Source organism: Somniosus microcephalus, chromosome 3, assembly GCF_052327205.1.
Source record: "Somniosus microcephalus isolate GS21.2 chromosome 3, FLI_Smic_1.0, whole genome shotgun sequence".
NCBI lineage: Eukaryota > Metazoa > Chordata > Chondrichthyes > Squaliformes > Somniosidae > Somniosus > Somniosus microcephalus.
Genome location: NC_140989.1, coordinates 1,625,579 through 1,766,534, shown reverse-complemented (window position 1 = coordinate 1,766,534; position 140,956 = coordinate 1,625,579). Strand labels below are relative to the sequence as shown.

Below are 140,956 nucleotides of genomic sequence, written 5' to 3'. Positions count from 1 at the left end.
CTTGCCCCACAGGCGTCTCCATCTTTTTCCAAAGGCAGTGGCAGGATGCTGGACAAGGGATGAGGTGGGACGTCAGCACACGGGCCTGCAGAGTCCCATACTCTCAGATCCCAGTGAATGCCACCGAGCTCATCACCCGCCCCCGCAAGCCCCTACCCACGATTCCGGTAGCCAAAGCCCGCAAGGAAGGGTGCCCCACCACTACCAAGGGACCCAGGAACGGATTGGTATTAGTGCCCACAGGTCAGGTGCTGTACCAAGGGGTGCACTACGTAGTAACTTCAGTGATTTTAAACCTCACCGAGGTGCGATTGCCAGAATGGTGCCCCAGGGAAACGGAGGAATTATACCAGGTCCTGTTAACAAACATGTTCAGACAATTTTATGAATTCGACTTTGCCGATGTCGACAGAGCCAAATTGTACACCACACCACATGAAGTCTTGGACAGGATAGGGAGACAAAGAAGGGGTGCAGTCAATGATATTTTTACCGCTTTTAACACAGGGACTTCCGCCATCAACACCCTGGATGACGTGGAGCTGCAAACCCAGATCAATGGTTTGAAAACACAGCTAAGAAAGATAATGACTGATGAGAATAAGGTAGTGGGTTCTGAGTTGCATGAGGACCAGGCCATGACACTACACTTAAAGGAAATAATAGCTGAGCTGGAGAAACACGCTAAAACAGTAAATGCCCTCATTAGGGAGGATCGGAATGCATCAGATCAGGCTGCGCAGAACGAAGCGTGTGTGCTGTATGGGGCGTGGTTACTGGGCAAGGGCTGCAGTAATCTGGAGGATTTAAAACAAGGTTTGGCCCCCTCCTGGATCAGCAACAAGCACCTCGCAGCCCTCCACCCTTTTGAGAACGCATTGAGTCCGTGCCAGCTCAGATTAGCTTCAGAGACCTACCCATTCCCAGTGGACTGTGGACGGTCTAATCACACCATTATGGGTATAGTGGTAAGGATGCCGGTGATGGGAAAGACAGCTAAGCCCGCCCCGGTATACAGGGTGGAGAACATTGGAGTCATTCAAGGGGGTGCACACATTCGCTACACAGCGGTCCCACCTTACGTCATTCGATGGGAGCATGCAATGACGGGTACCGACCTCTCAGGGCGCCGGAGCCGGGGAGCACACATCATCCTGTGTCCCCAGCACTTGAATGCCTATTCAAGACCACAGTGCGGGTTCAGAACTGCTGGCGCGAAGCCTATAAATTGCACCATGGAGGCAATGGCACAAAGCCATGTACCCCCGCAGTTGGCATATATAGGAGGTGGGACATACTGTGTCACCACTGCAGCACCCCACTACCAACATGGACAGCACGGCTGGTGTCCAGTCAGCGACAGCAGTTTCTGCTTCAAGCCCAAGGCAGAAGTTCAAGTTGCCCAAGAGCGAATTGTCCCCATTCCTGAACCTTCCACTGTTCACATCACTGTTAAAGAGAATTTCACCGATCTTCAACGATTCGTTGCACATTTTGGATATATCATTCCCCCTCTCCCTGAACACCTCACCAAGATACTAAAAGCTGTTGCCGTTTCACAGAAACATTTTTACACACAGGAGCAGAAGACTTTAGAGATAGGGGCAGACATATTAGATATAGTGACCCCACCGTGGTGGGACCTGTTCACTAACATTGAGGTCTCTGCTTGGATTAGGATAGCCTCTCATATCCTAGTAGTGTGCCAGATTTTTATCATGATTTATTTACTTTTTGTACATTGTAAAAGGGTCAAACATTCGCAGAAGTACGAGAGCAGAGGGGAAGGGAGGGAGCATTATGTGCGGGTAGAAGAAGAGACACCCGTTTAGTTTTGGCTGCTATGTATAAAGTTAAAGTTTCCCTCCCTCATAAATATATTTGATGTTTATTCATGTGCAATTTTTGTGTGTGTACTTTATTTTTTATTGAAGTTTATTAGATGTGTTGTTATTATTAAAAGATGATGTGTATGAACCAGGTGGTGTAGGGGTATTAGGCCCCCCTCCACGCCTGGAAATTAGCATGTCAAATGTGGAATCCAATGTATTGACATCTATAGTTGCTTATTGTGCACTGTGGGTTTTCTGAAATGGGAAATGCATGTGTCATGGGGTCATAGATAGGTAAATACAGGGGATGATTTGATTATGGAGAGTCAGAAAATTTTGCTCACCCAGAATTATGATACTTCAAGCAAGTTATAGTATCATCAGGGGGGAGTGTAAGAATCCGCAAAATTAAATTTTTTTCCTATAAGGGTCTATGGCAGAAGAAGCCTTTACTTTTAAAAAGACTGTTTTAAAAGAAGCCCAGAAAAAGGGACACATAAAATGTCCGCCAGACCCCGTGACTAGCTTTTGGACACTTTAAAATGGTTCCTGCAGTTCCACAGACAGCTTTTGTGGATTCAGTCCACAGTAAGTTCTGGAAGGCCGTTTTGGAGAAAACAAAACCAGATAGTACCCCATACCTATGGATTGGATGCAGATCCAGTCAGATCGGCCTGTAGATAAAGGCCATCTAAATGTTTACCCAGACAAAGGGGAACAATTTCATATTCAAAGGGGGAACATCAAACACCATTTCAGGACATCAAAAAGACATTTAAAACAATGTAAGGTCATTCCAGACCAGAGATGGCCGTTACCGGCCATCCCAAAGTAGTTTAAAGCATAATAACTACCCCGCTGTGCTACAAGCCCGCCAAAAGTTAAACAAAGACTAATCTTGATCTAGGCAGGAGATAAGCTCTCTTTTGAGAAGTATATCTGAAGTCCTGGGGTAGCCATCGATAGCGAGAAGGGGGCCAGCCATAGCGAGAAGGGGGCCAGCCATAGCGAAGAGAAGCCATAGCCATCGGGAGAAAGCTATAGCCATCGGTAGCGAGGAGATCGATAGCGAGCAGAAAGGGAGACCAAGAAGGCGATTCAAGTCTGCGTCTCACCCCGCGATAACCATCGGGAGATCGTCGACAAACCCCGGGCCGTTGATGAGACAAAAGGGCTGCAGCCCTACAGAAGAAACCTATATGAAAATGGTAACCAGCTAGAGACCTCTCCAACCTTGGTCAAACAGTTGGTCTTCCCCCACATCGACGCCCAGGCCTGCTGAGGTCCAGCCTGTCCGTGACCTTCACCTCAAGGAAGAGAAGGTGTGTCGCAGCTCGCAGCCCGCAGCGCTGACCACGAGGAAGCAGGACGCCTGAAAGGATCAAAACACAGACCTGTTTCAAAACCTTGCAATTTCTAGCTGGATTGGTGAGCATGTTTCTGGCCCTTCATAATCGGATCTAGATAGGTTTAAGGGGGTGGACATTTTGGGTGTAATTAACATGAGTTGTTGTCCCTCGATGTTCCGTGTGTTTTCCCCATTTCATGATGATCTTCATAAAGTATAATATGCCTGTATCTATCTTAGTTAGTACTGTATTTTGATTTGTGTTTTTCCCTCCCATGTACCCTCTTATTTGCTTGCATTTGATTTGTTTTTCCTTAGGCAATAAAATGTCATTTCATTTCATTAAACTTGGTCTATAAGAGTATTCTCTGCATTGTAGTTCCTGCACCTAAGTCCAGTGTCTAGAACCTAAGGGGTGAGTGGGTCGAACCACTCAAAGTTTTACTGTGCAAGAGGGAGAGAGAGGCCTCTAGAGAGAGAAACCTCTGTGATCCCAGGATACAAAACCCCTTACAGAGGTGCAGCAGGATGAATTTGCGGGTGGCTTTGTACTCACCTTTCCTGATCTAATGAGATTATGGAAGCATTTGCGGCACTGTACCCAGGTCCCCCTGACCACATCCCTGCTGGAGACCTTCTCTGCAATCTCCAACCAGGCTGTTTTGGTCTCCTGGGGAGGTCTCTTCCACCCATTGGAAGGGAAGAGGACCTTCCTGTGCGCTCTGACTCCCTCCATATGCTTATGGAGGGTGTTATCGGAGAACCTGGGCTCAGCCCTCTGCCTCTGTGCAGTCATTGTCAAAGTGTTTGCAGCACTCCAATGCTGTAGTGCACTGACAGCACTATGTTACATTAACCTTCAAATGTAATGTGACCATGGCCCCTTTAAAACTCCCAGCTGAAAACCTGTCATGAATGATGTCACCAGACCCGCACCATTTCATTGGGCCGGGTAACGCGTAGGGCGGGCTTAATAGGCCCTATTAACATAAACTCGTTCTGTGGCGCGGGACGGAGCCAGCAACGGGGTCGTGACCCGCCATGGCGACCACCCACATCAGACCTGCCCAGGTAAAGAGAATTCCAGCCAATGTCTTCTGTTCAATTAACTGTGTGAACAAGCCTACACACACACGCTATCTCTGGATTATTATGATGGCACAACCTTCAGCCTAGCCCAGAGTCTAATTAGACAGAGACAAGGCTTAGGTCCCCTTAGACAAAAGCAAAATACTGCAGATGCTGGAAATCCGAAATTAAAACAGAAAATGCTGGAAACACTCAGCAGGTCAGGCAGCATCTGTGGAGAGAGAAACAGAGTTAACGTTTCAGGTCGATGACCTGAGTATTTCCAGCATTCTCTATTTTTATCTTAGGTTCCCTTATCTTTGTTTTTAGCTTCCTACAAACTTGCTTTATTCAACAATTAATGGAGACTTTGAAATGAATAACTATTCTAGCTGTAAGGCAATACTCATTTAAACACCAAGCTTTTTGCCCCAAAAGCTAATGCTAAGCTAGCCTTAATTTCCCATCAACCTCTCTGTCTCTTCCTTCTCCATGTTCCAACATGTCCCATGTTCCAACAGTCTGGAGTCACATATAAGACCATAAGAATTAGGAGCAGGAGTCGGCCATTCGGCCCCTCGAGCCTGCTCCGCCATTCAATAAGATCATGGCTGATCTTCAGCCTCAACTCCACTTTCCTGCTCGATCTCCATATCCCTCGATTCCCCAAGAGTCCAAAAATCTATCGATCTCAGCCCATCACGTATCGGTCAGACCGGGTAAGGACGGCAGACTTCCTTCCCTGAAGGACATCAGTGAACCAGTTGGGTTTTTACAACAACCGACAGTTTCATGATGATCATTACTGATGCTAGCTTCGTATTCCAGGTCTATTTAACTGTTTTTTTTAAATTGAATTCAAATTCACAAACTGCTAGGTTGGGATTTCACCTGACCTAATATCTCCTTATGTGGCTCGGTGTGGGATGTTTTACTGTGTTAAAGCTGCGATATACATGCAAGTTGTTGTTTATGGGAGCTTGTATCAGCCTTTACATTTTGACCTAATTTGATGTTCAGAATCAAACGTGGGCCTGAGTTGAGGAAATAGGCTGACAAATGGCCAGTGGCCAAAGAACAAAGTGTGTGAAGTCTGTGGTTTGTGTGTACTTTGTGCTTGTTCTTCATATCTTTGTAATTATTTTTGGGCAGTCTATTCAGCAGACACTTCCACCTTTGTCTCATTTCACTGACCTAACCAATTGTTAAACAAAACTCTAATTAAACTGATAATTAAAATGCGTGTTTCTTTATAGAGCTGATCAATTCAAATTAATAATGGCTGGAGGCAACTTGTGACCATGAAAATGACAAAGTTTCCACCTCCCTATAGCCCAAAGTATTTGTGCACTTGATGTGTTATAAGCGACACCTTTATAATTAACTTCAATAGTCATGGCTAATGGTTAGTGTTTTTTCTCAGAGATAGGCTGCTGCCCATGATAAGCGTGGATGGTATAAGTGCTGCTTCTGTATTTACCTAATGCTACATTCTGCTTGCCTCCTTTAAAGCAGCCACCCCAACTGCCCCATCCTCCTCTCTCACCAACCTTCCCACCCAGTGCGCCGCTGGGGGCTAATCTTTCCGATCTCCTTGCCGTCCCACTCACCGCTCCTAGTGCTGACCCTGTGGACTCTGCTCCTAGATCAGCTGTCACCGCCTCTCTCCACATCTCCCTCCAGAATGTCCGTTCACTTCTGAACAAGGCCCTTGCCATCCATGAGCTTATTGTGGATGATTGCATCAACATCATGGCTTTGATGGAAACCTGGCTGATGAGGTGATGACACCTTCCCGTAAATGAAGCCCGCCCGCCTGGCTATACCTTCCACCACTTGCCCCGTCCAGACTGTCGTGGTGGCCATCAATATAAGATAGTCACCAAGAAATCCAATAGGGAATTCAGAAGAAACTTCTTTACCTAGAGAGTGGTGAGAATGTGGAACTTGCTTCCACAGGGAGTGGTTGAAGCGAAAATTATTGATGCATTTAAGGGGAGGCTAGACAAGCACATGAGGGAGAAGGGAATAGAGGGTTACGGTGATAGATTTAGATGAGGAAAGACGGGAGGAGGCTCGAGTGGAGCATAAACGCCGGCAAGGACTGGTTGGGCCGAATGGCCTGTTTCTGTGCCGTATATCCCTTGGTGTGTAATATCCAGTCGTAGTCAGAGAATCACCTGCAACGGCTTCTCTTCCTGCTCCCGCGCCGTTACCTCTGGTGTCCCCAAGGACCTATCCCTGGCCCCCCTCCTATTTCTCATCTACATGCTGCCCCTCCACAACATCATCTGAAAACATAGCGTCAGTTTCCACATTTACGCTGATGACACCCAGCTCTACCTCACCACCAACTCTCTCGATCCCTCCACTGCCTCTGGTTTGTCACAATGCTTGTCCGACATCCAGGACTGGATGAGCAGAAATTTCCTCCAAATTAATATTGGGAATAACGAAGCGATCGTCTTCGATCCCCGCTCGCTGACCTACATTGGCTCCCGGTTAAGCAATGCCTTGATTTTAAAATTCTCATCCTCGTTTTCAAATCCCTCCATGGCCGCACCCCTCCCTATCTCTGTAACGTCCTCCAGCCCTACAATCCTCCGAGATATCTGCGCTCCTCTAATTATGGCCTCTTGAGCGTCCACGGTTATAATCATTCCACCATTGGTGGCCGTGGCTTCAGCTGCCTGGGCCCTTATCTCTGGAATTCCCTCCCTAAACCTCTCCGCCTCTCTACCTCTCTTTCAGAGGGACCTTGGAGTGCATGTCCACAGATCCCTGAAGGTAGCAGGCCAAGTAGATAAGGTGGTTAAGAAGGCAAACAGAATGCTTGCCTTTATTAGCCATGGCATAGAATATAAGAGCAGGGGGTTATGCTTCAACTGTATAAAACACTAGTTAGGCCACAGCTAGAGTACTGCATGCAGTTCTGGTCACCACATTACAGGAAAGATGTGATTGCACTAGAGAGGGTACAGAGGAGATTTACAAGGAAGTTGCCGGGAGTAGAGAATCTTAGCTATGAGGAAAGACTGGATAGGCTGGATCTGTTTTCCTTGGAACAGAGGAGGCTGAGGGGAGACCTTATTGAGGTGTATAAAATTATGAGGGGCATAGATAAAGTGGATAGACAGGACCTATTTCCCTTAGCAGAGGGGTCAAAAACCAGGGGGCACAGATTTAAAGTAATTGGGGGAAGGTTTAGAGGGGATTTGAGGGGAAATTTCTTCACCCAGAGGGTTGTGGGGGTCTGGAACTCACTGCCTGAAAGGGTGGTAGAGGCAGGAACCCTAACCACATTTAAAAAGTACTTGGATGTGCTCTTGAGATGCTGTAACCTCAGGGCTACGGACCAAGAGTGGGATGTGGGATTAGGCTGGATAGCTCTTTGTTGGCTGTGCGGACATGATGGGCCGAAATGGCCTCCTTCTGTGCTGTAACTTTCTATGATTCTATGAGTCTCCTTTAAGACACACCTAAAACCTGTCCCTTTGACCAAGCTTTTGTTCATCTGCCTTAATATCTTCTCATGTGGCTCGGTGTCAAATTATCTTTGAGAAGCTCCTGTGACGCGTTGGGACATTTTACCACGTTAAAGACGCTATATAAATACAACTTGTTGTTGTTGTAAGGGGTTATCTCCCAAGGCTGCGCACAGCAATATTTCCTCAACATTAGGCCAGCAGGCTGAATTTAATCTCAATAATAGTGATTTGGAGGGTTAAGCAGAACATAAAGGTCGGGTTGATATATAGAAACACAAGCATCTGACGGACATTCAGCCCCGTAAAGCTGTTCCGCCATTCAATTGGATCATGGCTGATCTGTACCTCAACTCCATTCACCCTAAAGGGTGGAATTGGTTCCAGTGTAACTCAGACAAAATACTTTCCCCCAAGTAAGTTACAACAGCACTTTCAAACTCCCAACCTTCTAGCATTTGGCCCTCTGCTTGTAACACAACACTTCTGCAGCTACCATCAACGGTTCTGACACACAACTGGCTGAGCCATTCATCGGCAGATCTGGCTGGACCACATCAAGCACCATCAGGCCCTGCTCTCCTCTGTCAAACTGCTCACCAGACCAGCATCATCCTGGAATGCAGAGATAACCCTCGTCTTCTTTCCTCCACGACCAATTGTCTCCCTAAACCCCTCTCCCCTGCGCTCACCAGCCTCATTTCTCATTTCCAACAGCAAGTACAAGGATCTCATGGACTTCTTTGTCAGTACGATTGGGACCATCCATTTAGCTGCCTCTGCTGCATCCCTTCTTCCCCTAGCCCACCAAGCCTAACTTCAGCCAAGGTTGCCCCCTGCCCTACCCCTAAATGTGCATCTCTCTGGTTTCTCTCCTATCTCCCCTCATGCCCTCTCCAAGCTGAGACTGACACCCTGCTCTCTCCACCCTACTCCAACCAAACCACTGACCAAACTACTTCCCTTGCTGGCCACCATGCTTGCTGATATTCTAAATGGTTCCCTCTCCTCAAGTCCTGTCCCACTCGCTTTCAAATCTGCCGTCATCACCCCCCTGCTCAAAAAAAACTGTGTTGACCCCTCTGCCCTTGCAAACTGCCGCTCCACCTCCAACCTCGCTTTCCTCTCCAAAATCCTTCAAAGTGTTGTCGCCTCCCAAATCCCTGCACATCGTTCCCACAGTTCCACGTTTGAACCTCTCCAATTGGGTTTCCGTCCCTGACACCACTGAAATTGCCCTAATCAAAGTCACAAATGACATCCTATGTGACTGTGATTATAGTGCACAATCCCTCCTCATCCTTCTTCACCTGTTTGCAGCCTTTGACAAGGTTGACCACACCATCCTCCTCCAATGCTTCAACTCCATTGTCCAGCTGAGTGGGTCTGCTTTCATCTAGTTTCACTCCTAACTTTCTAGTCAAAGCCAGAGACACTCCTGCGATGGCTTCTCTTCCCTCCCTCATACCATTAGCTATGGAGCCTCCCAGAGATCTATCCTTGGCTCCCTCCTATTTCTCATCTACATGTTGCCCCTTGGCTACATCAATGAAAGACACAACATCAGGTTCCACTTGCACGCTGATGACACCAGCACTATCTAACCATCAGCTCTCTCGACCCCTCCACCGTCTCCGTGTTGTCAGACTGCTTGTCTGACATGCTGTTCTGGATGAGCAGAAATTTCCTTCAATTAAGCATTGGGAAGACCAAAGCCATTGTCTTTGGCCCCCACCACAAACTCTGTTCCCTAGCCACCGATTCCATACCCCTCTCTGGCTATTGTCTCAGGCTGAACCAGACTGCGTGCAACCTCAGCATCCTATTTGACCCTGAGCTGAGCTCCCGACCCCATATCCTCCCCATCAGCAAGACCGACTACTTCCATCTCTGTAATATCGCCCATCTCCACCCCGCCTCAGCCCATCTGCTGCTGAAACCCTCATTTATATTTTTGTTAGCTCCAGATTCGACTATTCTGATGCTCTCCTGGCCAGCCTCCATCTTCCACCTTCCATAAATGAGCTCATCCGAAACTCTGCTGCCCATATCCTAACTCGCACCAAGTCCTGTTCACCCATCACTCTTGTGCTCACTGACCTACATTGGCTCTCAGTCCAGCAACGCCTTGATGTTAAAATGCTCATTCTCATGTTCAAATCCCTCCATGGCCTCGACCCTCTATCTCTGTAACCTCCTCCAGCCCCACAATGATCTGAGAACTCCACATTCTTCTCGTTCTGTCTTCTTGTATATCCCCGATTTCCCTCGCCCCACCACTGGTGGCCGTTTCTTCAGCTGCCTCGGCCCTAAGCTCTGGAATTCGATCCCCAAAACCCCTCTGGTGGCAAAATTGGGTTCTGCAGTGCCTGCGGGCCTCTCCCATGGTCAGCCACTGTTGATTCGTCCATTGCACGATATTCAGAAGTGTCTCAGCACCACCAGCAGCCGCAATGCACCTCCCCTTTAAGAAGTGCAGGCTGGCTTTAAGTACTGCTAGACACTCACGATATTGGGTATTGGGCTCCCTGCTGATGTGTGCAGCCAATGAAGAGCACAGGGAGCGCTGGCTGCACACAGAAATCATGGAGATGAGCAGGCAGCACAAAGTTAGCGTCCTGCCTGCTTTGCAATGTATGGGCACAGGTTAATCGCGCATTGTGACCCCTGTGCTCGTTTTCAGGGTTATTAAATTTAACCCCCCTGCCTCTCCACCTCTCTCTTCCTTTAAGCCTCTGCTTAAAAATTAACTGTTTGACCAGGCTTTTGGTTCCCTGTCTTAATGTCACCTTCTTTGCCTTTGTTGCATCTAGACTTGACTCCTGGCTGGCCTCCCACATTCCATCCTATGTAAACTTGAGGCCATCCTAATCTCTGCTGCCCATGTCCTAACTCACACCAAGTCCCGTTCGCCCATCAGCCCTGTGCTCGCTGACCTACATTGGCTCCCGGTTAAGCAGCACCTCGATTTCAAAATTCTCATCCTTGTTTTCAAGTCTCTCCATGGCCTCGCCCCTCCCTGTCTCTCTAATCTGCTTCAGGCCCACAACCCCCCGAGATATCTGCGCTCCTCTAATTCTGCCCTATTGAGCATCCCTGATTATAATCACTCCACCTTTGGTGGCCGTGCCTTCTGTTGCCTAGGCCCTGAGCTCTGGAATTCCCTCCCTAAACATCTCCGCCTCGCTACCTCTCTTTCCTCCTTTGGGACACTCCTTAAAACCTACCTCTTTGACCAAGCTTTTGGTCACCTGCCCTAATTTATCCTTATGTGGATCGGTGTCAAATTATTTGTCTTAAAACACTCCTGTGCAGCGCCTTGGGACGTTTTACTATGTTAAAGGTGCTATATAAATACAAGTTGTTGTTGTTGTTGGTGTTAATTTTTGTCTATTTACTCTCCTGTGAAATGTTGCACTGTGTTAAAGCTGCTATATAAATGGCAGTTGTTGTTAAAAAGGGGGGAGGGGGTTTGGCTGCGGGGGTTTTAAATGGGTGTTTCGAACATTTCTGTTGCTGCAGCCAATGTGGCCCCTGATGTGCCTCAATAAATCCGAGACTCAATGTTAGCGGAACAAAACAAGGCTTTTATTAACTTAGAAGGTAACACACAGAGGAGAGGTATCTTCCATCCAGAGGTCTGCAGTACTGGATGTGAGGCACGCTGAGCCTGCTTACATAGGGGCCAGGTATGGGCGGAGCCCTACACACAATACAACACAAGGTGAGGAAACGGAACTGAGGTAAGGGAAATGAAACTGAAACTAAACCACAGTCACAGGCACAATCACACAGAGAATACAGATGAGTGATGAATGGCATATTTCATCACATTCACCCCTTCTATAGATTTAGTCTGTTCGGGGGTTTGATAGTCCTCTGTGACCGACGTGGCTGTTGTGGTGCCGCGGGTGTCGGCTGGGTGTCCCCGGTGGCCTCCTGGGTCTCTGCCGGGGGCGCCGCCAGGGTTGTTGAAGGGGTAGTTGGTGGGGGTACCGTTGGTCGATGTTCTTCCGGGGGTGATGAAAGAGTAGTGGGTGGGTAAGAGTTGCTGTGATCGTTGTTGCTGCTGTTGTTGTGGTTGTTGTCGTTACCGGCTGGGGCGACGTCTTTTATGGACACGGTGTCCTCCCTTCCATCGGCGTGCCGGGCATACGCGTATTGGGGGTTGGCGTGGAGTAGGTGCACTGACTCATAAGAACATAAGAACATAAGAAATAGGAGCAGGAGTAGGCCAATCGGCCCCTCGAGCCTGCTCCACCATTCAATAAGATCATGGCTGATCTGATCCTAACCTCAAATCTTCTATCACTCTGCATCCACCCGAACCCATGTGATCTCCCGGGAGAGGCGAAAAACCAGATAAAGACCCAATGGCCAATTTGGGAGAAAAAAATCTGGGAAATTCCTCTCCGACCCATCTAGGCGATCGAAATTCTTCCAGGAGATCACTCTGTCCCTATATTTTCTACAGTACTTACCTTCTGTAAAGGCGATCTCCACCCCAGCCAGGAACAGGAATAAAACCATCTCCTGAAATCTAACAGAATTAGAACACAGTAGGAGCAGAACAAGGCTACACGGCCCCTGGGCCCGCTCCACTACCCACAGGGCCATGACCATTCCGAACCCAGACTCATGTCCAATTTCCTGCCCGCTCCCCGTAACCCTTAATTCCCTTTACTTCTAGCAAACTATCTATTTCTGTTTTAAATTTATTTAATGATGTAGCTTCCACAGCTTTCTGGGGCAGCAAATTCCACAAACCTACCACCCTCTGAGTGAAGAAGTTTCTCCTCATCTCAGTTTTGAATGAGCAGCCCCTTATTTTAAGATTATGCCCCCTAGTTCTAGTTTCACCCATCATTGGGAACATCCTCACCGCATCCACCCGATCAAGCCCCTTCACAATCTTATATGTTTCAATAAGATCGCCTCTCATTCTTCTGAACTCCAATGAGTAGAGTCCCAATCTACTCAACCTCTCCTCATATGACCACCCCCTCATCCCCGGGATTAACCGAGTGAACCTTCTTTGTACTGACTCGAGAGCAAGTATGTCTTTTCTTAAGTATGGACACCAAAACTGTATGCAGTATTCCAGGTGCGGCCTCACCAATACCTTGTACAACTGCAGCAATACCTCCCTGTTTTTATATTCCAACCCCCTAGCAATAAAAGCCAACATTCCATTGGCCTTCTTAATCACTTGCTGCACCTGCATACTAACTTTTTGAGTTTCGTGCACCAGGACCCCCAGATCCCTTTGTACTACAGTACTTTCCAGTTTCTTGCCATTAAGATAATAACTTGCTCTATGATTTTTCCTGCCAAAGTGCATAACCTCACACTTTCCAGTATTGTATTCCATCTGCCAAATCTCTGCCCACTTACTTAGCCTGTCTATGTCCCTTTGCAGGTTTTTTATGTCCTCCTCACTTACTACTTTCCGTCCCATCTTTGTATCATCTGCAAACTTTGATATGTTACACTCGGTCCCCTCCTCCAAATCGTTAATATAGATTGTAAAGAGTTGGGGACCCAGCACTGACCCCTGCGGAACACCACTAGTTACTGGTTGCCAATCTGAGAATGAACCATTTATCCCAACTCTCTGCTTTCTGTTAGAGAGCCAATCCTCCACCCACGCCAGAATATTACCCCCAATCCCGTGATTTTTTATCTTGAGCAATAATCTTTTGTGTGGCACCTTGTCAAATGCCTTTTGGAAGTCTAAATACACTACGTCCACTGGTTCCCCTTTATCCACCCTGTATGTTACTTCCTCAAAAAACTCAAGCAAATTTGTTAAACATGGCTTCCCCTTCATGAAACCATGCTGAGTTTGCCCTATTAAATTATGTTTATCCAAATGTCCCGTTACTGTCTCCTTAATAATGGACTCTAACATTTTACCAACCACAGATGTTAGGCTAACAGGTCTATAGTTTCCAGCCTTCTGCCTACTACCCTTTTTAAATAAGGGTGTTACATTAGCAGTTTTCCAATCTGCCGGGACCTTTGCTGAGTCCAGTGAGTTTTGGAAAATTATTACCAATGCATCCACAATCCCTACCGCTACTTCCCTCAAGACCCTGGGATGCAAGCCATCAGGTCCAGGGGATTTATCCGCCTTGAGTCCCATTATTTTACCAAGTACCACTTCCTTCGTGATTTTAATTGTATTTAGTTCCTCCCCCCCTAGAGCCCCCTGTTTGTCCAGTGTTGGGATATTCTTAGTGTCCTCTACTGTAAAGACTGATACAAAATAATTGTTCAGTGTTTTTGCCATCTCCATGTTTCCCACCATTAATTTCCCGGTCTCATCCTCTAAGGGACCAACATTTACTTTAGCCGCCCTTTTTCTTTTTATATAACTATAGAAACTTTTACTGTCTGTTTTTATATTTTTTGCTAATTTACTTTCATAATCTATCTTCCCTTTCTTAATCAATCTTTTTGTTATTTTTTGCTGTCTTTTAAAGACTTCCCAATCTTCCATCCTCCCACTAGATTTGGCTACCTTATATGCCCTTGTTTTTAGTCGGATACTATCCTTAATTACTTTACTTAGCCACGGATGGCTATCTTTTCTTTTACACTCTTTTTTCCTCAGTGGAATATATTTTTTTTGGATGTTGTAAAATAACTCCTTAAATGTACACCACTGGTCATGTACCGTCTTACCCTTTAATCTATTTTCCCAGTCCACTCTAATTAATTCCGCTCTCATACCTTCATAGTCTCCTTTATTCAAGCTCAGCACGCTTGTTTGAGATCCAACCTTCTCACCCTCTAATTGAATATGGAACTCAACCATGTTATGGTCACTCATTCCAAGGGGATCCTTTACTAGGACATTTTTAATTAATCCTGTCTCATTACACAGGACCAAATCTAAGGTTGCTTGCCCCCTGGTCGGTTCAGTTACATACTGCTCAAGAAACCCATCCCTAATACACTCAATGAACTCTTCCTCAAGGCTGCTCTGCCCAATTTGATTTGTCCAGTTAATATGATAATTAAAATCCCCCATAATTGTAGCTGTTCCCTTATTACAAGCCTCAACTATTTCCTGATTAATACTCCGTCCAACAGAGTTGCAACTGTTCGGAGGCCTATAGACTACACCCACTAGTGTTTTTTTCCCCTTATTATTCCTTACCTCCACCCAAACTGTTTCACTATCCTGCTCCTTTGACCCAATATCATTTCTCTGTATTATAGTGATTCCTTCCTTTATTAACATAGCCACCCCACCTCCTCTCCCTTCCTGCCTGTCCTTCCTGATTGTTAAATAACCTGGTATGTTTAATTCCCAGGCATTGTCACCCTGCAGCCATGTTTCTGTAATGGCCACAAGATCATACCCATATGCCATTATTTGTGCCGTTAACTCATTCATTTTGTTACGAATGCTACGTGCATTCAGATAAAGAACTTTCAAATATGTTTTGTAACACTTAGTTCCTGTTTTTTCCCTTTTTAGTACTTTACTTTTTACTCCATACCTTCTGTCCCTTCCTGACACATTCTGTTTTTTAATTCCCCCACTGCTACCTAAGTCTATGACCTTCTCTGTTGTCATTTCTATTATTTGCTCTCTAGAAACCTCCCCCCCACTAATTAGTTTAAAGCCCTCTCTACAGCCCTAGTTATATGATTCGCCAGGACTCTAGTCCCAGCACTGGCCAAGAGGGTCCGTCTTGTGGCCCCTCACATGCCTTCGCACGAATACCGGACCTGGGGTGGAAAGCCATGACGGCATGGATACGCCTGAGGTGGATTTCCGGGGAAAGACAAACATTCGTTCATGAGGCGTGGCATTAGTGGCAGTACACAATAGCAACCGTATCGAATGGAGCACATCTGAGAGGACTTCCTGCCAGCGGGAGATAGGGAGGCCCTTGGTCCTTAGAGCTAGAGTGACTGCTTTCCATACTGTCCCGTTCTCTCGCTCCACTTGACCGTTACCCCGGGGGTTGTAGCTGGTGGTACGGCTCATGGCGATCCCCCTGGACAGCATGTACTGGCGTAGCTCTTCACTCATGAAGGACGCCCCCCTATCCGTATGGATGTAGCTCGGCATACCGAACAGGCAGAACAGGCTGTTGAGGCATTTAATGACCGTGGCGCTGGTCATGTCTGGGCAGGGGAAGGCGAATGGGAAACGGGAGTATTCGTCCACAATGTTCAGGAAGTAAACATTGCGGTCGACGGACGGGAGGGGGCCCTTGAAGTCTAAGCTGAGCCGCTCAAAGGGCCGTGTAGCTTTGATTAAGTGGGCTCTATCTGGGCGGTAGAACCGAGGCTTGCACTCAGCGCAAGTGCGGCAGTTCCTGGTCAGAGACCGAACTTCCTCAATCGAGTAGGGTAAGTTACGGGACTTTATGAAGTGGAACAGCCGCGTGACCCCTGGGTGGCAGAGGACGTTGTGGAGGGTCTGTAGCCGATCCCCGGTGGCGCTGGCACACATCCCTCATGAGAGGGCATCGGGGGATTCGTTAAGGGCCCCTGGCCGGTAAATGATGTCATAATCGAAGGTGGAGAGCTCGATCCGCCACCTAAGAATCTTATCATTTTTAATCTTCCCCCTCTGTTTATTATTGAACATAAACGCTACCGACCGCTGGTCGGTAAGTAGGGTGAAGTGTTTGCCGGCTAGGTAGTGGCGCCAGTGGCGCACTGCCTCCACGATGGCTTGGGCCTCCTTTTCCACGGAGGAGTGTCTGATCTCGGGCCCTTGGAGGGTCCTCGAGAAGAAAGCTACGGGCCGCCCCGCCTGGTTGAGGGTGGCCGCCAAGGCAAAGTCAGACGCATCACTTTCCACTTGAAAGGGAGTGTTCTTGTCCACTGCCTGTAGTGTGGCCCGCTCAATATCCCGCTTAATGCTTTTGAAGGCGGCGTGGGCCTCAGCAGAGAGCGGAAAAGAGGATGCTTTCAAGAGGGGGCGGGCTTTGTCGGAGTAGTTGGGAATCCATTGGGAATAATAAGAAAATAACCCCAGGCACCTTTTCAGGGCTTTGGGAGTGTTGGGCAGGGGCAGCTCCCGTAGGGGGCTCAATCGGTCGGGGTCTGGTCCGATTTCTCCATTCTCCACCACGCTGCCTGGTATGCAGAGGCGCGTGGTGTTGTAAATGCACTTGTCCTCGTTGTAAGTGAGGTTGAGTTTTTGTGCGGTTTTCAGGAACCTCTCGAGGTTCGAGTCGCGATCCTGCTGGTTGTGACCGCAGATGGTGACGTTGTCGAGGTAGGGGAAGGTTGCCTGCAAGTGGTGGTCATCGACCTTGCAGTCCATCTCCCTCTGGAAGACCGAGACCCCATTCGTCACCCCAAAGGGGACTCTGAGGAATTGGTAGAGGCGTCCGTTCGCCTCGAAGGCGGTGTACGGGCGGTCCTCTGGTCTGATAGGGAGCTGGTGGTACGCTGACTTGAGGTCAATGGTGGAGAACACCCGGTATTGGGCGATTTGGTTCACCATTTCTGATATGCGGGGTAGCGGGTAGGCGTCTAGTTGGGTGTACCTGTTGATCGTTTGGCTATAGTCGATCACCATCCGTTTCCTCTCGCTACCCCTTACCACCACCACTTGGGCGTGCCACGGGCTGTTGCTGCGTTCAATAATGCGCTCCTTCAGGAGCCTGTCTACCTCGGTCGCGATAAACCGCCTGTCCTCCCAGCTGTGCCTCCTGCTTTTGGTCGCTATTGGCCGGCAGTTAGGGGTAAGGTTCGCGAATAGCGAAGGCGGCTTTACCTTCAGGGTAGCCAGACCACACACTGTGAGGGGCGGCTGGGACCCACCGTAATTGAGCGTGATGCTTTGGTGGTGGCACTGGAAATCCAGGCCCAAGATCACGCTCGCACATAGATTCTTCATGATTAGTACTTTAAAATTATCGTATACAGTTCCGTTAATGGACAATTGTACCGTGCAGTAACCCATAACGGTCGATGTCTGGGTTTTATCAGCCATAGAGATGGTACCCCGAGTAGGGACCACCTTTAGGGAGAGTTGTTGTGCTAGTTCAGGGTGGATAAAACTCTCCGTGCTTCCACTGTCAATTAAACATTTAACCCCGCACCCGTTTACCTCGATGTCCACCATTGATTTGGATAGCGGGTGCGGCCTGGTCTGGTCCACTGTGACCAATGCCACTGTAGGGCCCTGATCGAGACAAGATGGCGTCCACGCTGTCTGCTCACAAGATGGCGGACCCCACGAGGTCGGGCAAGATGGCGTCCAAGATGGCCGCTCCCACGGCGCACACGCGGCGGTGGCGGGTTTTCCGGCGGGGTTCCCTCTGCACACCTTCCCGAAGTGCCCCTTCTTACCGCACTTAAAGCAGGTGGTGCCTTTCGCCGGGCACAGGTTTCTGGTGTGCTTCGACTGCCCGCAGAAGTAGCAGTTGGGTCCCCGACGCGTCGCGGCTGTCGTAGGGCTTCTGGGGGGAGAGCGGGGCCCAGACGGTGTCGGGCTGCCGGGCGGGGAAGATGCCTTCCAAGATGGCGGCGCCCTTGGTGCACACGTGGCGGCGTGGGCGGCGCGGGATGAAGAGTAGGCGTCTGAGTTTCTCTGGGCCACATCCAGGGATCGCGCTGTGTCCACAGTCTGTTTCAGGTCCAATCCCGTTTTTTCCAGCAGTCTCTGCCGGATGTAAGTGGAGCTGAGGCCTGTGATAAAGGCATCGCGAACAAGCTCGTCAGTGTACACTGCGGCTTTTACGTCTTGGCACTTGCAGTCTTTGCCAAGCGTTTTCAGGGTGACTAGGAACTCATCCAGCGATTCCCCAGGTCGCTGTGCGCGAGTAGCGAGCAGATGCCTAGCATACACCTCATTCGTAGGCTGCTGGTAATGCGCCTTTAAGATGTCGCAGGCGGCCGGGTACGTGTCGGCGTCTTGGATGAGGGGGTAAACCCTGTGGCTTACCCAATTCCGCAGGATTCCGAGTTTCATACTTTCAGCGTCCGTAGCGCCTGTGACGGCTGCGGAATTGTCCAGGATGAATTCCATACACATAAACCAGTGTCCGAAGCGTGCCAATGCGTCCGAAGCATGCTGGTCCAAATCCAAACGTTTGGGTTTCAAGAGTTGATCCATTGTGTTGGAAAGTAAGTTAACACACAGTGGAGAGGTGTCTTCCATCCAGAGGTCTGCAGTACTGGATGTGAGGCACGCTGAGCCTGCTTACATAGGGGCCAGGTATGGGCGGAGCCCTACACACAATACAATACAAGGTGAGGAAACGGAACTGAGGTAAGGGAAATGAAACTGAAACTAAACCACAGTCACAGGCACAATCACACAGAGAATACAGATGAGTGATGAATGGCATATTTCCTCACAGCCCCCACTGTGTGAGCTCTCAGTGTGAAGTCGATGCATTGTGGGGAACTTGCACTCAGTAAATCTTCCACTTTAACTCTGAAGTGTTAACCGAGTCGCTTAACGGAAAATCCACCCAGCAATGTCTGTTCTCAGAATAGATTCGCCGTTGGCTTATTGTCACTGCTTCCTCATTATGTACTCTTTAACTCCCTCATCACAGAAGTCATGGTGTGGAGATGCCGGAGTTGGACTGGGGTGGACAAATGTAAGAAGTCTGGTGTTGTGTGACTTCTTACATTCATCACAGAAAGAAGGGATATTAACTAACCTGCAGACAGCTGGGACACATCGTGCCTCGATGTCTTTACTGTCCATACAATAAACTCTGGATAAACAGGACTGTCATTCTGCTGAGATGCTCAGTAAAACCCTTGTTGCTGTCACCCTGTCCCTCTGTGTTGCTTTGGGTAAGTACGAGTTTCAGTTTGGTTCAAAGGTGTTTGACGTATAAAACGAACTTTCCATGGTTTGTGTTGCTGTGTGACTGCTCCTGCATTCAGTGTGAATTCTATTGCTCGAACATTCAGAACTGGACATGAGTATTACAAGGAGAATTTATCGCTGTATTGGGATTGTTTAGTGCTCCTGGCGCAGATCTACACAGGCTGGGAACACATAGTTAGAATGTGGAATTCGCTACCACAGGGAATAACATCGATGCATTTACAAAGAAGCTAAATAAGCACATGAGGGAGAAGGGAATAGAAGGATATGTTGACGGGGTTAGATGAAGAGGGGTGGGATCAGGCTCGTCTGGAGCTTCAATAGCGGAATGGATCTGTTGGGCTGAATGGCCGGTTTCTGTGTTGTTAATACTTTGTAGCAGAACAACCGGGTTTGCTCTTCCCATCATTTTTTGTCGTTCATTTTATTGGGGTAGGTTTGAGTAACAGTCTGCACAATAAAGATGTGTTTTTGGTTTGATTTAATCAGTCTGCACACTAAGGGTGTGTATTTGCGGGGGATTTGAATGGCTACCTAGAGTTCTTGAATCTCCAGCCTTGTGATTCCGAGATGAGAGTTCTACTAACTGAGCCAAGCTGACACATCAACTTTATACAGTGAACAATACTTCACTTGTTACATTAAAACACCTCCGAGTCCTTCACATCCAATGAATCAGTTTGAAGTTCTGGAACTGTTCTGTCGGTGAACCCTGTAGCTATTCTGTGCCAGCAACATTCCCCAAAGATTAATGAGATGAATGGCCAATTAATGTGTTTTCTGAAGGTGGTACTTAGAACATAAGAACATAAGAAATAGGAGCAGGAGTCACCATTTGGCTCTTCGAACCTGCTCTGCCATTCAATAAGATCACGGCTGATCTTTGACCTCATTTCCACTTTCCTGCTGATCCCCATATCCCTCAATTCCCTTAGTATCCAAAAATCCACCCATCTCTGTCTGGAAAACACTCAACGACTGAGCCTCCACAGCCCTCTGGGGTAGAGAATTCCAAAGATTCACAAACCTTTGTTTGCAGAATTTTCTCCTCATCTCAGTCTTAAATGGCCGATCCCTTATTCTGAGGCTTTGGCCCCGAGTTGATGGATGAATGATGGCTGGGACACCAAACACATGTCCTGCTCTTTTTAGAATTGTGCCTTGGGATCTTCAATATTCAACTGGACCGCCACATTGGTGGGGTATGGACTCAGTGTAAGTGCTCATCTGTAGGACGACACTCTGACAATGCAATCTTCTCTCTGTAGTCCACCAGAATGTCAGCTTAGACTGAGAGCTCACAGCTCTGACATGGGACTTAAAGCCACAGCTCTCTGACCTGAGTGTGAGAGTGTTACCAACTGAGCCAAGCTGACCCATTAGTCTCACTGCTGTAGGATCTCATCCTGTCCTCCCACCATTTCCCATCTGTTTAACAGACAGAAAATGGTGAGGACCATGCCCGTGAGTTCCCAATCTGCAGACCCAAAGGGAGAGACTCCCTGCAGGAGGTGCGAGTTTGTAAATGATCCTGAGTTCAGTATTACCTTCTCAGAACAAGAGCTGCAAACTGAGCCCATGGAGCCGGAGAGGAGAAGCAGGCGTGTCTGCACCAAAGTGGAACTTCCCTCTTCTCGGGATATTGTGGTGAGTCGTGTGGTGCCGAGTGTGGAAGACACAGTGTCCTGTAGAGCGAGTGGGGAAACATGAGCTCATCCACTGACACAGGGACACTCAATGACCCCAGTCAGAGACCTCACCAAAATAGAACCTGCAATCTCTGATTAACGCCTTTTAACTTCTGTACCGTGTTTATTATTTTTACAAACCAGCCAAAAGGTCGAGTCATTTACCAAAACTCAAATATTGAGCTGTCTTTTCTCTCTGATTATTTAACAATTAACTTTTGTGTTCTAAAAGCACGCGAGGGATTTAGTCCGAATATGTCACATGTTCTCGGGAGGAGCATCAGTTAGAAATGATACCTCATTAATCTCGAGAGCTTGGAATGCCTAATGATCTTGTTTGAACCAACAACACGGGGAGACAGGGAGACAGAAGTTAGACTAACTTCAGTGAATTTTCAAATCAATTCTTAGCTTTCCATCTGTTCCAGTTTTTCCTCAAATGCAACCCCAGCAATTCCCAGTTTATTCAGCAGCACCATCAGTCTGTCCCACTGGCTCTGCTACAGTTTCCACCAGCTCTTTACTGCAATTTATAAAAACTGACGTTTCAAAAGAAATATTGTAGCTTGCTAATTTCACCTCCCACTTGTTGTGGAATCGAGGTGTATCTTGGTATGTTTTATGCTGCCTGTACCGGACATTGTTTATAATCCAGTAGAAACCTCGATCAGGTACACGGTTGTGTTTGACTTGCAGATGCAGTGAAAGTAAGTGTTTGTGAATGGGGAGATTGGGGAGAGTGCCAGAAAGGCATGTCCCTGTTATTTAGCCCTTTCGGCCAAACTGTGCGGCTCTTTTACACGTGTGGTGTAAATGCCGTTTCACGTTTATATGTTTCTTCTGTGGGAATTGTGTGGTTATCTGTTGTCCACACTCATGGTTTTATCGGTTTTAGTTCCACCTAATTTTGGTGCAGATGAAAACAGGAAACATGTTGAATGTGCATCAATGAAGCTCACTGGGTGCAAATAAGCAACGAGGGACAAGAGTCCAGTCTACATTGTAAGCTCTCACTGGTTTAACAGACATACCTGCTGGAAAGAAAGACCGACTGACCCGACCTGACTGACTTTCATTTATATAGCGACCTCAGGATGTCTCACAGCGCTTTATAGCCAATGAAGTACTTTTGAAGTCACTGAAGAAGAGGATGCTACTTATGTCACAGTAAAGGAGGAGTGGGTGGAGAAATTGGATAGGATGAAGGGATAATTACAAGTCCTAGTCACTGTTGTAATGTAGGAAACACTTCAGCCAATTTGCGCACAGCAAGCTCCCACAAACAGCAATGTGATAATTGCCAGATAATCTGTTTTATTGAAGTTGTTTGGGGGATAGTCAAAGAATGGGTGTGGAGGATTAGGGACAAAAAAAGGAATCCTCTTGCGGAGACAGAGGGCATGGCTAAGGTACTAAATGTGAACTTTGCATCTATAGTCACCAAAGAAGAGGATGCTACTAATGTCACAGTAAAGGAGGAGTGGGTGGAGAAATTGGATCGCATGAAGGGATAATTACTAGTCCTAGCCCTATTCAGGCTACCCCAGTTCAGGTGTACTCCCCAGATGTTCACCTTCAACTAAAGTTAGAGATAACCGAATTCTATAAGTTGCTTAATTGGGTCTAACGGTCCAGGCTATCTCTCCCTAAAGGAAAGGAATGACCGGAAGATATTACCGTCCTCCAGATAGCACTTTTAATAAGTTTAACTAGACTGTAACCTTCCAGATATTATGAGGGTCCGGAATACCCCCCAGGACTCTGAAACTCTTCACCAAAGAATGTACAGAGATTTGAGTTTGTGAGTTTATACAGAAATACTTAGTGAGACTATTCTAAAAATATATAAATTTATTAAAGAACCGACATGTAGTTAACAGCTGGTGAGTCCATCGCAACACTACAGTTCAAAAACAAATAGCTTACATTTCTTATTTCTCAGAGATCCTTATTTTCAAATCTTAACTTCGTAACATTTCTTACTTATTTCTAAATCCAGATTATCCACCAAATTCAAATTGTAGTATCGTTTGATCCCCGAGACTCAAAGTTAAAAACTTACAGATGGTGCCTGTAAAGTTGAGAAACGCTTGGCCTGTTCAACGACTTCTGACTTTCTGTTTGAAAAGGTCTATCTTTTATATCCTTTTTGCAGTGGTTTATTCTTTGAAGTTCTCTGCTCATGTAGGCTAATTGTCTTTATTGATACCTCTGTTGAATGCTTTCTATCTTACTGTCAATTCAACTATTGCATGCGTAATTATGTCTCTACCTTTAGGTGTTCAAAAAACTATCACGAAAACAATATGACAGCAATGGTTTTTGTTTGATGCCATTCTTACAAAATGCTTTCATTCAATTCTTAATATTAGCTTAACTGGTTTTTAGCAGACATTGAGTCTCCTTACTACTCCAAGTTCAATACAAACACAATGTAATTGCTTGGTGTATCTATTGAAGTCATATCTTCAAAGTGTTCTTGTTGGTACCATATTTACTATGTATATATTAAAGACCCTTTGACTGAGTGTTTACTTGTTTTCTAGCTATTTCAATTGGTTGCATATTTAATCTTATGTTTCCTGTCTTCCAAGTTTAATATAAAAACTATTTGACCAGCAGGTGTTTCTTTTACTTGATGTCATCTTTTCAAAGGCACATGCCTCTTTTAATGTTTGTGTTTCTGTTCAATGTGTTAGCTTATAACACCTTAAACTGGGTCTTCCATTGTGTTATTCCCAATCTCCAGACCATCTGGAATCGCCAAACTGCTGTTTCAATAGGGTCATTCTTTTAGTATATTTAACTAATTCCCATTTCAAAGCTTGTTTGGTTTTTACAACTTTGTTATCAAAGCATCCTATCTCAGAAGCCTGTTTTCTGTTTGCAGCCTGTATCTCCAAGGCTTTCCAGACTTTTAAACCCAGTATATCATGCATTAATAAATATCAGAATTCTGTTCATATTATGGTGTATCTTTCTGAAATACGGCTTACTCCCTCACAAGGATAGAATAGATAAAGAGAAGGTGTTTAAAAGGTTGACCGTGCTCAAAGAAGAAAAGTCACCCGGTCCAGAGGGGATGCATCCTAGGTTGCTGAGGGAAGTAAAGATGGAAATTGCAGAGGCTCTGGCCGCAATCTTTTAATCCTCCTTGGGTAAGGAAATGATGTCAGAGGATTGCAAATGTTACACCCCTATTGAAAAAAGGGGAGCAAAATAAACCAGGTAATTACAGGCCAGTCAGTCTGACATCGGTGGTGGGAAAACTTCTAGAGACCATAATCCAGGTCAAAATGAATTGTCACTTGGAAGAACATGGGTTAATAATTGACAGCCAGCTTTGATTTGTTAAAGATATATCGTGTCTGACAAACTTGATTAAGTTCTTCAATGAAATAATGAAGATGGTTGATGAAGGTACTGCAGTTGATGTTGTGTATATGGACTTTCAGAAGGCATTTGATAAAGTGCCACACAACAGACTTGCAAACAAAATGGAAGCCCATGGGCAGTGGCAGTATGGATATGACATTGACTAAGAAACAGAAAGCACAAGGTAGCGGTGAACGGCTGTTTATCAGGCAGGAGGGAAGTATACAGTCGGTATAAAGGGCATAATTACAAAGTTTGCAGATGACACAAAGCTTGGAAATGTAGTAAACAGTGAGGAGGCTACTATCAGGCTTCAAGAGGACATAGACAGATGAGGAATATGGGCAGGCACATAGCAGAGAAGTGTGAAATGATGCATTTTGAAAGGAAGAATGAGGAGAGGCAATATAAACTAAATGGTACAATTTTAAAGGGGTGTAGGAACAGGGAGACCTGGGGGTGTATGTACACAAACTTTGAAGGTGTCAGGACAAGTGGAGAAGGTTGTTAAAAAAGCCAAAGGGATTCTTGTCTTTATAAATAGAGGCACAGAGGACAAAAGCAAGGAATTTGTAAATCACTGGTTCGGCCTCAGCTGGAGTATTGTGTCCAATTCTGGCCACCACACTTTGCAAGGATGTCAAGGCCTTGGAGAGGGTGCAGAGGAGATTGACCAGATGCTCCCAAGGATGAGGGACTTCAGTTATGTGGAGAGCAATGTTCCCATTAAGTTGCGCAGCCGTGCAGCATTCTGGAGCTCCCGCACAGGCATCTCAATGGCTTTCAAATGGCAAAACCCGCGCATGTGCGATAATTTGAACTGACTGCACAGCCCGTTAAAGGTGCCGCGCACCCAAAAAAAATTAGTGGGTGCATTGTTGGAGAGACGAGAGAATCTGGGATTGTTCTCCTTAGAGCAGAGGAGGTTAAGAGGTATTCCTATCCAAAGACTGAGGTCCACTCAGGCGCTCAAACCATAAAAAGTTTAATGGAAACTAGCAGGTTTAAACAAGTAACTACAGGAGAACATCAAGTGTAGGTCTACTCAGTTCGGAGGCTCCACGAGGACTGCTCCGGAGGTCCTGTGGTTGACGTCATGACGTAATCACGTTCTTCCCGCCAGTGGGGGATCACGTGATGAACGGCATGACGTCATCGCGTTTACCCGCGCTGTTAAAGTAACCATGCTCTGTACAAGTAAACAATATAAATACAGATACAGACTCAGGCTGTAGCTAACATGTTGTTAAAGGGAATTATATACAAATGATCTGATTCCTTTAGTGGCTCCGCCACATGCGCCCCCCCCCCAGAATTGTCGTTAACAGCAAAAGTGAGACGGCGAGGAGGCCTGACAAGCCTGTCCGAGCGACTTCTGTAACCCTGAAGTGGAAGCTGATGGACGGTGGTCGAGCTGGCTGGCGGTTGTGGTGGATCTGGCATGGCGACTGTGGGCGTTCGGCCACGTTTTGGCGGCTGAACGATCTCAACTGGGCGGTCTAGGTCTAAGTGTGCCGGCTTCAACCGGTCAACCGAAATGTGGTCCGGTTTACCTCCGATATCAACCGAAAAGGTTTTATTTCCCAGCTCTACGATGCCGAAGGGACCAGTGTAAGGGGGCTTGAGTGGATCCCGGTGAGCGTCGTGGCGGATAAACACGTACTCGGCGCTCTTCAGCTCAGCTGGAACATGAGAGCTCTGTAAGCCGTGATGCGACATAGGCGCTGGAGCGAAACATCTCGCCGCCTCCTGGTGGCTGACGAGTTGCTGGGATGCGAACCATGGCTCTGTTGGAGACGGGAGGAAATCCCCTGGTACTCATAGTGGCTGGCCATATACGAGTTCCACCGAGGACGATTGCAAATCTTCTTTGGGCACCGTACGAAGACCTAAAAGGACCCATGGAAGTCTGTCCACCCTTGAAGACTGGCCCGCATAGCGGCTTTGAGCGACCTGTAGAATCGCTCGCACAGGCCGTTCGCCTGTGGATGATAGGTGGTGGTGCGATATAGTTTGGAGCTGAGCCCCTGAGCTACAGCGTTCCAGAGCTCAGAGGAAAACTGCGGTCCACGATCGGAAGAGATGTCCGCCGGAACCCCGAAACGAACAACCCAAGAGGAGGTGAAAGCTCTGGCTACGTCTGCCGAAGTGGTGGAAACCAAAGGAACTGCCTCTGGCCATCTAGTGGTGTGGTCTACCATTGTAAGTATGTGTTTTAAACCTTGAGAAGGTGGAAGCGGCCCCACGAGGTCCACATTCACGAGGTTGAGCCGACGCTCCGGAACAGCAAAAATGGCCAATGGAGCTTTTACCTGACGCTGTACCTTGGCCTTTTGGCAGACCACGCAGGTATTGGCCCAGTCGCGGACATCCATGTGCATACCCCTCCAGATGAATTTTGATGACATCAGCCTTTACGAGGCCTTCATGCCAGGGTGTGACAACCTGTATATGGCGTCGAACACTGTTCAGCGCCAGGTGACTGGTACGATAGGGCGGGGAGCTCCCATGGAGAGGTCGCAAAGCAGCGTGGTGCCTGCGGCATGGAATTTGACGTCGGCCGCTTGGAAGCTAGAGGGGCTGGTTCTGTATGATTGGACCTCTGGGTCCGAAGCTTGATCCGCAGCCATTAGGGCATAGTCGATTCCGAGGTGGACTGCGTGAACAGTCGCACGGGAGAGGCAATCCGCCACCAGGTTGTCTTTACCGGACAAATGCTGGCTGTCCGTGGTGAATTCTGAAATGAACGTCAGGTGACGTTGTTGCCGGGCTGACCACGGTTCGGCGGTCTTGGCCATAGCGAACGTTAGTGGCTTGTGGTCTACGAAAGCTGTGAACGGACGTCCCTCTAGTAAGGACCGGAAATGGCGGATGGCTAGAAAAGGGGCCAGCAACTCCCGGTCGAAAGTGCTGTGCTTTCTTTCGTTTCGCCGTAGTTGACGGCTGAAAAATGCCAGCGGTTGCCACGTCCCATTCACCCACTGTTCCTGCACTGCGCCGATTGCGTAGTCCGACGCGTCGGTGGTAAGGGCAATGGTGGCACCTGGAAGCTGGTGCGCCAACATAGTTGCATTGGCCAAGGCGCCTTTGGTGTCGACGAATGCCCGGTCCATCTCGGCCGTCCAACTGATCGGATCCTTACCGGACTTGGCCTTGAGGGCTTCGTACAAGGGCTGCATAAGCAGGGCCATCTTAGGGACGAACCGGCGATAAAAATTGACCATCCCGAGGAACTCTTGTAGGGCCTTGACGGTCTGCAGGCGCAGGAAAGATGTAGCCACCTTGACCTTCGGCTGTAAGGGAATTGCGCCGTCTGATGTGATGCGGTGGCCCAAGAAATCAATCCGCTGCAGGCCGAACTGGCACTTGGCCGGGTTGATAATCAAACCATGCTGACTGAGGCGTGTAAAGAGGGTGCGCAAATGGCAGAAGTGCTCCTCTTTGCTAGGGCTGGCGATGAGGATGTCATCGAGGTAGATGAAGAGGAATTTTAGGTCCCGAAGGACGGAGTCCATCAAGCGCTGGAAAGCCTGTGCAGCATTCTTCAAGCCAAACGGCATCCACAGAAATTCAAACAGGCCGAATGGGGTGATGATTGCGGTCTTCGGGACGTTTTGCGGGCGCACGGGGACCTGGTGGTAACCATGGACGAAGTCGACTTTTGAAAAAAAATTATTTCCCGCCAAATGGGCCGAGAAATCTTGAATATGCGGGATCAGGTACCGATCAGGAGAAGTGGCGTCGTTCAGGCGTCGGTAGTCACCGCGTGGCCGCCATCCGCCACCGGGTTTCAGAACAATGTGGAGAGGCGAAGACCAGGGACTATTCGACCTGCGAATAATCCCCAGCCGCTCCATCATGTCGAACTCCGCTTTCGCAGCCGCGAGCTTGCCGGGTTCGAGTCGTCGGGCCCTTGCGTAAACCGGGGGGCCATTAGTGGTGATGTGATGTTCTACACCATGTTTCATGGCCGAGGAGGAGAAATTGAGACTGGTCAGATCTGGGAACTCTCCGAGGAGGCGAGCGAAGTCATCTGGAGGTGGGAACGCACAGGAGAGTGTACGCGGCACGGCATTACCTGCTCCCTGTCCCCACTTGGGTCCCCAAGCCCCACACTTCACCCTCTCCCTCCTCCCTGATACCAGCCACCTCTGGTGCTCTGCTCATTGCTCAAGTCCCGCAGCATGTTCCCTGAAACTCCCTAATCCCCTCCCCACCCTCACTATCCTCTCAATGCTCACCTTTCCCTGACCCTGAGTCTTCACTACTTATTCTGCTGCCAAGTACATAGTGCCCCCGAGTATTCACTGGCACCAGGTACCACCTGATTACTAAGGGGCCCTGTACACCCCCTGTGCTTAGGAGCCACTCAGGCCCCAAACCCCAGTTTCTCGCACCCACACGTGTTACACCAGCTCCCACCCAATCTGTCCCCACCTGATCCTAGCATCCTCCTCTGACCCAGCATATATTGGCCGACACCTTCCCTTGCCCAAATCACCAAAGTGGTGGCATAATGCTCATCTCCAAATCCCACCTTGATCCCACAACCCAGCTTTTACCCCATGAGCCATCATGAAACTCAAACATCCACAATTAATTACTGCTCCCCCACCCAGAGAATGGAGATTCAAGACAGCTGCTGGTCAGGAGTTTTGGCAGAGTATATACCCACAGCTGGTCTTCAACAGGATTTGGAAGGGAGTGTGGGCGAATTTTAAATGTCCAGAATGGATTGAACTGGATTTCAAAATGACTCATAACTGGATTTTTACCGTAATGGTCTTGTGCAAGATTGGACGAGTGGAAGCGGCAAGTTGCCCAATGTGTGGGACACGGGATGAGACTCTGTCCCATTTATTGGTGTTATGTCCGTAGTTAAATGACTTTAAGTACTATGTTCAACAGTTGTGTGAAGCTTTTTTGCTGGGTGGGGACCGAAGAGCGAGAATGGGAATCCCGTGGGACTCAATTTTGAGATGGGGATTGCAGGAGAGTCTGCCCGAGTCTAGCGGAGCGGCAATTAATTTAATGTTCAGTTTGGCTAGATTCGTGATTATGCAAAGACGGAACGCTCTTTTTTAAGGGGAGGAGAATCAATCTAAAAGAGTATTTTAAATATAAGCTAAAACATCATTATAAGGCTATGTGGATGTTTTATTCAGAAAGGAATTTAAGGATAGTATTTTACAACCAATTTTTAAAGTACAATCGATTAATATATGTTATAGGAGACAAATTAAACTTCAGGTTTTGATGTTAAAATGTGGTGCCGGAATGGCTGTGCAGAGCGGCGGAATTGATTTGTATCATACAATGAAATGATCACGATGTTGTAAATGTTCTTTATGTTTAATAAAGTATATTAATTTTAAAAAAGTGGGTAGCACTCTCTCCTCTCAGTCCAAAGGTCGTGGGTTCAAGCCCCACTCTGAGACTTGAGCGCATGAATCCAGGCTGAAACTCCAGTGCGGTACTGAGGGAGGGCTGCACTGTCAGATGTGTTGTCTTTTGGATGAGGCATTAGACCGAGGCCCTGTCGTCTCTCTCAGGTGGTTGTAAAAGATCCCATTGCACTATTTAAAGGGCAGGGCAGTTCTCTATTTATTGCCCAATATTTATCATAGAATCATAGAAGGTGACCATTCAGCCCATTGTCTGTGTGCCGGCTCTTTGAAATCTCGAGTATTACAGTTGTCAAATTGGGCCAACTCTCCCCCTTTCTCCAGTATAAAGCTTGGAAAAGCAGGACGCATTTTACTTCCTTTGGAGATTTCCGCATTTATTTCTTCCATCCAATCCTGTGGCATTGCCCTCGTTTGAGTCAAGATGGCGCCCGAGACGGTCTGGTGCTAGCGCACTCTCCCTGTTTCAGGCGGCCCGCTCTCGCCGCTCGCTCCCGCAACCGGAGCGAGGTGTTTGGCGAGTCGGGAGGAGGTAGCGCAGCGCATCGGAACGAAGCAGCAGCCACGTCGACCCGCTAGGGCACGTCGGCCGGCTGCTCCTCAACGGGAAGGCATTCCTGGGAGGAGCGGAGCCGAGCATGGCAGCCAGAGGCCGGACCGGAAGCAGGAGAAGCAGACCCGGGCCGTCGGACCGTGGAGCCGGCGACGGTGAGTTGGAGGCCGCGGCGACCGGAGGATGTGTTCGGCGAGTTGGGCGGAGGCAGCGCAGTGCATCGGGATGCAGAAACAGCCACAACGACTCGCAGTCTGACTGGGAGGAGGGGAGCCGGGAATGGTGGCCAGAGGGTGAGCGGGAGAAGCAGGCCACCACACATGGAGCCGAGCCGGCAACAGTGAGGAGGAGGCCGCGGGGACGAGGAGGAGGGAGCGGCTGAGGGACATCGTGCTCCCACAGCCACTGGATGCCAAAGAATTGACTTTCTGAACACGGCGCTGTGAAAATAGCTGACGTGTCCCAACGGGGAGTAAGCATTCCATTGTACTAGTACATATGGCAAATAAAATTCAATTATTATTACAATCTTCTCATACATGATTCCTATTGCTTTCTCCTCTACCTCCTGATCCTCCTCCCACACCATGTCCCTCACTATCGCTTCCAGCAACCAACCTGGAATCACCTCGTATAATACAACTTTCACAGATACAATCCCAGCTTTTATAAAAGCTTGATTAAGTAAAACCTCTCCTTTGATGTTGACCCACCTGTTCAAAAATAAGGGCTGGTCTAAAAATTCCTCAGCCCCCTTGGGCATAAACTGCACACTTTTAAAAAATTGGGCCCAAGTCTTTACAACCCCCTTATAAAACCTAGGGAGAAGTTTAATCGATTTCAAAAACATATTATTGTATTCCATATACAATATCCCCTGCTCTCCTATCCCACTTCGTTTAAAAAAATGCTCCAAACAACTCTTCCAAAAACTTGTATTTGACTTCTGAAGAAATCTCTTCACCCATTTGATTCTAAAGGATTTTTTCTTCAAATCAATATCTGGGAAATTGAGTCCTCCCTGATTTCTCCGTCCAATGATGGTATTGTAAGCTACCAAGGCTGGTTTCCCTTCCCATAAGAACCTCACACAAGCCTCTCCTGGATGGACTTTTCCGCCCACTCAGGAATATCCTCCACTGTCAATAAGTACCATAGCTTAGATAGCAGGAGGGCAGACACCACTGTCGCTCTTCCTTGCACTTTCAACCACCTTCTTTCCCATCTTCCCAAAATCTTTTAAATTTTCATAACCTTCGGTTCCCAATTTAATCGATCCACTTCATCCCTGTCTTTCTTGCAAACCATATGCACCCCCAGAATTCCAAAACCTCCACCACCTTAAAGGGAGTTTCCCCAAACCATTCCCCCCTACCCCTCCCTGCAACCAGGCATAAGAACATAAGAACATAAGAAATAGGAGCAGGAGTAGGCCAATCGGCCCCTCGAGCCTGCTCCACCATTCAATAAGATCATGGCTGATCTGATCCTAACCTCAAATCTTCTATCACTCTGCAGCCACCCGAACCCATGTGATCTCCCGGGAGAGGCGAAAAACCAGATAAAGACCCAATGGCCAATTTGGGAGAAAAAAATTTGGGAAATTCCTCTCCGACCCATCTAGGCGATCGAAATTCTTCCAGGAGATCACTCTGTCCCTATATTTTCTACAGTACTTACCTTCTGTAAAGGCAATCTCCACCCCAGCCAGGAACAGGAATAAAACCATCTCCTGAAATCTAACACAGAATTAGAACACAGTAGGAGCAGAACCAGGCTACACGGCCCCTGGGCCCACTCCACTACCCACAGGGCCATGACCATTCTGAACCTAGACTCATGTCCAATTTCCTGCCCGCTCCCCGTAACCCTTAATTCCCTTTACTTCTAGGAAACTATCTATTTCTGTTTTAAATTTATTTAATGATGTAGCTTCCACAGCTTTCTGGGGCAGCAAATTCCACAAACCTACCACCCTCTGAGTGAAGAAGTTTCTCCTCATCTCACTTTTGAAAGAGCAGCCCCTTATTCTAAGATTATGCCCCCTAGTTCTAGTTTCACCCTTCATTGGGAACATCCTCACCGCATCCACCCGATCAAGCCCCTTCACAATCTTATATGTTTCAATAAGATCGCCTCTCATTCTTCTGAACTCCAATGAGTAGAGTCCCAATCTACTCAACCTCTCCTCATATGACCACCCCCTCATCCCCGGGATTAACCGAGTGAACCTTCTTTGTACTGACTCGAGAGCAAGTATGTCTTTTCTTAAGTATGGACACCAAAACTGTATGCAGTATTCCAGGTGCGGTCTCACCAATACCTTGTACAACTGCAGCAATACCTCCCTGTTTTTATATTCCATCCCCCTAGCAATAAAAGCCAACATTCCATTGGCCTTCTTGATCACTTGCTGCACCTGCATACTAACTTTTTGAGTTTCGTGCACCAGGACCCCCAGATCCCTTTGTACTACAGTACTTTCCAGTTTCTTGCCATTAAGATAATAACTTGCTCTATGATTTTTCCTGCCAAAGTGCATAACCTCACACTTTCCAGTATTGTATTCCATCTGCCAAATCTCTGCCCACTTACTTAGCCTGTCTATGTCCCTTTGAAGGTTTTTTATGTCCTCCTCACTCACTACTTTCCGTCCCATCTTTGTATCATCTGCAAACTTTGATATGTTACACTCGGTCCCCTCCTACAAATCGTTAATATAGATTGTAAAGAGTTGGGGACCTAGCACTGACCCCTGCGGAACACCACTAGTTACTGGTTGCCAATCTGAGAACGAACCATTTATCCCAACTCTCTGCTTTCTGTTAGAGAGCCAATCCTCCACCCACGCCAGAATATTACCCCCAGTCCTGTGATTTTTTATCTTGAGCAATAATCTTTTGTGTGGCACCTTGTCAAATGCCTTTTGGAAGTCTAAATACACTACGTCCATTGGTTCCCCTTTATCCACCCTGTATGTTACTTCCTCAAAAAACTCCAGCACATTTGTCAAACATGACTTCCCCTTTATGAAACCATATTGAGTTTGTCCTATTAAATTATGTTTATCCAAATGTCCCGTTACTGTCTCCTTAATAATGGACTCTAACATTTTACCAACCACAGATGTTAGGCTAACAGGCCTATAGTTTCCAGCCTTCTGCCTACTACCCTTTTTAAATAAGGGTGTTACATTAGCAGTTTTCCAATCTGCCAGGACCTTTGCTGAGTCCAGTGAGTTTTGGAAAATTATTACCAATGCATCCACAATCCCTACCGCTACTTCCCTCAAGACCCTAGGATGCAAGCCATCAGGTCCAGGGGATTTATCCGCCTTGAGTCCCATTATTTTACCAAGTACCACTTCCTTACTGATTTTAATCGTATTTAGTTTCTCCCCCGCTAGAGCCCCCTGTTTGTCCAGTGTTGGGATATTCTTAGTGTCCTCTACTGTAAAGACTGATACAAAATAATTGTTCAGTGTTTTTGCCATCTCCATGTTTCCCGCCATTAATTTCCTAGTCTCATCCTCTAAGGGACCAACATTTACTTTAGCCACCCTTTTTCTTTTTATATAACTATAGAAACTTTTACTGTCTGTTTTTATATTTTTTGCTAATTTACTTTCATAATCTATCTTCCCTTTCTTAATCAATCTTTTAGTTATTTTTTGCTGTCTTTTAAAGACTTCCCAATCTTCCATCCTCCCACTAGATTTGGCATTGGGACTTATTATAATTCACTCTGGCTCCTGAAGCTCTACAATATTCCTCCACTCCATCCATAGCTATCATCACTGACTCCCCATTTCTCAATGTTAAGGTTGTGTCATCTGCATATTGGTGCATCACTGACACCAGCCCAGAACTGGGGACCACAATTCCAACTACACCTTGTTTCTTTCGCATCATGTAACCTAATGGTTCTGCTACCAATATGTACAACAATGGAGACAGGGGACAACCCTTTCTCACTGATCTCTGTATCGGAAAGTACTTGGATAAAAAACCATTATATTTAACACAGCTAAATATGTTTGAATAAAAAATCCTTATCCACTGAATGAAATTTTCCTTGAAACCAAATGCTTCCAAAACCTTCAATAAAAACTCATGAGAGACCCTATCAAAGGCTTTCTCTTGATCTATCTTTAATACATAAGCCTCCCTCCCACTCTCTTCCATGAGCTCTATCGCATCTCGGAGTGAGACCACAGAGTCTGCGATGTCCTGGCCTATGACTCCATAGGACTGAGAGGGCCAAACTATCTGCGGTAACACCTCCTTCAAACGATTTGCCATAACCCTCGCCAAGATCTTATAATCCACATTTAATAATGTGATGGGCCTCCAATACTTCAGATCCCATCTATCCCCTTTATTTTTATAAGCTAAGCTTATGATACCTCTCCTCATAGATGGGGCCAGGTTTCCCTCAATTTTAATTTCCTTAAAAACTTCTAAGAGCAATGGACTAAAAATCTCGCAAAATTCTTTATAAAATTCTGCACTTCGTCCATCGGACCTTGGGCTTTCCTCCCCCTTCATTCCACTTATTGCTACTTTTATTTCCGCTAATCCTACTTCTTTTTCACACATGCTTCTCTCATCCTCCTTTAAACCCTCTTCAATAAAAGCATTAACCTTCTCCATCGCCAAATTGGAAATGTCTTCTTCTGTATATAACTCTTGATAAAAGCTGCTAGCCACCTCTAAAATCTCCCCACTTTCATGAATGATCTCCTCCCCAACCTTCAACTCTTCAATTATTGATAATCTCTGTCGCAGCTTCTCTTGCTCTAGAAAATATCGAGTGCATCTTTCACCCTCCAATGCATCTCTAGCCTTTGCACGGAGAATGGCCCCCTTGTATTTTTCAACTTGCGATAATTCCCACTCTTCCTTTAGCGCCCGGAACTTAAGTCTCAGCTCCCTTATCCCCTCCGTCAACTGCTTTACAGACATCCGTAAACCTTTTGTTTATATTCCCTTCTCGACGCCAGTTAGCTGCCGCCCTCTTTTTCCCATAACGAACCGAAAAAACTTTTACCTCATATTTGAAATTGTCCCACCAAACTCTTCTTTCTTTCAAGAACAAAGGTTCCTTCCGAGCATTCTTTATTATATTTATAATCCCTTCTTTATAAGCAATTTCTTTCAGGTATTGATGGTTTAAAATCCATACCCCTGAACTGATCTTAACTCTGCTGTTCCTAATTCTAAGAACCAAAGCCGAGTGATCACTAAAAAATACTTTTTTAGAATAAATCTCCATCACCTCAGAACTTAACCCTTCCCATATTAAGACAAAATCTATTTGGCTCTGTTTTAAAACATCACCCACCCAACCTGCTCTGGATAACTCCCTTTTTATGGGGTTCCAGTCCCTCCATAAGTCACTCAAATTTAAATTTGCCATCATTTTTACAATCATCCCTCTGGAGTTATCATCCTTAAAGGTCATCTGGGCTGAAATGTCCATCCGAGATAAAAATACATTAAAATCCCCCACTATACAAGGATTTTCCACCTCTGCCGCTTCAGTGAATAACCCTCGAAAAAACTTTCGATGCTTGCAATGGTCGTTCGGTGCATAGATATTAAAGAGATCGCAATTAAATCCCTCCATTTTTACCCTTAGCCGTAAAAATCTCCCCACAGTGTCCTTGTCCACCAAGGCAACGTTCTCTTTTATGGATGGACTCACCAAAACAGCCACCCCTCTACGGTTATTGTTTGCACAACTTGCAAACACCTCTCCCTTCCAAACCTTCTGAACTCTTTCTAGAATATCCGCATCCCAAAAGGTTTCTTGCAGACACAAGTCCGAACCTTTAAAATCCTGCAACAACTGCTGCAATTTCTTCTCACCCCTCAGTCCGTTCACATTAATCGAGACCAATGTAATCATGGCTCCAAAGAAGGGAAGTATGCCCAATAATCTCCCCATCATTTAATCTCTGGCTCTTCCCTCCTCTCATGCTCCTCAACTTTTCGGGCAGCTGTTGCTTTTTCCTGCAGCCTCCGACTCTTTTTCACCTCCTGTTTAAACTTTCCCTGCTGTTTCAGCCTCTTCCTTGCATTAAGTTTGGGCCCAGGAGCTGCCCTTCCTCCCTCCTTCTGCCCCTCACTAACCTTTCCCTTTCCACATGATGCCACCCCACCCCCGACTTCCATGTCTCTGTCCCCCTCTAATTCCTCACACTCAAGCTCTTCTGCAACCCCCTGTGCCTGCTCCCCGTCAGATACATAATCCTGCTCCCCGTCAGATACTTCATCTCCCATAGAGAGTCTTCCTGCTATCGCAGTTTCTCCCACTGTGCCGCTCCCTTCGACCACATCTCCACCTCTGACCCTTGCACCCTGTTCCCTCTCTCCATGGGACAATGGTGCATCTAAATTGTTCCCTTCTGATGTCTCTATCTCGCCGATCCCATCCTGCTGTCCCTTTAAGGCTCCTGCCTCTTGCACCCTCTTCCCGTCCTGCCCCCTCCCGCTCACCCAGCTATCCGACTCCCCACCTCTCCCCGGAGCACCCACATCCACCACACACCCCACCCCCGCCTCCTCTCCCCCCGCAGACACCAGACTCCCCAGGGGGAGCTGAACCGCACTAAGGCTCGAGTCTGCACTCGACCCTCGCTGCCCACTGCTGTCTTTGTTCCCCTCCACAGCAGTCGGCGTGTTTACCGCCATCTCCATCCCGTTCTCCGCTCCGGCATCCTCTGCCTCTTTCTGTGCTCCTTTCTCCTTCATTTTACCGGCTGTGTCCTCCGACTGCACTGCTCCTCCGGCCGTTCCACTCTCATCTCCTGCTCCTTCTCCCATCTCCTCATCACTCATATTGCTCCATTCTGCCACACACTCACAGCGGGTGGGGCCTTTGTGACACAACCCACAGCTCTCCGTCTTGCAGCTCCGAGCGTTGTGTCCCGACTCACCGCAATTGTAACAATACAGGTCTGGACAGTTTCTTATGAGATGGTCATGTCCAAGACAATAATAGCACACTTTTACTTGGTTATCATGCAGCACACGAAAGTACTGCACTCCTTCCAGTGTCTCGAACTTCATACAGTACGGCAATGACCTCACCCCCTCTGGGAACCGTACCTTTATATACCGGGTTCTGTCTGCTACCCGTGTTCCCGGATAGTACATCCTCTTTATTGCAGAACAGATTTTAACGTCCCATGACTCCAACTTTTTGCTTAGCACTTCGTCCTTGATGTAAAATGGCAAGTTTAAAAATGAAACCACCACCTCCTCTGAATATAGCAGAGTCACCTCCAAGAATTTCTCACCAACTTTCAGACTGAGTAACAGTCTTTCCACCTCCTCACAGCCACTGACCGTCACCTTGAATCCCACATTCGGCTTAGGTCGGCAGGCAAAGCAGCTTCCCTCGCCACAGTCCTCATGAACCGCCTGGATAATATCCCAAGCTCGAATCTTCTTATCCTCACACTGCACCACCACCGTGTTTTCTTCACCAAACCTCCTGGGGTCCCGGCCCAAATCTTTGGGCCTTTTTTTTCCTTTCCTACCACAGTTTCTTCCCTAATTAAATTCCTCTCTGGAACACTTTCTTCTGAGGGGCCCGGCACTCTGGACCCCTCAGCAGCCATCTGGCTGTTTTTGTGGGCCAAAAAGGCCCTAAAACCTGAAAACAAAACCACAAAACCCACCACCAACTTTTTACAAAACTCCCTCCAACTCCCAGCTGCAATCAGGCAACCAGTAACACCTGCTCACTCCTAGCCCCTCCCACCGAGAGAGTGCGACCCACTGAGCCACAGCTGACCCTTAGAGCTGTGGTTCCAATCTAGCCTCTGAGAGTCGGACAAGGGTTAGCTTTGAGTGGCTGATGAGAACAGCTACAGTTTCTCATGCAGTGTGTGGGGTGAGGTAGAGGTTTGAAGGGAAAAAGAAGCCGATACAATGTGAAGAAAGCCTGCACAGTGACTCCTCCAGCATTGTCACAAAAGTGACTCTCCCCCTGCCCGTGGGGTTGTAGGAGAGTGGGGGAGGGGATTGTTGTGAGTAATGATGCTGCAGGTATGAGGAGAGAGTAGTTGAGGTGAGAGGTAAGATTCTTACCGTGACAACTCCGCTGAGGACATGTAAATATTTTTTGTATTGCAGCCATGTCCTGTGAGCTAAGCTGGCATTAATCTCCTCTGCTACCTTTCCCCACTATTGGCGGAGGTGTTGCCTGGAGGACACCACGGGGGAGAAATTTAGTAGGTTGCGCCAGCCATTAGCGCCTTAAGAGGGCACTAAGTGGGTCGCAAGCCAGCTGGCGCCCAGGCGCGGCACTGTCCACGCCTCCCGCTAAATTCCGCGGGACATTAGTGGTGGCGCTAACGGTTAGCGAAGCGCCGCTGCTGATGATGTCATCGGTGTGCGCAGCACCCCGCTGATGCCCCAGCCGCGATATTTGGCAGCGCCCCCTGATTTACCACCAGACGCTATGTCCGACGGGTTTTGGGGGGCCTACCTGCGGCCGGGGAGGCGCAAATTAAAGGCGAGGTGCGGGGCGGCCATTTTTGTTGTTGGCCGCCTGCCAGCACCTGCCTGTGCTCCCGTCCCCGGCCCCCTGAACCCCCCCCGCCGCGGAGTGCCAGCTGCGTTCCAAGAGCCCGGCACTTCTCCTCGGTGCCGGGCGCGTTTGCCTGTGCTCCCGATCCTCGGGGGCCCAGCTGGGTCCCAGATTGCGTTGCACAAGGCCCCTCCCCTTTAAGAAGGGGAGAAAGGCCTGCAATACCGCAGCGCGATGTGCCATAGCGTGTGGCGCTGCGGCACGTAGCGCCACGATATTCACTCGCAGCGCCGTAAGAGGGATTTGGGGTGCCTCCAGTGGCGCCGCGCTTCCCTTTGGTGCGCAACAACTCAATTTCCGGTGCGGGGGCGCGAATGTTTCCGGGGTGCTACTGTTAGCGCCCTGGCGAGGCTGGCGCCCCAAACGGGGCTATATTCAATTTCTCCCCCCACCTGTCCACCGCCCAGACCAGGGCCTCCAGTGCAACATCGGAGAACCTGATAGCCCGATCTGCGGGTCTGGCAGCCATTTCTGTGATAACAATTGCTCCCTGGTATCTGCGGGCAGAGCGTGCTTCCACTTTAATAGGTGCAGGCCGCCTTTTAGTGATGTGAAAGACACCTGATTTCCCACCTTCCCAAGTAGTCACGCAGCCAATGAATAGCATGGGTAGTGCTGGCTGTACACCTGTGTCAAAATCAGTGACTACACTTCAAAAGCACTTCATTGTCTGTAAAGCACTTTAGCATGTCCTGAGGTTTCAAAAAACGCTATATAAATGCAAGTCTTTCTTTTATCTCTTCACTTAGTGTCAGCTGCAAACTTCGATATACTCTATTTCGTCATCCAAGTCATTAATAAATATGGTGAAAAGTTGAAGCCCCAGACCAGTTCCCTGAGGAACACCACTTGTCACAATTTCCAACCCAAGTCAAAAGCCATTCTCTCTCATTTTGCTAATAATCTCACGTGAGGAACCTTATCGAATGCCTTCTAGAAGTCTATGTAGACATCTTCCATAGACATGCCCTTATCTACCTTATTTGTAACCTGCTCAAAAAATTCAACGTCTTTACTCAGACATGACACCCATAACAAAGCCATGCTGGCTCTCTCTGATCAGCTGATATTTGTTCAAGTGCTCAGCCGCTCTGTCCCTAATGACAGATGCTAGTGGCTTCCCCACAACTGACGTTAAACTGACAGGCCTTTAGTTACCTGATTTCTCTCTCTCGCCCTTCTTAAATGATGGAGTGAGGTTTGAAAATTTCCAATCTAACAGCGCAATTCCAAAATAAAGAGAGATTTGAAAGTATATGACTAATGCTTCTGCTAGTTGCTCGCCTACTTCTTTAATGCCCTGGGGTGGAAACTAGGTCAGATCTGGAGATTTATCTACTTTAAGTTCCAATATTTTCTCCATTGCCATTTCTAACTTGTATTGAATCCAATGAGTTCCTCCCATTTATTTTTAGTTTCCATTCTATTACTAGTGTTTTATCCTCTTCCTCTGCTGTGAAAACAGATACAAAATACTCCTTTAATAAATGTGCCATTACCTTTTGCCTATTACCGTATCACCTGCGTCTCTTATTAATGGGCCCACATCCCCGCTGTCCTGGCCAATATTTATCCCGTAATCAACATCACTAAATAAATCAGATTATCTGCTCATTATCACATTGCTGTTTGTGGGAGCTTGCTGTGCGCAAATTGGCTGCCACGTTTCCTACATTACAACAGTGACTACACTTCAAGAGCACTTCATTGGCTGTAAACGCTTTGGGACATCCGGTGGTCATGAAAGGCGCTATAGAAATGCAAGTCTTTCTTTTCTTATATTTATAAATACTTTATCTATTAGCTTTTATATTACTTGCAATTTCTTTTCGTATTCCTTTTCGCAGTTCTTAATATTTCTTTGTGTCCCTTTATTGTTTTCCCTATTTCTCCACTGGATTACCACTTTGTTGTAAGCCACTTCTTTTAGCTTTATACTGTGACCTACCTCAGGTGTTGACCGTGGTTGCTTGACTTTACAAGTGGAACCATTGCTCTTTAGGGGTAATTATTCCATTATATTGTACTAAATACTTTGACTACCTCCCACAGGTAGGTTTACCCGTCAACACCTCGTCCCAGTTTAACGTGTTCAGTTTACATTCCTTCAAAGTCAGCCTCACTTAGGTTTAAAACCTTGGTTTGTGTGTGGTCTTTCTCCATCGAACTTAATGTCAAACTCTATCATCTTAGGGTCACTGTTGGTGAGATGCTCCCTTACTAACAGAGTATTAATTAATTCTGGCTCGTTACTCATTACTAAATCTTAAATGGCCTGTTCCCCTTGTTGGTCCTAAAACAGAAAACTGTCCTGTACATAGGAATTAATTGCCATGGGGTGGCACATCCATGTGGAACGTTGTCACTGATTGTGATAATAAGCTCCCAGCAGCATCACTGAATGCACATATGGAAAGCCTCAGATCAGGACAGAAACTGGAGTGTAACCAGTGTAACCAGTGCAGGGTAAAAATCCGGTGGGGACAGGTCCCGTCCCAGAATCCACACACAACAGTACCAGCACAACAATGAATCTCGCCAACAATGGCAAGTGAATGATTTTAGGGTTGTAATCTCTGAGGCTTGCTCCTTTAACCTTAAGTCATAATATTACAAGATTGAAGGGGATGACAGGGTAGATGCTGAGAGGTTGTTTCTCCCTGGCTGGAGAGTCTAGAACTAGGAGGCATAGTATCAGGATATGGGGTCGGCCATTTAACACTGAGATGAGGAGGAATTTCTTCACTCATAGGGCTGTGAATCTTTGGAATTCTCTGCCCCAGAGGTCTGTGAATGCTCAGTCATTAAGTATATTGAGTGATACCCGCCCTCCTATATACCTCAGAGACATGGACCATGTACAGCAGGCACCACCAATGCTGCCTCCGCAAGAACCTGTAAATCCATTGGCAGGATAGGCACATCAAAGTCAGTGTTCTCACTCTGGCCAACATCCCCAGTATCGAAGCTTTGACCACGCTCGATCAGCTCCGATGGACGGGCCACATCGTCCGCATGCCTGATACGAGACTCCCAAAACAAGCACTCTACCCGGAGCTCTGACACGGCAAGAGAGCCCCAGGTGGGCACAGGAAACACTTCAAGGGCACCCTCAATGCCCCCTTGAAAAAGTGTAATATCCCCATCGACACCTGGGAATCCCTGGCCCAAGACCGCACAAAGAGTAGGAGAAGCATCCGGGAAGGCGCCAAACAACTCGAGTCTCTTCGCCGGGAGCAAGCAGAAGCCAAGCGCAAATAGCGGAAGGAACGCACGTCAACCCAAGCACCCCACCCACCCATCCCTTCAACCCCCATCTGCCCCACCTGTGACAGAGACTGTAGGTCCCGCATTAGACTCATCAGTCACCTGAGAACTCATTTTTAGTGTGGGAGCAAGTCATCCTCGGTTCTGAGGGACTGCCTAAGAAGAAGAAGATATTCAAGGCTGAGACAGATTTGGGGAATCAAGCGATATGGAAATCGGGCAGGAAAGTGGAGTTGAGGTCGATGATCAGCCATGATCTTATTGAATGGCGGAGCAGGCTCGAGGGGCCGTGCGGCGGAGCAGGCTCGAGGGGCCGTGCGGCGGAGCAGGCTCGAGGGGCCGTGCGGCGGAGCAGGCTCGAGGGGCCGTGCGGCGGAGTAGGCTCGAGGGGCCGAATAGCCGACTCCTGCTCCTGTTTCTTATGCTCTTATTACATTCTTACTGTGTCCTGAGAAGTCCACTGTGCTCTCAGGCCAGCTCATCTCGTTTCTGCCCTAAAGTGGTCTGAATTTGATCTAGTTTAGTTTGCCAATGGTTCAATTCTTGCCCCCCGCCCCCCCTTCTTTGAGTTCTCCCTTGGTTTCTCTAAGCCTTTGACTTGCCTCAGCACATTTTCCTTCTCCATCATTGCCTCTTTCCATGCATTAGCTCATTTTGGCTTTGTAATCTCTTTTGGTGAACTCGTGCTTAATCTATTTACAGTCACTTTAGTTTTGGGTTATCTGCTCCTTCATCTCCTGTTGTAGTTCTGCTTCTAATTACAGATTTTTCACTTCCTTGTCTGATCACTGTTCTTCCATTGCCTGCAAGCCTGTTTCCCTTTGCACCCTGCCTGTTTGAATTCCTGAGGCTCTGTCTTGGGTTTCTTGTCTTTTGTAGTTCAGGAGGTACAACAGTGTAACAACAGAGACCATCTGGGGTTTGGTTTTCATTGCTGCTAACCTCTCCACGAGCTCCTGCTGCCCATCCAAGGATTTTCCATGGTTTAGTCCATCCTTCTGTAGCAGGTGAGGGTGTCTGGTGATTGGGTGATATCGTACAATATCGGACAAACCTCTGTAATCCTCAGGATTAAGGTGGGCTATGGTCCTGTCATGATAACCTTTAATCATTCCAAATCTGGGACCAGCTATGGCATTTTGTTTTAGGGCCACTATCCCTTTACTTCAAATCCAACTCACACATTTGGATTCCACAATTATCATCCACATCTAAGGTTTATAAGATTTAGCCCAACTTTGAACCATTTTATATCACCCAGTCCAAGGTATACAAACAGTTACACAATCAAAACCAATCATAGGGATGACGTGTACAACTGAGTAAGGCGATTAACTGCTAATTGCCGGAGTTATCTCGGGAGACGTTAGATATAGAGGTGCATCGATTAATGTGTATATTATAATGCAGTTAACACTATCATAAGGTTAAGTATTGGGAATCATTGAAAGTACTTTGCAGAGTTAATGGGAGGGCTCTCATTTGCATGGGGCAGGCAGGTGAAGTACCAAACACCTCGAGTCTCTTCGCCGGGAGCAAGCAGAAGCCAAGCGCAAATAGCGGAAGGAACGCACGTCAACCCAAGCACCCCACCCACCCACCCCTTCAACCCCCGTCTGCCCCACCTGTGACAGAGACTGTAGGTCCCGCATTGGACTCATCAGTCACCTGAGAACTCATTTTTAGTGTGGGAGCAAGTCATCCTCGGTTCTGAGGGACTGCCTAAGAAGAAGAAGATATTCAAGGCTGAGACAGATTTGGGGAATCAAGCGATATGGAAATCGGGCAGGAAAGTAGAGTTGAGGTTGATGATCAGCCATGACCTTATTGAATGGCGGAGCAGGCTCGAGGGGCCGAATGGCCGACTCCTGCTCCTGTTTCTTATGTTCTTATTACATTCTTACTGTGTCCTGAGAAGTCCACTGTGCTCTCAGGCCAGCTCATCTCGTTTCTGCCCTAAAGTGGTCTGAATTTGATCTAGTTTAGTTTGCCAATGGTTCAATTCTTGCCCCCCGCCCCCCCTTCTTTGAGTTCTCCCTTGGTTTCTCTAAGCCTTTGACTTGCCTCAGCACATTTTCCTTCTCCATCATTGCCTCTTTCCATGCATTAGCTCATTTTGGCTTTGTAATCTCTTTTGGTGAACTCGTGCTTAATCTATTTACAGTCACTTTAGTTTTGGGCTATCTGCTCCTTCATCTCCTGTTGTAGTTCTGCTTCTAATTACAGATTTTTCACTTCCTTGTCAGATCACTGTTCTTCCATTGCCTGCAAGTCTGTTTCCCTTTGCACCCTTCCTGTTTGAATTCCTGAGGCTCTGTCTTGGGTTTCTTGTCTTTTGTAGTTCAGGAGGTACAACAGTGTAACAACAGAGACCATCTGGGGTTTGGTTTTCATTGCTGCTAACCTCTCCACGAGCTCCTGCTGCCCATCCAAGGATTTTCCATGGTTTAGTCCATCCTTCTGTAGCAGGTGAGGGTGTCTGGTGATTGGGTGATATCGTACAATATCGGACAAACCTCTGTAATCCTCAGGATTAAGGTGGGTTATGGTCCTGTCATGATAACCTTTTATCATTCCAAATCTGGGACCAGCTATGGCATTTTGTTTTAGGGCCACTATCCCTTTACTTCAAATCCAACTCACACATTTGGATTCCACAATTATCATCCACATCTAAGGTTTATAAGATTTAGCCCAACTTTGAACCATTTTATATCACCCAGTCCAAGGTATACAAACAGTTACACAATCAAAACCAATCATAGGGACGACGTGTACAACTGAGTAAGGCGATTAACTGCTAATTGCCGGAGTTATCTCGGGAGACGTTAGATATAGAGGTGCATCGATTAATGTGTATATTATAATGCAGTTAACACTATCACAAGGTTAAGTATTGGGAATCATTGAAAGTGCTTTGCAGAGTTAATGGGAGGGCCCTCATTTGCATGGGGCAGGCAGGTGAAGTACCATCTGAGGCAGGTCTGTTGGCCCATACCAGCAGAAATTTGGTGGGTGTCCACTCGTGGGGAGGTATTGTCCAGGGAACCCAATCCAGAGCAGGAGGGATGATCAATTCTTTTTTCCAAAACAGTTTCTTCTTCTTCACGGTCCTGGCCGTATCTTCAGTGTTGATCCTACGTGAGCCCATCCCTAGTTGCCCTGAGAAGGTGGTGGTGGGCCTTTCCCTTGGACCACTGCATTTCTTGTGGTGGTGGTGCAGCAACAATCCTGCATCTGGCAGCCCACCACTGCAGGATGGGTGCGGTTAGAAATGATGGTCTCGATATGACACGAGACCGGCGTGTTGTGGGCACCTGCTGGGCATCCCCAGGCATTCCGCTGGCAAAGAGGATTACAATCTCAGACCACAGTGTCACTGGCATCGGCCTTCGGGTAGGTCCTGGGAGGGAGGGAGGAGCTGATTGGGAGAAAAGGGAGTGATTGTGAATAGGATGGAGGCGATCGGGAGGAATGGAGGGGTCGAACGGGAGTGGGGGAGGGAAGGTGAGGGCAATCAGGAGAGAGCTGGTAACGGTCTTCGGTGCTGCTGTGGAGGCGGGAGGCACACTCCTGCACCTCCCAGTTCCACATTCAGGTAAGTACTTTATTAAAAAACTAATCTTTTAGGTGAGGGGCTGTCGTGGTCCCCTTAAGGACCACTGGTTAGGCTGCATGTAGACCTAGTCTGGCGCCGGAAGCGTTCAGGGTAGATCTTGTGATGCGATCCTGCAACAACTGTTAGGCCCCTTATTTTCACATGGAAAGGGTCGAACGCAAGATTCAGACTCACGGCCTGATTGGCTCTTTTTCTATTTTCACCAATATGGCCATAGTGGAAACCTAGGTCACCATTTTGTGCCTGTAAAACGAGCGTGGTGTCAACCTGGTACGGTCACATCGTGGTTCTGTTACTGAACTAGTAATCTAAAGAAAAGATCCGGAGACGTGAATTCAAATCCCACCATGGCCGCTGGGGGATTTAAATTCAGTTAATTAAATAAATCTGGAATAAAAAGCTCGTATCAGTAATGGTGACCATGAAACTATTGGATTGTCGTAAAAACCCATTTGATATTCGAGCAAGTTGCACAGGAACAGGAGGAGGCCATTCAGCCCCTCGAGCCTGTTACACAGGAACAGGAGGAAGCCATTCAGCCCCTCGAGCCTGTTGCACAGGAACAGGAGGAGGCCATTCAGCCCCTTGAGCCTGTTACACAGGAACAAGAGGAGGCCATTCAGCCCCTCGAGCCTATTACACAGGAACAGGAGGAGGCCATTCAGCCCCTCGAGCCTGTTGCACAGGAACAGGAGGAGGCCATTCAGCCCCTTGAGCCTGTTACACAGGAACAGGAGGAGGCCATTCAGCCGCTCGAGCCTGTTACACAGGAAGAGGAGGAGGCCATTCTGCCCCTCGAGCCTGTTACACAGGAAGAGGAGGAGGCCATTCAGCCCCTTGAGCCTGTTACACAGGAACAGGAGGAGGCCATTCAGCCCCTTGAGCCTGTTACACAGGAACAGGAGGAGGCCATTCAGCCCCTCGAGCCTGTTACACAGGAACAGGAGGAGGCCATTCAGCCCCTTGAGCCTGTTGCACAGGAACAGGAGGAGGCCATTCAGCCCCTTGAGCCTGTTGCACAGGAACAGGAGGAGGCCATTCAGCTCCTCGAGCCTGTTACACAGGAAGAGGAGGAGGCCATTCTGCCCCTCGAGCCTGTTACACAGTAAAATAGAAACATACAAACAAAGAAGATAGGAGCTGGAGTCGGCCATTCGGCCCCTCGAGCCTGCTCCGCCATTCAATGAGATCATGGCTGATCATCCAAATTCAATACCCTGTTCCTGCCTTCTCTCCATATCCCTTGAACCACCTAGCCTTAAGAAATATATCCAACTCCTTCTTGAATATATTTAATGAATTGGTCTCTACTGCCTTCTTTGGTAGATGTTGTGTATTTTGAATGTGTATTAGAATTGTCCCACCTGGGATACCGTAGTGGTGATTTGCAATGCACTATGGGAAATGTAGTGCATTGAGTGAAGAAGCACATTGTAAATAAAATGGCCGTTAACTAAACTCTCCACCCCGGAGTCCTTCTTCATTGTTATATAGGTAAGGGTATAAAACCCCTTGAGACACAACAAAACTGGCGACGAGGACGACGGACTTGCGCATCACTTTGCACTGGAATCGGCGATGTTTAAAGTAAGAAGTTCCTGTCTTTTCTTAATGGCGCGCCCGCAGTTTAGTGCTGATGCAATCGCCTCGTAAAGGTGGCGGTTCGTGTGTTACACAAATAAGAAGGGGGAGAGTAACGATACCGTGAAACGAAGTGGAGGAAAAGGACTGTAAAGATTAAAAAAAATAACAAAATGGCTATGCTAACCGGAGCGTTTGGACCATTTGATGACACGGCGGAGCAATGGAGTGCTTATACAGAGCGTTTCGGATTTTTCGTGACTGCAAATGGCATTAAAGATGACGTGAAAGTGGCGACGTTCCTCAGTGTGATTGGAGCAAAAACATTTGGCTTGTTACGGAGTTTGATGCCCCTGGATAAGCCTGGCGCTAAGACATATGATCAGATTGTGAAAGTTTTGGAAACACATTTTGCACCCAAGCCGCTGCTGATTGCCGAGAGGTTCAGGTTTCACAAACGAAACCAAGGGGAGGGTGAGTCCATAGCCGAATATGTTGCAGTGCTAAAGAAGCTAATTGAGCATTGTGAGTTTGGTGAAACTCTAAATGACACTGTCCGTGATAGGTTTGTGTGTGGATTAAGATGTGAAGCAACACAGAAGCGCTTGCTCACGACTGACAAACTGACGCTTAAATCAGCAGTGGAGCTCGCTGTGTCTATGGAGTTAGCAGCTAAAGATGCACAGCTGTTGGGGGCTGCAACAAGAGTGCACAGGGTAGCAGCTACACCGGATAAGCATGCAAGGGGTGCCAGAGAGTGTTACAGATGTGGAAGGTCAGGTCATCAGCCATCTGACTGCTGGTGTAAAGACCTGACCTGTCGGAAATGTGAAAAGAAAGGACACATTGAACGTGTGTGTAAAGGGCAAAGCAAACAATCCTACACAGAGACAGACAAAAACAAACAAGGAAACACATCCAACTGGCGTTCTAAAAAGAAAAACCGACACATGGTGAAACAAGAACAGGAAGACAGTGACACAGACTCTGATGGGGAGCTGAATCTCCATGTGTTAACGGTTAATGGAGGCTCATCAGGCTATGGAATCACTCCACTACTAGAGGGAATACCGGTCAAAATGGAGCTGGGGATACGGGGGCCGCTGTCTCCTTGATTTCAGAGAAGCTATTCATAGAAAAACTGAACCACCTATCACTGACATCGGCCAATCTCATCTTAAAGACCTACACTGGGGAAACAGTCCCAATGCTGGGTAAGACGGAGGTCAAGGTAGAGTTTAATGGACAAACCATGATGCTGCCAGTTTACGTGGTCAAGGGTGACTATCCATCCCTGATGGGCAGGCCATGGTTGAAGAAAATTCATCTGGATTGGAAAAAAGTGAATGCGGTGTCAGTCGAAGAGGCGGGGCTAGCGGCAGTGTTGACAAAGCATGCGGCTGTCTTTGATGGAGAATTGGGGAGTATGAAGGGAATTACGGTCAAACTCAAGGTGAAGCCTGACAGCCAGCCACGATTCCTGAAGGCCAGGAACGTTCCCTACACCCTCAGACCAAAGGTGGAGGCTGACCTGGAGCGTCTGGTCAAGATAGGGGTCCTGGTGCCGGTTTCGCACAGTGAGTGGGCCACGCCCGTGGTACCAGTGATGAAGAGTGACGGTGCGGTTCGCTTATGTGGAGATTTCAAAATAACAGTGAATCCTGTGCTCTCATCTGAACAGTACCCCCTCCCCATCATTGAAGATCATTTCGCGGGTCTAGCAGGTGGTCAGAAGTTTAGCAAGATTGATCTATGCCAAGCCTACTTGCAGATGCATGTAGAAGAGGACTCACAGAAGTACCTCACCATCACCACCCACAAGGGCCTCTACAGGTACTGCCGCCTACCCTTTGGTATAACGTCAGCACCAGCATTGTTTCAGCGGGCTATGGACCAGATCTTAAGCGGCATTCCAGGGGTACAATGTTATCTCGACGATATCCTTGTCACAGGAAAGGACGACAACGAGCATCTGCAGAACCTGACGAAGACACTGGGAAGACTTGAAGAATATGGCTTACGCGTTCGCAAGGACAAATGCGAATTTTTCAAGCCATCAGTGGAGTACCTAGGCCATGTCATCGACGCGGACGGCCTACACACAGCACCGTCGAAAGTGAAAGCCATTGCCGACGCTCCTGCACCTACAAATATCGGCCAGCTGCGGTCATTCTTAGGTCTCCTGAACTATTACGGAAAGTTTATTCCACAGCTGGCATCACTGTTGAAGCCATTACATGAGTTGCTGTGTCAGGGCTAGGCCTGGGCGTGGACGAAGGAGTGCGAAGCTGCATTCAAGAAAGCCAAAGCAGCTTTGACTGACCCCAGAGTGTTGACGCACTTTGACCCGTCGTTGCAGATTCAGCTGGCCTGTGACGCGTCGCCTTATGGCGTCGGCGCGGTCGTGTCCCACATCTTTCCCTCAGGTGAAGAGAAGCCGATTGCATTCACGTCAAGGTCCCTGAGCAAGGCGGAGGCGAAATACCTGCAGATTGAAAAAGAGGCTTTGCGCATCATCTTTGGAATCAAAAAGTTCCATCACTATTTGTTCGGAAGGAAATTCACCTTGCTGACAGATCATCCTCCTCTGACATCGATCTTTGGTCCACACACAGGAATACCCTCCCTGGCAGCGTGCAGGATGCAGCGCTGGGCGCTGATGTTAAGCGCTCACAATTACAACATCAAACACCGGAGGTCAGCAGCACATGGCAATGCGGACGGATTGTCAAGACTTCCGCTGCCTGTGCCCTCTGAAGGCTGTGAGCAGAAGATTTTCTACTTTGACATGGTGAGCAATGCCCTTGTCATGGCCCGGCAGGTCAAGAAAGAGACCAGAGTGGACCCTACGCTATCCAAGGTGCTGGATCGGGTGATGCGAGGAGACGGATCACGGGTGTCAGACACACCACCTGAGCTCCTACCTTACCTGTCAAGAGGGAAGGAGTTGTATGTCACGTCAGGATGCCTCCCTTGGGGCATGCGAGTGATCATACCACCAAAGCTGCGGAAACATGTCCTCAACGAGCTGCACTCAGGACATTGTGGTATTGTTCGGATGAAGGAGCTGGCACGAAGCTACTTCTGGTGGCCCGGTCTGGATCATGAAATTGAAGTTAAAGCGAAATCATGCCCGTCATGCGAGACAACCAGGGATATGCCAAGAGCAGCGCCACTGCATCCATAGGAATGGCCGGCGACACCGTGGCAACGGATCCATCTGGACTTCGCGGGACCAGTGGAAGGAGCGATGTTCCTGGTCGCGGTGGACTCCCATTCCAAATGGCCGAAGGTTGCAGTAATGTCCACTACCACTACGGAGAAAACCATCGAGACTCAGAGAGATGTTTGGGCGATTTGGTCTGCCGGAGCAGATCATAACCGACAATGGAACACAGTTCACATACCAGGAGATGGAGGATTCCTCAAGAGCAATGGAATCCAGCACACATTCTCCGCGCCTTATCATTCATCCACGAATGGATTGGCGGAGAGATTTGTCAGGACGCTGAAACGCGCGTTGAAAGCGGCAAGAAGTGATGCTCCTCTAAAGCAGCACCTGAATGCTTTCTTGCTGAATACAAAACTGGCTTAGTGGCAGAAGGCAGAGGGTGATGGTCGAAGGTTGTTTTTGTGACTGGAAGCCTGTGGCCAGTGGGGTACCACAGGGATCGGTGCTGGGTCCCTTGCTGTTTGTGGTCTACATTAATGACTTGGATATGAATGTAAAGGGTATGATCAGTAAGTTCGCGGATGATACAAAAATTGGTAGGGTGGTAAATAGCGAGGAGGGTAGCCTCAGTCTGCAGGACGATATAGATGGGTTGGTCAGATGGGCGGAACAGTGGCAAATGGAATTTAACCCGGAAAAGTGCGAGGTGATGCACTTTGGGGGGACTAACAAGGCAAAGGAATACACAATGAATGGAAAGACCCTAGGCAAGACGGAGGGTCAGAGGGATCTGGGTGTGCAAGTACACAGATCCCTGAAGGCGGCGGAACAGGTGGATAAGGTGGTAAAAAAGGCATATGGGATACTTGCCTTCATTAGCCGAGGCATTGAATATAAGAGCAAGGAGGTTATGATGGAGCTGTATAAAACACTGGTTAGGCCACAGCTGGAATATTGTGTGCAGTTCTGGTCGCCACACTACAGGAAGGATGTGATCGCGTTAGAGAGGGTGCAGAGGAGGTTCACCAGGATGTTACCAGGGCTGGAGCGCTTCAGCTATGAAGAGAGACTGGGCAGGTTGGGTTTGTTTTCCTTGGAGCTGAGGAGGCTGAGGGGGGACATGATTGAGGTGTACAAAATTATGAGGGGCATAGATAGGATGGATGCTGAGGAGCTTTTTCCCTTAGTAGAGGGGTCGATAACTAGGGGGCATAGATTCAAGGTAAAGGGCGGGAGGTTTAGAGGGGATTTGAGAAAGAACTTTTTCACCCAGAGGGTGGTTGGAGTCTGGAACTCACTGCCTGAAAGGGTTGTGGAGGCAGAAACCCTCACAACATTTAAGAAGCATTTGGATGTGCACTTGAAATGCCATAGCATACAAGGCTACGGGCCAAATGCTGGAATATGGGATTAGATTAGACAGGGCTTGATGGCCGGCGCGGACACGATGGGCCGAAGGGCCTCTATCCGTGCTGTATTACTCTATGACTCTATGACTCTATGATACCGAAACACGCCTCATGCTACAACTGGAGCATCTCCTGCTTACCTACTCATGGGAAGGCAGCTACGGACACGCCTTGGCCTGCTGAGGCCAATGTCCACAGAAGCAGTGGTGCACGCCAATCAGCAGGATCAAGTCAGCAGACGAGCTCAGAGGTCCAAAGAACGACACTTTGTGTTGGGGTGCAAGGTCCTCGCGCGTAACTACACCACCCCGGAGCAGTGGGTCCCGGCTACGGTCATTCAAAAGATGGGCCCCGTTTCATACCGAGTCCGCACCGGAGACGACCGAACATGGAGACGACATGTAGACCAGTTACTGCCAAGACAGTCGCCACAGGTAACCCAAGAAACAGAGGATCAAGGACCTGCTGGGTGCTCCAGCAGGGACTGGTCGTCCGACCCTGAGACGGTGGCACCATCCACTCTTGTGCCATCGAGGGAAGAAGCCACGCCTGCAGGGTCACGGGAGAGCCAGCCAGAGCCTGCTCCTGAGACTAGGCGTTACCCCCAAAGAGAAAGGCAGCCTCCAGAGCGCCTTAGTTACAGTTAGTGCTAAACTGTGTGCATGGGGCAGAATAATCCCCAGGGTTAGTGGAATGTAGAGGCAGTCTACCCACTCTTCCAAAGTTATAGTCATTTTCAGTTATTCTGTTTTGTGGACATTCTATTTCAAGGGGGAGGAAATACGTTGTGTATTTTGAATGTGTATTAGAATTGTCCCACATGGGATACCGTAGTGGTGATTTGCAATGCACTATGGGAAATGTAGTGCATTGAGTGAAGAAGCACATTGTAAATAAAATGGCCGTTAACTAAACTCTCCACCCCGGAGTCCTTCTTCATTGTTATATAGGTAAGGGTATAAAACCCCTTGAGACACAACAGTAGAGAATTCCACAGGTTCACCACTCTCTGGGTGAAGAAATTCCTCCTCATCTCTGTCCTAAATGGCTTACCCCTTATCCTTAGACTGTGACCCCTGGTTCTGGACTCCCCGACCATCGGGAACATCCTTCCAGCATCTAATCTGTCTAGTCCTGTTAGAATTTTATAAGTTTCGATGAGATCCCATCTTATTCTTCTAAACTCCAGCAAGTACAAGCCCAATCGACCCAATCTCTCTTCATACGTCATTCCTGCCATCCCAGGTATCAGCCTGGTGAATCTTCGCTGCACTCCTTCCATGGCAAGTACATCCTTCCTCAGATAAGGCGACCAAAACTGCACACAATACTCCAGATGTGGTCTCACCAAGGCCCTGTACAACTGCAGCAATCCTTGTTCCTGTACACAAACCCTCTCGCTACAAAGGCCAACATACCATTTGTCTTCTTAACAGCCTGCTGCACCTGCATGCTTAATTTCAGCGACTAGTGCACAAGGACGCCCAGGTCTCGTTGCACATCCCCTTCTCCCAATCTGTTGCCATTCAGCCCCTCCAACCTGTTACACAGGAACAGGAGGAGGCCATTCAGCCCCTCCAACCTGTTACACAGGAACAGGAGGAGGCCATTCAGCCCCTCCAACCTGTTACACAGGAACAGGAGGAGGCCATTCAGCCCCTCCTACCTGCTCCACAGGAACAGGAGGAGGCCATTCAGCCCCATCGAGCCAGTTACACAGTAACTGGAGGAGGCCATTCAGCCCCTTGAGCCTGTTATACAGGAACAGGAGGAGGCCATTCAGCCCTTTGAGCCTGTTACACAGGAACAGGAGGAGGCCATTCAGCCCCTTGAGCCTCTTGCACAGGAACAGGAGGAGGACATTCAGCCCCTTGAGCCTGTTAGACAGGAACAGGAGGAGGCCATTCAGCCCCTCCAGCCTGTTACACAGGAACAGGAGGAGACCAGTCAGCCCCTCGAGCCTGTTACACAGGAACAGGAGGAGACAATTCAGCCCCTCAAGCCTGTTACACAGGAACAGGAGGAGGCCATTCAGCCCCTCGAGCCTGCTCCACCATTCAATCAGATCATGGGTGATCTGTACCTCTACTTAATTAACCCGCCATTGCCCCCAGTCACAGCCCTGAAGTCTCGCCCCCCCGGTCACAGCCCTGACCTCTCGCTGCCCCCCCACCGGTCACAGCCCTGACCTCCCCCACCGCACCCCCAGTCACAGCCCTGACCGCTCGCCCCCGCCCCCGGTCACAGCCCTGACCTCTCACCCTCCCGGTCACAGCCCTGACCTCTCACCCCTGCCCCCGGTCACAGCCCTGACCGCTCGCCCCCGCCCCCGGTCACAGCCATGGCCTCTCGCCCCCTCCCCCACCGATCGTGGCCCCGAGTGTCCCCCACTAGCTGCCAGGGTCCGTCCCCATGGGTCCCCAGCTGACTCCCTGCTGCTTGTTTGTGCTCCCGCCCACCAACCAGGCCGCCAGTCAATGTTCCACCTCCCCGTTAATATCGGGGCCAATAACAAGGTGATGGTGATTTATTAAAGGAGCACTTTGTTTCCATTTCCACAGTAGAGCAAGAGTCAAAAATACCAGCCATAGAAGGGATATTTTTCTCTTAAAGGTGCAAATGATGCAGTCCTTCTCCAGTCTCCTAGCCTGGAACGCGTCACAGTGGGTCACTCGGCGCGGTTACAGTGCACCATGCGGAACGCCAGAGTGAACAACTCCGATGTCCGCTGGTTCTGCTTCTTAATCCAGAAAGACTGTAGCCCTGTTGGAGGGGCAGGGCTTGGGTCCACATCGTCTTTTGGATGAGACGTTAAACCAAGGCCCCGTCTGCTCTCTCGGGTGGACATAAAAGATCCCACGGCCACTATTTGAAGAAGAGCAGGGGAGTTCTCTCCGGTGTCCTGGGGCCAATATTTATCCCTCAACTAACATCACTAAAACAGATTACCAGGTCATTATCACATTGCTGTTTGTGGGAGCTTGCTGTGCGCAAATTGGCTGCCACATTTCCCACATTACAACAGTGATTACACTTCAAAAGTACTTCATTGGCTGTAAAGCGCATTGGGACGTCCTTTGGTCGTGAAAGGCACTATATAAATGCAAGTCTGTCTTTCTGTCTTTCTTTCCCTCCAGTCGGCCCCAGTTCCCACCACTCCCCGTGCCCGCCACGTGGAAGATGGCAGTAGGCCGGAGGTAGGAGTGGTGAAGACCCTGGGGCCAGGGAATGCAGGGAGAGAGCCTCCTCTTCCTCCAGTCTTGCCCCCACACCCTTCCCTGTGTAGAGCTCAGTGAGCTGAGACCTAAACGGCTGGAGCCCTGTTGATCTTTGGGGAACTTCTGCCCCTTTAATGGCCTGGCCGCCTCTTCTATTACCGCAGCCCAATTCCAGTTCTCACATCGCTTTGAATTCTGAGGAAGACTTTCCCACTATTATCAGTACAGGAAAGATAATTCCAGTCTGAGAGAAGTAAGCTTGTGTTAGAAGCTGTTGTTCAGTGTGAGATCAACATTGCATTTCCTGTTATATCAGTTCACCTGTCCTGCTGATATCAGCACACCCTGCCCCTCAGCAAGTTTATTGTTTGACCTGAATCAGTAACAATCTAACCCACTGGCTCAGTCTTACAATCTGTTCTCTCTGTTTAACCTGATCTGTACTGCCTGGACTGTCCCTTTAAACACCAGGACACTTTGCAATTTTCAGACCGGTTTTTAAATTATTGATATTTTTCCCTTGAAGGTGCAGATGCTTCAGTCCTTCTCCAGTCTCCGAGCCTGGAACGTGTCACAGAGGGTCACTCGGCGCGGTTACAGTGCACCATGCGGAACGCCAGAGTGAGCGACACCGATGTCCGCTGGTCCCGCCGGCAACGACCAGGGCAAAATAAGAAGTGGGTTTTAACACATGGGACAAGTGGCAGCACACACAGGAGCACAGGTTCCACTGACCGTCTCCAGCCTTCCAGAGACACCTCCAATAACAGCTTCATTCTGACAATCACAAACGTGCAGCCCAGTGACACTGCCGTCTATTACTGTGAAGTGTGGGGAAGGATCTACGGGAGTGGAACCCTGCTCAGTGTAACCAGTAAGTACAGTTTACATTACAATAGCCTGAAAGTAATAACCCCTCACACATGAATGAATTGGAGATCAGTATCTGATAAAGCGGTAGGAGGTGAAGTAAAGTGGTCTGGGCCATGGATTAGCTAGGGGCAAGAAGCTGAGCTCAGGTCGAGTAATTCACCAAAGTTCGACATCTCTGGGCTTAGCCTGAGGGGGTGTCTGGGGAGGTTCGAGGCGTGTAGGGGTTTGCTGAGCTGAAGAGGAAGTTTTGTCTTCGCCGAGTCCTAATGTTGGGCAGGCATTTGGAGAGAATGGAACAGCCTTGGAATCAATGGAGGAGGTGGAGAGGCAGAGCCGAGTGTTGCTGTAGATGTAAATGTTGACCCTGCTTCTGGATGATGTTGCTGAGGGTGAAATGATGAAGAGGAGGAACCCAAGGATGGTGCCCTGGGGCCCAGCAGAGATGGTCATTCAGACATCGGAGGAGACACCACTGGTGGTGATATAAAGCTAATGGTGTGACCAGCAACAACAACAACTTGTGTTTATATAGCGCCTAAATGTTGTAAAATGTCCAAGGGGGCTTCACTGGAACGTTATTAAACAAAATGTGACTCCGAGCCACATAAGGAGATATTAGGACAGATGATGAGGTAGATTTTAAGATGTGTTTTAAAGGAGGAAAGAGAGGTAGAGAGTCGCAGAGGTTTAGGGAAGGACTTACAGAGCTTAGTGTCTCGGCAGCTGAAGGCACGGCTGCCAATGGTTGAGCGATTAACATTGGGGATGATCAAGAGGCCAGAATTGGAGGAGCGCAGATATCTGGGAGGGGGGTTGTGGGGCTGGAGGAGATTACAAAGATAAGGAGGGGGCGAGGCCATGGAGGGATTTGAAAACAAGGATGAGAATTTTGAAATCGAGGCGTTGCTTAACTGGGAGCCAATGTAGGTCAGAGGTGATGGGTTAATAGGACTTGGTGCGAGTTGGGACAGGACAGCCGAGGTTATGATGACCTCTAGTTTACCAAGGGTAGAAAGTGGGAGGCTGGGCAGGAGTGTGTTGGAATAGTCAAGTCTCGAGGTAACAAAGGCATGAATGAGGGTTTCAGCAGCAGATGAGCTGAGGCAGGGGCGGAGTTGGGCAATGTTACGGAGGTGGAAATGGGCGGTCTTAGTGATGCCACGGATATGTGGTGGGAAGCTCATCACGGGGCCAAATATGACACCAAGGTTGCGAACAGTCTGGTTCAGCCTCAGACAGTTGCCAGGGAGAGGGATGGAGTCGGTGACTAGGGAATGGTGATTGTGGTGGGGACCGAAGACAACGGCTTCTGTCTTCCCAATATTTAGTTGGAGGAATTTTCTCTCATCCAGAACTGGATGTTGGACAAGCAGTCTGAGAGTTTAGATACAGTGGAGGGGTCGAGAGAGGTGGTGGTGAGGTGGAGCTGGGTGTCGTCAGCTTATATGTGGAAAATGACGCTGTGTTTTCGGATGATGTCTCCAATGGAGCAGGAGTGGAACCATGAGAGACCAGTGCCATGGAGGTGGACTATTGAACAGAGACTTTTAAGAACATAGGAAATAGGAGCCGGAGCCGGTCAATTGGCCCCTCGAGCCTGCTCCGCCATTCAATAAGATCATGGCTGATCTGATCTTGGCCTCAACTCCACTTCCCTGCCCGCTCCCCATAACCCTCGACTCCCTTATTGTTCAAAAATCTGTCTATCTCCACCTTAAATATATTCAGTGACCCAGCCTCCACAGCTCTCTGGGGCAGAGAATTCCAAAGATTCACGACCCTCTGAGAGAAGAAATTCCTTCTCATCTCCGGTTTAAATGGGTGACCACTTATTCTGAAACTATGCCCCCTAGTTCTAGATACCCCCTCAAGGGGAAACATCCTCTCTGCATCTACCCTGTAAAACCCCCTCAGAATCTTATATGTTTCAATAAGATCACCTCTCATTCTTCTAAACTCCAATGAGTATAGGCCCAACCTGCTCAACCTTTCTTCATAAGACAATCCCTTCATCTCAGGAATCAACCGAGTGAACCGTCTCTGAACTGCCTCCAATGCAAGTATATCCCTCATTAAATAAGGAGACCAAAACTGTACGCAGTACTCCAGGTGTGGTCTCACCAACGCCCTGTACAGTTGCAGCAAGATTTCCCTACTTTTATACTCCACCCCGCTTGCAATAAAGGCCAAAATTCAATTTGCCTTCCGAATTACTTGCTGTACCTGCATGCTAATTTTTTGTACTTCATGTACAAGGACCCCCAGATCCCTCTGTACCACAGCATTTTGTAGTCTCTCTCCATTTAAATAATAATTTGCTTTTTTATTTTTCTTTCCAAAGCGGATAACCTCACATTTCCCACATTATACTCCATCTGCGAAGTTTTTGCCCACTCACTTAACCTATCTATATCCCATTGAAGATTCTTTGTATCCTCTTCATAACTTACTTTTCCACCTACCTTTGTATCATCCGCAAACTTGGCTACATTACACTCGGTCCCTTCATCCAAGTCATTAATATAGATTGTAAACAGCTGAGGCCCCAGCACTGATCCCTGTGGCACCCCACTAGTTACAGTTTGCCAACCTGAAAATGATCCATTTATCCCGGCTCTCTGTTTCCTGTTAATTAGCCAATCCTCTATCCATGCTAATATATTGAACATAGAAACATAGAAGATAGGAGCAGGAGTAGGCCATTCGGCCCCTCGAGCCTGTTACACCATTTAATGAGATCATGGCTGATCATCCAAATGCAGTACCCTGTCCCTGCCTGCTCCCCATATCCATTGATCCCTTTAGCCTTAAGAAATATATCTAACTCCTTCTTGAATATATTTAATATAAGTTGGCCTCAACTGCCTTCTGTGGTAGAGAATTCCACAGGTTCACCACTATCTGGGTGAAGAAATTCCTCCTCATCTCAGTCCTAAATGGCTTACCCCTTATCCTTAGGCTGTGACCCCTGGTTCTGGACTCCCCAGCCATCGGGAACATCCTTCCTGCATCTAGTCTGTCTAGTCCTGTTAGAATTTTATAAGTTTCAATGAGATCCCCTCTCATTCTTCTAAACTCTAGCGAATATAAGCCTAATCAACCCAATCTCTCTTCATACGTCATTCCTGCCATCCAAGGTATCAGTCTGGTGAATATTCGCTGCACTCCCTCCATGGCAAGAACATAAGGCGACCAAAACTGCACACAATACTCAAGATGTGGTCTCACCAAGGCCCTCTACAACTGCAGCAAGACATCCTTGTTCCTGTACGCAAACCCTCTCACTACGAAGGCCAACATACCATTTGCCTTCTTAACCGCCTGCTGCACCTGCATGCTTACCTTCAGCGACTGGTGCACAAAGACACCCAGGTCTCGTTGCACTTCCCCTTCTCCCAATCTATTGCCATTCAGATAATAATCTGTCTTCCTGTTTTTGCCACCAAAGTGGATAAACTCATATTTATCCATGTTATATTGCAACTGCCATGCTTCTGCCCAATCACCCAACCTGTCCAATCATCTGGAGATTCTCGGCATTCTCCTCACAGTACACACGCCCGCCCAGCTTTGTGTCATCTGCAAATTTGGAGATATTACATCTAGTTCCCTTCTCTAGATCATTAATATATATTGTGAATAGCTGGGGTCCAAGGACTGATCCCAGCGGTACCCCACTAGTCACTGCCTGCCACTTGGAAAAAGATCCGTTTATTCCAACTCTTTGCTTTCTGTCTACCAACCAGTTCTCTATCCAAGTCAATACCTTGCCCTCAATCCCATGTGCCTTAACTTTACATGCTAATCTCTTATGCGGGACCTTATCGAAAGCCTTCTGAAAGTCCAAATACACCACATCCACTGGTTCTCCCTTATCTATTTTACCAGTTACATCCTCAAAAAATTCCAGTAGATTAGTCAAGCACGGTTTACCTTTTGTAAATCCATGTTGACTTTGTCCGATCCTGTCACTGTTTTCCAAGTGCTCTGCTATTACATCTTTTCTAATGGATTCTAGCATTTTACCCACTACCGATGTCAGGATTACTGGTCTGTAATTCCCCGTTTTCTCTCTACCACCTTTTTTGAATAGTGGGGTAACATTAGCTACCCTCCAATCCATGGGTATTGTTCCAGAGTCTATCGAATTTTGGAAGATGATCAGCAATGCATCGACTATTTCTAGGGCCACTTCCTTAAGTAGCCTAGGATGTAGATTATCAGGCCCTGGGGATTTATCGGCCTTCAATCCCATCAATTTCCCAAACACCATTTCCCTACAAATATTGATTTATTTCAGTTCCTCCCTTTCATCAGACCCTATGTTCTCCGACATCTCTGGAAGGTTATTTGTGTCCTCCTTTGTGAAGACAGAACCAAAATATGTATTTAATTGGTCTTCCATTTCTTTGTTCCCCATTATAATTTCCCCTGATTCTGACTGCAAGGGACCTGCACTTGACTTCACCAATCTTTTTCTCTTCACATATCTATAAAAGCTTTTACAGTCAGTTTTTATGTTCCCTGAAAGCTTACTCTCATATTCTATTTTCCCCTTCTTAATTAATCCCTTTGACTTCCTTTGTTGAATCCTAAACTGCTCCCAATCCTCAGGTTTACTGCTTTTTCGGGCCAATTTATATGTCCTCGCCTTGGATCTTATGCTATCCCTAATTTCCCTTGTTAGCCACGGTTGAGTCACCGTTTTTGCTTTATTTTTATGCCAAACTGGGATGAACAAATTCTGTAGTTCATCCATGCAGTCTTTGAATGTTTGCCATTGCCTATCCACCGTCAACCCTTTGAGTGACATTCCCCATTCAATCCTATCCAACTCACGCCTCAGACCATCGTAGTTTCCTTTATTAAAATTCAGGACACTAGTCTCTGAGTCAACTACTTCATTCTCCATCTTAATGAAGAATTCTATCATATTATGATCGCTCCGACCCAAGGGGCCTCGTACAACAAGATTGCTAATTAATCCTTTCTCATTACATAATACCCAGTCTAAGATGGCCTGATCTCTGGTTGGTTCCTCGACATATTGGTCCAGGAAACCATCCCGTAAACACGCCAGGAATTCCTCCTCCACAGTATTGTTACTAATTGGGTTAGCCCAATCTAGATGTAGATTAAAGTCACCAATGACGACTGCTGTGCCCTTATTGCACGCTTCTCTGATTTGCTTTTTAGTGCCATCCCCAATCTCTGCATTACTGTTTGGAGGTCTATATACCACTCCCACTAATTTTTTCTGCCCCTTGGTATTTCTCAGTTCTACCCATACAGATTCCACATCATCAGAGCTAATATCCTTCCTTACAATTGTGTTAATCCCTTCTTCAACCAGCAATGCTACCCCACCTCCCTTTCCTTTTTGCCTATCTTTACTGAATATTGAATATACCTGGATGTTGAGTTCCCAGCCTTGGCCACCCTGGAGCCATGTTTCCGTAATCCCAATCAAATCATATTTGTTTACCTCTATGTGCGCAGCTAATTCATCCACCTTATTACGAATGCTCCACGCATTAAGACACAAAGCCTTCAGGCTTGTTTTTTTAATGCTCTTAGGCCTATTAGAATTATTATTTACTGTGGCCATGTTTGATTTAAACCGTTGATTTCTCTGACTGCCACTTTTGTTTTTCTCCTTCCTATCTTTTGCTTTTATCCTTGTTTCCCTTTCCTCTGTCCCCCTGCTCAGGTTGCCAACCCCCTGCCATTTTAGATTAAACCCTCCCCCAGAGCACTAGCAAACACTCCCCCTAGGACATCGGTCCTGGCCCTGCCCAGGTGCAAACCGTCCGGTTTGAACTGGTCCCACCTCCCCCAGAACCAGTTCCAATGTTCTAGGAATTTGAATCCTTCCCCCTCGCACCATTCCTATAGCCACATATTCAGCTGAAATATCCTTCTATTTCTACTCTGACTAGCACGTGGCACTGGTAGCAATCCTGAGATTACTACCTTTGAGGTTCTAATTTTTAATTTACCTCCTAACTCCCTATATTCAGTTTTTAGGACCTCATCTCGTTTTTTACCAATATCGTTGGTACCTATATGCACCACGGCAACTGGTTGTTCACCCTCCCTGTGGTGTATGTAACCTGTTCCACCTTAAGAGAGCTTAAGCCTGGTCCACCTTAAGAAAGGTACTACTTTCTTTGGCTGCTGTATACGTAATACCGGTGGTCACCACACCGGTATATAAGCACAGTGTAATAATATTGTATCCAGTATAGTCCGACCTCCAACCAGTAAAGACCTGTTGAATTTACTCTTGTGGTCTGTGTAGTAATTCTCACTATAACACACAGACTTAACAGTGGCGACGAGTCCGATTCTTACCCTGCTGCAGTAATTTCCACGGCGACTTCGTCCACAGACAGGACGTCGAAGAGAGGTTTCCACCCTCATCACCTACGGGAAGACACGTCGAGCGGCAGGCATCGAGCAACCGGAGTGCAGAAGACGTCCTGACCTCGAAGCCTCCATCAGCGACTGTCAGCTTCTTCTACTACCTCGTGGTGGGTAAGCCGGGCAGCGATGCGACAGAAAGTCAACCGCGTTGGCTGTACAGACGGGGCTGGGAAGACGGAGGAATAAGGGCGGTGAGGTCGATCGCGACCAGAGATAAGGGCCGGGCCGCTTTCGAGCGAGAGGCGCAGCGCGGGACATCGATTGCGACCGGAGATAAGGGCTGCATTCGGGCTAAAGGCGCAGCGTCTGGGGAAACTGAAGGCGCAAGAGCCACGGTGAAGCGGAGACAGCGTCGGGGGATGGGTGAAGACTGCCAAGCGCGGGAAAACCGCCATTTTGTGGGCGGAGGACGACGGCAAGAGCGGAAAGCTGCCATCTTCGATAACATTAAAAATACGATAAATTGCTACGATGCCTAAACATGGGAACATTAATGCCTTCGACAGTGATATAGAAGACTGGGCTATGTATGTAGAATGCATACAAAACTATTGTAAGGCAAATAAAATTCCTGAGACAGATAAAGCACTAACATTACTAAACTTAATGGGTGCGAAGACATACGGGCAATCGAAACACCTGTTATCACCAGATGAACCAGCGGATAAGACGTTCGAACAGATTGTTACTGTCCTAAAAAATCATCTTAGCCCCACGCTGCTGATGCTAGCGGAACGATTTAAATTTTACGATAGAAGACAGCGGCAAAATGAAAGCAATGCTGAATATTTGATGGAATTACGTAAGCTAGCAAAATATTGTCAGTTTGGAACGGGACTGACAGAGGCACTTTGAGATAGATTTGTGTGTGGTTTATTTAAACAGGATACACAAAGGCGACTGCTCGAGGAGAATGAGCTGTCTCTTGAGAAGGCGGTCACTATGGCAGCAGCACACGAGGCCGCAGCGAGAGGCACGGCAGTAATGCAGCTACGGCCACCGGAACTCGGTACAAACAAATTGGGTTTGAGTTCTGTCAAATGTTATCGTTGTGGAAAGACAACGCATGATCAGAACCAGTGTTGGTTTAAAAACCAAGAATGCAGAACGTGTGGCAGGTTTGGCCACATAGCTAAAGTATGCCGGTCAGGACAGAAGACCAGCAATAAAAAGTCACCGCAAGGAAAATATGCAAAGGTACACAAGGTGACAAAGAACAGTTTGACTGAACAGAAGTCAGATTCAGACGCTAGCAGTAATGAACTGGATAGCTTAAGAATACACAACGTTGGTAAGGATACAGACCTCCAGACAATTTGGGTCACTCTTAAGATAGCAGGAGTCCAAGTAAAAATGGAATTGGACACTGGATCGGCATTGACGGTCATGAATAAGAAAGATTACAGAAGGTTATTCCAACATATTCCCTTACAGGATACGGAGATTATATTGAAAACGTACACGGGGCAAAGAGTGTACCCCATCGGAAAAATAGAGGTAGAAGTGGTCCACAAGGGCGAAGGAAGCCAAGTAATGGACTTATATGTGCTACCTGAAGGAGGTCCACCACTACTAGGACGGGAGTGGATTAGGAAAATGAATATGGACTGGCACTCCTTGAAAGCACTAACGGTAGATTCCGGGGAAACAGCTGTCAAGCCTAAACGATTGTCCAGAATATTGGATGAGGCTAAAGAGGTGTTCCAGCCGGGACTGGGAACACTGAGAGGAATTACGGCAAACATCAAGATTGATGAACATGCACAACCAAAAATTTTTAAAGCCAGACCGGTACCCTATGCAATACGACCTGCGGTTGAAGCGGAGCTGGAAGCACTAGAACGTTCAGGGGTACTGTCTAAAGTAGATTGGAGTGAGTGGGCTACATCCATTGTTCCCGTTATGAAACGTCCTGCGAACAATAAGCCAGGAGATCCAGGGAAGGTTCGCATCTGTGGAGATTTCAAGATCACCGTTAATCCGGTGCTTCACACGGTGCAGTATCCGCTTCCACGGATTGAGGATATTTTCGCTTCACTGTCTGGCGGGAAACACTTCACCAAGATAGACCTGGCGCAGGCGTACTTGCAGATGGAGGTTGACGAAGAGTCACGCCAATACCTCACGATCAACACGCATCGAGGGTTGTACCGGTACAATAGGCTGGTTTTTGGTGTGGCATCGGCTCCAGCAATTTGGCAGAGGGCCATGGAGCAGGTATTACAGGGAATTCCAGGCACACAATGTTACCTGGATGACATTCTGATCACAGGTGATGGTGATGAACAGCATCTCGCTAACTTGGAACTGGCGCTCAACAGACTGAAAGAGTATGGACTTAGGGTAAATCGGCAGAAATGTGAGTTCTTCCAGAAGCGGATCTCATACTGTGGTCATGTCATTGACCGGGAGGGGCTTCATAAGTCTCCTGACAAGATAGCGGCAGTTGTAAAGGCTCCCGCTCCGGAGAATGTCTCTCAGTTGAGGTCGTTTCTAGGATTAATTAACTACTACCATAAATTTCTGCCAAATCTATCCATGGTGCTGCATCCGTTGAACGCTCTTTTACAGAAAGGGGTACCATGGGACTGGGGCGAAAACTGTAAGAAGGCATTTCGCAAAAGCAAAGAATTGATCACCTCAGAGGAAGTGTTGGCTCACTTCAACCCGACACTGCCTATTCGGTTGGCTTGTGATGCTTCTCCATATGGTATTGGGGCAGTACTCTCACATAAATTGCCAAATGGCACGGAAAGGCCAGTCGCGTTTGCATCCAGATCATTGACCTCCGCTGAGCGCAACTATGCGCAGATCGATAGGGAGGCCCTTAGCCTTGTATGGGGAGTGAAGAAGTTTAATCATTACCTACAGGGCCAAAAATTCACACTTCTGACGGACCATCAACTGTTGGTGTCCATTTTTAACCCTAAGAAGGGTGTTTCGGTGATGACAGCACAGCGTCTCCAGAGATGGTCTCTTTTCTTACGGGCACATCAATATCAGATAGAATTCAAAGGTACGAAACAGCATGGCAATGCTGATGGCCTGTCGCACCTGCCACTACCTGAAGATGAAGACACGACGGAAGTTGACCCTGTTGAGTTATTTCATTCGACCATTATCGAGTGTTTACCTGTCACCAACGCAAGTATTGAAAGAGAAGCCAGGAACGACCCGACACTGTCCAGAGTCTACGAGGTGACAGTGAAAGGATGGCCAACACGGGGTGATCCTCTGTTACCGGCATTCTCGGCAAGGCGAGACCAGCTGTCCGTCTGCCATGGTACTTTGATGTATGGGACAAGAGTGATTATTCCTCCCAAGTTAAGGGAAAGAGTTTTAAAAGAACTACATGAAGGTCATCTGGGGGGAGTTAAAATGAAAAGTCTTGCTAGGGCTTATGTATGGTGGCCGGGTATTGACCAACAGATTGAGGAGTTAACGAAAAGCTGCGCTGGGTGTCAAAAAGTGCAAAATGCACCTCCGATAGCACCGCTACACCCATGGGAATGGCCTTCAGCCCCATGGCAACGCGTACACATTGACTTTGCTGGTCCATTCATGGACTCCATGTTCCTAATCGCGGTGGATGCACATTCCAAATGGCCAGAAGTCATCAAGATGAATACCACTACTTCAGAAAAGACAATTGCGGTGTTAAGAACAATATTCGCAAGGAACGGATTGCCAGAACAGATCTGTTCGGACAACGGACCACAGTTTGTATCGGAAGAATTCCAACAATTCTTAAAGAAGAATGGAGTTAAACATTATACCTCTGCCCCATATCATCCGGCGACAAACGGGTTGGCTGAAAGATTTGTCCAGACATTCAAAAAGGCTATTAAGGCCATGAATGATGATCAGATTCCGCTGCAACACAAGGTCGATAAGTTCCTGATGTCATATATAAACGCCGATCATGCCGTGACTAACCAAAGTCCTGCTATGATGTTTTATAACAGGAGGTTGCGGTCCAAGTTGGACTTGTTAAAACCAAATGTGCGGAGGGAAGTGGAAAACAAACAGTTTCGGCATATTAACAGCAAGACCACTCGAACTTTCGACGTAGGACAACCAGTGATGGCAAGGGGCTATGGAAACGACAAATGGCAGTCCGGAACAATCCGGGCCAGACAAGGACCTCTGATGTACACCGTAGATATTGGTCATAATGTGATAAGGCGTCATGCGGATCAACTGGTAGAGTCGAGAGCAAGGGTCGAACCCATGGTTGTGACAGAGACAGCTGTGGAAGACGTTCATGAACCTGAAGCATCTACCTCGGCCGAGAATGTATTTGATGATGATGACACCCAATACATTGGCAACCAACTAGAGGAGGCACCTCAACAACAAGAATCAGAGACCACTGAAAGGCGTTATCCAAGCCGAATCAGAAAGCCTCCTGAGAGACTGAACCTTTGAACTGTTATACCTGAAGTTATATATGTATATATGTTATGTTTATTTGGGGATATGACTGTTAAGCTAAAAAGGGAGGATTGTGGTGTATGTAACCTGTTCCACCTTAAGAGAACTTAAGCCTGGTCCACCTTAAGAAAGGTACTACTCTCTTTGGCTGCTGTATACGTAATACCGGTGGTGACCGCACCGGTATATAAGCACAGTGTAATAATATTGTATTCAGTATAGTCCGACCTCCAACCAGTAAAGACCTGTTGAATTTACTCTTGTGGTCTGTGTAGTAATTCTCACTATAACACACAGACTTAACACTCCCCTTCCAAAATGTTCCGCAGCCGCTCTGAGACATCCTTGACCCTTGGACCAGGGAGGCAACACACCATCCTGGAGTCTCGTTTGCGGCTGCAGAAACATCTACCTATTCCCCTTACAATAGAATCCCCTATTACTTTAGCTCTACCCCTCTTTTTCCTCCCATCCTGTGCAGCAGAGCCACCCCTGCTGCCAGGAATTTGGCTGCTGCTGCCTTCCTCTGATTAGCCATCCCCCCTAACAGTACTCAAAGTGGTGTATTTCTTTGAGAGGCAGATGTCCACAGCGGACCCCTGCACTACCTGCCTGCGCCTAGTATTCTGTCTGTTGGTCACCCCTTCCCTTTCTGCCTGTCCAACCTTTGCCTGCGGTGTGACCAACTGCTTAAATGTGATATCTACAACGTCCTCAGCATCACGAATGTTCCAGTATGTGTCCAATCGCAGCTCCAGCGCTGCAATGGGGTCTGCCAGTAGCTGCAGCTGGACACACTTCCTGCACACATAGTTGTCAGGGACACAGGAAGTGACCCTGAGTTCCCACATAGCGCATGAGGAGCATACCATGGGGCCAGGCTCTCCTGTCATGACATATCCTTTAATTAATTGATATTAAATTAAATCAAATCAATCCCACCAATTACACTACCGTTAAATGGTATATTTAAGGGCCCTGGTTTAACAACAGTCCCCGCTACACCACAGAGAGCTTAAAAACTATAAACCACAGAGTTAAAGTTAAAAAAGAGAGAAATACTCTCCAAGCAATCACTTACCTGCTTTCTGGTGACATCACACTTCGATTACTTTTGACTTCTTTCCCTCCTTCTGAGTTCGGAGATTGGAGATTAGTAAGTCTACCTGGTCTCTGGCGCCTCTTTTATACCTGCTTTCTGTCTCTCTCCTTTGTTGAATAGGTGTGTTACACTTGCGGTAAGTGTGGAAAGTGTGCTCAATGGTGTCTAAAGGAGCGAAGAGATCAAAGAGTATGAGGAGGGACAGACAGCCGCCATCACAATCACACAGATGTCAGTTGTGATGTTGATCACTGCTGTCTCAGTGTTGTGGGTCAGAGGAGGATGCCAGGATCAGGTGGGGACAGACTGGTTGGGAGCTGGTGTAACACGTGTGGGTGCGAGAAACTGGGGATTGAGGTCTGAGTGGCTCCTAAGCACAGGGGGTGTACAGGGCCCGTTAGTAATCAGGTGGTACCTGGTGCCAGTGAATACTCGGGGGCGAGTAGTGAAGACTCAGGGTCAGGGAAAGGTGAGCATTGAGAGGAAAGTGAGGGTGGGGAGGGGATTAGGGAGTTTCAGGGAACTGTTGAATCTGTGAATCATGAGGTATGGTGCTCTTCAATAAATAGACAGAGACTGCAGATGAACAATCAACAGGTGTTTACTGGATGAGGGTATTCTAAAAACTAACAGTACAGAGCCCTCCTCAGGGTTTATATGCAGGTGTGGTCACTGCCGGTTCTACAGTATACAGGAGCTGTAAAAGTAGTTCTCCTCTTAAAGGTACATACAGTACAATTCCCCTTTTAGATTAAAAGTACCATAACATTCATTTAGCAGTTAACACTTTTAACATGCACATTAACTGAAATAGTCCATTTCTAAATTCAGTCTTTGGGGCGGCTTCCTGATCCTTTCTGGATAGCGCCTTTCCTGAGTGTCTTGCTCTTGGTGCGGAGGCGATTCTGGGCCCCTGTCGTCGGTTAGTTCATCAGCTTCCGATGCTACCGTTTCTGGGGTAGATGCTACCAGTATGTTGGGTTCATCACCACGTATGCGAGACATGGGGTTGACTCGTTCCTGTGATGCTAGGATCTGGTTGACATGGTGTCTCACAATTTTCTCCCCCACATCCACTGTGTACATTAGTGGCCCCTGCCGTGTGCATATCGTTCCTGGTTGCCATTTCTCTGTTCGGTAGTCGCGGGCCAAGACTGGTTGTCCTGGATTGAAGCTCCTTGTCGGCTTCTCATTGATGTGCTGGAATTGCTTATTCTCAACATTTCTTCGTACATTTGGTCTGAGCAAATCCAGACGAGATCTCAACCTTCGGTTAAAGAACATCATGGCCGGGGTCTGGTTGGTAACTGCATGTGTCGCATTCCTGTCAGCTAACAGGAAATTGTCCACCTTATGCTGCAGTGGAATGTCGTCATCGCACATGGCCCTTACTGTCTTTTTAAAGGTTTGTACGAACCTCTCAGCCAATCCATTTGTGGCTGGATGATACGGGGCGGATGTGTAATGCCTTACCCCATTCCTTCTCATGAATTTCCGAAACTCTTCGGACACAAACTGTGGTCCGTTATCAGAGCAAATCTGCTCTGGCAAGCCGTTCCTGGCAAATATGGTCCGTAGGACTGCAATCGTTTTCTCCGTAGTGGTGGAGGGCATTTTGATCACCTCAGGCCATTTCGAGTGCGCATCCACTGCTATTAAGAACATTGAGCCCATGAATGGACCAGCAAAATCAATATGCACCTGTTGCCTCGGAGAGGTGGACCACTCCCATGGGTGTAGAGGGGCATGTGGTGGTGCATTTCGAACCTTCTGGCATCCTGAGCAGCTCTTGGTTAGGTCCTCGATTTGCTGATCGATTCCCGGCCACCACACATAAGCCCTAGCAAGGCTTTTCATTTTCACCCCTCCCAGATGGCCTTCGTGAAGCTCATTTAGCACTCTCTCCCTTACCTTGGGTGGAATTACCACTCGGGATCCACACATCAATGTCCCCTGGCATACTGACAGCTGTTCTCTTCTGGATGAGAATGCTGGCAACAGTGAGTCGCCATGTGTTGGCCATCCCTTCACCGTCAAATCATACACCCGAGACAGTGTCGGGTCATTTCGGGTCTCCTTCTCTATATCCGCGTTATTTACTGGCAAGTGTTCAATTATAGTCGAATAAAATATTTCGGCAGGGCCCACTGCTGGTACTTCCTCCGCAGTAGGCAGTGGCAGGAGTGATAGCCCATCAGCGTTTCCATGCTGTTTCGTGCCCTTATACTCTATTTCATATTGGTTCGCCCCTAGAAAAGGGGACCATCTTTGTAGCCGTTGTGCAGTCATTACCGGAATGCCCTTCTTTGGATTAAAGATGCAGGCAAGTGGTTTGTAGTCAGTCAGCAAGGTGAACTTCTGCCCGTGCAGATAGTGGTTGAACTTTTTCACTCCCCACACTAGGCTGAGGGCCTCCCTGTCAATCTGGGCGTAGTTGCGCTCGGCTGAGGTTAGTGACCAAGACGCAAAGGCTACTGGCCTCTCCAAACCATCAGGGAATTTGTGCGACAGCACCGCTCCAATACCATAGGGTGATGCATCACACGCCAACTGAATTGGTCGTGCTGGGTTGAAATGAGCCAACACTTCTTTTGACGTGATCAAATCTTTGCACTTCTGGAAAGCTCGTTTACATTCGTCATTCCACTTCCATGGTACCCCCGTTTGTAGTAGGGTGTTCAGTGGGTGTAATACTGTAGACAAATTCGGCAAGAACTTATGGTAGTAGTTCACCAGCCCGAGGAACGACCTCAGTTGTGACACATTTTCCGGTGCTGGAGCCTTGACTACTGCCTCAATCTTTTCAGGGGACTTATGCAACCCCTCTTCATCAATAACGTGACCACAATACAAGATCTGCTTCTGGAAAAAATCGCATTTGTGGCGATTAGCTCGGAGCCCATATTCCTTCAATCTAGTGAGCACCTGCTCCAGGTTGGCGAGGTGATCACTGTCATTTTTGCCCATGACCAGGATGTCGTCCAAATAACACTGGGTCCCTGGAATCCCTTGCAGGACTTGATCCATTGCCCTTTGCCAAATAGCCAGAGCTGATGCTACCCCGAACACCAGCCGGTTGTATTGGTAGAGACCTTTGTGAGTGTTGATCGTGAGGTATTGTTTCGAGGCTTCTTCTACCTCCATTTGCAGGTACGCCTGGGCCAGATCAATCTTAGTGAAGCGTTTCCCTCCAGATAGCGAGGCGAAAATATCTTCAATCCGCGGAAGCGGATATTGTACCGTGTGAAGGACGGGGTTCACTGTCACCTTAAGGTCCCCACAGATGCGAACCTTCTTTGGTTCCCCAGGCGTATTACTCAACGACCTCTTCATTACAGGAATGATGGGTGTAGCCCACTCGCTCCAGTCCTCTTTGGACAGTACTCCTGAACATTGCAAACCTTCCAGCTCTGATTCGACAGCTGGGCAGATTGCATAAGGCACCGGTCTGGCCTTAAAAAACTTTGGGCTTGCATTTTCCTCTATTTTGATCGTCGCTGTTATGCCTTTTAGTGTTCCGAGTCCCTCTTGGAACACTTCTTGTGCGTCAGTTAGCATTTTTGACAGTCGTCCATGTTAAGTCCGTGAATGATTGAGACACGGACTAGCAGGAGAGAAACAAACAAGTCTTTACTGTTGAAAGGCATAAACGAATCTAACCAACAGAGGCTCTCTAGCGCCTTTTATATAGGTGTGGTCACTGCCGGTACTGCAGTCTGAGGCCAGTTATTCTCTTAAAGATACATACACAACAATTCCTCCCCTTTTAGATAAACAGTACATAACATTCATTTAACAACTAATGATAACGAATTACAATCACAATTACTGTTGCTAGATACATTGGTTAAGTTTAAGCAATTATAAGTTCAGTCTTTGAGGAGGCTTCCTGATTCTGTCGGGATAACGCCTCTTTGGAGTATCAGGTTCTCCTGGCAATGTTGAGTCAGAATCAATGTCGTTGTTTGGTTCATCTGCTTCCAATATTACCGGTTCTGCGGTAGCTGCAATTGGAACGTCGATTTCATTACTAGGTGTATCAGATCGTGGTGTGGAGTTGACGTTTTCCAGTGACTCTAGAATCTGGTCAACATGGCGTCTTACAATGCTCTCCCCAACGTCCACGGTATACATGAGAGGTCCTTGTCGTGTACAAATCGTTCCTGGCTGCCATTTCTCAGTGCGGTCGTCCCAGGCCAAAACTGGTTGACCTATCTTAAAACTCCTGGTTGGCCTTTCATTCATATTCTGAAACTGCCTGTTCTCCACATCTCTTCGGACGTTTGGCTTAACCAAATCCAAGCGGCATCGTAGTCTTCGATTGAAGAACATCATGGCTGGAGTTTGGTTGGTAACCGCATGTGTCGCATTCCGGTAGGCAAACAAGAAGTTGTCCACCTTGTGTTGTAGGGGTATATCTTCATTACACATTGCCTTGATAGCCTTCTTGAATGTTTGGACAAACCTCTCGGCCAATCCATTAGTGGCTGGATGATATGGGGCAGATGTGTAATGCTTAACACCATTGTTCTTTAAGAATCTCCGGAACTCTTCAGACACAAACTGTGGTCCATTGTCAGAGCAAATCTGTTCAGGAAGCCCATTCCTGGCGAATATGGTTCGTAAAACTGCGATAGTTTTTTCCGTGGTGGTTGAGGACATTTTTATTACCTCTGGCCACTTTGAATGTGCATCCACCGCAATTAAAAACATCGAGTCCATGAAGGGACCAGCAAAATCAATGTGCACCCTTTGCCATGGAGATGAGGGCCACTCCCATGGATGCAGAGGAGCTTGTGGTGGGGCGTTTTGGACCTTCTGGCATCCTGCACAGCTCTTGGTCATCTCTTCGATTTCTCTATCGATTCCCGGCCACCACACAAACACTCTGGCTAAGCTCTTCATTTTTACCCCACCCAGATGACCCTCATGAAGCTCATTGAGCACTCTATCCGTCAACTTAGGTGGAATTACTACTCTGGATCCACACATCAAGGTCCCTCTGCACACTGACAGCTGTTCTCTTCTTGGCGAAAATGCTGGCAGCAGTGGTTCGCCATGTGCTGGCCATCCCTTCACCGTTAAATCATAGACCCGTGATAGTGTCGGGTCATTCCGTGTTTCCTTTTCTATGTTTGCATTCGTCACAGGGAGACATTCGACTATGGTCGAGTGGAATAACTCCATTGGATCCACTGCAAGGTCTTCTTCTTCCACCGTCGGCAACGGTAGACGTGACAATCCATCAGCATTTCCATGCTGTTTAGTTCCCCTGTACTCGATGTCATATTGGTGTGCCCCTAGGAAAAGGGACCATCTCTGCAGCCGTTGTGCTGTCATTATCGGTACGCCCTTCTGAGGGTTGAAAATGGAGACAAGAGGTTGATGATCGGTTAGTAGAGTGAATTTTTGACCGTGCAGATAGTGATTGAACTTCTTCACCCCCCACACTAGGCTGAGTGCCTCTCTGTCAATCTGGGCATAGTTACGCTCGGCAGAAGTTAACGAGCATGACGCAAAAGCTATCGGCCTCTCCGAACCATCAAGGAATTTATGTGACAGTACCGCCCCAATGCCGTAGGGAGACGCATCACACGCCAGCCTGATTGGCAGTGCTGGGTTGTAGTGAGCCAATACTTCCTTCGAAGTGATTAAGTCCTTACTCTTCTGAAAAGCACATTTACAATCATCGCTCCATTTCCATGCTACCCCCGTTCGTAGCAGGGCGTTCAGTGGATGCAGAATTGTCGACAAATTCGGCAAAAACTTATGATAGTAATTCACCAACCCGAGGAATGACCTCAGTTGCGACACATTTTCAGGCGCTGGGGCCTTAACAACCGCTTCAATTTTGTCAGGGGACTTATGCAACCCCTCTTCATCAATCACGTGGCCACAATACGATATCTGTTTCTTAAAAAATTCGCACTTGGGGCGGTTGGCTCGCAGCCCATGTTCCCGTAGTCTAGTGAGCACCTGTTCTAGGTTGTTAAGGTGTTCACTGTCATCTTCACCTGTTACAAGGATGTCGTCCAAGTAACACTGAGTCCCCGGAATCCCTTGCAGGACTTGTTCCATCGCTCTTTGTCATATCGCCGGAGCCGATGCTACTCCGAATACCAATCGATGATACTGTTAAAGACCTTTGTGAGTGTTTATCGTGAGATACTTCCTAGAGGACTCTTCAACCTCCATCTGCAAATATGCTTGTGCTAGGTCAATTTTTGTAAAACGCTTCCCTCCAGACAGTGAGGCGAAGATGTCTTCTATCCTTGGAAGAGGATATTGTACTGTGTGAAGGACAGGGTTCACCGTCACCTTGAAATCCCCACAGATGCAAATCTTCCTTGGCTCTCTGGACTTATTGCTTAACGTTTTCTTCATGACAGGAATGATGGGTGTCGCCCACTCGCTCCAGTCGACCTTAGACAACACGCCCGCCTTCTCCAGATTCTCCAGCTCTGCCTCGACGGCTGGACGAATTGCATATGGTACCGGTCTCGCTTTGAAAAACTTGGGAACTGCATTCTCTTCAATTTTTAACGAGGCGGTTACGCCTTTAAGCGTGCCCAGTTCTTGTTGAAATACCTCTTTGGCGTTAGCTAAGATGTTGACAATCGTCCAGGAGTGACGTCTTCATCTTTTTTACCTTCCACCATCATTGCATGAATGGAATGCCAATCTAAGTTTATCTTCCTGATCCATTCCCAGCCCAATAACGGTGGTCCACCATTTGGCAGTATGTAGAGATACAATTTCCGTGTTTTCTTGCCATTGTATTCGACAGGCACCCTTATTTTTCCTCTGGGGTATACTTTTTGCCCTGTATACGTCGTCAAGACGATGGATGTCTCTCTCAAGGGTATGTGTGAAAATAGCCGCTCATAGTCTCGTCGATTCATGACGGTTAGCGCTGATCTTTTATCCAATTCCATTTTAACTTGGGACCCTGCTATCGTGAGGGTGACCCAAATGGTTCGGTGATCCTCTTTTGCGATTACATTGTGAAGTTTGAGACAGCTTAATCTCCTGTTCTCGGATTCACTATCGCTCATCTGGTCTTCGGAACTACTGTCCGTCATCTTTTGTACTTTCTTGTACGGTTCCTTAGTAGCCTTTTTGTTGTCGCTGGTCTTCTTCCCAGACCTACAAACTCGTGCAATGTGTCCAATCTTCCCGCATTGTCTGCATATTTTGTCTTTGGACCAGCAGTCCTTCTGGTCATGGTTAGTTCTGCCGCAGCGATAACATTTTGCAAATCCCCGTGTCATTTCGTGGGTGCCGTATTCCTGTGGTTTTTGTTGAATTTCTGCAGCTCCCCTGGCTGCTGCTTCATACGATACTGCCACGCTGAAAGCCTTATCTAGCGTCAGCTCTTTTTCTGCGAGTAACTTCTTCTGTGTTCCTTCACTCAGGAGTCCACAGACAAATTTGTCCCGTAGGGTATCTGCCAGCCCTGCTCCGAACTGGCAGTGCTTTGATAGCTTGCGTAGTTCTGTAAGATACTCAGCATTGCTCTCATCTTTGTACTGAGTTCTCCTGTGGAATTTAAATCTTTCTGCTATCAACAGCGGTGCAGGGTTTAAGTGCTCCTGTAGAACAGCAACAATTTCGTTAAAACTCTTCGCCTTCGGTTTGGCTGGAGTAATCAGATCCCACAATAGGCCGTACGTTCTAGCGCCCATTACGTTTAGCAATATTGATGCCTTTTTCCCCTCCGCTATTTCATTTGCCTCGAAATATACCTCGACTCTTTCCACATACGTGGTCCAGTCCGCTAATGTATTATCAAAAGCAGTGATACAGCCAGTCTTCGGCATCTTGCAAATCTAAAATGGCGCCTCCCGCGTTTTGCCTTCTTCTCCGATTTAACAAAATGGCGCCTCCCACGCTTTTCCTTCTTCCCCGCTGTTGTTAGCGCTGCTTTCCACGGTTTCTTGCGCGTATTCTTTTTCTTTTATTATTTTCCCGTCGTGGAGCGGACCCTCTGGGACACTTCCCTCCCTCTTCTGAGGTCCGAACGCTGCCCAGCTTTGAAACACCGGCCGCGCCCTGTATGCGCCACCCTCTCTCTCCTTGCGTACCGACTCGCTGCCCGGCCCCGTTGCAGCCCAGGAAGGATCAGAGCACTACCTGCCACCAGCCCGATTAGCTGGGAAACCACAGACTGAGGAATCCAGCCTGGCTCTGGACAGTCTCTCCTGCGAGTTTTGAAATCGATGATTGACGGTCGACGCCCATTTCTCGAGTTCCAATGGCCTATTTTTTTTTTTTTCTTCTTTCTTCTGGCTCCGACCTTCAACACGTCGTCGGATCTGCTGCTGAGTTGCAGGTAAGTTTGTTTCTAACTCGTCGCCAGTGTTATGTCCGTGAATGATTGAGACACAGACAAGCAGGAGAGAAACAAACAAGTCTTTACTGTTGAAAGGCATAAACGAATCTAACCAACAGAGGCTCTCTAGTGCCTTTTATACAGGGGTGGTCACTGCCGGTACTGCAGTCTGAGACCAGTTATTCTCTTAAAGGTACATACACAACAGTCCAGGTATGACGTCGTCATCCTTTTTGGCATCTACCGTCAGTGCTTGTATGGAATGCCAATCTAACTGTATCTCCCAGATCCATTCACGTCCTAGTAGTGGTGGTCCTCCATCTGGCAATACATATATGTCCATTTTTGGTGTTTCCTTGCCGTTGTATATCACGTTCACCCTTATTTTTCCTTTGGGGTAATCTTTTTGCCCCATGTACGTCTTCAAGACAATCTCTGTATCTCTCAAGGGTATATGTGAGAATAGCCGCTTGTAGTCCCTTCGGTTTATGACTGTTAGGGCTGATCCTGTGTCCAATTCCATTTTCACTTGGACTCCATCTATCTTGAGCGTGACCCAGATAGTTTGGTGATCCTCCATTTTGATTACATTATGTAGTTTCAGGCAACCCAGCTCCTTGCTTCTGGAGTCCGTATCACTTTTCTGTTCATCTGAACTACTCTCCGTCACTTTATGTACCTTTTTGTACTTCTCCTGTGGAGATTTCTTGCTGCTGGTTTTCTTCCCCGACCTGCAGACTCTTGCTATGTGTCCTGCTTTTCCACACTTGGTCCTTGAACCAACAATCCTTCTGGTCATGTGATGTTCTGCCGCAGTGATAACATTCACTGCTCCATATGACATTTCTTTGGTGCCATATTCTTGCGGTCTCCGTTGTATCTCTGCAGCTCCCCGTGTGGCTGCTTCGTGTGATACTGCCATGCTGAAAGCCTTGTCCAGCGTAAAATCCTTTTCTGATAGAAGCCGTTTCTGGGTTCCTTCACTTTGAAGCCCACACACAAACTTGTCCCTTAAAGTATCTGCTAGTCCCGTTCCAAACTGGCAGTGTTCCGATAGCTTGCGCAGTTGCGTTAAATACTCAGCATTACTTTCGTCTTTATGCTGGTTCCTTTTGTGAAACTTAAATCTTTCTGCTATCAGCAGCGGTGTGGGGTTTAAGTGGTCCTGTAGGATTGCCACTATGCTTTCAAAATCCTTATCCACTGGCTTCTCTGGGGTTATTAAGTTTCGCAGTAAGCCATACGTTTTTGCACCCATGGAATTCAACAATAGCAGTGCTTTCCTGGCATCTGGCACTTCATTCGCCTTGCAGTACACTTCAATGCGTTCTACATATGTTGCCCAATCTTCAACTTCATTGTCGAACGCTGTGACACGGCCACTCTTCGGCATCCCTGGGTGTGGTTAGACTGGCTCAAAATGGCGTCTCCCGCGCTATCGCTTCTTCTCCGCTCTCCCTTCTTCTCCGCTGCGGCTCCAAAAATGGCATCTCCCGCGCTCTCCCTTCTTCCTGCTGCGGCTCAAATGGCGTCTCCTGCGCTTCCTTTCTACCCTGCGGACGCTGCTCAGCCCTTGAGCACTGGCTGCGCTCTGCGCGTTTTCCTGCGCGCCTCTCTCGTTGACTCCACTCGGTCCTGAACCCCAGCTGCGCTTTACCCTCTCTCTCTTTTTGCTTTCCGTCGACGCTGCTCGGTCTTCAACACCCGGCTGCGCCCCGTGCGCTTTACCCTCTCTCTTACACCATCGACGCTGCTCGGCCTTTTCTGTGCCGTCGGTCGGCTCCCGCCGCCGCTGTCCGGGAAGGGTCTTCGCCGTACCTGTTGCCAGCCTGTTGCGCTGGATCGTTGTGACTGGAGAACCAAGCCCAGCTCTCCACAGCCTCCTCTGCGATGTTCAAGTCTTCTTTGGATGGTCGACGCCCGTATTTCTGGACTCGGCCTTCTTCTTCAGAGTTGCAGGTAGATTTGAATCCCATCCTCGTCGCCACTGTTGAATCCGTGAATCATGAGGTATGGTGCTCTTCAATAAATAGACAGAGACTGCAGATGAACAATCGACAGGTGTTTACTGGATGAGGGTATTCTAAAAACTAACAGTACAGAGCCCTCCTCATGGTTTATATACAGGTGTGGTCACTGCCGGTACTACAGTGTACAGGAGCTGTAAAAGTAGTTCTCCTCTTAAAGGTACATACACTACAGGAACATGCTGTGGGACTTGAGCAATGAGCAGAGTACCAGAGGTGGCTGGTATCAGGAGGAGGGAGAGGGTGAAGTGTGGGGCTTGGGGACCCTAGTGGGGACAGGGAGCAGGCAAAGCCTGAGGCTGGGGGCTGTAATCAGGAGCTGCCCTCGGTTCAGGCACATTCCCAATATATATTAATGATCTGGACGAGGGAATTGGATGTAATATCTCCAAATTTGCAGACGACACAAAGCTGGGTGGGAGGATGTCGTGAAACTCCAGTATGATTTGGACAGGTTGGGTGATTGGGCAGAAACATGGCAAATGCACTATAATGTGGCTAAATGTGAGGTTATCCACTTTGGTGGCAAAAACAGGAAGGCAGATTATTATTTGAATGGCAATAGATTGGGAGAAGGGGAAGTGCAAAGAGACCTGGGTGTTCTTGTGCACCAGTCGCTGAAGGTAAGCATGCAGGTGCAGCAGGCGGTTAAGAAGGCAAATGGTATGTTGGCCTTCGTAGCAAGAGGGTTCGAGTACAGGAACAAGGATGTCTTGCTACAGTTGTACAGGGCCTTGGTGAGACCGCACCTTGAGTATTGTGTGCAGTTTTGGTCGCCTTACCTGAGGAAGGACGTTCTTGCCATGGAAGGAGTGCAGCGAAGATTCACCAGGCTGATACCTGGGATGGCAGGAATGACGTATGAGGAGAGATTGTGTCGATTGGGCTTATACTCACTGGAGTTTAGAAGATTGAGAGGGGATCTCATCGAAACCTATAAAATTCTGACAGGCCTGGACAGACTAGATGCAGGAAGGATGTTTATGATGGCCGGGGAGTCCAGAACCAGGGGTCATAGTCTAAGGATAAGGGGTAAGCCATTTAGGACTGAAATGAGGAGGAATTTCTTCACCCAGAGAGTGGTGAACCTGTGGAATTCTCTGCCACAGAGGGCGGTGGAGGCCAGTTCATTAAATATATTCAAAAAAGAGTTGGATATATTTCTTAAGGCTAAAGGGATCAAGGGATATGGGGAGAAGGCAGGGACAGGGTACTGAATTTGGATGATCAGCCATGATCGCATTGAATGGCGGAGCAGGCTCGAAGAGCCGAATGGCCTACTCCTGCTCCTATCTTCTATGTTTCTATGTTTCTATGTCACTCCAGACTCTGATCCTGCCATTCCTGTTCATATGGTTAAACTAATAGATATATAACACAGATATTTTAAAGTCATTGTTTATTGAATTATTTCTCTTGACTCACTCTATTATATTTTGTTTGATCTGAATCAGTAACAACCTAACCCACTGGCTCAGTCTTACAATCTGTTCTCTCTGTTTTTTTTTGTGTTTCATGTACAAGGACCCCCAGATCCCTCTGTACCACAGCATTTTGTAGTCTCTCTCCATTTAAATATAATTTGCTTTTTTATTTTTCTTTCCAAAGCGGATAACCTCACATTTCCCACATTATACTCCATCTGCCAAGTTTTTGCCCATTCACTGAACCTATCTATATCCCTTTGAAGATTCTTTGTGTCCTCTTCATAACTTACTTTTCCACCTACCTTTGTATCATCAGCAAATTTGGCTACATTACACTCGGTCCCTTCATCTAAGTCATTAATATAGATTGTAAACAGCTGAGGCCCCAGCACTGATCCATGTGGCACCCCACTAGTTACAGTTTGCCAACCTGTAAATGACCCCTTTCTCCCGACTCTCTGTTTCCTGTTAGTTAGCCAATCCTCTATCCATGCTAATATATTAAACAGAAACATAGAAGATAGGAGCAGGATTAGGCCATTCGGCCCCTTGAGCCTGCTCCGCCATTTAATGAGATCATAGCTGATCATCCAAATTCAGTACCCTGTCCCTGCTTTCTCCCTATATCCACTGATCCCTTTAGCCTTAAGAAGCATATCTAACTCCTTCTTGAATATATTTAATGAATTGGCCTCAACTGCCTTCTGTGGTAGAGAATTCCACAGGTTCACCACACTCTGGGTGAAGAAAATCCACCTAATCTCTGTCCTAAATGGCTTACCCCTTATCTTTAGGCTGTGACCCCTGGTTCTGGACTCCCCCGCCATCGGGAACATCCTTCCTGCATCTAGTCTATCTAGTCCTGTTAGAATTTTATAATTTTCAATGAGATCCCTTCTCATTCTTCTAAACTCCAGCGAATATAAGCCCAATCGACCCAATCTCTCCTCGTACGTCATTCCTGCCATCCCAGGTATCAGTCTGGTGAATCTTCGCTGCACTCCCTCCATGGCAAGAACATCCTTCCTCAGATAAGTTGACCAAAACTGCACACAATACTCAAGGTGTGGTCTCACCAAGGCCCTGTACAACTGCAGCAAGACATCCTGGCTCCTGTACTCGAATCCTCCCGCTATGAAGACCAACATACCATTTGCCTTCTTAACCGCCTGCTGCACCTGCATGCTTACCTTCAGCAATTGGTGCACAAGGAAACCCAGGTCTCATTGCATTTCCCCTTTTCCCAATCTATTGCCGTTCAGATAATAATCTGTCTTCCTGTTTTTGCCACCAAAATGGATAATCTCACATTTATCCACATTTTACTACATCTGCCATGCATCTGCCCAATCACCCAACCTGTCCAAATCATACTGGAGGTTCTCTGCATCCTCCTAACAGCACACACGCTCACCCAGCTTTGTGTCGTCTGCAAACTTGGAGATATTACATCTAGTTCCCTTGGCTAGATCATTAATATATATTGTGAATAGCTGGGGTCCTAGCACCGAACCCTGCAGTACCCCACGAGTCACTGCCTGCCACTTGGAAAAGGTTCATTTATTCCAACTCTTTGCTTCCTCTCTGCCAACCAGTTCTCTATCCAAGTCAGTACCTTACCCCCAATCCCATGTGCTATAAATTTGTACGCCAATCTCTTATGCGGGACCTTATCAAAAGCCTTCTGAAAGTCCACATACACTACATCCACCTGTGCTCCCTTATCTATTCTGTAAGTTACATCCTCAAAAAATTCCAGTAGATTAGTCAAGCCTGATTTACCTTTTGTAAATCCATGTTGACTTTGTCCGATCCTGTCACTCTTTTCCAAGTGCTCTGCTATTACATCTTTTATAATGGACTCTAGCATTTTCCCCACTACCGATGTCAGGCTTACCGGTCTATAATTCCCCGTTTTCTGTCTACCACCCTTTTTAAATAGTGGGGTTACATTAGCTACCCTCCAATCCATGCGAACTGTTCCAGAGTCTATAGAATTTTGGAAGATGAACAGCAATGCATCAACTATTTCTAGGGCCACTTCCTTAAGTACCCTAGGATGTAGATTATCAGGCCCTGGGGATTTTTAGGCCTTCAATGCCGTCAATTTCCATAATACCATTTCACTACAAATACTGATTTCATTCAGTTCCTCCCTCTCATTCGAATCTCTGTTCCCCGACATCTCTGGGAGTTTATTTGTGTCCTCCTTTGTGAAGCCAGAACCAATGTTTGTATTTAATTGGTCAGCCATTTCTTTGTTCCCCATTATAAATTCCCCTGATTCTGACTGCAAGGGACCTATGCTTGACTTCACCAATCTTTTTCTCTTCACATATCTATAGAAGATTTTACACTCAGTTTTTATTTTCCCTGCCAGCTTACTCTCATATTCTATTTTCCCCCTCTTAATTTATCCCTTTGTCCTCCTTTGTTGAATCCTAAACTGCTCCCAAACCTCAGTTTTGCTGCTTTTTCTGGCCAATTTATATGTCCTCTCCTATGCTATCCCTAATGTCCCTTGTTAGCCATGGTTGAGTCACCTTTTTTGTTTTATTTTTATGCCAAACAGGGATGAACAAATTTTATAGTTCATCCATGCGATCTTTAAATGTTGCCTATCCACCGTCAACCCTTTAAGTAACATTCCCCAATCCATCCTAGCCAACTTGCACCTCATATCATCGTAGTTTCCTTTATTTAAATTCAGGACCCTAGTCTCTGAGTCAACTACTTCACTCTCCAAATTAATTAAGAATTCTATCATATTATGATCGCTCCTCCCCTAGGGGCCTCGCACAACAACATTGCTAATTAATCCTTTCTCATTACATAATACCCAGTCTAAGTTGGCCTGGTCTCTAGTTGATTGCTCGACATATTGGTCCAGGAAACCATCCCGTATACACACTAGGAATTCCTCCTCCACAGTATTGTTACTAATTTGGTTAGCCCAATCTATGTGTAGATTAAAGTCACCCATGAAAACTGCTGTGCCCTTATTGCACGCATCTCTAATTTCCCATTTAATGCCATCCCCAATAACAGCATTACTGTTTGGGGGTCTGTATACAACTCCCACTAACGTTTTCTGCCCCTTGGTATTTCTCAGCTCTACCCATACAGGTTCCACAGCTTCAGAGCTAATATCGTTCCTAACTATTGTCTTAATCTCCTCTTAACCAGCAATGCCACCCCACCTCCTTTTCCTTTTTGCCTGTCCTTCCTGAATATTGAATACCCCTGGATGTTGAATTCCCAGCCTTGGTCACCCAGAAGCCATATCTCCATAATTCCAATTATATCACATCCGTTTACATCTATTTTTGCAGCTAATTTATCCACCTTATTATGAATGCTCCTTGCATTATGACACAAAGCCTTCAGGCTTGTTTTTTTAACACTCTTAGTCCTTTTAGAATTATTATTTACTGTAGCCCTGTTTGATTTACACCCTTGATTTCTCTGCCTTCCACTTTTGCTTTTCTCCTTCCTGTCTTTTGTTTCTATCCTTGCTTCCCTTTCCTCTGTCTCCCTGCACAGGTTCCCAACACCCTGCCATTTTAGTTTAAACCCTCCCCAACAGCACTAGCAAACACTCCCCCTAGGACATCAGTCCCGGTCCCGCCCAGGTGCAAACCGTCCAGTTTGTACTGGTCCCACCTCCCCCAGAACCGGTTACAATGTCCCAGGAATTTGAATCCCTCCCCCTTGCACCATTCCGCTAGCCACATGTTCATCTGAAATATCCTATTTCTACTCCGACTAGCATGTGGCACTGGTAGCAATCCTGAGATTACTACCTTTGAGGTCCTATTTTTTAATTTACCTCCTAACTCCCTATATTCAGCTTTTAGAACCTCATCCCGTTTTTTACCTATATCGTTGGTACCTATATGCACCATGACAACTGGTTGTTCACCCTCCCCCTCCAGAATGCCCTGCAGCCACCCCAAGGCATCCTTGTCCTTTGCACCAGGGAGGCAACATACCATCCTGGAGTCTCATTTGTGGCTGCAGAAACGCCTATCTATTCCCCTTACAATAGAATCCCCTATCACTATAGCTCGCCCATTCTTTTTCCTCCCGTCCTGTGCAGCAGAACCACCCCTGGTGCCAGGAATTTGGCTGCTGCTGCCTTCCCCCGATAAGCCATCTCCCTCAACAATATCCAAAGTGGTATACCTGTTTGAGAGGGGGATGGCCACAGGGGACCCCTGTACTATCTGCCTGCGCCTACTACTCTGCCTGGTGGTCACCCATTCCCTTTCTGCCTGTGCACCCTTTACCTGCGGTGTGACCAACTCCCTAAACGTGCTATCCACGATGTCCTCAGCATCGCGAATGCTCCAGTATGTATCCATTCGCAGCACCAGTGCTGCAATGCAGTCTGTTAGTAGCTGCAGCTGGACACACTTCCCGCACACATGGTCGTCAGGGACACAGGGAGTGTCCCTGATTTCCCACATAGCACAGGAGGAGCATGCTGCGGGGCCGAGTTGTGCTGCCATGACTTACCCTTTAATTAATTTAAGTTAAATTAAATCAAATCAATACCGCTAATTACACTACAATTAAATGATATACTCAAGGGCCCTTGGTTACTAGCACTCCCCGATACACAACAGAGACCTTAGAAATTATAACCACAAAAATTAAGACCTTCTAAATTTTATAACCTATTAATCTTAACTGTCAAACTCTAGAGTAGTATAAGTACTCACATTGCCGTACTCACCCAATCAGCTGCTTTTTCTTGCCCGCGTCACTTTTTGAATCGTGACGTGGCTCCGGAACGCCGCCGCCAGTCTGTGAGATTGGTAAGCCTCTGAAAGAAAGTCCACAAAAGTGAATTTAAGTAATCACTGTACCGCCGCTCTCTGCTCCTCCTGATACCGGCCTCTGTAAAAAAGCCCGCGAAAGTGAGTTTCAGTACTCACTGTACCGCCGCTCTCTGCTCCTCCTGACACTGGACTCTGAAAGAAAGCCTGTGAAAGTGAGTTTAAGTACTCACTGTACCACCGCTCTCTGCTCCTCCCAACACTGGCCCCCAAACCCATGAGCTCTTATCTTGTGCAGTAACCTTTTATGTGGCACCTTATCGAATGCCTTCTGGAAATCCAAATACACTGCATCTACTGGTTCCCCTTTATCCACCCTGCTCATTACATTCTCAAAGAACTCTGGAAATTTGTCAAACATGATTTCCCTTACATAAAACCATGCTGACTCTGCTTGAATGTATCATGATTTTCTAAATGTCCTGCTACTATTTCCTTCATAATGGAGTCCAGCATTTTCCCAATGATATATGTTAGGCTTACTGTTCTATAGTTTCCTGCTTTTTGTCTCTCTCCTTTCTTGAATAGGGGTGTTACATTTGCGGTAAGTGTGGAAAGTGTGCTCAATGGTGTCTAAAGGAGCGAAGAGATCAAAGAGTACGAGGAGGGACAGACAGCCACCATCACAATCACACAGATGTCAGTTGTGACGTTGATCAGTGCCGTCTCAGTGTTGTGGGTCAGACAGAAGACTGATTGCAGGATCTGGAAGTGTGAGTGGGCAGGAGGTGGGTCCCAACTGCAAGAGCCAAGAGGCAGTAGAGTGGGTGATCTTGATTGTGGACACAAAGAAGTCTATGTGTTCCTTTTAATTGGTGCCTGAAATGAGCATGGAGTGTGCGGTGAGGTGGGTCAGATGGTTAGTGGTGGAGAGGAGCAGTTTCGAGTTGTTTCTTCTCTCCAGGATTATCTGAGAGTTGTAAGAGGATTCGGCTGTGGAAAGGGAACTGTGGAGCTCGCTATACTCGAGTCATATTTAACAAGCAACATCTGGGCAGGTCACTCACCAGGTGCTCAAGCTTGTGGCCTATGTAACCATGGAGGTGGCTGCGAGACCAGGGGTGTGGGGAATGGGAAATTGTTGGTGATAATAGCGAAAGGATATTGACCGTAAATGTGAAACTTTTATGCGGTTGATCGAGTGAGATATTAATGACATCATGGGTGGAGGGAGGTTGGAATGTGAGGCGGCACAAATGAAGGTGGGCCTTTTTCCAGGGATAGAAACTAGGAAGGGAGACATTTAGGAGAAAGCTGATTAGGAAGTGCTGTATCTATGCTTTAATGTGTTCAATCAAGCATGTAGATACGTCAAATTAAATCAGAGTGAGGCAGACAGGCTTATAACTGCAATCTTCTCTTTATTGCCTAAAATGGCCGACTGCCATTTTCCCGGGTAATTCCCATAATGCAATGCACATTACACTACAGTATTGACTGGTGTCAAATTCGCAATCAATACACAACATCCCCCTTTTCCTTGGAAACAAACTTGCAGTTTACAAACAGTTGCTTACAATAACACGACATAACTTATTTGGTTTATAAACGTTTTACAAACTTGTGTCTTACCACACAACTAAATAATTCCAAGGTTTAACATTTAGCGCCACCCATGCAGTTCTTGCACAGTTTATGTTGTGACATAATCAGACAGCCTTTGGGGTTTTCTTTTAACCCTTTGAGGTCTGGCTGTATTGGGTATGTCTGACATTTTGGTGTCAGTGGGTATTGCCTGTGTCACAGTGGTATGTGTGTCAGGGTCTACTGTACTGTCCTCAGTCCCTTGTGTTTCCTCCTGCTCATGGAGTGTCTCCTTTGGTCAATTGGTTCTGTATTTCTTCACAAACGTAGTGTTCCTCGAGTAGCGTGCTCCGGCTGGAGATTCTACTACTACTTGACTCCCTGTTTTACTCAAAACTTTGTGGGGTGTGGCATTAAAAGGAGTGGTGAACTTGTCCACTTTGTCCTGCCGTACCAGCACCGTGTCACCAACTTCCACCTCTGAGTATTGTGTTCTCCGCTGTTCATCTGCGTACAGTTTGGACTTGCCTTTTTGTTCTGCGTCCCGGTCACGTACTTCCATGTCTGCGCATGACTCCGTGATGTCTGGCAGCTTTCCTCTCATTTTCCATTCAAAAAACAGCTCTGCCGGGCTCTTTCCTGTCGTGGCATGGTCAATGCTCCTGTACACAGTCACATATTTTCTAAGTTCATGTTTCCAATCTAGTCCCTCTGACTGAGCAATTCTGGTTCTCTTCATCAGCGATGCATTCTGGCGCTCGACTTCTCCGTTAGCCTGAGCCCATTTTGCTGTCGTTTTCAGGTGTTTGATCCCGTTGTTTTCACAGTATTCTGGGAATAATTCAGATCTGAATTGGGGACCATTATCAGATTTGCAGGTGATTGGCAAACCATGACGGCTGAAGATTGACTCTAAACTATCAATAACCTTCTCTGTTGTTGTGGAGGTCATGATGTCATATTCATAGTAGCGACTATAATAATCAACTACCACAAGAATGGAGTGGTTGGATGGCAAGGGTCCCAGTAAGTCTATAGCTACATCCTGCCAGGGGCCCTCCGGTAATGGTGTTGGTCTCAACGGTTCAGCTGGGTCGGGTCTGGCTACTATCTGACAGCCGTGGCACGCTTTACAGTGTTTTTCAGCTGCCTTGTCCATGTCAGGCCACCAAACCTTGGTTCTGAGATGTTGCTTTGTTGCAACTATTCCCAAGTGTCCTTCATGTGCTAACACCAGGGCTCATGTGTGTAACACTGTGGGTAGCACGCTGCATGTTCCCCGAAGAACTAGGTACCCCACTACGCACAGGTCGTTTGCAATTGCTGCATAAGCTTTACAGTGCTCAAAATGTCCGTTTGTGATTGCTTTCCGTACCTCAATCAGCTCTGGGTTGGTAGCAGATGCTTCCTCCACCTCTCTAGTAGTGAGTGCTTTTGGTGTCGCACTCACAGCTACAAATCTCACGTATTCATCTGAGCCATGAGAATGTCTCTCCTGTTTTGTTGTCTCCCCCAGCAATCGTGACAGTGGGTCTGCAATGTTTTGCTTGCCTGGAATGTGTATCACCTTAAAATCGTATGGCTGTAATCTAAGTACCCATCTCTCTATACGGGCACAGGGTTTAGCGTGTGGGCCGTATGTCACTTGTAATGGCTTATGGTCAGTTACCAAGTTAAATTTTTGGCCATACACATATGGATGCAGCCTCTCACAAGCCCATACCAGAGCTAAGGCCTCTCTCTCTGTTTGAGAGTATTTCCTCTCACAGTCTGTTAAACTACGACTTACATAGCATATTGGCACCTCTTGTCCCTGTTGGTCCTGAACTAGTACTGCGCCTAAACCTACAGGACTGGCATCTGCTATCACCTTGGTTGGTGCGTCGTTATCAAAATATGCTGAAGTGCCAGCTCTGGCCAACTCTTCCTTGAGTGCATTGAATGACTGTTTCTGTTGTGATCCAAATTTAAATGGTGTGTCTTTTCTCGTCAGGCGTCGCAATGGCTCTGATAGCATTGCAAACTGCGGGATGAATCTGCTACTGTACCCAACGAGTCCCAAGAAACTCCTCACCTCTGTAGCATTCTCTGGCTCCCGGGCTTCTGCCACCGCTTGCACTCTCTCTGCTGTTGGTCCGATGCCCTTTTCAGACAACAGGATTCCCATGAAAATCAATCAGTCCGTGTTAAATTGGCACTTCTCTGAGTTTAGTATCAGTCCACTTTCCATTAGACTGGCCATGACAGCGTGCAGGCATCTGTCGTGAGTTTCCTGGTCATGTGCATGCACGATAATGTCATCTGAGATGTTTTCAACTCCCTCTATTCCAGCTAAGGCATTAGCTATCTCGTGCTGATATTGCTCACTAGCTGAAGATACACCGAATATCAGCCTCTTGTACCTGTATACTCCGTTATGTACTGCAAATGTTGTGATTTCTCGTGACTCAGGGGTCAGTTCTAGCTGGTGATAACCCCATTTCAGGTCTAGCTTACTAAATACCTTGCAGTATCTCATCAACGGTGGGGATTGGATATCGTTCCCTCACTATTGCCTGGTTTGCTCGTCTCATGTCTAGGCATAACCTTACATCCTTATCTGCTTTTGGTACAATAACCACAGGATTTACCCATGGGGTGGGACCAGTTACAGGTTCAATAATGTCCATGTCCCTCAATTGTTTTATTTTGGCCTCTACTGCCCCCCTTAAGTTGAATGGTATACGCCTGAGTGGCTGGGCCACAGGCTTCACTTGTGGGTCGATATACAAACTGATCTGTTTTGTGTTCAGCCTTCCTACTCCCTGGAACATCTTTGGATACTGCTGTTCTAGTAGCTGTCTTACATCTACCACAGCTGAGACATCTGCGCCTATTTTTAAAACTCCCAGTTTCATGGCTGTCTCCCTTCCTAGCAACGGCTCTCCATGGCCTTTAACCACAATGAACTCCACCTGCTCAGTACTCTTACCTATTGTAATCCCACATGTGAATATGCCTTTAACTGACAGTGGTCAGCTAGAAGCATAAAAGAATAACTTTCTCTCTGTCTTAGGGACATGTGACTGACACTTAATGTGTTCTGACTTTAATTCTTCCCATGTATTCTCATCTATCACATTGCTAGTTGCACCCGAATCAATTAACATTTTCAGGTTTACTCCCCCCACACAAAAGGTAAGTCCCTCTGTCACGTTATTTACAGTAACAGCAAATGCAAAGTCATTTTGTTCCTCTACATTGTTCACACTGTGTTTCTTTGTACCCTTTGTGCAGCATACTTTGGAGAAATGATCCTTTCCCTTGCACTTATGATACGTTTGTCCATGTGCTGTGCATTTCGGATCTCTGCCCATGTGGTCTGTGTGTCCACATCTGTAACATTTCCTTTCATTCCTATTGCCATTTCCCTTTGGTTTCTCTGTCGAGCTTTTCGCATAATACCCTCTTTTCTGTGTAACACGACGAACAGTATCTGTCTCCGCCTTCTCTGTACATGACATGGCTGACGTCTGCTCCTCGACGTTTTCACATTGTGAGGCCAATTGTAACGTGCGGGCGAGCGTTAGGCCTTGCCCTTCCTCTAGCAATTTCCTCCGCACATAGGCTGACGTGCACATACTCAGGATAGCATCTCTTATTTGATTATCCACATCCCCCCCAAAAGCACAGTCTTTAGCAGCCTGCCGCAAGCGAGTAGCAAATTGTTGCACAGTCTCACCTGTCTTCTGGGACAACTTATGAAAAGTCTGTCTAGCAAATGCTGCGTTGACCTGGGGCACGAAGTAGTGATTCAAAGCACTAACTGCCGCCATGTAGTCTGCTGGCTCTCCTGTGTCTGGTAGAGTGGAAAAGATATCCTGGACATCTGGTCCTGCTAGGTGTAGAAGTAGAGCTCTTCTACTCTGCTTTGTGGCACCTGTAGAGGTATCGTCGATAATGAGTCCTTTGCCGTCGGCATAAAGCTCAAAAGACGTTAACCACCTCGTCCATCTTGGACCCAACGTGGCTGGCTCGGCGAAGCATGCAAAATTTTGAATGCCGGTCTTCTCCATCCTAGCTAACTAAAACTTGGGCAACTACCTATCTAAAATGATTCCGTTCGTTATCCTCGTCGCCAATGTTGTATCTATGCTTTAATGCATTCAATCAAGCATGTAGATATGTCAAATTAAATCAGAGTCAGGCAGACAGGCTTATAACTGCGATGTTCACTTTATTGCCTAAAATGGCCGACTGCCGTTTTCCCGGGTAATTCCCATAATGCAATGCATATTACATTACCGCATTGACTGGTGTCAAACTTGCAATCAATACACGACAGGAAGGAACTAGAAAGAGCTTTGGAAAGTCTCAAGACAGCAGAAGTTGACAACGTCAAGTGTGTGTATGAATGTGTGTGTGTGAGTGTGAGTGTGTGTGATTATGTGTGTAGCCAGTGGGTGTGAGTGTGTGTGAGTGTGTGTGTGTGAGTGTAGTCAGTGGGTGTGAGTGTGTGTTTGAGTTTGTGTGAGTGTGTGCGTAGCCAGTGGGTGTGAGTGTGTGTGAGTGTGTGTGAGTGTGTGTGTGTAGTCAGTGGGTGTGAGTGTGTGTGAGTATGTGTGAGTGTAGTCAGTGTGTGTGAGTGTGTGTGTGTGAGTGTAGTCAGTGTGTGTGAGTGTGTGTGAGTGTGTGAGTGTAGTCAGTGTGTGTGAGAGTGTGTGAGTGTGTGAGTGTAGTCAGTGGATGTGAGTGTGTGTGTGTGTGTGTGAGTGTGTGTGTAGTTTGTGTGTGTGAAAGTGTGTGTGTAGTCGGTGGGTGGGGGAGCAGTAATTAATTGTGGATATTTGAGTTTCATGACGGCTCATGGGGAAAAAGCTGGGTTGTTGGATCAAGGTGGGATTTGGAGATATGTATTATGCCACAACTTTGGTGATTTGGGCAAGGGGAGATGCCAGCCAATATATCCTGGGTCAGAGGAGGATGTCAGGATCAGGTGGGGACAGACTGGTTGGGAGCTGGTGTATCACGTGTGGGTGCGAGAAACTGGGGTTTCGGGTCTGAGTGGCTCCTAAACACAGGGGGTGTACAGGGCCCGTTAGTAATCAGCTGGTACCTGGTGCCAGTGAATACTCAGGGGCACTATGTGTATTGATTTCTTTGTGGGTTCAATGACGAGACATTTATGAAAGAGAATGTCTTTTATTCTAAAGCTTGTTCAACTCTTTTAACAGCATTTACAGGAGACATCATGCTAGTGATGCATCTAGAACGAAACTGAAACCAAACCAAACTGCCTTGCTTGTCTCTGTCACATGCCCTCTGCTGGTCAGGCACAAGCAATTAATACATGCTGGTAAGGCATCATAATCAAACAGGCAAATACCATCTCTATTTGCTGATATCATTACATCTCCTTTTCTTAAAACAAAAGTATTTTACTTTTAACTAACAACATGTTTTCTTTGTATTAATCTGCATTTTAACTGTAACACTTAATGAACTTACATTATCATTATCATGATTAAGGTTTTTTAACCTTGCTTTGTGTGTTCACATGAAATATGTCAATACACTAGAACTTGAAGAAAGAATAAGATAACATTACTTCCTTCTATAACAATAGTCCTTAAATTTGCTCAATGAGTCTCTCAGGAGGCTTCACGTGTCTTGAGGATTTTCTGATTGATTGTCCTTGAATCTGAGTTGTTGCCTCAGATGATGTGTTCTCAGCTGTGTGATCAGGTTGTTCAACAGTATCAGTCTCTTGACCTGCTGTGGCTGGTCCCAGGAGAAGATCTCGACGATTTCTTCTCAGAACAGCACCCTCATCTGTCTGAATGGTGTATGATCTTGGTTGAACTTCACTCAGGACGGTTCCCTTCTGAGTCCATATGTTTGTTTTGTCTTTGAACCTTACTTGGTCACCAGTGTGGAGTTCAGGTAGGTTTTGTGTTCCTCTGTCATAGTAGTACTTTTGCTTTTCTTTCTGTTGTTCTTTGAACTTCCTCACTTTCTCCCCCTCTTTTGTTTTCAGGAGGTTCTCCGGGATGGGTAGGTTTGACCTTAGCCGACGTCCCATCAGGAGTTGGGCTGGTGACTTACCACACTCGAGCGGTGTTGTGCGGTATACAAGCATGCTCTGGTAGAAGTCAGTTCCACTGTCTTGTGCCTTGTACTTCAGTCTTTTCACTGTGTTTGCGGGCTCTCCTGGGTCAACAGCTCTGGACAACGTGTCTGCTGTATACATCAGCTTACCCGGTGTGTACGCAACATTCAGTTCATCATAGACTGTCTCTCCTTCGCTTTCCACAACGAGGACTCTCTTTACCAGGTTCAGTCTCTCACAGGCTTTTAAACCTAGTATGGCTTGCACATCCTTTGGCACCACGATTAATGCTAGCGTGTGCTCTCTGTCCTTGTGTGTCACTTTGACAATGCATCTTCCTTTCACTGGTATATCAGTACCTGAGTATCCTGTCACTTTCACTTTTATTCCATGTATCTTTGGCCTGGGTCTAATTTTCTTAAAATCAGTCTCTGATATCACATTAACTTGTGCTCCAGTATCCAATTTAAATGGAATGTGTATGTCATTCACTTTTAGTGTCAACATCCAGTCTCTTTTTTCTTTTTTGTTTTCAGACACAACATCTACATAGAACTCCTCTATCCCGCTTTCATCTACTGCATGGACCTTGCTTTGCTGCGCTTGGTTCTTGCAGCAACGGGCATAATGGTTGTTTTTTTTGCAACTGCAGCATGTTTTACCATATGCTGGACACTTTTTTGGTTTATGCTGTGCACCGCATCGACTACATGTCTTTCGATAGTCCCTTTCATTTTTGTTCGCTGGCCACGCCTCTTTTTTCACATTGGCGCTCTTTTTGTTAACCGGTTTGTGTCCGTTCATTCTCACTGCATCCACGTTGCAGCTACTGTCACTGAACAGCTCCTTTGCCTGTCACTTCACAGTCTCTGTAGCCCTACACAGTGCTATGGCTTTTCCCAGGTCTAGATCTTGCTCTCTTAGCAGTTTTTCCCTTAGACCATTATCTGGAATACCACACACCAGTCTGTCTTTTATCAGCGAGTCTGTCAGTCCCCCAAATTCACATGTTTTGCTTCGGTTTCTCAGTTCAGTCACATACTGATCAATAGTCTCTCCCGTTTTCTGTACACATGTGAAAAATCTGTGCCTCTCAAACGTCACATTACATTTAGGTATGCAGTAGGCCTCAAACTGTTCCATTATTTTATCTAGCTTCATTTTGTCTCCATCAGCAGCGAATGTGAAGTTATTATACACCTCCAGCGCTTCATCACCCACGACATGTAAGAACAGTGACGCTTTCATTTTATCACCTTTCTCGTCAGCTCCGATTGCTGATAAATACAACCCCAAACGTTGTTTGAACCTCCTCCAATTTTCAGCCACATTACCTGTCAACTGAAGCATCGCCGGTGGGTGTAAACCTTCCATTTTTTCACTTCGTTACCTATTCTCTAATGGTAAGTAACGATGTTCTCTTTTGGCTTGCTAATTTGTGGAGAGCTGATTTAACTTCAGATTTTTTCTCTTCATCTCTTTCAATCACTTCTGACACCATGTATTGATTTCTTTGTGGGTTCAATGATGAGACATTTATGAAAGAGAATGTCTTTTAATCTAAAGCTTGTTCAACTCTTTTAACAGCATTTACAGGAGACATCATGCTAGTGATGCATCGAGAACGAAACTGAAACCAAACCAAATTGCCTTGCTTGTCTCTGTCACATGCCCTCTGCTGGTCAGGCACAAGCAATCAATACATGCTGGTAAAGCATCATAATCAAACAAGCAAATACCATCTCTATTTGCTGATATCATTACACTATGTACTTGGCAGCAGAATGAGTAGTGAAGACTCAGGGTCAGGGAAAGGTGAGCATTGAGAGGAAAGTGAGGGTGGGGAGGGGATTAGGGAGTTTCAGGGAACATGCTGCGGGACTTGAGCAATGAGCAGAGCACCAGCGGTGGCTGGTATCAGGGAAGAGGGAGAGGGTGAAGTGTGGGGCTTGGGGACCCTAGTGGGGACAGGGAGCAGGCAAAGTCTGAGGCTGGGGGCTGTAATCAGGAGCTGCCCGCTGTTCAGGCACACGTCACTCCAGACTCTGATCCTGCCATTCCTGTTCATATGGTTAAACTAATAGATATTTAACACAGATATTTTAAAGTCATTGTTTATTGAATTATTTCTCTTGACTCACTGTAATATATTTTGTTTGATCTGAATCAGTAACAATCTAACCCACGGGCTCAGTCTTACAATCTGTTCTCTCTGTTTAACCTGATCTGTACTGCCTGGACTGTCCCTTTAAACACCAGGACACTTTGTAACTTTCAGACCGGTTTTTAAGTTATTGATATTTTTCCCTTAAAGGTGCAAATGATCCAGTCCTTCTCCAGTCTCCGAGCCTGGAACGTGTCACAGAGGGTCACTCGGCGCGGTTACAGTGCACCATGCGGAACGCCACAGTGAGCAACACCGATGTCCACTGGTCCCGCCGGCAACGACCAGGGCAAGATATGGAGTGGGTTTTAACACATGAGGCAAGTGGCAGCACACGAGGGAGCCCAGGTTCCACTGACCGTCTCCAGCCTTCCAGAGACACCTCCAATAACAGCTTCATTCTGACAATCACAAACGTGCAGCCCAGTGACACTGCCGTCTATTACTGCTCAGTGTGGGGAAGGATCTATGGGAGAGGAACCCTGCTCAGTGTAACCAGTAAGTAGAGTTTACATTACAATAGCCTGAAAGTAATAACCCCTCACACATGAATGAATTGGAGATCAGTATCTGATAAAGCAGTAGGAGGTGAAGTAAAGTGGTCTGGGCCATGGATTAGCTGGGGGCAAGAAGCTGAGCTCAGGTCGAGTAATTCACCAAAGTTCGACATCTCTGGGCTTAGCCTGAGCGGGTGTCTGGGGAGGTTCGAGGCGTGTAGGGGTTTGCTGAGCTGAAGAGGAAGTTTTGTCTTCGCCGAGTCCTAATGTTGGACAGGCATTTGGAGAGAATGGAACAGCCTTGGAATCAATGGAGGAGGTGGAGAGGCAGAGCCGAGTGTTGCTGTAGATGTAAATGTTGACCCTGCTTCTGGATGATGTAGCTGAGGGTAAACATAAGAATTAGGAGCAGGAGTCGGCCATTTGGCCATTTGGCCTCTCGAGCCTACTCCGCCATTCAATAAGATCTTGGCTGATCTTTTACCTCATCTCCACTTTCCTGCACTATCCCCATATCCCTTGATTCTCTTAATATTCAAAAATCTATTGATCTCTGTCTTGAACACGCTCAATGACTGAGCCTCCACAGCCATCTTGGGTAGAGAATTCCAAAGATTCACCCCCTCTGAGTGAAGAAATTTCACCCCATCTCAGTCCTAAATGGCCGACCCCTTATTCTGAGACTGTGACCCCTAGTTCTAGACTCCCCAGCCAGCGGAAACATCCCCCCTGCAACAACCCTGTCAAGCCCTGTAAGAATTTTGTATGTTTCAATGAGGTCATCTCTCATTCTTCTAAACTCTAGAGAATGTAGGCCGAGTCTACTCAATCTCTCCTCATAGGACAGTCCCCCCATCCCAGGAACCAGTCTGGTGAACCTTCATTGCACTCCCTCTATGGCAATTATATCCTTCCTTAGGTAAGGGGAACAAAACTGTACACAATACTCCCGGTGTGGTCTCGCCAGGGCCCTATATAATTGCATTAAGACGTCTTTACTCTTATACTCAAATCCTCTTGTAATAAAGGTCAACATACCATTAGCTTTCCTAATTGCTTGCTGTACCTGCATGTTAACATTCAATGATTCATGTACAAGGACACCCAGGTCCCTCTGAACACCAACATTTCCCAATCTCTCACCATTTAAAAAATACTCTGCTTTTCTATTTTTCCTACCAAAGTGGATAACTTCACATTTCTCCACATTATATTCCATTTGCCATGTTCTTGCCCACTCACTTAGCCTGTCTATATATATATTTTTTTAATTTTTATTTGTTTTATGGGATCAGGGCATCGCTGGCAATGCCAGCATTTATTGCCCATCCCTAGTTGCCCCTGAAAAGGTGGTGGTGAGCCACCTTCTTGAACTGTTGCAGTCCATGTGGTGAAGGTGCTCCCACAGTGCTGTTAGGTAGGGAGTTCCAGGATTGTGACCCAGCGATGATGAAGGATCGGCGATATACTTCTAAGTCAGGATGGTGTGTGACTTGGAGGGAAACTTGGAGGTGGTGGTGTTCCCATGTGCCTCCTGCCCTTGTCCTTCTAGGTGGAAGAGGTCGTGGGTTTGGGAGGTGCTGCCGAAGAAACCTTAGCGAGTTGTTGCATTGCATCCTGTAGATGGTACACACTGTAGCCACGGTGCGCCGGTGGTGGAGGGAGTGAATGTTTAAGATGGTGGATGGGGTGCCAATTAAGCGGGCTGCTTTGGCTTGGATTGTGTCGAGCTTCTTGAGTGTTGTTGGAGCTGCACTCATCCAGGCAAGTGGAGAGTATTGCATCACACTCCTTACTTGTGCCTTGTAGATGGTGGAAAGGCTTTGGGGAGTCAGGAGGTGAGACACTCACTGCAGAATACCTAGCCTCTGACCTGCTCTTGTTGCCACAGTATTTATGTGGCTGGTCCAGTTAAGTTTCTGGTTAATGGTGACCCCCCACGATGTTGATAGTGGTGGATTTGGCGATGGTCAAGGGGAGGTGGTTAGACTCTCGCTTTTAGGAGATAGTCATTGCCTGGCACTTCTGTGGCATGAATGTTACCTGCCACTTATCAGCCCAAGCCTGAATGTCGTCCAGGTCTTGTTGCATGCGGGCATGGATTGCTTTATTATCTGTGTAGTTGCGAATGGCGCTGAACACTGTGTAGTCATCAATGAACATCCCCATTTCTGACCTTATGTTGGAGGGAAGTTCATTGATGAAGCAGCTGAAGATGGCTGGGCCTAGGGCACTGCCCTGAGGAACTCCTGCAGCAATATCCTGGGGCTGTGATGATTGACCTTCAACCACCACAACCATCTTCGTTTGTGCTAGGTATGACTCCAGCCAGTGGAGAGTTTTCCCCCCGATTCCCATTGACTTCAGTTTTACTTGGGCTCCTTGATACCAGACTCGGTCAAATGCTGCCTTGATGTCAAGGGCAGTCACTCTCACCTCACCTCTGGAATTCAGCTCCTTTGTCCATGGTTGGACCAAGGCTGTAATGAGGTTGGGAGTCGAGTGGTCCTTGCAGAACCCAAACTGGGCATCAGTGAGCACGTTATTGGTGAGTAATTGCCGCTTGATAGCACATGGGATTGGGGGTAATATACTGGCATGGATTGTAAATTGGTTAACAGACAGGAGACAGAGAGTATGAATAAATGGGTCTCTTTTGGGGTGGCAGGCAGTGATTAGTGGGGTACCGCAGCGATCAGTGCTTGGGCCCCAGCTATTCACAATATATATCAATGATTTGGATGAGGGAACCAAATGTAATATTTCCAAGTTTGCTGACGACACAAATCTAGGTGGGATTGTGAGTTGTGAGGAGGATGCAAAGAGGCTTCAAGGCGATTTAGACAAGTTGAGTGAGTGGGCAAATACATGGCATTTGCAATATAACGTGGATAAATGTGAAGTTATCCACTTCGGTAGGACAAACAGAAAGGCAGAGTATTATTTAAATGGTGATAGATTGGGTAATGTTGATGTACAAAGGGACCTGGGTGTCCTTGTACACCAGTCACTGAAAGCAAACATGCAGGTGCAGCAAGCAGTTAGGAAGGCAAATGGTATGTTGGCTGTGGTGTATGTGCCTTTAAGAGCCCCAGGTGTGCGTAATGCCGGTAATTGCCACTTGGCTATATAAGCCTGTGTATTGTGTATATCCTTTAGAACCCCCCCCAGACTTGCTTAGTAAATACCTATGAACCAACTCCTGTCTTCAGTGTCTTTATCTACACACGGACACTACAGTGGCGACGAGGATGGGATACGGACTTACCTGCAATTCGGCAGCACCTCAAGGACATCGATTCCTCCAGCGTCCAGAAGACTCAAGGAAGTAATATAAACTGTGGTTTCACCAGCTGGCCAAGCTGGTGGCAGGTACTGCGCTAATCCTTCCTGGGCGTCAGGCTGGGGCTCCAGCGGCAGGCTCTACAGCTGAGACAGGCAGCGAAATCGGAGGCAAGCAATAACGGACTGGGAGGGTGCACTCGGGAGACGGCCGGCGCGGCAAGCAGGTCAGCGTTTAGACCTCCGTCGGGAACTAGTCTCCAACAGTGAATAAACGGAAACCACAGTAAAACAGCGTTGTTATTGGTAGCAGTGGCGGGAAAGCGCAGGAAGCGCCATATTGTTGCTACAGAGAAAAAAAAAAAGCGCGGGAAGCGCCATATCTTTTTTGAAATGCCTAAGTCTGGCAATATTGATGCTTTTGATAATGAAACAGAGCCTAACTTTGGCAATATTGATGTTTTTGATAACAAGATAGAGGATTGGACCACATATGTAGAAAGAGTGGAGGTGTTTTGCACCGCAAATGGAATAGAAGATGAAAAAAAAGCTTCAGTGCTTCTGGATCTAATGGGCGCAGAAACATACAAGCTGTTACGCAACTTAATCACTCCAGCCGAACCGATGGACAAGAATTTTGAGGAGATTGTTGATACCCTACACTGCCAATTCGAGGCAGGACTGGCAGATTCTCTGCAAGACAAATTCATCTGCGATCCCCTAAGTGTAGAAACACAAAAAAAGGTATCTTCTGGAAAAGATTTAACACTGGACAAAGCTTTCAGTGCAATAGGAGCAGCAAAGATACAGCAAAGGCCAAAGGACTTCGGCACCCATGAAATGACACGGGGTTTCAAGAGATGTTATCGCTGCGGCAGATCCAACCTTGAACAGAGGGATTGCTGGTTCAAAGAAAAAGCATGCAGGCGATGCGGGAAGATGGGACACATTCCACGTGTATGCCGATCTGAAAATAAAAAATCCACTAACGGGAAGAGAATCAATAAGGAAAAGCACAGAAAGGTACAAATGATGACGGACAGTAGCTCCAAAGACCAGAAGAGCGATAGCGACTCTGGGAACAAGAGACTAAGCTCTCTCAAATTACATAATGTAATTGCCAATGAAGATTACCAGACCATTTGGGTTACCCTCATAATAGCAGGGTCCCCAGTTAAAATGGAGCTAGATACAGGATCAGCTCTAACCGTAATAAATCGACGAGATTACGAGAGGCTATTTTCGCATATACCTCTAAAAGACACATCCATTATCTTAAAAACATATACGGGGCAGAAAGTATACCCCAAAGGAAAAATAAAGGTACCTGTGGTATACAACGGCAAAGAAATACAAAAGTTGTATTTATACATTCTACAAGATGGTGGTCCACCGTTGTTGGGACGTGAATGGATAAGGAAGATACGTTTAGACTGGCACTCCATTCAGGCACTGACGGTGACCAGTAAGGAAAAAAACAATGATGACATCATACCTGAACGATTAAAAGACATCTTGGCCAACGCCAAAGAAGTGTTTCAAGAGAAACTAGGAACCTTGAAAGGCATCACCGCCTCAATAAAAGTGGAAGATGCAGCAATTCCAAAAATTTTTAAGGCAAGACCGGTGCCATACGCAATACGTCCGGCAGTCGAGGCAGAGCTGGAGAATTTGGAAAAGGCAGGCGTATTATCCAAAATAGATTGGAGCGAATGGGCAACACCCATCGTTCCAGTCATGAAAAAAGCATTGAAAAATAACTCAGAGGAACAGAGAAAAATTCGCATCTGTGGGGACTTTAAGGTGACTGTAAACCCGGTCCTTCACATGGTACAGTATCCTCTTCCGAGGATAGAAGATATTTTCGCCTCACTATCCGGAGGAAAACGTTTCACAAAAATTGACTTGGCACAGGCATATCTACAGATGGAGGTTGAGGAGACCTCTAAAAAGTATCTCACAATAAACACACACAAAGGCCTGTACCAGTACAATCGACTGGTTTTTGGAGTAGCATCAGCTCCAGCTATCTGGCAAAGAGCTATGGAACAAGTCCTGCAAGGGATTCCGGGGACTCAGTGCTACCTAGACGACATCCTTATAACAGGAGAAAACGACAACGAGCACCTTGCCAATTTGGAGCAGGTGCTCACTAGGCTGAAAGAACGGGGCCTACGAGCAAATCGCCCCAAGTGCGAATTTTTCCAAAATCAGATATCATATTGTGGCCACATAATTAATAAGGAAGGGTTGCATAAGTCACCTGAAAAAATTGAAGCAGTTATAAAAGCCCCAGCACCTGAAAATGTTTCACAATTGAGGTCATTCCTGGGATTAATAAATTACTATCATAAATTTTTACCGAACTTATCAACTATTCTACACCCTCTTAATGATCTTCTACGCACAGGAGTGATTTGGAAATGGAACGAAGACTGTAAACGTGCCTTCCATAAATGTAAAGACTTAATCACATCCGAGAAAGTTTTGGCTCATTACAACCCATCACTACCAATCAGACTGGCGTGCGATGCATCCCCTTACGGTATAGGAGCGGTATTGTCCCATAGATTCCCTGATGGCTCGGAACGGCCGATAGCTTTTGCGTCACGCTCATTGAACTCAGCTGAGCGTAACTATTCCCAGATAGACAGGGAAGCACTCAGCCTGGTATGGGGAGTGAAGAAATTCAACCATTACCTACACGGACAAAAATTTACCTTGCTGACTGACCATCAACCCCTCATCTCCATATTCAACCCTAAGAAAGGTGTCCCCATTATGACGGCACAAAGACTACAGAGGTGGTCCCTTTTTCTAGGGGCACACCAATACAACATTGAATACAAAGGGTCAAAACAGCATGGGAATGCTGACGGTTTATCGCGCCTGCCGTTGCCAACGATAGAAGAGGCACCTACAGTAGACCCAGTAGAGATATTCCACTCTACCATAGTGGAATGTCTACCGGTGACAAATTCTGCCATTGAAAGGGAGACAAGAAATGACCCTACTCTCTCACGGGTCTACGATTTAACAATGAAGGGATGGCCAGCACATGGCGAACCATTGTTGCCAGCATTCTCGCAAAGAAGAGAACAGCTGTCAGTGTGTCGAGGAACCTTGATGTGTGGATCCAGAGTGGTGATTCCACCCAAACTCCAGGATAAAGTGCTAAAGGAGCTTCACGAAGGGCATCTGGGTGGAGTGAAAATGAAGAACCTAGCTAGGGCGTTTGTATGGTGGCCAGGTATTGATGGAGACATCGAAGACATGACCAAGAGCTGCCTAGGATGCCAGAAGGTCCAAAATGCTCCGCCACAGGCCCCTCTACATCCATGGGAGTGGCCCTCATCTCCCTGGCAAAGGGTGCACATCGACTTTGCTGGTCCATTTATGGACTCAATGTCCTTAATCGCAGTTGATGCACACTCCAAGTGGCCGGAGGTAATAAAGATGTCCTCCACCACCACGGAAAAAACCATCACAGTATTAAGGACCATATTTGCCAGGAATGGGCTGCCGGAACAGATATGTTCTGATAATGGACCGCAATTTGTGTCCGAAGAATTCAGAAAGTTCTTAAAGAACAATGGGGTAAAGCACTACACGTCCGCCCCATACCATCCCGCCACCAATGGATTGGCTGAAAGGTTTGTCCAGACCTTTAAGAAGGCCATAAAGGCCATGGGTAATGAAGACATAAAACTTCAGCACAAGGTGGATAACTTCTTATTTGCATATAGGAATGCAACACATATGGTTACAAACCAAACTCCTGCCATGATGTTCTACAATAGAAACCTAAGATGCCGGCTGGATTTGGTCAAGCCCAACATCCGAAGGGACGTGGAGAACCGGCAGTTTCAGGGCATGAATGAAAGGCCAACTAGGGCCTTCCAGATAGGCCAACCGGTTTTGGCCCGGGACTACCGTACCGAGAAATGGCAGCCTGGAACTATCTGCACACGACTAGGACCACTGATGTATACCGTGGACATCGGAGAAAGCATAATAAGGCGCCATGCTGACCAAATCATCAAGTCATCCGAAAAGGACAACCTACACCACCACGCTATACATCTAACGATGAAGTAGAGATACCCATATCTACCTCCGATCCGGTGATACTGGAACCCGATGAACCCGACACTGGCCTTCAAGCCGAATCAGCCTTGCCAGAAGAACCTACTACACCACCAGAAACTACTACACCCCCGAGGCGTTATCCGGACCGAGTCAGGAAGCCTCCTGAGAGACTAACTTATAATTAATTAATACAGCAATGTATATTATTTTGCATATAACATGTAATTAATAATTACTTAAAATATGATGTACTAGTTAGCTAGAAGGGGAGGAATTGTGGTGTATGTGCCTTTAAGAGCCCCAGGTGTGCGTAATGCCGGTAATTGCCACTTGGCTATATAAGCCTGTGTATTGTGTATATCCTTTAGAACCCCCCCCAGACTTGCTTAGTAAATACCTATGAACCAACTCCTGTCTTCAGTGTCTTTATCTACACACGGACACTACATTGGCCTTCATTGCAAGAGGATTTGAGTACAGGAGCAAGGATGTCTTACTACAGTTATAAAGGGCCTTGGTGAGACCACACCTGGAGTACTGTGTGCAGTTTTGGTCTCCTTACCTAAGAAAGGATATACTTGCAGTAGAGGGAGTGCAGCGAAGATTCCCCAGACTGATTCCTGGGATGGCAGGACTGTCGTATGAGGAGAGATTGGGTCAACTAGGCCTGTATTCACTAGAGTTTAGAAGAATGAGAGGCTAGCTGCCTTTATTTCCTCTCCTATCCTCACTCCCTTTGGCTCACCAAAGGTGTCTGTGCTTCCCGGGGCTCGACCCTACGCTCTGGAATTGCCTCCCTCGACCTTTCTGCCTCTTTCTCCTTTTTTAGGACCCGCTTTAAACCCGTCTCTTTGACCAAGCTTTTGGTTAACGCTCTTAATACCTCCTTTGGCTTGGTGTCCATTTGTCCTTATACCTCTGTCAAGCACCTTGGATGTTTTTCGATATTAAAGGCTTTATATAAACACAAGCTGTTGACCTCTCCACCTTCGACCTCTGATACTGTTCCAAATGATTGCAACGTAAGCTTCAGAGTCAATATCTTAACTTCATCCTGGAAAATCTTTAACCTTCTTTTCTGAATATTGATTTTAGTAACCTCAGACTTTAGCTATATTCTCCCATTGTCTATGTGGTAGAGGGTGCCGGTGATGTGGGGTGGGTCTTTTAGTGTCAGAGGGCAGGAGAGGCGGGTTGGCATTTGGGGTGCAGAGCCTAGGGAAGATTTCCCCGTTCCTGTGCCTGGGCGTATTGAACCGCCTGGGCACAACGTGTAGAGAAAGATGGGTTGAGGAGGAGTGTAGGTCCGTAAGGAAGCCTGCCTGATGTTCCCTCCATTCATTTAATGGACAGGAGATTGGGTGGGTTCCCTCATGGGCGTGTGCTTCTCTCTCCCCTCGATTCAATATCCCAGGCATTGCAATACATCCAGGGGCAGAAACAGGGAGATCTATCTCCTTGGTCAGAAGACTCAGCTGTTGGTGGAGTTTGTGGCCTTGGTGATGGTCTGTCTTTCCCCTCTACGGGACAGGCTGGTCTACTGTATCTACCCAGTATTTTCTATTTTAATCGTGGACCTGATCTACAGGCTTTTTGTGTCTTTCTTCTCAACTTGCTCAATTTTTTGCTTCCTCCCTCATGTGGGCCTCTCGCTCCTTTAACGATTCACGTGTTCTTCGTATCTTTAATGCTTTCTGTTAGATCTGTGTATTTTGATGTTGTGTGTCCTTCAATAACTAGGCACGAGACAGCAGGGAACAATCAACAGGTGTTTACTAGATGAGCGTTACTCTAAAACTAAACGTACAGATCCCTACCCTGGGATATATACAGGTGTGGTCACTGCCGGTACTACAGTATACAGGAGCTGTAAAAAGTAGTTCTCCCCTTAAAGGTACATACACTACAATTCCTCCCCTTTTAGATTAACAGTACATAACATTCATTTAACAATTAACACTTTTAACATGCACATTAACTGAAAAAAGTCCATTTATAAATTCAGTCTTTGGGGCGGCTTCCTGATCCTTTCTGGATAGCGCCTTTCCTGAGTGTCTTGCTCTTGGTGCGGAGGCCCCCTGTCGTCAGTTGGTTCATCAGCTTCCGATGCTACTGTTTCTGGGGTAGATGCTACCTGTATGTCGGGTTCATCACCAGGTGCGCGAGACATGGGGTTGACTCGTTCCTGTGACTCTAGGATCTGGTCGACATGGCGTCTCACAATGTTCTCCCCAACATCCACTTTGTACATTAGTGGCCCCTGCCGTGTGCATATCGTTCCTGGTTGCCATTTCTCTGTTCGGTAGTCGCGGGCCAAGACTGGTTGTCCTACATTGAAGCTCCTTGTCGCCTTCTCATTGATGTGCTGGAATTGCTTACTCTCAACATCTCTTCGTACATTTTGTCTGAGCAAATCCAGACGAGATCTCAACCTTCGGTTAAAGAACATCATGGCCGGGGTCTGGTTGGTGACTGCATGTGTCACATTTCTGTAGGCTAACAGGAAATTGTCCACCTAATGCTGCAGTGGAATGTCGTCATCGCACATGGCCCTTACTGCTTTCTTAAAGGTTTGTACGAACCTCTCAGCCAATCCATTTGTGGCTGGATGATACGGGGCGGATGTGTAATGCCTTACCCCATTCCTTTTCATGAATCCTCGAAACTCTTCGGACACAAACTGTGGTCCGTTATCAGAGTAAATCTGCTCTGGAAAGCCGTTCCTGGCAAATATGGTCCGTAGGACTGCAATAGTTTTCTCCGTGGTGGTGGACGACATTTTGATCACCTCAGGCCATTTTGAGTGCGCATCCACGGCTATTAAAAACATTGAGTCCATGAATGGACCAGCAAAATCAATATGCACCCGTTGCCATGGAGATGAGGGCCACTCCCATGGGTGTAGAGGGGCATGTGGTGGTGCATTTTAGACCTTCTGGCATCCTGAGCAGCTCTTTGTCAGGTCCTCAATTTGCTGATCGATCCCCGGCCACCACACATATGCCCAAGCAAGGCTTTTCATTTTCACCCCTCCCAGATGGCCTTCGTGAAGCTCATTTAGCACTCTCTCCCTTAACTTGGGTGGAATTACCACTCGGGATCCACACATCAAGGTCCCCTGGCATACTGACAGCTGTTCTCTTCTGGATGAGAATGCTGGCAACAGTGAGTCGCCATGTGTTGGCCATCCCTTCACCGTCAAGTCATATACCCGAGACAGTGTCGGGTCATTTCGGGTCTCCTTCTCTATATCAGCGTTAGTTACTGGCAAGCGTTCAATTATAGTCGAATAAAATATTTCAACAGGGTCCACTGCTGGTGCTTCCTCCGCAGTAGGCAGTGGCAGGCGTGATAGCCCATCAGCGTTTCCATGCTGTTTCATGCCCTTATACTCGATTTCATATTGGTTCGCCCCTAGAAAAAGGGACCATCTTTGTAGCCGTTGCGCAGTCATCACCGGAACGCCCTTCTTTGGATTAAAGATGGAGACAAGTTGTTGGTGGTCAGTCAGCAAGGTGAACTTCTGCCCGTGCAGATAGTCGTTGAACTTTTTCACTCCCCACACTAGGCTGAGGGCCTCCCTGTCAATCTGGGCGTAGTTACGCTCGGCTGAGGTTAGTGACCGAGACGCAAAGGCTACCGGCCTCTCCGAGCCGTCCGGGAACTTGTGCGACAGCACCGCTCCAATGCCATAGGGTGATGCATCACACGCCAACCGAATTGGTAGTGCTGGGTTGAAATGAGCCAACACCTCTTTTGATGTGATCAATTCTTTGCACTTCTGGAAAGCTCGTTTACATTTGTCATTCCACTTCCATGGTACCCCCGTTTGCAGTAGGGTGTTCAGTGGGTGTAGTACTGTAGACAAATTCAGCAAGAACTTATGGTAGTAGATCACCAGCCCGAGGAACGACCTCAGTTGTGACACATTTTCCGGTGCTGGAGCCTTGACTACTGCCTCAATCTTTTCAGGGGACTTATGTAACCCCTCTTCATCAATAACGTGGCCACAATACGAGATCTGCTTCTGGAAAAACTCGCATTTGTGGCGATTTGCTCGGAGCCCATATTCCTTCAATCTAGTGAGCACCTGCTCCAGGTTGGCAAGGTGAGCACTGTCATTTTCGCCCGTGACCAGGATGTCGTCCAAATAACACTGGGTCCCTGGAATCCCTTGCAGGACTTGATCCATTGCCCTTTGCCAAATAGCCGGAGCTGATGCTACCCCGAACACCAGCCGGTTTTATTGGTAGAGACCTTTATGAGTGTTGATCGTGAGGTACTGTTTCGAGGCTTCTTCTACCTCCATTTGCAGGTACGCCTGGGCCAGATCAATCTTAGTGAAGCGTTTCCCTCCAGATAGCGAGGCGAAAATATCTTCAATCTGCGGAAGCGGATATTGTACCATGTGAAGGACTGGGTTCACTGTCACCTTAAAGTCCCCACAGATGCGAACTTTCTTTGGTTCCCCAGGCGTATTACTCAACGACCTCTTCATTACAGGAATGATGGGTGTGGCCCACTCGCTCCAGTCCACTTTGGACAGTACTCCTGAACGTTCCAAACCTTCCAGCTCTGCTTCGACGGCTGGGCGGATCGCATAAGGCACCGGTCTGGCCTTAAAAAACTTTGGGCTTGCATTTTCCTCTATTTTCATCATCGCTGTTATGCCTTTTAGTGTTCCAAGTCCCTCCTGGAACACTTCTTGTGCGTCAGTTAGCATTTTTGACAGTCGTCTAGGTGTGGCGTCGTCATCCTTTTTGGCATCTACAGTCTGTGCTTGTATGGAATGCCAATCTAGCTGTATCTTCTGGATCCATTCACGTCCTAGTAGTGGTGGTCCTCCATCTGGCAATACATATAGGTCCATTTTTGGTGTTTCCTTGCCGTTATATATAACGTTCACCCTTATTTTTCCTTTGGGGTAGACTTTTTGCCCCGTGTACGTCTTCAAGACAATCTCTGTATCTCTCAAGGGCATATGTGAGAATAGCCACTTGTAGTCCCTTCGGTTTATGACTGTTAGGGCTAATCCTGTGTCCAATTCCATTTTCACTCCAGCTATCTTGAGCGTGACCCAGATAGTTTGGTGATCCTCCATTTTGATCACATTATGTAGTTTCAGACAACCCAGCTCCTTACTTCCGGAGTCTGCATCACTTTTCTGTTCATCTGAACTACTCTCCGTCACCTTATGTACCTTCTTGTACTTCTCCTGTGGAGATTTCTTGCTGCTGGTTTTCTTTCCCGACCTGCAGACTCTTGCTATGTGTCCTACTTTTCCACACTGTCTGCACACTTTGTCCTTGAACCAGCAATCATTATGGTCGTGTGTTGTTCTGTCGCAGCGATCGCACTTCACTGTTCTGTATGACATTTCATTTGTGCCATATTCTTGCGGTCTCCGTTGTATCCCTGCAGCGCCCCGTGCGGCAGCTTCGTGTGATACTGCCATGCTGAAAGCCTTGTCCAGCGTAAGATCCTTTTCTGATAGAAGCCGTTTCTGGGTTCCTTCACTTTGAAGCCCACACACAAACTTGTCCCTTAAAGTATCTGCTAGTCCCGTTCCAAACTGGCAGTTTTTTGATAGCTTGCACAGTTCCGTTAAATACTCAGCATTACTTTCATCTTTATGCTGGTTCCTTTTGTGAAACTTAAATCTTTCTGCTATCAGCAGCGGTGTGGGGTTTAAGTGGTCCTGTAGGATTGACACTATGTTTCCAAAATCCTTTTCCACTGGCTTCTCTGGGGTTACTAGGTTTCGCAGTAAGCCATACGTTTTTGCACCCATTGAATTCAACAATACCAGCGCTTTCCTCTCATCTGGCACTTCATTCGCCTTGCAGTACACTTCTATGCGTTCGACATATGTCGTCCAATCTTTGACTTCATTGTTGAACGCTGTGATACTGCCACTCTTCGGCATCCCTGGGTGTGGTTGACTGGCTCAAAATGGCGTTATCCCGCACTCTCCCTTCTTCTCGCGGCTCAAATTGGCATTTTCCCGCGCTCTCCCTTCTTCTCCGCTGCAGCTCAAAATGGCGTTTTCCCGCGCTCTCCCTTCTTCTCCGCTGTGGCTCAAAATGGCGTTTCCCGCGCTCTCCCTTCTTCTCCACTGCGGCTGCTCGGCCCTTGAACACCGGCTGCACTCTGCGCATTTTCCTTTCTTCCCTGCTGACGCTGCTCGTCCCTTGAACACCGGCTGCGCTCTGCGCATTTTCCTTTGCGCCTCTCTCTCTTCTCCCGTCGACGCCATTCAGTCCTGAACACCAGCTGCGCCCTGTGCGCTCTGCCCTCTCTCTTCTCCCATCGACGCAGCTCAGTCCTGAACATCGGCTGCGCCCTGTGCGCTCTACCCTCTCTCTTCTCCCATCGACGCAGCTCGGTCCTGAACACCAGCTGCGCCCTGTGCGCTCTACCCTCTCTCTTCTCCCATCGACGCAGCTCAGTCCTGAACACCGGCTGCACCCTGTGCGCTCTACCCTCTCTCTTCTCCCGTCGATGCCGCTCGGTCCTGAACACCGGCTGCACCCTGTGCGCTCTACCCTCTCTCTTCTCCCATCGACGCAGCTCAGTCCTGAACATCGGCTGCGCCCTGTGCGCTCTACCCTCTCTCTTCTCCCGTCGATGCCGCTCGGTCCTGAACGCCGGCTGCGCCCTGTGCGCTCTGCCCTCTCTCTTCTCCCATCGACGCAGCTCAGTCCTGAACACCGGCTGCACCCTGTGCGCTCTACCCTCTCTCTTCTCCCGTCGATGCCGCTCGGTCCTGAACACCGGCTGCGCCCTGTGCGCTCTACCCTCTCTCTTCTCCCGTCGATGCCACTCGGTCCTGAACGCCGGCTGCGCCCTGTGCGCTCTACCCTCTCTCTTCTCCCGTCGACACTGCTCGGCCTTTTCTGTGCCGTCGGTCGGCTCTAGCCGCCGCTGTCCGGGAAGGGTCTGCACCGTACCTGTTGCCAGCCCATTTCGCTGGACCACCGTGACTGGAGAACCAAGCCCAGCTCTCAACAGCCTCCCCTGTGATGCTCAAATCTCCGCTGGATGACTGGGTGGTTGCTCGTGGTCGACGCCTGTGCCTCTGGAATCGACCTTCTTCCACTGATCTCCAGGAGTGAATCCCTTGGAGGTGATGCAGAGTTGCAGGTAGGTTCGAATCTGCCTCGTCGCCAATGTTAGATCCGTGTATTTTGATGTTGTGTGTCCTTCAATAACTAGACACGAGACTGCAGGGAACAATCAACAGGTGTTTACTAGATGAGAGATACTCTAAAACTAAACAGCACGGTGGCATAGTGGTTAGCACTGTTGCCTCACAGCGCCAGGGACCCGGGTTCGAATTCGGCCTCGGGTGACTGTCTGTGTGGAGTTTGCACATTCTCCCCGTGTTTGCGTGGGTTTTCTCCGGGTGCTCCGGTTTCCTCCCACAGTCCAAAGATGTGCGGGTTAGGTTGATTGGCTATGATAAATGGACCCTTAGTGTTAGGGGGATTAAATACGTGGGGTTACGGGGATAGGGTGGGATATGTGTTGGTGTAGGGGTTACAGGGATCGGGTGGGATATGTGTCGGTGCAGGCTCGATGGGCCGAAATGGCCTCTATCTGCACTGTGGGGTTTCTGTGATTTCTGTGATAAACGTACAGATCCCTACTCAGGGTTATACACAGGTGTGGTCACTGCCGGTACTACAGTATACAGGAGCTGTAAAAAGTAGTTCTCCCCTTAAAGGTACATACACTACACTTTCAACTTTTTTAATGCTTCTTCCAGTTGCCTAACTCAGATGATCTTTTTTACATCATCTAACAATCTTTTGCTTTTCATTTCAGCAGCTTACGGATCATTCAACCTATTAATGCCATTTTTGTGCTTGGAGTTTCTCCTCCTGTTCTGATTCTGTTGAAATGCTCGCTGATCTTTCAGCTCTCCGTTCTGAAGCAGGGCATTGCCTGAAATGTTAACCTTTCTTCGCGCTCTACAGATGCTGACTGACGGGCTGTGCTTCCAACAACTTCTGTTTTTTTGTTTCAGATTTACAACATTGGGGCCCTGAAATTCTGTGGGGCTTCTTCCTGTTTCCTGCCATGACCTCAGTGGGAGATCGGCAGAAACCCCGTCACAATGTGCAGTCATTTACACCATTTCTCCATAGGTTACAGCGGAAACTGGTAGAACCCCATCAGAATTTCCAAGCCTTTTTATGAACATACGTTATAATGTTAGCTCCACAGATCTTGCGTTGTAATATAGTCGAGGCTATAGTCACGGGAAATTTGAAGAACACATCAAGTGACACAGAAGGGCCCAGCCTGCAGCACAATGTGTGTCAGTAAAGGAAGGTGCATCATGCAGCTTGGGTGTGTTGGAAGGAATTCGAGTAGAATCATAGAATGGTTACAGCACATTCGGCCCGTTGAGCCCGTGCCAGCTCTCGGCAAGAGCACTTCAGCCAGTCCCACTCCCCTGCCCTTTTCCCGTAGCCCTGCAATTTGTTTTCCTTCAGGTATTTATCCAATTCCATTTTGAAAGCGGTGATTGAGTCTGCCTCCACCACCCTTTCAGGCAGTGCATTCCAGATCCTAACCACTCACTGCATAAAAAAGTTTTTCCTCATGTTGCCTTTGGTTCTTCTGTCAATCACCTTAAATCTGTGTCCTCTGGTTCTCAACCCTTCCGCCAATGGGAACAGTTTCCCTCGATCAACTCTGTCTAGACCCCTCATGATTTTGAACACCTCTATCAAATCTCCTCTCAAACTTCTCTGCTCTGTGGAGAACAACCCCAGCTTCTCCAATCTGTCCACGTAACTGTAATCACTCATCCTTGGAACCATTCTTGTAAATCTTTTCTGCACCCTCTCTAAGGGCTTTACATCCTTCCTAAAGTGCATTGCCCAGAATACTCCAGTTGAGGTTGAACCAGTGTTTTATAAAAGTTCATCATAGCTTCCTTGCTATTGTACTCTATGGGCTGGATTTTCATTGAGGAGTCGGGAGGAGGCGGGACTACAACTTTTGGGGTTGTAGTCCCGCCTCCATTGAGTTCTAGCCAACCCACGTGATTTTAACTTGATTGACCTTGTTGAGCCCGCCCAGCGGGCTCAGCAGGCCAATTAAGGGCCACCCGGCAACAGGTGACATCACAGATTGATATTTCATCTGTCAAGACCTTTTGACAGATGAAATATCAGCGTTTCACAGCTTTTTGAAGCTGTCAAACACTGACAATCTGCACTCCAGGTTAATTCCTTCCTGTCAGGCTGCTTTAGAGATCTCCCAGGAACAGAAAGCTGAATGCTGCAATTTTTGACAGCTCGCAGCCATTCTGCTTTCTGTGCCGGTGAGATGAGGGACTCCCAAGACCTGAAGGAAGGAAGGCTGTAAAGTTAAGTAAAGGTATGTAAAACTTATTTAAACACTTTACACACACTTACCTTTGCACTCATGCACACATCACTCACCTGAACATCGGACATTTCGACCCCTCCAAGCCCTTCATCCCGACGGTCCACCTCCTCTAACTTGGCGTGGTTGGGAGCTGTTGGGAATCCCACACTTCAACATTAAAAATAGGGATTAGGCTAAAAACTGCCTGTTAACTATCTGTTAACAGGCAGTTAATTGACACTAATCCCTTCCCGCCTTGGGTAGGTGGGTCCCAGTGCATGGCGGGTACCGACCTCCTTTGAAACTGGCATGGAGGCGGGTTGGGTGCGGAATGGGTTCATGCCCCCGATTTCAGGATTTTAACCCCCCACACGCCTCCAATCCCGACTCCACGGCCCAATGAAAATCCTAGCCTATGACTCTATTTATGAAGCCCAGGATCCCGTAGCTTTTTTAACCGCTTTATCAACCTGCCTTGCACCTTCAATGATTTGTGCACATATACCCCCAGGTCTCTCTGTTCATGCACCCCTTTAAGATGGTACCCTTTAGTTTATATTGCCTCTCCTCATTCTTCCTATCAAAATGTATCACTTCGCACTTTTCTGCATTAAATCTCATCTTCCACCTGTCCGTCCATTCCACCAGCCTGTCTATGTCTTCTTGAAGTCTATCACTATCCTACTTATGCCTACTTATGTGTGTGTACAGTAAGCATTCAAAGGGCTGTGAGGCTGTCGGAATGTTTGCTTGGGGCTGCCATGAAAGAATAGCAGGTTTTGAGGAAACCCCTTGGGGTGGATCTTGACTTTGTGCGATTGTGTAAACCGGGTGATCGTGAGTCGGGAGCACGTTCTACATCTCTCCCGGTTTTTATTTCTATTGGGATCAATAATCGGGAGAGATGTAGAACGGGCTGCCGACTCGCGATCACCCGTTTTACACAATCGCACAAAGTCAAGATCTACCCCCTTGTGGCAGACCTGGCTTAAGAACACAGCTCCTCATCTCGGCGGATTTCTTCAGATCGCTCTTACTGGTCGGTTAAGCGGCAAATGAACTTTAACAGAGATAAATGTGAGCTGAAGCACTTTGGTAGGAAAAATAGAAACATCACCCACACCTTAGACAATAAGAAACTGAATGGGGTGGAAGAGCAAAGGGATCTCGGGATACAAGTGAACAAATCATTAAAAGCAGCATCGCAGGTCAGCAAAGCAATTAATGATAACAAGGCACGGGGATTTATTTCTAGGGGTATCAAATTCAAAAGTAGAGAAGTTACAATAAACTAGTATAGGACCTGGTCAGGCCACACTTGGAGAACTGCGCACAGTTCAGGTCTCCACACTATAAAAGGACACAGAAGCACTGGAGAAAGTGCGAAGAAGATTTACAAGGATAGTACCGGAACGGAGAGATTACAGCTAGCGGGAAAGATTGATAAGCTGGGGGCTTTTTTTCTTTAGGTGACCTGATAGAGGGCTTTAAAATTCTGAATGGGAAGGACAGGGTAGATGTGGAGAGATGTTTCCACTTGTGGGAGAATCCAAAACCAGGGGCCATAAATACAAGATAGTTACTAATAAATCCAATGGGGAAATGAGGAGGAATTTCTGTACTCAGAGGCTGGTTAGGATGTGGAACTCACTACCACAGGAAGTGGTTGAGGCGAATAGCTCAGTTACTTTTAAAAGGAAACTAGAGGAGTACATGAGAGAAAAGGGAGGAGAAAGATCTGCTGAAAGGCTGAGATGAGGTGGATAGAATGGGAGGAGTCTCCTGTGGAGTATAAAGACCAGCACAGACTAGTTGGGCCGAATGGCCAGTTTCTGGACGGTATATTCGATGTCATTCGAGGTAATATTTGCTGACAATCTGCTGTAAGTTGGTAAGAGCAATCATCCTGTCAGTTAATTCCCGCCAGCCCATTGCACCAGTCTATTTAGGGAAGGGGCTCCAAGATGTGACAGAGGACGGAGTTCCTTCCCTCACTTTATCCAAGGTGAGTGTCAGTGCAGTCACAGTAATTCTGGCCCGGTGTGGTCAAGGAGCGACTGTTGTGCAGCAGCTTTGAAGCTTTAAAGCCCTTCCTTTATGCTGCAGGTGAGAATGCACCTATTTAAATGTCTGCTAGAGTTCTTTGAACAAGTGTCGGCTGTGAACGTTGTGTAAATGCTCCTTTAGAGAGTCCGTTCTGTGGGCAGGAACTTGCACTGAACGGATAATATACGCCGATCGCAGTGCAATCAGCAGATGCACTTGTATCACATCATCCACTCCCAAGGTGCTTGCAGACAGGGTTTCCATGCTATAAGGTTCAGTTAACCTTTAGCAGATCATTTTAAGCAGGAGCAGGTTTTATAAAATGTGGTGCTTCAAGTTGTATTATTTTTGGTTCTTTTAAATATTAACAGGTCCATTGGCTGATCCGGTCCTTATTCAGTATCCAACAGTCAGCAAGGTGCCAGAGGGTGAAACCATCCAGTTACAATGTGCCATGTACAATGCCAGTGTGAGTGACACTGATGTCCACTGGCACTACCAGCGACCTGGGAACAACAGCGAGTGGGTGATGAGCCAGTTTGTGAATGGCACCATTACCAGATCCCGGGGTTTCCCCGACCGTTTTCAACCTTCCAGGAACGTCACCAGTAACAGTTACATTCTGACCATCGTGAATGTGTCCCTCAGTGATACTGCTGTCTACAGCTGTGGTGTGTGGAGCTACATCTATGGAGCAGGGACCCAGCTCAATGTAACCGGTAAGTCAATGTTAGCTAACACTGGCAGGGTCTCAGTAACAGCACCGTATTGAGTATAAGAACACGGAAGCTATGGGATGAGACAAGGCCATTTGGACACTGAGCCCTGTCCTTCCAACAACAATGCCCAGTTTGTCCAGTCACAGACGCGCCTCCATTCATTTCCTTTAAGTTGGCAGATAACCACAGGGAACACTTGTAAAGAGATGTCCTCCCCACAGCAACTGCGCAAAAAAACTACCACAGGGAATTAGTCCAATGCTGTTCAATCTTAAAATAAAATAATGCAAATGTTGGAAATCCGAAATAAAACAGAAAATGCTAGAAATACATAACAGGCCGATGCCCATCTGTACAGAGAAAGGCCGAGCCCATGTTTTGGGCTTATAGCCTGAATAAACTGGGGGGAAACAGCCCCTTTTAGACTCAACAAAATGAAGTGGGGAACGGGGCAGAGAGAAGAGCTGAACGACAACAGGCGTCACAAAGAGGCAGCTGATTGGTTCAGTGACCCGCCAACAGGTTTATAATAAAGCTGGAAAGAGGTGTAAACAGGAGATGATGGACGGAGACCATCTCCAGGAGGTAACAACGAGGGATTAACACAGGAAAAGGATGTGAAAATAGCTCCATGTGAAAAGGCACAGGGAATATACACAGCAAATAAACCCCAGAATCAAGTGGACGGAGATGGAAAACATGGACAGGGAAATGGGAGATTAAAAAGATTAAATAGTCTGAATCACATTTCCCCGCCCAGCGCCCATCTCCCTCCTCCCCTTTTCCTACATCCACCTCATTCCAATCTAACCTTGAATGTTGATATAGTTTCTGCCGCAACCGCTAACTGTGCAAGTGAACTCCAAGCCTCAGGACTTGAACTCCCAGGAAGCTAGAGTTCCTGCCGCCACTGGCGAAGGTGGCCAATCCCTGGCAGCTCGCCAGCGAGAGCCCACTGCCTACCATGCAAGTGAGCTGCCCGGCGTGGGCATGGGACAGGAGGGAGTGCACGGCCACTGTGCTTCGGTCAGTGGAATGGCAGAGGGCAAATCCAGGCCACACTTCCCCAAGATTATGTTGAACTTGGTTGGAACAGGTTCGGAGGTCAAAGCTGGAGAGGTGTGAGTGAGAAAGAGAAGGGGTTGAACAGCAAGTGGATTTAGATCATGCCTTTCACGCAAAGTGCTTCCCAGGTCACAGAGATGTGAGGAAAAGAATGGTTCCCAAGCCAGGGAGGGTTGGGGAACGTGGGCCGGCAGCGAGGCGGAGTTGTGTGGCGGAGCAAGGAGGATCATTCCTGCTCCTCCCGACTCCACAGAAACAACATTTTGGAAGTTCTGGGGCCTTTTTGAGGCCTTTGGTTGAGCGATGTCCTGCGGTCCCTTTAGCTTTGGCCCAAACTGCCATGTAGATCAGGCGAGGGCCTCTGCGCTACTCAATTGGTTGTCTTTGCGCCTGTTTTAGGCCCATAGAATGGACACAACAATGTTACAGTAAGAAATAACAACAGAAAATGCTGGAATCACTCGGCAGGTCAGGCAGCATCGTGGAGAGAGGAACAGAGTTAACGTTTCGGGTCGATGACCCTTGGTCAGAATGTTAAAGTCAGACTCCATTATATCTGATGGACCTGACATTCGAGGCTGTTAACTTGCTGGATATAAAGGCGGCAATTTTAAGCGAACCCGCCCGTCGGACACTGATGGGCTCGGGTGCAATACTGGTTTTAAAACCCGCCCGATTTTACTGTCCATTGAAGAATATTAGGTGGAGAGTAAAACTGACATTCCACCCGATCCCGGCAGTGTCCCGACTGGTCAGTTCGGATACAATTACGCCCAAGGACTCGAATCTAAACTAACTGCTGGTTTTATGTCAATCTTGGACATTGAGCTTACTGAAGCTGCCGTGTGTGTAACGTTCTGATATTTTACAGAAGAATCATCCGACAATAATTCCTGGATGTCCGATCTCACTTTTATTAGCATGGGCACAATTCTGGGCTTCGTTGTCTTATTCGCCATTGTTCTGGGGTCATTGTTCCTCATAAAACCAAGGATGCGCTTGGCGAGGATCTCAACACAAAGGTAAATACAACTCCAGCTGGTGTCTGATACTGTTGCAGCACAGAGTCAGTATTTGATAATTTGCTGCTTTTGATGAACAAACACACTTCCATTGCACTGCACAGTTCCACTGCAAGTCCTGTGATCTGCTGCTGTTGAGACCATCACATGTCCAGATGCCCAACTGCTGTCCGTTATCTCTAACTCTGTCCTGGCATCGCACTTCCCCCAGCACCGGCCCAGAGACACCCGCTAGTTAGAGTCAAATGGGTGAAGCCCTGAACATCACCCCGCAAGACCCCCTGTAGGAGCCGGCTAATGTGCCACCTACCCCACCTGACCAGCTATCTCCGAGTGCCGGTTTAGTGCCCGCGGCTCACTGGCCGCACGGCGCCTCATGGTGACAAGAACAAGCACTCGGCTCCACCAGTCCGTGTTGGCATTTACCCCCCACACCAAGAAATAGTCTGAGTCACATTTACCCGCCCTGTTCCCATCTCCCTTCATCCCCTTTTCCTTCATCCCCCTCTCCAATCTAATCTCCAATGTTGATATTGTTTCTGCCTCAGCCACAGACCCTGGGAGTGAAGCCCACAGCCTCACAATACTCTGTGTGAACAGATTTCTCCCGCCCGCGGTTCTAAATCACTGACATTTAATCTTCTATCTCCGGCCCCTCATTCTTTGCCAATTAACTACTGGAAACACTCTGCTTCTATCTACCCTGTCCCAGCTTTTCAGAATTTGAAACAACTCGATCATATCGCCCCGTAATCTGCAGTGTTCTAATGAAAACAACAATCTCTCAAGTCCTTCTTTGTATTTATATTTCCTCAACCCAGTGAATCTGTGCTGTTCCCTCGCTGCAGCCTCGCTATCCTTCCTATAGTGGAGCCCAATACTGCACACAGTCCTCGAACTGGGGGCCCACCTGTCAGCACTTGCCCCCTCTGCCCTCCTCCTGCGGGGTGCCCGCCGCGATCGCTCAGCCTGACGCTCCTCGAGTGCCGGGCTCTTTTGCCGGCAGTCCCGCCCCCCGGTGGTCCAGCAGGGCCCCGGTGTGCGCTGTGCTAGGCCCCTCTCCTTTAATCAGGGGAGGGAGGCCTGTAGTCCCGCGGCCTGACCTGCCGCAGGGTCTTGGCATGTCTCCGCTTCCAGTAGCGCCCCTCCTCCCTCTGGGGGCGCTACTGGGAAAATCGGCCGTGGGGGCGCTAACTTTAGCGCCCCGGTGAAGGTAGCGTCCCACTAACCAATTTTTATCCCGTAGAGTCCTGGCATTCCCACTAGGAATCCCTGGGTTTCTTTGTTATGGAGAAGGAGGAGGATGAGGAGGTGGAATCGGGTAGATTGAAGGGTTTTAGAGTGAAGCATCACAAAAGACATTTGTTCCCTGCACCCAGATACCCAATCACCAGGGCCTGCAGACCAAGAGGTTTTATCTGGTCTTCCCTGGATGTCAGTGAGCGCTGTGCTTCCCTCCCCAGAGAGTTTTGGGCTGATAGATCACCTGCTAACTGAAGACCTACAGCCCACTTCTACCAGAAACACTGTAGCACCGAAAGTCACCACTACCTTGAATTTCTCTGTAACTGGCTCCTTGCTCTGTACTCTGTCGACATCAGGAAGCCGAGCCCTGCTCACGGGTATTTCCAGCATGTGTCTGAATGCTGAGGAAATGTTTACTGTTAGTAAAGGACGGACAGTCTTCGTGGATCTGAACGAACATTAAACACATTAAGACATTCTGAGAACTATTTTTTAAACTTTATTTTTGAAATTTGAAATGCTGGCTTTGCACAGGTTGCAGTTATACTGCAGTGACTGTGAAGTCAAAGTAGTGTGAAAGCACTCGGAGCCAAGGCGAATCCTGAATTCAGGCTGGTTCGGGTGCAGTTGTCCTGCACACGTTGCATTGCTTTGATGCTGAAATCACAATAAGGGAAAGAATCCAACACACGTTAACTGGGTCAGATTTACCATGATCTGTGTGTTGTAAAGAAGGCCGCTCTTTCTCAAAGTATGACAGGCTCTGCGCTTATTGGGTTGAGTATATCAGAGTAAAGTCGCGATCCTGAACTCCCGGTAGAAAGTTGCACAAAGGGAAGTCGATTGGAAGACTGGGACCAGTGTTTTCACCTTGTCCCCAACCCAAGCTCCCTTTGTGCTCAGCGCCCCACTGTAGGGGGTTTTCTCACTCTTTTTTGGGTATGAGAAGTAAGAATCAACCGAGGCTGAAATACTTTTCTAAATGAATAGGTTTATTGACATGAACACACAACAGTTTTACTGATAAAGGTGCTTACAACCTTATCCGGGTCTAACTGGGAATGAAGGGCCCTCGCTCCTTCTCGGAGACCGAGGGTTAATTCTTCATTGCTGTCATCTTTCAACTGCTTCTTGTTCTAACCCCTAGAAATGGCTGTAAAATGGCGGATTTCTATCCTCTTGCTGGGGTTTATGGCAGTTTCTCAGTTTCCAAGGTCCAGCCAGACAGCTGTCCTTTCTCTAACCTCGGGCTTAGCTTCCCAAAAGCACAGCAAGTTTCTTGAACAACACTTTCTCTTCCACAGCCTGAAGGAACAATAACAAACTTCAACTTGGTCAAGCTTCCCAGCGTGCCTTCTGATTTTGGTCAAGTTTAACAGTTCTGTGTTCTTTCCTCTATTGATAATGAAATTCTGCTCTTACATAGAAACATAGAAGATAGGAGCAGGAGTAGGCCATTCGGCCCCTCGAGCCTGCTCCGCCATTCAATGCGATCATGGCTGATCATCCAAATTCAGTACCCGGTCCCTGCTTTCTCCCCATACCCCTTGATCCCTTTAGCCTTAAGAAATATATCCAACTCCTTCTTGAATATATTGAATGAATTGGTCTCTACTGCCTTCTGTGGTAGAGAATTCCACAGGTTCACCACTCTCTGGGTGAAGAAATTCCTCCTCATTTCTGTCCTAACTGGCTTACCCCTTATCCTTAGACTGTGACCCCTGGTTCTGGACTCCCCGACCATCGGGAACATCTCTTCAACAAGTAATCCAGCGTTTCTAGCCCATCCTTTTAATCTTCCTTAAAAGCTGGTATTAAAAGTCCATTTTAAAAGTCCCAAATGCTTCACCACCAAGAGCGTGAGCATTACAGCATTGTACTGTGGGAAAGATGCAGTGAATTAATCTCTTATGTTTATCTGATGTGTGCCATTTATTTAGGACCATTGATGAAGACCAGAACACTGTATATGCAACGGTGAATGGTAAGTAAACCAATTCAATGGTTATTGCAACATGTGCCAGGAATTACTCTCAATCCCAGATGTCCCTTCGTGCTGTTAGTTTCATGATGTCATTAACCTGCTATCAATTAGACCAATTCATTTGTCTGATTGACAAAATTAATCATTAAATGTTGGAAACTCCCATCCCAGGATCCTGTCAGAGTGACGGTGTTAGGAGGCTCCCCCTTGCCTTGTAGCTACAGGTTGAAGTGTCCCTCAGGGTGGCGATGCTGCAGAGACATTGGCCCCAAAATGCACGAGCCTCCAGGCACAGAAGGCCCAGGACCCAGCACACAGAACCACACTTTTGTAGGTCTGATATTGTCACTTCTCAGGGCAGCTGCTTGGAACAGAGGCGGTGAAGAGGTGACCTTATAGAGGATTTCAAGCTGATGAGAGGGTTTGGATCGAGTAGATGGAGAAAAACGATTCCCTCTGGCGAGTGGGTCAATAACCAGAGGTGACAGATTCAGAATCATTGGAACAGATGTGGAGGATGAGGAGAGATGTTTTCACTCAGAGAGTTGTTGGGATCGGGAACGCTCGACCTGGAAAGGTGGTGGAAGGTGATTCCATCGATAATTTTAAAGGGAATTGGGCGGGTTCTGGAGGATGAGGAGCTGACAGGGTGATGGACGGGGGGGCGGGGGGGGACTGAGCACCACTGATCTTTCAACGAGCCAGCACAGGCTGGGCGGGCCGAATGGCCTCTTTCTGTGCTGTAAGATTCGATGATTCTACGATGAAGGTTATAATGGAGTGCAGCCAATAGAGAGTGGTCCTGGTATCTCCCACCAGCTGCACTCCTGTCATGTGAAACTGCCTCCAGTGATAGCCGAGTGTTATTTGTCATTCACCATCTTTCCCTGTTTAAAGAGCTCGACCTGTGCACGGATCGATTCTGAAGGAACATCATTGTATTTTCTTTCAGATCAGACACGGACCAGCAACCAAACAGCCGCTGCTCCTGATATGGTAAGGGAACGGCTCTCAGTTGCTGTTTGTGCTGAATGTTTAACACACTTCAGGTTTACTGAAATATTCCGAAGCATGAAACACATCTATTGAACAGGAGGAACTTGCTATGAAATATCACCAATCATTCCCTGTCACGTGTGTTATTCAATAGGAGCTGAAAGAAAATAATCTAAGATCAGAAGTTCACAAATAAATGATTTGCCTTGTTTATTATCTGACTACATGTTGAATGTACGGAGATGTCCGCATAGTTACTGTGCCGGGAAATTCTCTCCCACATTGCAAGATCGAGGCCAGAGACATCTTGGGGCCGATTTTCGCCCAATACTCTGAGGCGGCCAATTGGGGATCTTAAGCTGAAAGGCGGGTTTAGCCCGCGGTGAGTTCAAGACTTGGTTAAGGAGTTGTAGCCAGTGCGAGGAACGGCCCCCGGAGGATCCACAAACAGCTGATTGTCACTTCAAGTGCCCGCTAGCGCTGAGGAAAGAGGCTGCCCGGCCTTTTGGTAGCTCGCACCTCAACTAACGCCCTCTCCGAACAGAGACTCGCTATTTGGGAGAAAACACGGCAGTGATGGCGATTTCAAGCACTGCTTAAAGGGAGACTCGCCATTTAAAGGGAGACTCGCCGTTTAAAGGGAGACTCGCCGTTTAAAGGGAGACTCACCATTTAAAGGAAGACTCGCCATTTAAAGGGAGACTCGCCATTTAAAGGGAGACTCACCATTTCATGGTCATTGCTGCTGGAGCTGTGAGGAGGATCTGTGAAAAATATCGGGAGTCTTTCTGGGAGACTTTGTCCAGGCTTCACCAACACTCCAGCAACATTTATTCTGGAAATACTCTGAGGACTTCAGCTATAAAGAGTGAGTGCTGTGCTACTCCAGCTTATTGGCCACCTTATAGGAGTTACCAGGAGAAAGGGAGTGCTTCGTCATTGGCCTCTTACTAGGGGTCTCCAGGGAGGAGGACATGAGGCCGGGCAGAGCATCACCAGCTGCTACAGGAGAGAGGGACAGTAGGGTGAGGTGGTGTCCTTCCCCCTGTGGGTTCAGGACATCCATCCTCCTCTAGACCTCCTCCTCCAGGATCTACAGTACCGCATCCGAGAACCTGAGCGACCTCGCTCTCGGACACTGAGTCCTCTCCCTCGGTCCCTGAGCACTCGGTCCCTGAACCCTCTCCCTCGGTCCCTGAGTCCTCTCCCTCGGTCCCCTTTCCCTTGGTCCCCTCTCCCTCGGTCCCCTCTCCCTCGGTCCCTGAGTCCCTCTCCCTCGGTCCCTCTCCCTCGGTCCCTGAGCCCTCAGTCCCTGAGCCCTTTCCCTCGGTCCCTGAGTCCTCTCCCTCAGCCCCCTCTCCCTCGGTCCCTGAGTCCCTCTTCCTCAGTCCCTCTCCCTCGGTCCCTGAGCCCTCACCCTCGGTCCCTGAGTCCTCTCCCTCGGTCCCTCTCCCTCAGTCCCTGAGCCCTCGGTCCCTGAGTCCTCTCCCTTGGTCCCTGAGCCCTCTCCCTCGGTTCCTGAGTCCTCTCCCTCAGTCCCTCTCCCTCAGTCCCTGAGTCCTCTCCCTCGGTCCCTGAGTCCCCTCCCTCAGTCCCTCTCCCTCGGTCCCTGAGTCCTCTCCCTCAGTCCCTCTCCCTCGGCCCCTCAGTCCCTCTCCCTCAGTCCCTGGGTCCCTCTGTCCCTCTCCCTCAGTCCCTGGGTCCCTCTCCCTCGGTCCCTGAGTCCCTCTCCCTCGGTCCCTCTCCCTCGGTCCCTGAGTCCTCTCCCTCAGTCCCCGAGTCCTCTCTTTCAGTCCCTGAGTCCCTCTCCCTCGGTCCCTCAGTCATCTCCCTCAGTCCCTCGGTCCCTGAGTCCCCTCCCTCAGTCACTGAGTCCCGTCCCTCAGTCCCTGAGTCCTCTCCCTCAGTCCCTGAGTCCTCTCCCTCAGTCCCTGAGTCCTCTCCCTCAGTCCCTCTTCCTCGGTCACTCAGTCCCTCTCCCTCAGTCCCTGAGTCCTCTCCCTCATTCCCTGAGTCCTCTCCCTCAGTCCCTCTTTTTTTACAGGTTTGCCCGTGCGTGAAGGCCTCTACTTTTTGCACATTTAAAAACCAGACGTAAGGACTTCATTTTAAAAGGAAAGTGGTCAATTAATTAAAATTAGAACATTTTTCCCACAGGTTTATTCTTTTTAAATACTTACAGTAAGGTAAGTGTATTTTTAGCCCCGAGTTTTTTATAAAATTATTTTTTTCAAAAATTTAAATTATTGTTTAAAATAGTTATTTAATGTTATTTATAGTTGATTTAAATAGTGTGATTTTTTTTCAAATTCATTTTAAGGTTAAGTACTGTTTTGGGCGCCCGGAGTTTTCATGAGATGGACAGTTCTTATGTCAAACTCATGAATGGGCTTTTCCCTCCTCCGATTGGTTGCCCAGTGCTCACGTGATCCCAGCCGACGCATCGCACTAACTACGCCACTGGATCACGCAAGCACAGCGCGCCGGGAGCTGGAGCGGGCCACAGACCGGAAATGCATGCAGGCCCAGGCCTCAACGGCCGGCGCGATAGGTAAGTGCAGGTCAGGGGCTTGCACCCGCGGGAAGCCCCCGACCCGAATTTAGGTTCGGGGGCTCGCCGCGCGTGCAAGCCCCCGATGTGCACTTACCCGGCGCGCCTGCCGTTCTGCTCCCGGGACGCTTGCAATTCCTGTTTTCAGTTGATTACTCCCGGGCAGCGTCTGACGTCACGCCGCCCAGGAGTGCAACCAGCGCGAAGCCTCGAGCGCGGGGTCTAAGTTAGACACGCCCCTTGAGGTCTCCTTAACATAGGCCACGCCCCCAATTTTTAACAAGCTGCAAAGCAATTTTACATGCAGAGCAGCATTTTAAATACATTTTTTGTATTTTTATTAATCTTTAGGTAACTTTTAAAAAGTTTTAAATACTTTTACATTATTTTGAAGAATGTAAAGTAGTTTTAAACAGAATTAAAGCGTAGTTATTTTGATGAGCCAGCTGAGATCACGTGGGCACTGGGCAACCAATGGGAGGTTGCAAAAGTTAATTCATGAGTTTGATAGTAAGAACTGTCAAACTCATGAAAACTCAGGGTGCCCGAAACAGCACTTAAACTACAAAAAAAAGTTTTAAAAAATCCCACTAAATAAATGAACTATGAATAACTGTAAAAAAAACTATTTTAAACAATTAATCAAATTTAAAAATTTTTTTTTTTTTTTAAACATATCGGGTCTAAAAATACACTTACCTTACTGTAAATTCTTTAAAAATAATAAACCTGTGGAAAAACTTTTATAAATTGTATTAATAGACCACTTACCTGTAAAACGAAGTACTTACGACTGGTATTTTCAAGCGTAAAAACCGGAGGCCTTTACGCACGGGCAACTCTTCACAAAAAAAGGAAATTCAGCGCACACGCACTGCCTGATATGTCGTACGCGTTCCGCCTCTTAACCCCTTGGTTAAGAGGACAGGAAATGCCGGTTTTCAGTGCATGCGCTGTGCATCCTGAAAACCGGCACTTCCATCGGGCCCACGCATGAGTACCCCTTCCGTACTCACGCGTTGGGACCTGAATCACTGGGCCATTGTGTTTGCGTGCACTCTGTGGAAACTCTTACACAGTCTCACGTCCCCATTGTGAACTGAACATCAAGTTGGTCTTTGAAAATGTAGTTAGTTCCTTTTATGTAACAGGTTGTCTACAACATGTCCCATTGCATGTAATGCCATCAACGACTGTAGACTCCTCACTATAATGGAGCAGGTTAATTGTGTTGTACTTTAAATGTCATAACATTTCTCCATTGTAGAAAGGGCAGAAGCTGTTTTACAGAATGTGCGTGTAGTATCTGTGAAACGTGTAACCTTGACAGAAAATTCATCCACTTTAAGGAACTTGTGGCTAAAATATTCCTTTCGAGCTTGCTGCAAGAAGCTGGGCCATACAGACCAGCCATGGTTCAGGAAGATTCAATCTCTGCTGTGCTCCGAGTTAGCTGATCCCAGCTGGGCTAGAGACAGGCATGTTACAATCGGCCTCAGCACCGTAGATTCATTAAGGGAAAATGAGCTAAAAACTCATTCTTGATGGCTTTCCAGCAATCCTTAGGTGTCTCCCGTGGATCACTGGGCAGCACTCTCATCACTGAATCAGAAGGTCGTGGGTTCGAGTCCCCACTCGAGACTTGAGCACTGAATCCAGGCTGACACTCCAGTGCAGTGCTGAGGGAGTGCTGCACTGTCGGAGGTGCCGTCGTTCGGATGAGACGTTAAACCGAGGCCCCGTCTGCCCTCTCGGGTGAACGTAAAAGATCCTATGGCACTATTTTGAAGGAGAGCAGGGGAGTTCTCCCCAGTGTCCTGGCCAATATTTATACCTCAGCCAACATCACTAATGTAAATTAACTGGTCATTATCACATTGCTGTTTGTGGGAGCTTGCTGTGTGAAAATTGGCTGCTGCATTTCCTACATTACATCAGTGACCACACTTCAAAAGTACTTCATTGGCTGTAAAGCGCTTTGGGATGTCCTGAGGTCATGAAAGGTGCTATATAAATGCAAGTCTTTATTTCCTTCTTTTCTTCCCTTCCCTTTTCTGTTTTTGACATTGGATAATGGCTGGATAAGGCTCGCTTGTGATAGTCTCAATAAAATAGCCAGCTGATATTCATCATTGAAGCTCACTGGTGAATAATGGCCATCAGAGTGACCAGCGCCAATCAAAGCACATCCCAGCAACCAATCAATATCTTCCCGAGTTCCACCAGGACCACTCAGTTCCTGACCTCATTACAGCCTTGGTCCAAACATGGACAAAAGAGCTGAATTCCAGAAGTGAGGTGAGAGTGACTGCCCTTGACATCAAAGCAGCATTTGACCGAGTGTGGCATCAAGAAGCCCTAGTAAAATTGAAGTGGGGATGTTCGCTGATGATTGCACAGTGTTCAGTTCCATTCGCAACCCCATAGATAATGAAGCAGTCCATGTCCACATGCAGCAAGACCTGGATGACATAAGTGGCAAGTAACATTCGCGCCAGGCAATGACTATCTCGAAGAAGTGAGAATCTAACCAACGCCCCTTGACATTCAACAGCATTACCATCGCTGAAACACAACCATCACCATCCTGGGGGTCACCATTGACCAGAAACTTAACTGGAACAGCCACATAAATACTGTGGCAACAAGAGCAGGTCAGAGGCTGGGTATTCTGCAGCAAGTGTCTCACCTCCTGACTCCTCAAAGCCTTTCCACCATCTACAAGGCACAAGTAAGGAGTGTGATGGAATACTCTCCACTTGCCTGGATGAGTGCAGCTCCAACAACACTCAAGTAGCTCGACACCATCCAGGACAAAGCAGCCCACTTGACTGGCACCCCATCCCTACCTTAAACATTCACTCCCTCCACCACCGGCGTACCGTGGCTGCAGTGTGTACCATCTACAAGATGCACTGCAGCAACTTGCCAAGGCTTCTTCAGCAGCACCTCCCAAACCTTCAACCTCTACCACCTAGAAGGACAAGGGCAGGAGGCACATGGTAACACCACCACCTCCAAGTTCCTTTCCAAGTCACACACCATCCTGACTTGGAAGTGTATCGCCGATCCTTCATCGTCGCTGGGTCAAAATCCTGGAGCTCGCTGCTCAACAGCACTGTGGGAGTACATTCACCACACGGACTGCAGCGGTTCAAGAAGGCAGCTCACCACCACCTTCTCAAGGGCAATTAGGGATGGGCAATAAATGCTGGCCTAGCTAGGAACGCCCACATCCCATAAACAAATAAAAGAAGAGGAAACGAGCAAAAGAGAAGAAATCATTCAACTTACAATAATACACGCAGCTAATGTATTTGCAAAAGTGATTTATCGAAGAAATAAAAATAAATAATTCAATCGATTCACCAGCAGGCAATCTTTCACCACATATATGAAATAACCAATGACTGATGTTTTTACTGTATTGCAGTTGGATGAGGTAGAAATCCATTATGCTGTGCTTCAATTCACTCAACAAGGCACCGTGCAGCCGAAAGTGACAGTTACTGAAGGTACCTCAGATTATGCAGCTGTGAAACGTCCATAATCACCTGAAGTTCTTCAACAAGGTCATTCAGTAACTGTGGCAGATATCAAGCAAAGAGGCACACAAACATAATAAACATGTCATGTCGACAGGCTCAGGGCCCCATACCAATATAGAGCGCATGTCCAGACACTCCCGGACCCTGATATTACCGGACAGAACCGGCATTCCCGGACCCTGATATTACCGGACAGTCCAACACTCCCAGACCCTGATATTACCGAACAGTCAGACACTCCCAGACCCTGATATTACCGGACAGTCGGACACTCCCGGACCCTGATATTGCCGGACAGTCCGACACTCCCGGACCCTGATATTACCGGACAGTCCGACACTCCCGGACCCTGATATTACCGGACAATCCGACACTCCTGGACCCTGATATTACCGGACAGTCCGACACTCCCGGACCCTGACATTACCGGACAGTCCGACACTCCCGGACTCTGATATTACCGGACAGTCCGACACTCCCGGACCCTGATATTACCGGACAGTCCGACACTCCCGGACCCTGATATTACCGGACATTCTGACACTCCTGGACCCTGATATTACCGAACAGTCCGACACTCCCGGACCCTGATATTACCGGACAATCCGACACTCCCAGACTCTGATATTATCGGACAGTCCGACACTCCAGGACCCTGATATTACTGGACAGTCTGACACTCCCAGACTCTGATATTATCGGACAGTCCGACACTCCAGGACCCTGATATTACTGGACAGTCTGACACTCCCGGACCCTGATATTACCCGACAGTCCGACACTCCCGAACCCTGATATTACCGGACAGTCCGACACGCCCGGACCCTGATATTACCGGACAGTCCGACACTCCCGGACCCTGATATTACCGGACAGTCCGACACTCCCGGACCCTGATATTACCGGACATTCTGACACTCCTGGACCCTGATATTACCGGACAGTCCCGCACTCCCGGACCCTGATATTACCGGACAGTCCGACACTCCCGGACCCTGATATTACTGGACAGTCTGACACTCCCGAACCCTGATATTACCCGACAGTCCGACACTCCCGAACCCTGATATTACCGGACAGTCTGACATTCCCGTACCCTGATATTACCAGACAATCCGACACTCCCGGGCCCTGATATTACCGGACAGTCCAACACTCCCTGACCCTGATATTACCGGACAGCCCGACACTCCCGGACCCTGATATTACCGGACAGTCCGACAGTCCCGGACCCTGATATTACCGGACAGCCCGACACTCCCAGACCCTGATATTACCGGACAGTCCGACACTCCCGGACCCTGATATTGCCGGACAGTCTGACACTCCCGGACCCTGATATTACCAGACAGTCCGACGCTCCCGGACCCTGATATTACCAGACAGTCCGACACTCCCGGACCCTGATATTACCAGACAGTCCGACACTCCCGGACCCTGATATTACCGGACCGTCCGACGCTCCCAGACCCTGATATTACCGGACAGTCCCACACTCCCAGACCCTGATATTACTGGATAGGGCCTGAAACTTCCAGATGCTGATATTGCTGTGCCTGTAATTTTTCTCTGAACACATTACTTTCTGTATGAATATTGCTACTTGCATCTAACGCCGAAGAATAAGCAGCATTTGTAATTCCCTTTTGTGAAGGTAAATCTTTATATCTGTAATGGTAATTATGTTTTGCACCTTTAAGGGCTAATAATTGTTAGGTATTGGTTAGAGATTGATTATCTCTCCCAATCGGTGGTGGTCTGAATTGCCAAGAGTTTGTTCGGGGTACGAATCAGTTTGGGCCTGATCCTGGTGGCCCGAGGATTGATAGAAATCTCTTGCGCCGTCTCCTCCTGGTTCCATGGCAAGGTGTTTAAAAATTAATCAGCAATGTTCCTTTGGTTTGTGGCCAGAGATCACTGGAGAATCCTGAGCGGGACAGGTGTCGCTGACCAATTCAGGATCAACTGACCATGGCTCCAAGGTGGCCTTACAGAACTGGGGGTCAAAGGGCTAATCACCTCAGCCCCAGGACGTCACTGCAGGTGTTCCTCAGGGCAGTGTCCTGGGCTCAACTATCTTCAGCTGCTTCATTAATGGCCTTCCTCCATCATAAGATGGGGAATGGGGCGTTTGCTGCTGATTGCAATGTCCACCTCCACTCACAACTCCTCAGATAATGAAGTAGCCAATGCCAGCCTGCAATAGGACATTCAGGCCTGGTCTGATGTGGCAGGTAACAGTTGCATCAGGAAAGAAAGTGCAGATGCCTCACCTTCCAAAGCTGCAAATATGCTGTGCCATCATTGACCAGAAACTGAACTGGACCAGCCATGTCAATAGTGTGACTACAACAGCAGGACAGAGGCTGGACACTCTGTGACAGCTGGTTCACCTTCTAACCCCTCAAAGCGTCTTCACAATCTACAAGGCTTTTCAAGTGAACATTCACCACTTGCCTGGATGGGTGCAGCTGCAACAACACTTGAGAAGCTCAACACCGTCCAGGATAGAGCAGTTCATTTGATTGGCACCTCTGCCACTGGGCTCAATATCCACCCCTCCACCACCGGTGCACCATGGCTGCAGTGTGTGCAATCTACAGGATGCACTGCAGCAACTCACCAAGGTTATCTTGACTATAGCTCCCTCCTCTGCTACCTCTAACATCAAGAAGAGCAACAGCAGCAATGCTGCAGGAACATCTTCACTTCCACATTACAGCGTTGTGTAAGCACCTTCACCACACGGACTGCAGAGGTTCAAGGAGAGGGTCCACCCCCGCCACAAGCCTCAGGTCAACTAGGTCGAGACAATAAATGCCCACATCCCGAGAAGAAAAGTAAAATGGATAAATTAAATCATGTTATTGAGAATGTAATTTTTGACATTTTGATTTCATTTAAAACCCTCATTTTGTTATTTACTGAGAAATAAAATGGCAGGCAGAAACTGTGCTGTGTGATTCAATAGGTTCCCTTGTGAATTTATTCTTTATGTTCGGCTGGTCGTGCAGCATGAGTGGTTTTCAATGGGAAGTCTGTGCCAGTTTCTCCCGATCAAATGAGGCTTCAAAGAAACATCAAATCTTGTCACCCGCAGATACATATAAACAGAAAAAAAATATTCTCACTTCATTCTCTCACCTGTCATACTTACCTGTGCACCATTGCCCACATCACACTACCTCTGCAGCTGTCATTTGCACACTTACATTGCAGCAGACCCACAGCTCACCTCGTTTGAAGGGATAATTACTAGTCCTCGCCCCTTTAGGGCTATCCCGGATCAGGCGTATTCCTCAGACGTTCACTTTCAACTAAAGTTTGAGGTAGCCGAATCCTAAAGATGCTTAATTGGGTCTAAAGGTCCGGACTATCTCTCCCTAAAGGAAAGGAACAACCTGAAAATGTTACCGTGCTCCAGATAGCACTTTTAATAAGTTTAGCTAGACTGTAATGTTCCGGATATTATGAGGGTCCGGAAAACTCCCCCAAAATTCTGCAACTCCTCACCAAAGAGTGTACAGAGATTGAGTTTGCGAGTTTGATACAGAAGTCTTATGTGAGACAATTCTAAAAATATATAGATTTATTAAAGAACCGACATGTAATTTACAGTTGGTGAGTCAGTCGCAACATTAACAGTGACAGAAAGAGAAAGCTTACAATCTTCTTATCAGAGAACCTTACTGTCAAAGCTTAACTTCGCGACAGTTTTATAGTTCTTACAGTTCTATTCAGGATACCCACCAAAATCAATTACCTTTGATCCCCGAGGTACAAAGAGTTGGAAACTTACAGAGCCACCTCTGAACCCGAGAATCACTTTGCCCCTTTAAAGCGAGTCTACTATCCCATTTGAGAGTTCAATACATATACCCTTTCCGGTGGTATTTCCTTTAAGGTTTTCTGCTGATGTAAGCTAATTATCTCTAGTCATTTTTCTGCTGACCCCTGCAATTCTTACAGTCACCTCAGCTGGTAGCATTACAGAATTATGTCTCTTCTCTAGGTGTTCTAAGTTTACCATAAAAAACGGTGTTACGGCAGGTGTGTTTTTTACTTGATGTCATTTTTACAAAAGCAGATGTTTCTTACTTTGATGTGCTTCTTTACGAAGTGTAAATTAGAACACCTTGTCCAGGATGAACCATGGTCTCATTCCAAAAGGTTCAGCCTTTAACCTTCTGTTTCAATAAGGTTATTGATTCAGTGTCAACAACTATCTTATCTGTATAGCCAGAATACCTTCACAGTTTTTCATCGTTGGGTTTCTCGATTTCCAGACCCAGTTTGTCATGTGTCAATAAGGCCGGAATTCGTTCATAGAATGGTGTCTTTTTCTGAATCGCTTTATCGCTTATTGCTTCACACGCTGACCCTGGCGGGGTTTCCCACCATCGGGGAGGCCGCATCAGTGGGCGAAAAATGGTGAAAAGCCTCTTAACTGCCCGTTAACTGCCTGTTAACAGGAAGTTAATTGGCTGTAATCCCCTTCCCGCTGCTCGGAGACGGGTCCCTGCCTGAGTCGGGGACCCGCCTCCTGGGAAGATGGTTCGGAAGCGGGTTGGGAGCGGAGTGGGGACCCGCTCCCAATTTTTCCCATTTTCCCAGCAGACCCGCCTCCTCAGAGCTGGGAAAATCCAGCCCTAAGTTTCTCTTTTTTTCCTTCTTTTAAATCGTCGTCTCAACAGCTTTACCTGGATCTCCAAATCCCTGTTTTTTTCCTTCCATTGCTGAGTTTTCAGTTTGGTTAGTGAAATAAAGAGTAGATTGCCTTTCAAAAGCTAGGCTTTATTAACCTTAAAAAACCAGCAAGTACATGTTGAGCACCCAGTCTCAACCAAACTGTAGAAAACTGAATTTAAGATGGCCACCACAGGTCACATGGAATCAACTAACCAATAAGTTTACAGCATATATCTCAAGGCAGGAAAACAGGCAACCAATTACAACGCTTCTTATAAAACAAGAATAATCACCACATTCACCCCTCCTTTTAAAATATACTTCAACCTAGGTAGCCTTTACAGTTTACAATTAGTTATTTATGACTAGAGCAATACATGTATAATGCCTTCAACAATTTTAAAATTTTACTATTAAATTATTAATTATTTTAAAAGTCCATTTTTAATCGGTCGACCGGATATCTTGTTCGTGTCGACCTTCTTAGCCTTGGTGGAGTTCCTTGCCCTCCCACACCAGGAGACACAGAAATATCTTCTGCAGGGAGGCTATCAATATCCCGATTATCAATGGTTTCCAGATTGGAAGTCCCATTAGAAGGTAGACTGGGAGGGTCATGAACATCCATCGGGGGCAGACTAAGAGAATTGTAAGTGTCTGCATTAGGATTGGAAATGTTCGTAGTATCTGTGACAACATCAGCATTATCTGAATTATGGCTATTGTTAATGTCCTCAGGAGAGGGCTGGCCACCACAAGGAGCTAAGTCTTTAACTGAAACCACACTTTCTTTCCCATCTTGGAATCGAATGTGAGCATATTGGGAATTTGCCTCCAATAGCTCCACCTCCTCCACTAAAGGATCATACTTTGACAGTCTAACATGGCGTCGGAGCAGCACAGGTCCCTGCATAGTAAGCCATGAAGGTACCGAATATCCTGTAGTGGATCTCCGCGGATAGTTGAAGAGCCTTTCATGGGGGGTCACATTAGTAGCCGTTGAAAGCAATGATCTAATGGAATGCAGGGCATCAGGCAGTACCATTTCCCACTGTGTATTCTTAAGGTTCCAGGATGTCAAAGCCAACATAACTGCCTTCCAGATCACCCCATTGTATCATCCGCACTGTCCATTACCCTGGGGATTATACGAGGTAGTTCTGCTAGTAGAAATTCCCCGACTCTGGAGGTATTCCTTCAACTGGGAAGACATAAAAGAACTTCCCTGATCCGAATGGATATACGCAGGCATCCCAAAGATGACAAAAAGTTGAGTCAGACATTTAATAACTGTAGCAGCTGATACATCTGCACAAGGAAAAGCAAAAGGGAACCTTGAAAACTCATCCACAACAGTAAATATATATCGATTCTGAGTCGTTGAAGGAAGAGGCCCCTTAAAATCAACGCTCAGGCATTCAAAGGGAGAAGTAGCCTTTATAAGATGAGCTCGTTGAGGCTTAAAGAAATTCGGTTTACACCGGGCGCAGACAGAGCATGATGAAGTCATCCACTTGACGTCTTCAACTGAAAAGGGCAAATTCTTACTGCGTACGAAGTGTATCATCCTTGTAACACCAGGATGGCACAAAGCATTATGAAGGTTAATAAGCGTATCTCCGTGAAGCACAGAACAATAAGCCCTCGACAGCGCATCAGCGGCAATATTATCCTTCCCCGGACGATAGACTATATCAAAATGGTAGCATGCCAACTCGATCCTCCACCTCATTATTTTATCATTCTTAATCTTTCCGAAATGTTTGACATCAAACATGAAGGACACAGATTTTTGGTCAGTTACTAACATAAAATGTCACCCAGATAAATAATGTCTCCATTTACGCAGTGCTTCTACTATTGCGTACGCCTCTTTCTCTATTGATGAATGTCTCTGCTCACTATTGCTCAGAGTACGTGAGAAAAAGGCCACAGGTCTTCCATTTTGGTTCAGGGTAGCCCCAATTGCAAAATCGGAAGCGTCCGTCTCAATCACAAAGGGAACCTGCTCATCAATAGAATGCACAACTGCTCCAAGGATATCCTTTTTAAGATTATCAAAACACATCCTGGCCTCCCATGATAGAGGATATGTCGTAACCCGAATAAGGGGCCGGATCTTCTGTGAGAAGTTTGCAATCCAATTAGAATAATAAGAAAACAGTCCAACAACTCGTTGCAAGGCCTTAGAATTAGTAGGGCAAGGTAAATCAATCAGTGGTCGCAGCCGTTCTGGATCTGGTTTAATCTTGTTTCCCGAGATAATATACCCCAGTAAATTTACCTCGGTGGTTGAAAAGATACACTTCTCTTTATTGAAACTTAAGCCAACTTTTTCCGCAACTTGAAGGAACCTTTCTAGATTAAAATCGTGCTCCACCCTTGATTTGCCACACACCATGATGTCATCTAAATATGAGAAGGTGTCAGAGAGAGAGTTATCACTTATAAAAGCATCCATTGCCCGTTGAAAACAGGCGACACCGTTAGTAACACCGAATGGTACTCGGCAAAACTGGTACAGCTTTCCGCCAGCTTCAAAGGCCGTATATGGTTTGTCCCTCTTAGCGATAGGAATCTGATGATAAGCACTCTTTAGGTCAATAGTGCTAAAAACCTTATATTGAGATACTTTATTGATAAGCTCATCAATCTTAGGCAGGGGGTACGCATCTAATTGAGTATACCTATTAATAGTTTGAGAGTAGTCTATCACCATTCGCTTCTTATGTCTCTCATTAGTGGTGACAATTACCTGTGCCCGCCAGGGCGAAAAACTAGGTTCAATGATTCCTTCCGATAAAAGACGTTGAACTTCAGAATTAATAAATTATTTATCCTGACTGCTATACCTTCTTGACTTGGTAGCAATTGGCTTACAGTCCGGCATCAAATTGGAAAAAAGTGATAATGGAGAAATGAATAAAGAAGTTAATCCACAAATAGACAAAGGTGGCTTGGTTCCTCCGAAAGAAAGACTGAGGGACTCATGTAATTGAAGCACATCATGACCAATCAAAATGTCCGCACAGAGATTAGGCAGAATGGATAGGCATATATCAGTATACGTATTACCTAGGAGAATTAATTTCACAAGGCAACAACCAGCTACTTGTGAGGTGAGAGTCGTCTGAGCCATACACACCTGATAGGAAACAGGCAAAATTTTCAAACGCTTCTCCCTCACAAACTGAAGACTTATAAAGCTCTCAGTACTGCCCGTATCTATAAGGGCCTTCACTTCTAACCCATTAACTTGGGCCATAACTATAGATTTGTTTAGGCCATGGGAAAAGGCGGCAGAAACTGATGCAATAAACGCCCTATCTAAAGGCTGAATGGTCACAGAGGAGGCAACCGATTTGCAAACACGTGCGTAATGACCTCCCTTGCCGCATTTACTACACACAGCCTCCCGGGCAGGGCATTTCAGACGGGGGTGCCGGGCGTTCCCGCAAAAATAACACTTCTGAATCCTAGAGGCAACAGCTGCCGAAGTAGAAACTGTTTCGGAATCTGATAAACCACTCCTATTAAATCCACGTAATTCCCTTTCATCCGGAACTGCCGAAACCACGGTCACAGGCCGATCAAAAAGAGCATAAGAATCCAAACTTCTCTGAGCCAAATCCAACGTAGAGGCTTGCTCAAAAGCACTCTTAAGATCCAAGATCTTATTTTCTAATAACCGCTGATGAATTGATCTAGACAGTAATCCATTAATAAATGCATCCCGTACCGACTCTTCCCTATGTTCTTCTGCAGACACGGCCTTATAATTACAGTTAGCACCAAGGCGCCGGAGTGCTTGTAAATAAGCATCCAAGGATTCTCCCGCCTGCTGCCTACGGGCAGATAAAAGGTGACGTGCAAATACCTCATTTTTGGGTTTAACAAAAAAAATTTCCAACGTAGCAATAGCCAATTCATAAGTTTCACAGTCCAAAATATACTTATACACATCCGGAGCAATGTAGTTGATTAGTATATCCAACTTATTTAGAGATTGCTGATCCAACACACCCAAAAAGTTTTTAAATGTACGATACCAATGTTTCCATTGATCATCCACTCCTGCAGAATTAGGGTCAGCATTAAATCGTTCCGGTCGAAGATATCGTTCCATTATAGCAAAAGGTTAATAAATTGAAATAAAGAGTAGATTGCCTTTCAAAAGCTAGGCTTTATTAACCTTAAAAAACCAGCAAGTACATGTTGAGCACCCAGTCTCAACCAAACTGTAGAAAACTGAATTTAAGATGGCCACCACAGGTCACATGGAATCAACTAACCAATAAGTTTACAGCATATATCTCAAGGCAGGAAAACAGGCAACCAATTACAACGCTTCTTATAAAACAAGAATAATCACCACAGTTAGGCTGCAACTTAAAGCTTTTTCCGTCTTTATCACCCACTCCTTAATCCGCTTATTACATTCAGTGTGGTTCCCACGAACACTCCGGTCCTCTAGAGCCTGTTTCTGGGTGACCTGAAATGCAACCTTCTGGTCCTCATTGATCTTCTCTGCCTGCTCTGACCGATGTCTCTGTTTGGATAGTTCTTTTGACAAAGCATCGCACTGATTCTGATTATTTATACACTAGCTCTCCAGTTGTTGTTCTTTATTACACCACCTCTTTTCCTTGAGCCTGTTTCTATGTTCCCTTTCTTCTTCTGTTTCTTTCCTTAACCTGACCTTTACCCATTCATCAGATTTAACCTGCCTCTGATAGGCCAATAAACAATAGAACTATATCCTCCCTTGCTACCCCCTCCCCAAAAAGCCCCAAATTGGGCCCCAATCTGTAGCTTTTAAAAGCTCTTTATTAATGTGTCGGTGACTATACAACCCATGCTGGGTCCAGGTATATTGTGTATCAGTAAAACAGGTTTATTGAGCATTAAACTTCCAGTTCAAAGAAGTAATACTCAACAAGAAGATAGTCGCAGTCTATTCATCGAACCCCGGCGTTCCTTCCCAGTGACTGTGGCACAGTCTCTTTATTCTCTTGCTGTGTTCTGTTGACTGAAGCTTATCATTCTCTGGTTTTGCGCTGCTTTCGCTGTTCAATAGCTGTTCATTAATGCATTTTTTTCCTCCATCAGGCCTACATGGCAGTTAGTAAGCAAGCTGTCCTTATCTGAGAACAATCTTCACACTAAATTCTCACAGATGTCTTTTTTCTTTTTAATCAGTTAATTGTTTAGCTGGTTCTGCATGTTTGAGAAGACAGGGGGTGGTGACTGTCTCCAGCCCCCTATCCTCTTTTGCAATGTTGCTGAATTTCTTGTTCCCCACTGTCTCCTTGTTTACTGAGCAGACCATTTTAAAGAATTACATCAATTTCTAACAGAGTTTAGTCAGGTTGGCATAATTCTCCCATCCTGCATTGGTCTCAGCCATTCGCAATTTTATACAGGCTTTTTAGGTTTTTAACATACAATTTCACATATTATAGTTATATAATAATGGTTATAGAATCTTCATAATGTTTACTAAATCCTACAGGTACACTCTATCCTACAGATCCCTACCTTGCGGGCGAGGCATTTTGCCGACATCTCAAAACTAAAATCTTACATATGGGTTTGTTCTCCCCCGTTTATGTAACTCTAAGATATTCTGGGTTGTGATCATATTTAAACGCGATTGGGTTTTGTACATGAGGTGTTTCAGGTAGCAGGTGTAAACTAGTAAGCATATCAGTACTACGAGTTGGGTTATAACCAGTCCATGGGAAATGATCCTAATTCAAGGAGGAATTTCCATGTTTGTCCCGATGTCCCACCAGTGTGTTTGATCTTCGATACCTGGAATTTCCTTGGCTAGGGCTTTATTCCCTTGCACCAGTGCATAATAATGGTGTTGGGAAGTGCTCGCTTGATTTATTAATTCGGTTATGGCTTCAGGTAGCTCATATCTGTATCTAGTGACATATCTTCTAGATTTATATTTAAATCATCCTCTACTTGTAATACCTGCTGGTCATGTAAGGCTACTACAAGGAGAATCCTTCCTCCTGTTACCGTAGTCTCAGTAGGTGTGATACAGTAGGTCCCTGGGGTTATTGAACATTCAAGTGTTCCGTGATTATAAGAGTTTTCTAAAGTGGTAAAACAATACCTCCCTTCTCGTACGTAGGCTGTTCTAATTCTTACATCTGAGGGGCCTGTCATTTCCATAGTACAGTTTAACCTTTCTTCATTCCAACCATACCCACAGGTGTCCTTTGAATGATTGTCCAAACTGTATGGGCAAACAAGGGCCTCCTCATTTGTACTACATCCTTGTAGGTTTGGTTCAATCCATGTTAGTTTTTCTAACTGTACTAACCATTGTGGTGCTGTGAGAAATCGGTGAATCGTATTTCCTTTTATACTCCTATATTCTCTATTCTAAATAGGGGGATGGGCCTGGTTCGATTCATTAGACTCGGAATTTGTAGTATTAGTCCCATCAACCTTTGACTCCCTACCTCGTGGCATTCGCGATTGTTGGGGTGGAGCCTAATCAAACTTCTGATCTTACATCGTTCTGCATCATCGTAATAGCTGGATAGCCCTGATAGGTGTTTGTTAGTGACCCAGGTGGGGAGACGTCCCTTATTGATGGTCTGAAGGTTTTCCCCAGTTTGCTCAATCAGCCAACTCCCGGACATAACGCATACGTCATTATGGGCTGCTTGATCAGAGGCATTTCTATTTTCTCTAAGCAGATCATTAACTCTTTTGGCATGATCCTCTATCTCGTGTAGGATGTCCCGCAGGTGTATGGTCACCTGATCCTCCCTTAGCTCCTCGCTTTCTATGCTGTTTTCCTTACTGAGCATCTCCTTCAATTTCTCCCTTACCGTTTGTAATTGTCTCTGTAAATCTGCAGAGTCCATTGAGTTAATTACTGAGGTTACTGTGTTTTTACCCGTGAGCCCATCATTTATCAATCCTCTTCTCCGCCTACTCTTTCCTCCTGTGTGGGACTAAGCTCCTGGCAGAAGGCCCCTTCCCTTCTCTCGATGCTCGTCGACAAAGTCGCCTTTTCCCAGTATTGGCTAAAAACCTGTTGCAGAATTCTTTGAGTTAATTGTGCTGTTTTGTCAGGGCACCACTTTGGTAATATTAGGTCTGTTAGATTAAGGATAACAGGGGCCACTTCTGGTATTACTTGATGAGAAACTGCTTTATAGGTAGGGCTAATTACAAGACCATTCCCAGGTCCCGGTTTTAAGTGGGGACATTGTTTCTCAAGTCCTTCCTGGGGTTCTGAATGGTTTGTTTTCTCATAGGGTGTGAGCCAAATGTTATAGAAATACCCATCCTCCCTTACACATCTGGTTATTGCATTTTTGAATTTTACTATGCTGCTATCCTCATTTTCAGGGTCCTTATAATTCCCCGACATTTAAAGGTCGTCATAAAGGGTTCATCCCCTGCTGAGGTAATCTTTATATTACCTTCCAGGATAGGAGGCCAATCATCACCCTGATGTTTAAGGTCCGGACAATATTTAATCCAATTCAAGATTACTGGCCGCTGTGTTACTTCCACCACCGAGGCCAACATCATTGTACCTATTCCTCACTCTCTGAAGCTGCTGGGCCCTGGTTTGATTCTTGTACCTGTTCCCAGATTCCGTTATTTTTCTTCAGGAATTTCTACACTGTCCCTTGTCCCGCACCTGATACACACACCATATCCTTTTATTTCCCAACTATACACCTTTCCTTGTAATGTACCACAACCCCTCACATATGTTGTTGGTACATTATCTTTTGTACTGTTTCTGATCCAAACTGGAACCTTCCCCCCCCCCCCGCATATGTCTCAGATGAACCACTATGGTTCTTTGATTGTTTATGTCCGCCAATACTTTGAGGTTCCGTTCCATAGATGGGGAGTGGAGCGCATTCACCTCGTTGATCCAGTGTGCAGACGTTGATGGAAATGTCAAAAGTTTTTGTTACCTCCGGAGAACATGCTGCTCATCCAACCATCAATATCAGTACACAGAGCCACATCTTTAACCTCCTGAGAACTTGCACATCTAACCATCAATATCAGTACACAGAGCCACATCTTTAACCCCCGGAGAACTTGCTGCACATCCAACCATCAATATCAGTACACAGAGCCACATCTTTAACCTCCGGAGAACATGCTGCTCATCCAACCATCAATATCAGTACACAGAGCCACATCTTTAACCTCCTGAGAACTTGCACATCTAACCATCAATATCAGTACAAAGAGCCACATCTTTAACCTCCGGAGAACTTGCTGCTCATCCAACCATCAATATCAGTACACAGAGCCACATCTTTAACCTCCGGAGAACTTGCTGCACATCTAACCATCAATATCAGTACACAGAGCCACATCTTTAACCTCCGGAGAACTTGCTGCACATCCAACCATCAATATCAGTACACAGAGCCACATCTTTAACCTCCGGAGAACTTGCTGCACATCCAACCATCAATATCAGTACACAGAGCCACATCTTTAACCTCCGGAGAACTTGCTTCTCATCCAACCATCAATATCAGTACACAGAGCCACATCTTTAACCTCCGGAGAACTTGCTGCTCATCCAACCATCAATATCAGTACACAGAGCCACATCTTTAACCTCCGGAGAACATGCTGCACATCCAACCATCAATATCAGTACACAGAGCCACATCTTTAACCCCCGGAGAACTTGCTTCTCATCCAACCATCAATATCAGTACACAGAGCCACATCTTTAACCTCCGGAGAACTTGCTTCTCATCCAACCATCAATATCAGTACACAGAGCCACATCTTTAACCCCCGGAGAACATGCTGCTCATCCAACCATCAATATCAGTACACAGAGCCACATCTTTAACCCACGGAGAACTTGCTGCTCATCCAACCATCAATATCAGTACACAGAGCCACATCTTTAACCTCCGGAGAACTTGCTTCTCATCCAACCATCAATATCAGTACACAGAGCCACATCTTTAACCTCCGGAGAACTTGCTGCTCATCCAACCATCAATATCAGTACACAGAGCCACATCTTTAACCTCCGGAGAACTTGCTTCTCATCCAACCATCAATATCAGTACACAGAGCCACATCTTTAACCTCCGGAGAACTTGCTGCACATCCAACCATCAA

At 47.2% G+C, this 140,956-nt stretch overlaps 1 protein-coding gene across 1 annotated transcript; it reads left to right on the top strand.

Moving 5' to 3' along the window:
• The first annotated feature begins 19,282 nt into the window (after positions 1 to 19,282).
• LOC147120783 (uncharacterized) lies at positions 19,283 to 130,085 on the top strand. The gene is made up of 8 exons (XM_085978513.1): positions 19,283 to 19,526; positions 55,978 to 56,325; positions 94,840 to 95,187; positions 114,359 to 114,706; positions 116,643 to 116,793; positions 119,979 to 120,022; positions 120,975 to 121,018; positions 127,003 to 130,085. The coding sequence occupies exons 1-8, from the start codon at positions 19,475 to 19,477 to the stop codon at positions 127,117 to 127,119; spliced, it is 1,452 nt and encodes a 483-aa protein (XP_085834639.1). The 5' UTR covers positions 19,283 to 19,474; the 3' UTR covers positions 127,120 to 130,085.
• The last annotated feature ends 10,871 nt before the right edge of the window (positions 130,086 to 140,956 follow it).

What these genes read in the sequence shown, in the direction of transcription:
- LOC147120783 (XM_085978513.1), top strand. Translation starts at nt 19,475, where the DNA reads ATGCTCAGTAAAACCCTTGTTGCTGTCACCCTGTCCCTCTGTGTTGCT. An exon ending in GACCCAGCTCAATGTAACCG is followed by an intron (nt 114,707 to 116,642) that starts GTAAGTCAATGT and finishes GATATTTTACAG; the next exon opens with AAGAATCATCCGACAATAAT. An exon ending in CAGCCGCTGCTCCTGATATG is followed by an intron (nt 121,019 to 127,002) that starts GTAAGGGAACGG and finishes ACTGTATTGCAG; the next exon opens with TTGGATGAGGTAGAAATCCA.